The sequence below is a fragment of the Jaculus jaculus genome, chromosome 5, assembly GCF_020740685.1.
Source record: "Jaculus jaculus isolate mJacJac1 chromosome 5, mJacJac1.mat.Y.cur, whole genome shotgun sequence".
In the NCBI taxonomy this organism is placed as follows: domain Eukaryota; kingdom Metazoa; phylum Chordata; class Mammalia; order Rodentia; family Dipodidae; genus Jaculus; species Jaculus jaculus.
This window is the reverse complement of record NC_059106.1, coordinates 91,808,748-91,952,926: the sequence shown is the minus strand read 5'-3', so window position 1 is coordinate 91,952,926 and position 144,179 is coordinate 91,808,748. Positions and strand designations below refer to the sequence as shown.

The window sequence follows — 144,179 nt, the reverse complement described above, 5'->3', positions numbered from 1 at the left end:
CACTATTGCTGATGTGGCATGATCTGCTTCTCTAACTCCCCTTCAGATTTCTCACCACTTTGTATCCACAAATATTCATTTAGGTTTATTCCCACCAGGTAGAGGACCAAAGACCCCACACGGCTCTCCAGGGGTCTTAGGAAAAGGATGACTTCAGGTCCCTCGGCTCATCTACACCATCTCCTGTAGAATAAAGCTGAGAGAGAGTTCCACACTGAAGTTGAGATAATGTTGGTGACGTGCAAAATGTACAGATGGGCGCTATTGGAGAACTGAGACTTGAGGACAAGGAGGGAAAGAACTTGAAGGTGGGAAAGGATGAGAGAGAGAGAGAGAGAGGGAGAGGGAGAGGGAGAGGGAGAGGGAGAGGGAGGGAGGGAGGGAGGGAGAGAGAGAGAGACAGGGAGAGAGAGAGAGAGACAGGGAGGGAGAGAGAGAGAGACAGGGAGAGAGAGAGAGACAGGGAGAGAGAGAGAAGGAGAGACTGGAGTTTGGGGCCTGGGTGGGGAGGAGCGCAGCAGTCGCCAGCCACACACTTGCAGGTCGCTGGGGAGAGGCGGAGATGCCTGAGGTCCAGAGCCGCGCCGGGGCCGTCTGGCCAGCTGGGGCCACGCCGCGCTGGGGCGGGTCCACACTGTGGCAGGTGAGTATCGGTTTTGCTCTCCCTGTTTTCGGTGGCGAGGAGGCGGGAGCTGCTTCCCCTGCCCAGATCCTCTCGAGGGCGGCGCAGGGCTGGCTGGATTCTCCGTGGAACCCGGAGTGTGTGTGCACGCGCGCGCGCGCAAGAGGCGGGGTGTCACCCAGATTCCATTGGGTGAGTGTGAGTGGCGGCGAACCGGCCGGGCAAGTCTGGCGGAGTATAAGAGCCGCAGGGCGCGACCAGGGGAGCGAAGCCCGCCGAGTCCCAGCGTCCAGCCAGAGCCCGCAGAGACCCTGCGTCCAGTCCCTCTCGTCGCGTCCCAGAGCCTGCGCCCCACCATGGCCAGTGGCCCCGGGCTCGCGCCGCCGCTCCTGAGGCTGCTGCTGCTGGTGGCGTCCGTGGCCCACTTGGCGGCCGCGCAGGGCAACTGCACGTGTCCCACCAACAAGATGACCGTGTGCGGCCCGGACGGCCCGGGTGGCCGCTGCCAGTGTCGCGCGCTGGGCTCGGGCGTGGTGGTGGACTGCTCCACACTCACCTCCAAGTGCCTGCTGCTCAAGGCGCGCATGAGCGTGCCCAAGGCCGGCCGCAAGCTGGTGAAGCCGAGCGAGCACGCGATCGTGGACAACGACGGCCTCTACGACCCCGAGTGCGACCACGAGGGCCGCTTCAAGGCGCGCCAGTGCAACCAGTCGTCGGAGTGCTGGTGCGTGAACTCGGTGGGCGTGCGCCGCACTGACAAGGGCGACCAGAGCCTTCGCTGCGACGAGGTAGTTCGGACCCACCACATCCTCATCGACCTCCGCCACCGGCCCACGGCGCGCGCCTTCAACCACTCGGACCTGGACGCCGAGCTGCGGCGGCTCTTCCGCGAGCGCTACCGGCTGCACCCCAGGTACGTGGCGGCCGTGCACTACGAGGAGCCCACCATCCAGATCGAGCTGAGGCAGAACGCGTCCCAGAAGGGCCCCGGCGACGTGGACATCGCCGACGCCGCCTACTACTTCGAGAGGGACGTCAAGGGCGAGTCTCTGTTCGCCGGCCGCAGCGGCCTGGACGTGCGGGTGCGCGGGGAGCCCCTTCACGTGGAGCGGACGCTCATCTACTACCTGGACGAGAAGCCGCCCCGGTTCTCCATGAAGCGCCTCACCGCCGGCCTCATCGCTGTCGTCGTCGTGGTCGCAGTGGCCCTGGTAGCGGGCGTGGTCGTGCTGGTCATCACCAACCGGAGGAAGTCCGGCAAGTACAGGAAGGTGGAGCTCAAGGAGCTGGGGGAGATGAGGAACGAACCGAGCTTGTAGGTCCTTATTTGGCAGGGCAGGACGAGGGAATGGAATTTGGCTGCCTCCCAGAACACGGAGAGACAGCTTCGAGATTCTGGGCCGAAAGAAGGATTTCTCCTTGTCAATCCTGCCTTGCCCGCCCCAGCACGCGCGCGCGCGCACACACACCCACACCCACACCCACACACGCGCCCTAGTTTGCTAGATCCTGGTGGTCCTGGGTCTCCTTTGCCTTCTGCCCCCAACAAAGCATTTCCAGAAGCCCTTATGTTTGGGTCTGCTGACAAGAAACCTGACCCTGAGAGTGAAGGAAAGGATGCCATGTCATGTGTGAGAAGCAAGTGCCTGGCAACCGTAGTCCTTTGCCAGTGACTGGAGTCCATCTCAAAGGCCCAAATGAGTTGAGAACGCCTCACTTTTACCGTCTGGGATTTATATGATGAACAACGCGTGAAGGAAGAAGCTTGCTTATTGGGCCCAGGTGGCCTGCCCACTAATTTTACTTTGTACGGAGTGATCTGTCACCAGCAAAGGGACTTTCTGCTGTCTGGACACATTTTAGATATCTTTGTTTTCCTACAGGCAATGTCTGTTCCTCCGTTGGCCCTTGGTACAGCTATTAGTGATGTTTTCTTTTGTAAAAATGTTTGTACAGATCCCGTCATGGACAATGCAGCTGTGACTTTTTTTTAAATAAAAGCAACTCGAATTTAATAAAATTTGGGAAAGCCACAAACGAAAAGATAGATGGTGTTAAACTTCCTCCAGGTTTATACCACTTCGATGTTCTTTTTCTAATTTCCCCAAACGGTTTGTATTTTAAATTCTAACACATCCAGATGAAACCCTAGGGTTTCCTGTTGCTTTCGTATTTACTAAGGGTTGGTGATATAGCTCAGTGGTAGTGTTTGCCTAGCATGTGGAAGGCCCTGAGTTCCAATCCCAGGCAAAGGGGCTAGGGGCTTGGACCTGTACGAGGAAACTTTGAAGCCGCAGTGTGTCGTTTGGGGTGGGGGGAGGGGTCAGCTAAAACTAGCTGCTATCAAAAACAAAGTATCCTGTGGCTGCTCAGGCACTTGAACTCCTCCTTCATTTAAGGTGACTCCAGTGTGGCAGAGTACCAAAGATCCCTCTCAGGAACCCTGGAAAATGGAAGGCTGGTAACATTTAAGTCTCTTCACCTGTTCCTACTAAGAACGGGGCTGATAGTCCATGACTTTCCAGACTGGAGGGAAGTCTCGCCAATGTTGGTGACCTGCAAACTGCACAGATGGGCGCTATTAGGGGAACCGAGACTAGCAGACAGAGGCAGAGGAGGAAAAAACTTAAAAGTGGGAGTTGGGAGAGGGAGAGACTGGAGTTTGGGGCCTGGGTGGGGAGGAGCGCAGCAGTCGCCAGCCACACACCTGCAGGTCGCTGGGGAGAGGCGGGGACGCCTGAGGTCCAGAGCCGCGCCGGGGGCCGCCGGGCTGGCTGGGGCCGCGCAGCGCTGGGGCGGGTCCGCACCGTGGCAGGAGAGTATCGGTTTTGCTCTCCCTGCTTTCGGTGGCGAGGAGGCGGGAGCTGCTTCCCCTGCCCAGATCCTCTCGAGGGCGGCGCAGGGTTGGCTGGATTCTCTGTGGAACCCGGAGGGTGTGTGTGCGCGTGTGCGCGTTCGTGTGTGTGGGTGTGTGAGGAGGTGCGCGTCTGCGCGCGCGCAGAGGGCGGGGTGCCACCAAAATTCCAAGGGGTGAGTGGCGGCGAACCAGCCGGGCAGGTCAGGCGGACTTTAAGCGCCGCAGGGAGCGGCCCAGCGACCGAGGCCCGCCGAGTCCCAGCGTCCGGCCAGCGCCAGCCGAGACCCTTGTCTCCTTGGTGGAGCCCCAGCGCCTCCGCCCCACCAGTGGACCAGTGGACCGCGGCTCGCGCCGCCGCTGAGGCCCGGCGGGCGCTGGTGGCGTCCCTGACCCTCTTGGCAGCGGTGCAGGGCAACTGCGCGTATCCCGTCAAGACCGCGTGTGGCTGGTGGCGTGGTGGACTGCCCCACGCTCACTTTCAAATGCCTGCTGTTCAAGGCGCTTAGAAGCGTCCTAGGACACTTGTTTCACATGTTGTGTTTTCCCCAAAGCCCACCCTGTCCCTGAAGTAGAGGCAGTACGGTATTGGGGGGGGGGCGGACAGAGGCAGGGGCCACACTGTCAAGCTGAGGAGTTCCCTTAACATTTTAAGTACCTTGACCCAGGCAAACCCAAAATTTGTGGTTTCATTTTAGGAAAGAATTTCAGGTCTAGCTAGTATGAAGCAGAATTGGGGTTTGTTAGATCTTTTTAAATAAATAAATTTTAAGCACAAGAAAGAGGCAGGCAGACACAAAGTGAAACCCACCCACGAGTACGGGTGATTCAGAGCAATTTAGACTTATGGGGGTGGGGGTGGAATCCTTGATGGACAATCACAAGTAGCCATATATACGGATATTGGTCTCAAATTATGTCTCAAATGGTTGCCAAGGATTTTTTTTTTTTCTTTTTGATTAAATGGGATTTCTAGGATGGCTATGAAGATGCCTCTTCATGGGTGAGATAGGGCTACAATTGGATAAGACAAAACCAGGAGACATTAGGACACACAGAGACTTCTGCTGAGGGTCATAGAGAATTGCAGTTTTAGTTAGGAAGGGAGAGAGGCCTTGAGCAAAATTTTATTGTGGTGGGATTCTTGCTTCTCAGCTGCTCAGAGGCTTTGACCAAACTCGTGGGTTAGAGGCTCTTTCCCCTTCTCATGTCACCACCATTTTTTCTGTCTTTCCATCTTCATTTAGCACTTGATCACATGTTTTCAAGTCAAAATGCTGTGGTTCTTAAAACCCTTTCTCTGTGTCTTGAAGGTTTGACTTGAGATTCTTATTGGCTGCTCATCTCCTTTTGACTCGTTCATATTCATTTGTGATGCTAATTGTGTAGCTGTGAGGTCACCACAAATCATTGATATCCAGGCAACTGATATTCCACAAAAAGCTAGAGCCTGCACTTCAGTTTCTGCCCCAGGAATTGCCACATGCTCCTCCTTCCACTCCACCTCTGCAGTCTATGCTGACCCCCTCAAGTCTGAAGCATCTCCCTGGTAAGTGGGGGAGATAGCTCTCAGCCTGCGGCTGCCTGTGGAAGGTGTTGTGGATCAGTCTGTAGCTACCCCAGTACAAGATGGTTGTTTTCAAACTTGAAATGTCCTCTCAGGTGTGGGCTAGCTCCCTGCAATGGCACTGTGGCAGAAGTGTCCAGTGCCCCAGGTTAGAATGGTTAACCTGCATTGTTATGAAAGTATGACTCTCCACTCTCAGCTTCCGGGGAGCTTTCCCCTTCTCTGAGTCACTGAAAGAGCCTTAGAGGAAGGAGCCTTGGCGTTGGTGATTTTCTGACCTAACTCCTTGTATTAGTTACTTTCTCATTGCTATTAACAATTACCTCATCAGATGTAACTTAAGGAAGGAAAGGATTTATTTTGCCTTACAGTTTCTGCAGGGGAAGCTTCATGGTGGGAAAGGTATGTCAGCAGCAACATGAAACAGCAGGTCACATTGGCACACAGTCCAGAGGCAGACAGCAAAGGCTGACTCACTTCCTCCAGCAGGACTCCACTCTTTAAAGGATGCACAACCTTCTCAAGCAGAGCCACCAAGTGTTCCAAACACATGAGCCTATGGGGGCTATTTTGCCTTTAAACCTTTAAACATTCCACCCCTGGCTTTCGCAGGCTCCATAGCCATCTCATGATGCAAAATGTATTCAGTCCAACTTCAGAAGTCTTCATGGTCTTAATACTCATAACACTGTTCAAAAGTCCAAAGTCTTCTTCTGAGACTCAAGGCAGTCTCTTAAATAGGACCCCTGTGAAATTAACAAACAAATGACATACATCCAGCATACATTTTGGCTGAGGACCCGACTCCTGAACCAGCTGCCTTTAGAGCTTAGCCCCTGTCTTCTAGGATTCCCCCTCCCTGCCAAACTTGCCACTCACTGCTTTGTACTCAGACCTGGGCTAAGCTTGGCAAGAATGTTCCCAGAAGCAGGTGTGGCTCACCAACAGGTTACAGCTTGTCTTCTGAGCCTTGTACTGGCTCAGATGATTTCCTTGCGTTGGTCACTGGAGCATTATCCACTCTTGCTATTTCCTTAGTTGGAGCACAATTTTAAATTACCCACCCCCCACTACATACTTTGTGCTTCACAGTTTTGCACAAGAATGTTAGTCCAACATCCCCCTATTGAGATGAGGGAATGGCCCAGGAAGGAGAGAAGATTTACCCAGGTCAGGAAGCAAGGGGCAGCTGCTCTAGAGGTCGCAAACCCTATCCTGTTGTGTGCTCATTGTGTCTGTTTCCCAGGCTAGTCTTCTGCTTATTTTTCCTTGATAATTTCAGCTCATAGGTGTTGTTATTCTTTTCTTGTGATTATCACTTAAAAAGGAGAAGTACCTTGATTAAATATAAAGTGCAGGAGCTTTGAAGCCACCTGGCTGCTATCTGTAAATTACATATAGTTTTATCAAACATGCTGTGTCTTGATCAGGCATATGTTCTGAAAAGAGCTCAGCATTCTGTTTGAACTATGGAAAGTTACACTAAGAACCTGGGGGAAAATTACTAGTTACAGTTGAGTTCATTCTAGTGAAATGTGACATAACTTCTTCTCACTTGCTTGTGAGAACATCTCAGTTCCCAGACTATGACTGAGGAGGCACAGCAAAAGGGAGCCATCTGCCCAGAGGCAGAGCCATGGCGTGTCTGGTGTGAACAAGATAGCATAGCCTTGTCCACGCAGCTGAACATAGACGCTGACCTTCAACTGTATTATGAGAAACAAGTGTCTTTTGTGTTCAAAATTTATTTATTTATTTATATCTGTGTATGTCTAGGCACATGTGCCATGGGGCACACATGGAGGTCAGAGGACAGCTCTGAGGTGTCTGTGCTCCACCTTCTTTGAGGCTGACGCTCTTACTTCTGCACTGAATGTCAGACAAGCTAACGCATGAACATCTCCTGATTCCACCTTTCATTGTCGTGGGCACATTGGGATCACAGATGCCTGTGTCACTTTGCCTCCAGCTTTACACAGGTGCTAAAGAATTGAACCCAGGTCAGCAGGGTTTTTAAGCAAGTACCTTTAGCCACTGAGCAATTTCTCCCGCTCTTGTCTGTCTTTTAAACTTTGGGTTTACCCTACCCTACAATCCTCAAATCTGAAATTTTTGAGCACTGACATGATGCCACAAGTGGAAAATTGACCTCATGTAATGAGTCCCAGTCCAAACACAGTTGCACTAAAAACATTAGATAAAATTACCTTTAGTCATATGTATAAAGTTTATATGTAACATAAGTGAATTTCTTGTGTAGACTTAAGTTATATCCCAAAATATCTCATGCGTATATACAAATATTTCAAAATTAGAAAAAGATCTGAAGAACTTCTAGTCCCAGAATATTTTGAATAGGAGGTACTCTGCCTATACTTTATGATTGGGTCTTTTGTAACACTTATTTTATTTTAGCTTACTTTTATACACTAATTGGCATGGGTGGCTGTGTTACTTCTGCAACATGATAAAATTAAGAGTGGTATATCTAGGATTAGAACAGAGGCTTGCAGTCTGTTGCAGTCAGGTTCGCATTGCTGGCAGAAATCATGCAACGGAGAGCAGCTTTTGAGACAAAAGGGTTTATTTTGGCTTACAGACTCAGGGGGAAGCTCCATGATGGCAGAGAAAAATGATGACATGAGCAGGGGTGGACATCACCCCCTCACCAACATCAGATAGACAATAGCAATAGGAGAGTATGCCAAACACTGGTAAGGAGACATTGGCTATAACACCCATAAGCCCACCCCCAACAATGCACTGCCTCCAGTAGGCATTAATTCCCAAATCTCTATCAGCTGGGAACCTAGCATTCAGAACACCTAAGTTTATGGGGGACACCTGAATCAAACCACCACACAGTCCATGTTTTTAACTAGTGCGCTACACTGTTTCTCAAAGCTCATAGAATTACAAGGCCAAGTGTACTAGTTTTCTCCTGTTGCTCTAACAAAAGACCACAGTGACTTAAATAAAACACATGTTACTTCACAGCGCCCTATGTCTCAATGGGCTAAAACTGAGTGTGAGCAGGGTGATGTTCTTTTCTGGAGTCACTAGGGGAAAATTTGTTTCCTCCTCATACAGATCATTGGCAGAATTTTGCTCCTTGTAATTATGGGATTAAAATCTTCACTTTCAGGATGGAGAGATGCTTAGTGGTTATGGCACTTGCCAGCAAAGCCAAAGGACCCGGGTTTGATTCCCCAGAACCCACATAAAGCCAGATGCACAAGGTGGCTCATGTTCCTGGAGTTTGTTTGCAGTAGCTGTATGCCCTGTCCCATTCTCTTCTCTCTTTCCTTCCCTCCCTCCCTCCCTCCCCCCCCCCTGTCTCTTTGTCTCATTCTCTCTCAAATAAATAAATACAATTTTTAAAGATTTCATTTTTATTTATTTATTTGAGACAGAGAGAGGGAGGAGAGAATGGACATTCCAGGGCCTTTAGCCACTGCGAACAAACTCCATATGCATGTGCCACCATTATGCATCTGGCTTATGTGTGACCCAGAGAATTGAACCTGCGTCCTTAGGCTTCACAGGCAAGTGCCTTAACCATTAAGCCATCTCTCCAGCCCTAAAATATTTTTTAATAAAGATCTTCACTCTCATACAAGCTAGAACCAGGCCTTTTGCCTTCAGAGCTAACAGCAACAGCAGTTTCATCTCACTGACTGTCTTGCCCCATGCCATCTCTTTCTGACTCCAGCTGGGAGAGTTCATGTGGTTACACTGAGATGACCCAGGTAATCCAGGTTAAGATAATATCACTTGAGATCTGTAAACTTAATCCCACCTTCACAGTCCCTTTTACCAGATGAAGTCATATCTTCACAGGGTCTGGTGTTGGGACACAGCCAGCATTGGCAGGGACCAGCACATCCTACCTACCACATAGAGAATGGGCCTCAAGTCCAGCTTTTAAGCAGTATTGCCATCCAGGGTTGTTTTGCTATTTAATTATTGCTATAAACTGAATGTGTCTCCCTAAATGGAAGATACTAAAACCCTTCAATGTGATATTATTAAAACTGTGGGAGTGATGCCTTTATAAAAGGGCCCAGACAGATCCTTGACCCTCTGCCATTTGAGAGCAGAACAGGAAGATGGCTGTCGATGAACCAGGAAGCCAGCCTACACCTGCACAGTTCCTGCCAGCCCCTTACTCTAGGACTTGCCAGCCTCGGGCGCTGGGAGTAGCAAGCTTCCGTTGTTTCTAAGCTATGCATTCTATGATGTTCTGTGATAGCATCCCAAACAGATGAACACAATTACAAAAGAATGTTCCTTCTTCCTCAGTGCTCTCTCCTAGTCCCATTTTTAATAGTCTGTGCCAATGAGAAAAATGATCCCCAGGATGAATTAGTCCACATAGGGCTTTTTAGGGTGCTTGGCACCTAGGGTGCACTCAGAAATACACTGGACTGCTAAAATAAAAAAAAAAAAAAAGGACTGGGCCAGAGAGATGGCTCAGCAGTTAAAAGTGCTTACTGTATTACAAAGCCTAATAGCTGGGGTGCAATTCTCCAGTACTCATGTAAAGCAAGATGCATAAAGTGGTGCATGTGCCTGGAGTTCATCTGACGTGGCAAGAGGCACTACTGCATTCATCATTCCCCCAACCTTGTAAATAAATAAATAAAAATATTTTTTAAAATTTATTTATTTGAGAGCGACAGACACAGAGAGAAAGACAGATAGAGGGAGAGAGATAGAATGGGCGCGCCAGGGCCTCCAGCCTCTGCAAACGAACTCCAGACGCGTGCGCCCCCTTGTGCATCTGGCTAACGTGGGACCTGGGGAACCGAGCCTCAAACCGGGGTCCTTAGGCTTCACAGGCAAGCACTTAACTGCTAAGCCATCTCTCCAGCCCAAATAAAAATATTTTTAAAAAGACTGTTAGTGATTAAGTCATAGAAGTGCTCAACATTATAGACTATAACCTCCTTATCATATATATTTCACAGCAAGCCCATGAACATAAGATATGCTCTGTTGTCCCTGTTTTACCAACAAGGGAACCATGGTTTTAAGAAAGTCACATAGCTAGTAAGGAGCACAGTAAGAGTGTGACTCTAGGCTGCCTTCTTCTAGAACCTGTGCTCCAACCACTGTGGCCTACTCCCCTGAGGTGCAAAGAACTATGTTCCATGACAACTAGAGACAATATAGTCGGGAGGCTCATTCTCTGAGAACTACACAAATCCCTCTGTGGACCACTAGGAAACTTAACATAGTACTTTAAAACCAAGCACACCCTGGTTGGGCAGTTCCCAGTTGTAATTTTCCCTCTCAAGTCATCCTTTACCAATGCTAAATACCATGAGAAATTCACTATTGCCTTTTATGGTGAACTCAGAAAATGTTGTGGGAGGAGAGGATAAATGATGTGGTAGAAATGTGCACCACTTGAAAATTGCAATGAAACTAGCACAGCCATGGCCCCAGGTTACCACAGCAAGCCAGGTCTCCCCCATCAGTGGAGTCTGTGCTGCGCTAGAAAGCCAAACCCAAATGGTCTCTAGAACAGAAGTTTCTGGAAAGCAACAGCACCCACAAGGCTAACTGATTAGAGTTTCAGTGACTGGGGAGAGTTTGGAATGATGCATGTCCACGGTCACATCTTCTTAGGCAATCTTAGCTTTTAGTGGCCATCTATCACCCACCTTTGTGAGTGACCCGACAGCCTGTGATTATGGAATGTGGACACTGACTTCCACCAACCTGAAAGCTAAGCACATCATCAAATAGCATTTCTGAGGCCTAGAGTGCTGTAACCCGCCTACCTGATGCTTCCACCAATGTATTTGAAAAGCATCTCGGTTTATAACTTTGATTGTTCTGTAACTACAAAAATGTCATGTAATTATTAAGACCCAGTTGAAATATGATATTTGGGGTAACCCAAATCTATGTTTTTTGGCTATGGTCACTCATAATTGGCTCTGGAATTAGCTATCTCCTATTTCTTTGAGTTAAGAGCTGAAACTAGCAGCTCAACATGGGTAGCTTATAGCTTATCCTGTCTCCTTGGGAGGAAAGTTACCTTAGCTAGACCAGTGGAACCAGCTGGAAGCCTGTGTTCTCATGACTTCCTCACCACACGTAGATGAGTGTCCTTATCATCCCTCCACTCTCAACTGTCTTCTTTATTATCTTATTGAGGAGATCTTATGACCACCCCAATTATTTTACTTTTGGTTTTGTTGTTTTATTTTTTGAAGACACACTCTCCCCTGGTAGTCCAGGCTGGCTTTGCTTCCATACAGAAGGTGGGAAGAGATTCTGAGCTAGGTCAACAGAGGAAGCTCAGTCCTAGCTCTCGCTTTCACTCAGGCTGTGTGAACTTGAACATGGAAATGAATCTCCCTGAGCCTCATAAAATGGATTTAATGATATCACTCTAACTGTTAATAGCTCTTGTCTTCCCATCTCATCTCACTGTAACTGAGAGAGCTTGACCAAATGGTTAGTTTGATCTGGGTATCTGTACCTAGGGTTTCAGAGGCTCCAAGGTGACTGTGAGTGACTACTTTGAAGCAGTCACAGGTTAGACATCCTATGTCTTTTAATATGCAGAGTACTGATAATTACTCATTTCATCAATTATTTTTGTTTTATTCTATGCAAATATTACTTTAAGGACTATATTATATAGGCATATTGAACAGATATGGTCTGTCTAATATTCATTTAGCATTTTCTTTTCTTACCTGGTATTCCCCATAACCTTCTCAGTAGAGGAAACACACCTACTATGTGAGTCATTGTGAGAGGCCAGATGGTGCTTCTGCCTGGCAGGTGGGACATGGGCATGTGACCTGGCTCAGGCAGCTGAACTCTCCTGCCTTGGACACTGAGCTAAAGGACACAAAACCATGTAGGAATTGACAGCAGTAGCTGGAAAGATGGTTTACTAGTAAAGACACTTGCTTGCAAAGCCAAAGAACCCAGGTTTGATTCCCCAGTACCTATGTAGAGCCAGATGCACTAAGTGGTGCATGTGTCTGGAGTTCATTTGCAGTGGATAGAAGCCTTGGTATGCCCATTTTCTCTCCCCCCGTGACTCTTTCTCTCTCATAAATAAATAAAACATTTTTAAAAATCGATAGCACCATCCACTTCACCAATAGCACAGCTATTTTTCACAGATGCCATGTGCCCATTTGTGGAAAGGATTAGTTCACTTTCCCCTAAATGTGGCTCTGACCATGCTTCCTGCAGTACTGGAAATTTCTATGCCTGATAAGTTCGGTGAATTCACTCCATATTCTCCAACAATTTGCCTTTATACCTGCTATAGACAGTTTCATGTTGCTGGGGTGAACATCCAAGCCAGGTGCAGTTTAGGGGAGGAAGGGGCTTATTTCAAGCTTCAGATCCAGTGGGAAGTTCCATCAGTGGCGAAAGAAGCTGCATCTATATATCCAAGCAGAGAGAAACAGACAAACAGCCCATGAAAACCAAAAGCAAACATCAGGGACCCAGGCAGAGTGTAAACCTCTCTGCATACCTTTTGGCTAGAATTTAGATCTGCCCCCAGTAACACTTCTTCCAGCCAGCGACTAGAGACAAGGTTGAATAAAACAGCTGAGTCTATGGGGAACATATATTCAAACTACCACAATGCCTAAATGTAACCAGAATCAGTGCCTATTCATAACCATGAATCCTGACTAGTACAGTTTCTGCCTATGTGGAACTTGAAGGTTAGAGGCAGGGACAGCTATTAGCTATAGAATTGTACACATTAGACAAAAAGTTTCAAATACAGGAGTTCTAATGGGAAAATCACACATTCTCTTTTTGTCTTTTCTTTCTTTCTTTTTTCCTTTTTTTAAGAGACAGAGTCTCACTCTAGCCCAGGCTGACCTGGAGATCATTCTGTAGCCCAGGCTGGCCTTAAACTCACTATAGTAATTCTCCTTCCTTAGCCTCCCAAGTGCTGCAATGCAAGGCATACAACACCATGCCTGCCTATATTCTTAAGGAATTATGCAAGGTTCAATACAAAGCACTACTCTTTAAAAGAAATAAGGGACAGTTTATTCTGCATGAAAAATAAGTGATCATGGCCCAAGAATGTGAATTCAGATTGCTGTGAGTGACATGTTCCAATGAGGAAGAGGTCAAATAAACTTTTATAGTCATGTAACAAAAAGGTCATAAATTGATGCATTTTAAAATTTATTGCTGAGGCAGCCGGGCGTGGTGGCGCACACCTTTAATCCCAGCACTCAGGAGGCAGAGGTAGGAGGATCGCCATGAGTTCAAGGCCACCCTGAGACTCCATAGTGAATTCCAGGTCAGCCTGGGCTAGAGTGAGACCCTACCTCAAAAAACCAAAAAAAAAAAAAAAAAAAAGAAGAAGAAAAAAAACTTATTGCTGAGGAATCAGGTAGGTGTGTTACAGCAAAGCAAGAAAAATCTCCTCTATGTTTCTAGTGCTATTTTATACCATTCTTGGATTTGGGGTTGGTGAAAGCAGCTGATCTGCTAAGTTAACACATTTTTAAAGTTTTACTAGTAGTCACAAATAAATAGAGGTAGGCAATTGTCCTATTTGGGGGACACAGTCTTGAATTTAGAAGAGTAACTTTAGAAATTTTTCTATCCAGAAGTGAGCAAACTACCTTTAGGAGCACAGCCTGAGAGGTAGGAGAGCTAACTTCTGGTACCCGTATCCCAGTAGTGGGAATAACTGTCTCTAGCAGCTGCCCAAGGAAAAAGGAAACTGAGGAAAAGTTTAGTTTAATCCATTAGTAAACTTGCTGCATCTGCTGTCACATCTGCTCAGATATTACTCAGTGTCTGCGGCTTCTTCTGCATACAGATATTATTGGCACTTTTATTGAACAGCCAAAACCAATAATATGTGAATAAGTAGTATATTGTATGAGCTAAGGGCACGGAACTTTCAAGTTTGGCTAATCCTTACACATTTATTAAGGAAGGGATTTAGGGGAATGGCCTGCTGGACTCTGATGATCCAGAACACACATATACTCTGGCCACAAGAGCAATAGCGTTGAGCCCACCTGTTGCCTTCAACAGATCTATGGATCCATAGTTGCTGAACTCATTTTCCTCAACTCTGTAGTTAGCACTTCTTATGCATGTATGCTTGCTCTGAGTCCAATCAGGTCGCTGGGGAAATTGGGCAAAGTGCATAGTTTAAGATCAGTCAGCATCTCTAAACCTTGCTTATCAATACTGGTCATCTGTGCTGTCCAGGCCAAAGGTACATCAAAGCAGAGAACCTAGTCACCTTATTTAAACTGGTAGATTACATAGTTGTAAGATTAACTTTAGAATAAGTTATCAGTAAGGAATTTAATATCTCACAGCAGTAATCCATGAAGTCATTTGTAAGGTCCATAGAAATATTCTTGTAATTCTTTCCCATAGTTCATTCCCACAGTTTGTTCTTACAGTTCATCCCCACAGGTGATAGATGCTTATTAAGGGGACTAAGGGAGCCCAAGATGATTCCAGCTCTCCATCTGCAGCATCCCCCATCCATGATCATGAAGTTGTAGGCAGGCACTCAGCCTGCAGAATCTCCAACATAAATATAGCTCTTTTCAGGAACCTCAGTCATACAAGATAGGAAAAAATGTTATTTATCCACAAAAAGAAGCATTGTAGTCAGGGACAACAGCATGTCCAGAGGCAGGTGGGAGCATAAGAAAAGAGAGGCTGAGGAAAGAGAGAGTGAGGTTCACTGGAGGATCTGAGGGTAGATGAGTGTGGTAGTTTGAATATATGTATATGTATTCATATATACACTGTAGTGTGGTATTTTTTGCTTGTTTGTTTTTGTTTTTTGTTTTTTATTTATTGATTGATTTTTACTATTCTTACTTAAATTTTTTTATTGACAACTTCCATAATTATAGACAATAACCCATGGCAATTGGCTCCACCCCTCCCCCCACTTTCCCATTTGAAGCTCCACACCATACCCCTTCCCCCTCTCAATCAGTCTCTCTTTAATTTTGATGTCATGATCTTTTCCTCCTGTTATGATGGTCTTGTGTAGGTAGTGTCAGGCACTATGAGGTCATGGATATCCAGGACATTTTGCGTCTGGAGGAGCACGTTGTAAGGAGTCCTGCCCTTCCTTTGGCTCTTACATTCTTTCCACCACCTCTTCCATAATGGTCCCTGAGCCATGGAAGAGGTGATAGAGATATTTCAGTGCTGAGCACTCCTCTGTCCCTTCTTCTCAGCACCATGGTGCCTTCTAAGTCATCCCAAGGTAACTGCCATCTGAAAAGAGAAGCTTCTCTGAACAAAAGTGAGAATAGCATCAATATATGAGTATGAACCTTAAGAGAAGTGCTTACAGGACAGTTTGGTGAGCATACTATATAAATTTAGCCAGACACCAGTAGACATTGTACCCCTAGGGCTCATGACTACCCCTATTTTAAGTTTTCAGTATCAGAGATGTATTCCCTTCCACGCAGCAGGCCTCCAGTCCAATTAGAGACCAGTTGGTTTCCCCCATAACAGACATGCCACTATGGCACCTGTTAGCTCATTTATCTTGGCTGGCCAAATTTAAGGCTTGCAGTGTCCACTGTAGAGTATCTCACTGGTGATTTCTCTCCCTCCCATTGAATTGAATGCAGTGTAGCTTTTTCCAGCTTTCTGTTATCTGGTCTACATGGGGGAGATTAAAAAAATTTATTATTAGACACAGACATATTTTGTATGTAAACATCACATGTTGGTATCATCCTTTCCCTCCTCCCTGTCCCTTTTCTGAAGAGGCCTTCCTCCTTGGAGATGCAAGTCAACCCCATGGGTATGGTGAGTCATGCATTATAGGGCAGCGGTCAGTTATGTGGGAGAGGAAATGTCTCTGTGCAAAATGTCCCAACTTGTTGCTCTAACAATCTTTCCATTCCCTCTTCTGCAAAATTTCCTGAGCCATACTGGTAACTTTTAAGTCTACTTCAGCATCTAGATGTATGATTTGTTAGGTGTTTAGTGTCCTCAGTATCTTTCTCCATCACCCCTGTGCTGATATCAGCTTAACTAAGAAAGCAGCATTCTTTCTCATTTTCCCAATTCCTCTGTAGTTTCAGTTGGGGCTGGAGTGGAGTGTGCTGGGTTGTTTATCTCTTCAAATCCAGTTCCCATCTGAAAAAGAGAACTAGATTCTCCAATAGAGAGTGTAGTCAGTACCACTTAAATGGGATAACCATTATTAATTTAGAGAGAATTATAAGAGTTTAGACACTTTTGTGGTGTAAGATTAGTGGGAGCTTGACAATGGAAAGCAGAATCATTATCTGGATATGATTCTGATTTTTTCCCAGTTCCAGATATGGTTTCCTTTCCACTGAATGAATCTGTTAGCCAATGGTTTTCTTTCCACTGAGTGGATCTGTTAGCCAATCCAAGAGTAGTTGGTTACCTACCATGGTTGTGTGCCACTATTGCACTTGTATGAGCATCACATCAGGTTGTTTGCTTCTAAGTCACTTAGACTTAAAAGTTGCTTGGAAATATGTTGGCCACTTTCCCCTGGTAGCTCCTGTAGTGCCTTCCAGCACTAGATGGGCTAATTATCTGAGGACTGGCTCTCCTCTGGATTTCAGTCAGGTCTCTCCATGGTCCATGTCAACAGCAATTGGTGTCTTCAGCAGTAGAATCTTATCATAAACCTCTGGTGGGTAATCAAGTGCTTGACAGAAGTCTGTCTTGTTTGTTTGGGGAGATCTAGTAGGTCTCTCTGATCAACCTGCTCATTGTGAATGTAGACCACATCCTGGTACAGGAAATTATAAGCCAGCACCAAGAGGGTGAAAAAAAAAAAAAGCAAAATTACATGGGGGAGATTTTCAGCTTAGCTCCAGCAGGATTTCTCAGTGACCTTGCAGCCTAAGTATGTACAGGATTCAGCAACAAGGTCCTACCATCTATTCCTGGTAGGAAACCAAGAGCCTCAGCAGTGTCCTATAATGTTTTGGGGGTATCAGTTACCTCCCTGGCCAACAACTCAATGAAAGGTATCCCATCCCTAGCACTGAAAATTTTCTGGTAACAATCTATGGCTTTTGAGTGTTTCATTGTACAAAAAAGTAGGCTTCCATATGACTTATTTATATCCTCTTAGATTTTTATTAGCCCTCCCTCTACCTTTCCATTACTCAATCTCTTCCCTTGACCTCACTTAGGTCTTTTCACCCCATTAATCTGTTTTTTTACTTACATATATATAATACCATCCTTTCAAGTACCCACTCTTCCTTTCTCTTCCCTTTACATTTATTTATTTATTTATTTATTTATTTGAGAGCGACAGACACAGAGAGAAAGACAGATAGAGGGAGAGAGAGAATGGGCGTGCCAGGGCTTCCAGCCTCTGCAAACGAACTCCAGACGCATGCGCCCCCTTGTGCATCTGGGACCTGGGGAACTGAGCCTCAAACCGGGGTCCTTAGGCTTCACAGGCAAGCGCTTAACCGCTAAGCCATCTCTCCAGCCCTCTCTTCCCTTTATATCTCTTTTCTAGCTTACTGGCTTTTGCTACTGAGTTTTCTTCCTACTCACACAGAAGTCCAATCATCTGTAGCTAGGATCCACATATGAAAGAGAACATGTGACATTTGTCTTTCTGGGCCTGGGTTACCTCACTTAGTATAATCTTTTCCAGATTGATCCATTTTCCTGAAAATTGCATAATTTGATTTTTTTTTTAGCACGGAATAAAACTCCATTGTATAAATCTGCCACATCTTCATTATCCACTCATGAGCTTAGGGACATCTAGGCTGGTTCCATTTCCTAGTTATGGCGAATAGAGTGTCAATACACATAGTTGGGCAGTATCTCTAAGGTAGTGAGATGAGTCCTTAGGATATATGCCTAGGAGTGGTATAGCTGGGTCACATAATAAATCTATTTTTAGCTCTCAGGAACCTCCACACTGATTTCCACAATGGCTGTACCAGATTGCATTTCTACCAACAGTATAGAAGGGTTCCTCTTTTTCTGCATCTTCACCAGCATTTATGGTCATTTGTTTTCATTATAGTAGCCATTCTCACAGGAGTGAGATGAAATCTCAAAGTAGTTTTTTTCAAAATAATATATTTTGTTTATAATCATCTGCCATTACTTTTGTTCATATTTATTTATTTATTTATTTATTTATTTATTTATTTATTTATTTATGTGTGACAGACAGAGAGAGAAAGAGGGAGAGAGAGAGAGAGAGAGAGAGAGAGAGAGAGAGAGAGAGAGAGAGAGAGAACAGGCACACCAGGGCCTCTAGTCACTGCAAACAAACTCTAGACATGTGCACCCCTTGTGCATCTGGCTAATGAGGGTCCTGGGGAATCAAGCCTTAAACCAGGGGCCGTAGGCTTCACAAACAAGCACTTAACTGCTAAGCTATCTCTCCAGCCCTCCAGTAGTTTTAATCTAAATTCCCCTAATGGCTAGAGATGTAAAACATTTTTTCAGATGTTTATATGCCATCTGTATTTCGCCTTTTTAGAACTCTTTATTTAGTTTCATAGCTCATTTTTAATTGGGTTGTTTGGTTTCTTATTATTTAATTACTTGAGTTCTTTGTATATCCTAGATATTAATCCACTATCAGATGTATAGCTGGCAAAGATTTTCTTCCATTCTGTAGGTTGCCTCTTTGCTTTATTCAGTGTCTTTTGCTGTACAAAAGCTTTGTAATGTCATAAGGTCCCAGTAGTTGATCCATGGTTTTATTTCCGGAGCAATTGGCATTATGTTCAGGAAGTCTTTGCCAATACCAATATGTTGAAAGGTTTCCCTTACTTTTTCCTCTAGCAGTTTCAGAGTTTCAGGTCTGATATTAAGGTCTTTGATCCATTTGGATTTAATTCTTGCTCATGGATAGAGATAAGGGTCTATCTTCATCCTTCTACAGATATATATCCAGTTTTCCCAGCACCATTTGCTGAAGAGGCTGTCTTTTTTTCCAATAAGTACTCTTGGCATTTTTGTCAAAGATCAAGTGGCTGTAGCTACCCAGACTTACATCTGGGTCCTCTATTCTGTTCCATTGATCTACATGTCTGTTTTGGGGCCAGTACCATACTGTTTTTGTTACTATAGCTCTGTAATATAAGTTAAAATCAGGTATGGTGATACCACTAGCCTTATTTTTGTTGCTCAACGTTTTCTTAGGTATTCAAGGACTTTTGTGTTTCCAAATGAATTTTTGTAATTTTTTTTTCTATTTCCATGAAGAATGCCATTGGAATTTTGATGGGGATTGTATTCAATGTGTTGATTCCTTTTGGTAGGATTGACATTTTCACAACATTGCTTCTCCAATCCAAGGACAAGGGATGTCTTTCCATTTCCTAGTGTCTTCTGCAATTTCTTGTTTGAGTGTTGTAAAGTTTTCATTGTAGAGATCCTTCACTTCCTTAATTGAGTTTATTCCAAGGTACTTCTGTGTGTTCATTTTGTATCTTGCTACATGGCTATAAGTGTTTATCAGCTCTAACAGTTTGCTGATAGAGTCTTTAGGGTCCTTTATGTATAGAATCATGTCATCTGCAAATAATGATAACTTGGTATTTTCTTTTTCAATTTGTATCACTTTCATGTGTGTCACTTATCCTATTGCTGTGGCTGAGACTTCCAGTTCTATAGTAAATAAAAGTGTGATAGTGGACACCTTTGTCATGTTCCTGAATTTAGTAAAAAAGCTTCAAGTTTTTCTCCATTTAGTATTAGGTTGGCTGTGGGTTTGTGATAAGTAGCTTTTATTATGCTGAGATATGTTCCTTCCATTCCCAGTGTCTGTAGGACTTTTATCATGAGGCAATGTTAGATTTTGTCAAATGCTTTTTCTGCATCTAATGAGATGATTATGTGAATTTTGTCCTTCAGTCTGTTTATATAATGTGTTACATTTATCAATTTGTGTATGTTGAACCATCCCTGCATCTCTGGGATAAGGCCTACTTGGTCTGGGTGATAGATCTTTGTGATATATTCTTGTACTCTGTTCAATAATATTTTGTTGAGTACTTTTGCATCTATCTTCATGAGGGAGATTGGTCTGTAATTTTCTTTTCTTCTTTGTCTGGTTTTTGTATTGGGTTAATTCTCCCTCCATAGAAGGAGTTTGGTAGGATTACTTCCTTTTCAATTTTATGGAAAATGCTAGGAAGCAGTGGTGTTAGTTATTCCATGAAGGTCTTGTAAAATTCACCAGTGAATCCATCTGGGCCTGGACTTCTTTTAGTTGGGAGATTTTTGATAACTGCTTGGATCTCCATACTTGTTATAGGTCTATTTAAGTAATTAATCTCATCTTGATTTAATTTTAGTAGCTCATATAAATCAAGGAAATCATCCATCTCTTTCACACTTTCAAACTTAGTGGAGTATATGTTCTTATAGTATGTCTCTGTGATTTTTTGAATTTCTCTGTATCTGTTGTGATGGTGTCTTTTTCCATTTGTAATTTTATTAATTTGTATCTCTTATGTCTTTCTTTTGGTCAGATTTGCTAAGGGTGTGTGGTGGTTTGATTCAGGTGTCCCCCATAAACTTAGGTGTTCTGAATGCTAGGTTCCCAGCTGGTGGATATTTGGGAATTAATGACTCCTGGAGGGAGTGTATTGTTGGAGGTGGGCTTATGGGTATTAAAGCCAGTTTCCCCTTGCAAGTGTTTGGCATACCCTCCTGTTGCTGTGATCCACCTTATGTTGGCCAGGGGGTGATGTCCACCTTCCGGTCATGCCATCGTTTTCCCCTGCCATTGTGGAGCTTCCCCTTGAGCCTGTAAGCCAAAATAAATCTCTTTTTCCCAGAAGCTGCTCTTGGTTGGGTGATTTCTACCAGCAATGTGAACTGGACTACAACAGGGTGTATCAATCTTGCTTATCCTTTTAAAGAACCAACACTTTGTCTCCTTGCTTCTTTGGACTTTTTTTGTTTCTATTTTATTAATTTCTGCCCCAATTTTTTTGTTTTGTTTTGTTTTGTTTTGTTTTGTTTTGTTTTGTTTTGTTTTTCAAGGTAGGGTCTCACTCTGGCTCAGGCTGACCTGGAATTCACTATGTAGTCTCAGGGTGGCCTCGAACTCATGGCGATCCTCCTACCTCTGCCTCCCGAGTGCTGGGATTAAAGGCGTGCGCCACCACGCCCGGCTTGCCCTAATTTTTATTACTTCTTCTCTCTACTGAGTTTTGGTTTGTCTTGTTCTTCTTTTTCCTAGGCCTTAAGGTGAAGTATTAAATTGATTACTTGCAACATTTCTAATTTCTTTTTTTCCCCTTTTTTCTTTTTCTTTTTTTTTTTTTTTTTTGAGGTAGGTTCTCTCTCTGGACCAGGTTGACCTGGAATTAATTATGCAGTCTCAGGTGGCCAGGAACTCATGGCAATCCTACAATCTCTGTCTCCCGAGTGCTGAGATTAAAGGTTTGCATCATCACTCCCAGCTCTAATTTCTTAATATAGGCACTAAAAGCTATAAATTTCCAGCTTAGGACTGTGTTCATCATGTCCCAAAGGTTTCGGTATGTTGTGTTCTCATTATCATTTGATTCTATGAATTTTTTGATTTCCTTCTTGATTTCTTTATTGACCCATTCATGATTTAGTGGTGTGTTGTTTATTTTCCATGACTTTGTATATGCTCTATACCTTTTCTTGCTATTGAGTTGTAGTTTGATCCCATTGTGATCAGATATAGTACAAGTAAGTATTTCAGTTTTCCTGTATTTGTTAAGATTTTCGAAATTTAAGCATAAGACTTCTGGTTAAGATGGCGGCGTAGGTACCAAGCCAAAGCAGCCTAGGGGGGATAAAAGACCAAAGAAACTAAGCAAAATACACACTTTTACTAAAAAGTGAGGTGTATAGGAAGTTGAAGTGGCAGCGGATTACTAGAAGAGACCCAAAATATCCAGAGCCCGCACAGGCCGGCAAAAGCGGCTCCGGCAGCTCCGCCAACCGCGGCGGTGGCAGCGCAACAGAAAGCAGCCAGACTTGGCTCCAGCCGCAGGAAAAGCCAAGTACGGGAGCTTACACTCACATCAGCGCTTTCCAAAGCTCAGGAAAAGTGAAGAGAGAGTGGCAGTGAGCAACCGAGGAGCAGACCACGAGGTAGAAGAACACGTGGAACAGTGAGAGAACCAGAGGAGCTGTGGCTTCTGCCCTCCCCCAACGCCTGAGCCCAGCTCCGACGAACAGAGCAGCAGTCCCGGGACCCAGCCACACCAACTGGTGCCAACAGCGGGACCCAAATAGGAGCAGAGTTTGGCAGGAACATCAGTGGCTCTGGCACCGGTAACAGCAGCCCCAGCAATAGCAGCTCCAGTCACGGCAGCACTGGCAGACCCAGCAGCAGCAGACCCAGGAGCAGCAGCAGCAGCAGATCCCACAGCAGCAGTTTCAGTGGCAGCAGCGGCAGTGGACACAGCAGCAGCAGCTTCAGCAGCAGTGGCGGCTCCAGCAGTGGCAGCAACAGCAGCAGCAGAGGCAGCAGCAGTGGTGGGCCCAGCAGCAGCAGCTTCTTCAGCAGCGGCTACGGACCCAGCAGGGGCACCTTGAGCAGCAGCAGTTCCAGCAGCGGGGGTGCTGATCTGCAGGGCCACACTTGCCAGGCTCGGTTTGCCCCACAGCAAAAGCTAGTGCCCAGCTCCAGAAATCAGAACAGCAGCCCGACGACCCAGGCAGCAACTTGACTGAGACCAAAATCATCCAAGGTAACTGGGATTGCACGAGGAAAGGGTCTCACTTGGTTGCAAGCTGACTTGGATCGCTCAACCAGAAATCTTAACCTCTTTGTTGATAGAGGATATGGTCATTATAATAACTACTCTTGCATACATACTTGGGGCTGTTTTTGATTGAATGTGTACAGTGTTTAAATTTTAGACTCTACCTGTATTTTATTCCACTCAGCCTACTTGAATACTCCCATAGCAGGGAAACTCAACCCCTAGGAACAACTTTGTAGATACTCTGAGAGTCTTAAGAGCCACACCTAACACTTTAAGCTCCTACCCTGAAAAAATATAACATCAAATCAATTTATACAGCTAAGAATACCTAGCTAGCTAGAAAATCCAAGCATTAACTTAATCCAAGATGCAAAAATATATACATTATAACTCAAGGAACACTAAAAAGCAAGACGATATAATTCCACCTAAACATATTAATGCCTCAGAAATGTCCTCCAGTGAGAACGAGTTAGAGAAAATGCCTGAGAAAGAGTTCAAAAGAATGATTATAAATATGTTCAAAGATGGGCTGGAGAGATGGCTTAGCAGTTAACCGCTTGCCTGTGAAGCCTAAGGACCCCGGTTCGAGGCTCGGTTCCCCAGTCCCACGAGAGCCAGATGCACAAGGGGGCGCACGCGTTTGGAGTTCATTTGCAGAGGCTGGAAGCCATGGCACACCCATTCTCTCTCTAACCCTCTATCTGTCTTTCTCTCTGTGTCTGTCACTCTCAAATAAATAAAAAATTAATTAATTAAAAAAAATGTTCAAAGAGGTCAAAGAACAAATCAAAAGAATCAAAGAAGAAATCAATGAGAAAATCAAAGGAATCAAAGAAGATGCAGGACACCATTTTAATGAAATGAAGAAGGCAATACAAGACATAAATAAGGAATTAGAAATAATAAAGGAAAACAGTCAGAATTACAAGCAATGAAGAACACAGTTAATGAAATAAAAAACTCTGTAGAAAATCTCACCAGTCGAATGGATGAAGGAGAGGACAGAATATCTAAGCTAGAAGACCAGGTGGCAGATCTAATACAGTCCAACAAAGAGAAAGACAAACTTATAGAAATGTATGAGTGGAAATTTTAAGATATTCGGGACACTATGAAAAGATCCAATATAAGAATTCAGGACATAGTAGAAGGAGAAGAATTCCACTCCAAAGGCATAGAAGGCGTCTTAAACAAAATCATAGAAGAAAATTTCCCCTAAATTGGGAAAGAGGTGCCAATGCAGATACAGGAAGCCTTTAGAACCCCAGCCAGACAAAACCCAGAAAGAACCTCTCCTCGCCATATTATAATCAAACTTCCAAACACACACAAAAAGAAAAAATATTGAAAGCAGTTAGAGAGAAAAATCAAGTTACATACAAAGGCAAGCCCATCAGGATTACAACAGACTATTCAACACAAACTTTTAAAGCCAGAAGGGCTTGGAGTGATATATTCCAAGTTCTGAAAGATAACAACTGTCAACCAAGGTTACTTTATCCTGCAAAGTTATCCATTCAAATAGATGGAGAAATAAAGACATTCCATGACAAAAGCAGGTTAAAGGAGTAATTGAAGGCAAAACGAGCTCTACAGAAAATACTTGATAGAATCCTCCATGCTGAAGAAAAGGAAAAGCACACATATAAGGAACCTAGAAAAAACAAGCAATACTCAAACTAGTTAACAGAAGAGAGCACAGGTAGAACCGGACCATAAAAAAAAAAAAAGGCAAACATAAACACACACTTTTCAATACTATCTCTTAATATCAACAGCCTCAATGTCCCAACGAAAGACAGAGGTTTACAGACTGGGTTAAAAAGCAGGTTTCTACAATTTGTTGTCTCCAAGAAACTCACCTTTCTACAAAGGATAGACATTATCTTAGGGTGAAAGGTTGGAAGACGGTGTTTCAAGAAAATGGGCCTAGAAAACAAGCAGGGGTTGCTATCATAATATCTGACAAGGCAGACTTTAGTCCAACGTTAGTCAAGAAAGAGAAGGAAGGTCACTTTATATTGATTAAGGGCACACTCCAACAGGAGGACATTACAATCCTAAACATATATGCACCTAATATGGGGGCTCCCAAATTCATCAAACAACCACTAGTAGAACAAAGGTCACAGATAGCTCCAAACATAGTGGTGGTGGGTGGCTTTAACACCCCACTCTCATCAATTGACAGGTCATCCCGGGTAAGAATAAACAGAGAGGCATCTGGACTAAATGAGGTCATAGAAGGAATGGACCTAACAGATATATACAGGACATTTCATCCAAAGGCTGCAGAATATACATTCTTTTCAGCAGCACATGGAACATTCTCTAAAATAGACCATATATTAGGACACAAAGCAAATCTTGACAAATTCAGGAAAATTGAAATAATTACTTGCATTCTATCTGACCACAATGGAATTAAACTACAAATCAGTAGCAAGAAAGGCTATAGAGCATACATAAAATGATGGAAACTAAACAATACACTACTAAATGATGAATGGGTCATGAAAAAATCCAGAAGGAAATCAAAAAATTTATAGAGTCAAACAATAATGAGAACACAACATACCAAAATCTCTAGGACACAATGAAGGCAGTTCTAAGAGGGAAATTTATAGCCTTAAGTGCCTATATTAAGAAATTAGAGAGACTTTCGGTTAAGATGGCGGTGTAGGTACCACGCCAAAGCAGCCTAGGGGGGGAAATACCAAAAAAACTCAGCAAAATACACTCTTTTACTAAAAAGTGAGGTGTATATGAAATTGAAGTGGCAGTGGAGAAGTAGAAGAGTTCCAGAGCATCCAGAGCCTGCACAGGCGGGAAAAGCGGCTCTGGCAGCTCGGACAACCGCCGCGACTGCGGCACACCAGAAAGCCGCCAGGCTAGGCTGCAGCCACAGGAAAAGCAAGGTGCAGGAGCTTCCCCTCACACCAGCACTCTCTGCAACTCAGGAAACGTGAGGGGAGAGTGGCAGCGAGCAGTGGAGGAGCAGACCATGAGGTAGAAGAACGTTTGGAACATCGAGAGAACTGGAGCAGCTGCGGCTCCCTCCCCTCCCCCACCGCCTGAGCCCAGCTCCGGCGAACAGAGCAGCGTCCCGGGACCTGGCCACGGCAACTTGGGCTGACAGCGGGACCCAAGCAGGAGCAGAGTTTGGCAGCAACATCAGCGGCTCCAGCACCAGTAACAGCGGCCCCAACAGCAGCAGACCCAGGAGCGGCAGCAGCGGCAGACTCGGCAGCAGCACCTTCAGGGGGAGCAGTGGCAGTGGACACAGCAGCAGCAGCTTCAGCAGCAGTGGTGGCTCCAGCAGTGGCAGCTACAGAAGCAGCAGAGGCAGCAGCAGCGGTGGGTCCAGCAGCAACACCTTCAGCAGCAGCAGCTACAGTCCCAGCAGGGGCAGCTTGAGCAGCAGCAGTTCCAGCAGCAGGGGTGCTGATCTGCAGGGCCACATTTGCCAGGCTCGGTTTGCCCCGCAGGAAAAGCAAGTGCCCAGCTCCAGAAGTCAGAACAGCAGCCCGACGACCCAGGCAGCAACTTGACTGAGACCAAAATCATCCAAGGTAACTGGGATTGCACCAGGGAAGGGTCTCACTTGGTCGCAAGCGGACTTGGATCCCTCGACAGACCAGAAATCTTAACCATTTTGTTGAAAGAGGATCTGGTCATTATAATAACTACTCTTGCATACATACTCGGGGCTGTTTTGATTGAATGTGTACAGTGTTTAGTTAAATTTTAGATTCTACCTGTATTTTATTCCACTCAGCCTGCTTGAATACTCCTATAGCAGGGAAACTCAACCGCTAAGAACATATTTGTAGACGCTCTGAGAGTCTTAAGAGCCACACCTAACACCTTAAGGTCCTACCCAGAAAATATATTACATCAAATCAATTGATACACCTAAGAATACACAGCTAGCTAGAAAATCCAAGCATTAACTTAATCCAAGATGCAAAATATATACATTATAACACAAGAAAAACTAAAAAGCAAGACGATATAAATCCACCTGAAAGTATTAATGCATCAGAAATGTCCTCCAGTGAGAAAGAGTTAGAGGAAATGCCTGAGAAAGAGTTCAAAAGAATGATTATAAATATGTTCAAAGAGGTCAAAGAACACATCAAAACGAACAAAGAAGAAATCAAAGAGGAAATCAAAGGAATCAAAGAAGATGCAGGACACCAATTTCGTGAAATAAAGAAGGCAATACAAGACATAAATAAGGAAATAGAAATAATAAAGAAAAACCAGTCAGAATTACTAGCAATGAAGAACACAGTTAATGAAATAAAAAACTCTGTAGAAAATCTCACCAGTAGGATGGATGAGGGAGAGGACAGAATATCTAAGCTAGAAGACCAGGTGACAGACCTAATGCAGTCCAACAAAGAGAAAGACAACCTTATAGAAAAGTATGAGTGGGAATTTCAAGATATTCGGGACACTATGAAAAGATCCAATATAAGAATTCAGGGCATAGTAGAAGGAGAAGAACTCCACTCCAGAGGCATAGTAGGCATCTTCAACAAAATCATAGAAGAAAATTTCCCCCAAATTGGGAAAGAGTTGCCAATGCAGATACAGGAAGCCTTTAGAACCCCAGCCAGACAAAACCTGGAAAGAACCTCTCGTCGCCATATTATAAGCAAACTTCCAAACACACACAACAAAGAAAAAATATTGAAAGCAGTTATTGAGAAAAATCAAGTTACATACAAAGGCAAGCCCATCAGGATTACAGCAGATTATTCAACACAAACTTTTAAAGCCAGAAGGGCTTGGAGTGATATATTCCAAGTTCTGAAAGATAACAACTGTCAACCAAGGTTACTTTATCCTGCAAAGTTATCCATTCAAATAGATGGAGAAATAAAGACATTCCATGACAAAAGCAGGTTAAAGGAGTATTTGAAGACAAAACCAGCTCTACAGAAAATACTTGATAGACTCCTCCATGCTGAAGAAAAGGAAAAGCACACATATAAGGAACCTAGAAAAAACAAGCAATACTCAAATCCTAGTTAACAGAAGAGAGCGCAGGTAGAACCAGAAACACACACACGCACAGACAAAAATGGAAAACATAAATACACACCTTACAATAATATCTCTTAATATCAACGGCCTCAATGCCCCAACAAAAAGACATAGATTTGCAGACTGGGTTAAAAAGCAGGATCCTACAATTTGTTGTCTCCAAGAAACTCATCTTTCTACAAAGGATAGACATTATCTTTGGGTGAAAGGTCGGAAAACAGTGTTTCAAGCAAATGGTCCTAGAAAACAAGCAGGGGTTGCTATCCTAATATCAGACAGGGTAGACTTTAGTCCGACGTTAGTCAAGAAAGATAAGGAAGGTCACTTTATATTGATTAAGGGCACACTCCAACAGGAGGACATTACAATCCTAAGCATATACGCACCTAACATGGGGGCTCCCAAATTCGTCAAACAAACACTATTAGAACTAAGGTCACAGATAACACCAAACACAGTGGTGGTGGGTGACTTTAACACCCCACTCTCATCAATTGACAGGTCATCCCGGGAAAAAATAAACAGAGAGGCATCTGGACTAAATGAGGTCATAGAAGGAATGGACTTAACAGATATATACAGGACATTTCATCCAAAGGGGGCAGAATATACATTCTTTTCAGCAGCACATGGAACATTCTCTAAAATAGACCATATATTAGGACACAAAGCAAATCTTAACAAATTCAGGAAAATTGAAATAATTCCTTGCATTCTATCTGACCACAATGGAATTAAACTACAAATCAGTAGCAAGAAAGGCTATAGAGCATACAAAAATCATGGAAACTAAACAATACACTACTAAATGATGAATGGGTCAATGAAGAAATCAAAAAGGAAATCAAAAAATTTATAGAGTCAAATGATAATGAGAACACAACATACCAAAATCTCTGGGACACAATGAAGGCAGTTCTAAAAGGTAAATTTATAGCCTTGAGTGCCTATATTAAGATATTAGAAAGGTTCCAAGCAAACGACCTAATGCTTCGCCTTAAAGCCTTAGAAAAAGAAGAACAAGGCAAACCAAAAATCAGTAGACGGGAAGAAATATTAAAATTAGGGCAGAAATTAATGAAATAGAAACAAAAAGAACAATCCAAAGAATTAATGAAACAAAGAGTTGGTTCTTTGAAAGGATAAACAGGATTGATAAACCCTTAGCAAATCTGACCAAAAGAAAGAGAGAAGAGACACAAATTAATAAAATCAGTGATGAACAAGGTAACATCACAACAGATTCCAGAGAAATTCAAAAAATCATATGGACATACTATAAAAGCATATACTCCACAAAGTATGAAAATCTGAAAGAAATGGATGATTTCCTTGATCTATATGACCTACCTAAATTAAATCAAAATGAGATTAATCACTTAAATAGTCCTACAACAAACATGGAGATCCGAACAGTTATCAATAATCTCCCAACTAAAAAAAGCCCAGGCCCGGATGGATTCACTGCTAAATTTTACCAGACTTTTAAGGAAGAGCTAACACCATTGCTTCCTAAGCTTTTCCAGGAAATAGAAAAAGAAGGAATTCTACCAAACTCCTTCTATGAGGCCAGCATCACCCTGATACCAAAACCAGGCAAAGATAGAACAAAAAAAGAAAATTACAGACCAATCTCCCCCATGAACATTGATGCAAAAATTCTCAACAAAATATTGGCAAAGAGAATACAAGAGTTTATCAAAAAGATCATTCACCCTGACCAAGTAGGCTTTATCCCAGAGATACAGGGATGGTTCAACATACACAAATCTATAAATGTAATACATTACATAAACGGGTTGAAGGACAAAAATCACATGATCATCTCATTAGACGCAGAGAAAGCATTTGACAAAATCCAACATCCCTTCATGATAAAAGTCCTACAGAGACTGGGAATAGAAGGAACATATCTCAATATAATAAAGGCTATTTATGACAAGCCTACAGCCAACATATTACTAAATGGGGAAGAACTGGAAGCTTTTCCACTAAAATCAGGAACAAGACAAGGGTGTCCACTGTCCCTACTTTTATTTAATATAGTTTTGGAAGTCTTAGCCATAGCAAAAAGGCAAGAGACACACATAAAAGGGATACAAATTGGAAAGGAAGAGATCAAGTTATCATTACTTGCAGATGACATGATTCTATACATAAAGGACCCTAAAGACTCTACTAGCAAACTGTTAGAGCTGATCAAAACCTACAGCCATGTAATAGGATACAAAATAAATACACAGAAATCAGTAGCCTTCATATATGCTAACAACAAACACACTGAGGATGTAATCAGCGAGTCACTCCCATTCACAAGTGCATCAAAAAAAATAAAGTACCTTGGAATAAACCTAACCAAGGAAGTAAAGAATCTCTATAAGGAGAACTTTAAAACACTCATGCGAGAAATTGCAGAAGACACTAGAAAGTGGAGAAACATCCCTTGTTCCTGGATTGGAAGAATCAATATTGTAAAAATGGCAATCTTACCTAAAGCAATCTACACATTTAATGCAATCCCTATCAAAATTCCAAAGGCTTTCTTCATGGAAATAGAAAAAAACAATCCAAAAATTCATTTGGAATCACAAAAAACCTCGAATATCTAAAATAATACTGAGCACCAAAAATAAGGCTGGTGGGATCACCATACCTGACTTTACCCTATACTACAGAGGCATAGTAACAACAACAGCATGGTACTGGGACAAAAACAGACATGTAGATCAGTGGAACAGAATAAAGGACCCAGATGTAAGCCCAAGTAGCTATAGCCACCTGATATTCGATAAAAATGCCAAAAATACTCATTGGAGAAGAGACAGCCTCTTCAGCAAATGGTGTTTTGAAAACTGGATATAACTGGATATATGTCTGCAGAAGGATGAAAATAGATTCTTCTCTCTCCCCATGCACAAGAATTAAGTCCAAATGGATTAAAGACCTTAACATCAGACCTGAAACTCCGAAACTGCTAGAGGAAAAAGTAGGGGAAACCCTTCAACATATTGTTCTTGGCAAAGACTTTCTGAATACAACCCCAATTGCTCAGGCAATAAAACCACAGATTAATCACTGGGACCTCATGAAATTACAAAGATTTTGCACTGCAAAGCAAAGAGGCAACCTACAGAATGGGAAAAAATCTTTGCCAGCCATATATCTGATAGATGATTAATATCTAGAATATACAAAAAACTCAAAAAGTTAAATAATAAAGGATCAAACAAGCCAATAAAAATTGGGCTATGGAGCTAAATAGAGCATTCTCAAAGGAAGTAATACGAATGGCATATAAGCATCAAAAAAAATGTTCTACGTCACTAGTCATCAGGGAAATGCAGATTAAAACTACATTGAGATTCCATCTCACTCCCGTCAGATTGGCCACCATCATGAAAACAAATGATCATAAATGTTGGTGGGGATGTGGTAAAAGAGGAACCCTTCGACACTGCTGGTGGGAATGCAATCTGGTCCAGCCATTGTGGAAAGCAGTGTGGAGGTTCCTAAAACAGCTAAAGATTGATCTACCATATGACCCAGCTATAGCACTCCTAGGCATATATCCAAAGGACTCATCTCATTTCCTTAGAAGTACGTGCTCAACCATGTTTATTGCTGCTCAATTTATGATAACTGGGAAATGGAACTAGCCTAGATGTCCTTCAACTGATGAGTGGATAATGAAGATGTGGTACATTTATACAATGGAGTTCTACTCAGTAGTAAAGAAAAATGAAGTTATGAAATTTGCAGGAAAATGGATGGATCTGGAAAGGATTATACTAAGTGAGGTAACCCAGGCCCAGAAAGCCAAGCGCCACATATTCTCTCTCATATGTGGATCCTAGCTACAGATGATTGGGCTTCTGCGTGTGAAGGAAAATACTTAGTAGCAGAGGCCAGTAAGTTAAAAAGGAGACATAAAGGGAAGAGAAAGGAAGGGAGGAGGATACTTAATAGGTTGATATTGCATATATGTAGGTACAATGATTGTAATGGGGAGGTAATATTATGGAGAATGGAATTTCAAAGGGGAAAATGTGGGGGTGGGGAGGGAGGGAATTACCATGGGATTTTTCTTATAATCATGGAAAATGTTAATAAAAATTTAAAAATTAAAAAAAAAGATTTTCTTTGTGTCCTAATATATGGTCTATTTTATTTATTCATTTATTTATTTATTTTTATTTTATTTATTTATTTTTGTTTTGTTTTGTTTTTCAAGGTAGTATCTCTCTCTAGCCCAGGCTGACCTGGAATTCACTATGGAGTCTCAAGGGTGGCCTCAAACTCATGGCAATCCTCCTATCTCTGCCTCCCAAGTGCTAGGATTAAATATGTGTGCCACCATGCCTTGCTATATAGTCTGTTTTAGAGAATGTTCCATGTGCTGCTGAGAAGAAATTGTATTCTGCAGCATTTGGATGAAATATCTTGTAGATATCTGTTCGGTCCATTTGTTCTACGATGTCATTTAATTCAGATATCTCTCTGTTTATTTTTTTTGCCGGGATGACCTATTGATGAGAGTGGGGTGTAGAAGTCACACACTACAACTGTGTTTGGTGTTATCTGCGAGCTTAGTTCTAATAGCATTTGTTTGATGAACTTGGGACCCCCTACGTTAGGTGCATATATGTTTAGGATTGTAATGTTCTTCTGTTAGAGTGTTCCTTTAATCAATATAAGGTGACCTTCCTTATCTTTCCTAACTAATGTTGGTCTGAAGTCTATCCACTAAGATATTAGAATGGCAACCCCTTGAAACACCGTTTTCCAACCTTTCACTCTAGGATACTATCCATCCTTTGTAGAAAGGTGAGATTCTTGGAGGCAACAAATTATAGGATCCTGCTTTTTAAGCCTGCAAACCTGTCTTTTTGTTGGGGCATTTAGGCTGTTTTTATTGAAAAGTGTATATTTAATTTTGCCATTTTTCTTGTTTTATAGTTCTTCCAGTTTTACCTTTGCTTTCTTGTATTAACTAATATTTGAGTATGGTTTGCTTTTTTCAGGTTCCTTATATGTGTGCTTTACTTCCTCTTCAGCATGGAGGATCCATTCAAATATTTTCCATAGAGTTGGTTTGGTCTTCATATATTCCTTTAGCCTGTTTTTGTTGTGGAATGTCCTTATTTTTCCATCTATTTGAATGGTTAGCTTTGCAGGATAAAGTAGTTTTGGTTGACAGTCATTATCTTTCAGAACTTGGAATATATCACTCCAAGCCCTTCAGGCTTTTAAAGTTTGTTTTGAGTAATCTGCTATTATACTGTTGGGCTTGACTTTGTATGTGACTTGTTTATTCTCTCTAACTGCTTTCAATATATTTTTTTCTTTGTGTGTTTTGTAATTTAATTATAATATGATAGTGAGAGGTTCTTTTCTGAGTTTGTCTGTTTGGCATTCTATAGGCTTCCTCTATCTGTACTGATACCACTTTTCCTACTTGGGGTAAGTTTTCTTCTATGATTTTGTTGAAAACCCCTGCTATGCCTTTGGAGTGAATTTCTTCTCCTTCTATTATATCTTGAATTATTATGTTTAATCTCGTCATAGTGTCACAAATGTCTTGAAATTCCCATTAATTTCTTCCTATAAGCTTATTCTACTCTTTCTTGGACTGTACTAGATTTGCCACCTGGTCTTCTAGATTTTTTTAATTTTTTAATGTTTATTAATATTATTAACAAGATTTTTTTTTGTTTGTTTGTTTGTTTTTCGAGGTAGGGTCTCACTCTGGCTCAGGCTGACCTAGAATCCACTATGCAGTCTCAGGGTGGCCTCGAACTCTCGGCGATCCTCCTACCTCTGCCTCCCGAGTGCTGGGATTAAATGCGTGAGCCACCACACCCGGCCTGGTCTTCTAGTTTTGATATTTTTTCCTCTCCTTCATCCATTCTACTGGTGAGGCTTTCTACAGAGTTTTCCATTTGGCTTACTCTGTTTTTCATTTCTTGCATTTCTGATTGGTATTTTTTCTTTTTCTCTGTGTTTTTTGAGGTAGGGTCTTGCTCTAGCCCACACTGACCTGGAATTCACTATATAGTCTTAGGATGGTCTCGAACTCATGGTGATCCACCTACCTCTGTTTCCTGAGTGCTGGGGTTAAAGGTGTGCACCATCACACCTGGCTCTGACTGGTATTTTTTCATTATTTCTGTTTCCTTAATTATGTCTTTTATTGACCTCTTTATTTCATTAAGTTGGTTTCCTTTGTTTTCCTTCAGGAGTTGGTTTCCTTCTTTGACACTTTTGATTTCTTCTTTGATGTCTTGAGTATAGATATAATCTTTTATTTTTTTTTAACTTTTTGTCATGCATTTCATCTAAAGCAGTCTCACTGGAGGGAATTTCTGATGGATTTACAGTTTTTGGTGGGATTGTATTATCTTGACTTTTTGTTTCTTGTATTATAATGTAAAGATTTTTTGCATCTTGAGTTAATTTGATGCTTAGGTTTTCTAATTATCTGCAGTGTTCTTAGCCATGTAAATCTGACTTTATATATCTTCAGTGTAGGAGTTTAAGGTGTTAGATTTAGCAGAAGTGACCCTAGGTATTGAGTTTTCCTGCTATTTAAGTGTTGTAGTAGACTGGGTGAAGCAAATTACTGGCAAATTCTAAAATTCACATAAGCAATATAGACATTCAATCAAAACCAGCACGGAGTATTTATATAAGCATGGGGATTAAACTAAACAGATAATCTAGTAAAGTCAAAGTCTCTAAGGGAGTGTGTTGCCCCATACCTTCAATCCTGTCAAGTAGAAGGTTGAGATTTCTCATCTGAAGCTGGTTCCAAGTCAGCCTGGGGCCAGTCAATCCCTGGCCCCAACAGTGACTTAAGAAAAAGATAAAGGCCCTAAAAATTAGGAAATGGTGAAGGCCATATAGTCAACATCAAAATACAGCTAATTTGAGAAGGGTAAAGCCAACCAAAAATATATCATTCAAATATAATACACAGCCATTCCTGACACAGAAAGAGTGATTAATACTTCCAGTGCAGGCCTACATATCTGGCTTTGGATAAGTAGGCCCTGTTACCTTTTTGGATGGCTTCCAATATCACCAATGTTGAGTGCTCACCTCCATCCCTCTTGGTGCCAGGCGGCCAGGGGTGAACGAGTTCTCTGGACACTCATAGCCCTGATGGTTGGGGGATGGGAGACTGCAGGGTGCCTGGAGTCATACTGAAGCTGCTCAGCTGGTCCCATTTGTATCTCCTTTAGCAGCTGCTCAGCTAGTCTTCAGTGTCTTCCCCTTCTGCCTTTGCACAGAGAATGATGTGAGTAAAAAATTTCTTCTCTTTGTTTCTGCTCCTGCCAGGGCTGGCTCTCTGATCGGGGCTGCTGTTGCCTCAGTGGGATTCTGGCTGGTTTCCTCCTGTGTTTGATAATAACTTATACACCTTCACTTTCTAGTAGAAGAGTGTATCTTGCTGTGTTTCTGTTTGTTTCCCTCCTTGGCTGCTTTGGTGTGGCTAGGTGTTTTATTACAGATTGTAACTGAGATCTCCAGCCATGTGGGTAGAGGAGATGTCACTGGGGAATGGGTCCTAGGGTCTAGCCCTAACATGAGTTTGAGGGTGGATCTGATTTCCAGCCCAACGTGTGCAGAGAGGTTTGAGTTCTGCAGGGTTCCTGCTTGCTGCTGATTTAATGCTTGGTGCTTTTTGGTGTGTACTGGTGCTGGTGCTGGTATTGTGCTTGCTGCAGTTTTTCTCTCTGCTTGAATGTATGGAAGCAGGTTCTTCCACCATTGATAGAACTTCCACCTGTATCTGTAAGTTGAAATAAACCTCTTCTTCCTATAAACTGTGTCTGGTTTGGATATGCATCCCAGCAATGTGGAACTGACTACAACCACCACCACACCTGGAATGTGGATAGAAAAGAGACTGTGCTACATGAGGCTGGGGAAGTAGCCTGGGGGCAGACTATAAAGGTCCTGGTTAGCCCATGAAATATTCTGACCTTGGTACACATGAGAATGGCCTTACCCTTGTTCAGACAAATTTAAGAAAGGGGACCTACTGAGGGCTTGGCAAGTGGGTTAGCAGGTACCTTTGTATGAAAGCCTCCTCCCAACATTATCTCAACTGCTCCCCAGTCAAGAGCACAGAAGTACTATAAAAATGAAATGATTTGAATCAGAAGTGGCCTACTCAAACTTAGGATTTAAAAAGGTCTGATATTTCTGGTTAAGATGGCAGCATAGGTGCCACGCCAAAGCAGCCTAGGGGGGGAAATCCACCCCCCCCAAAAAAAACCCAGAAAAATACACACTTTTACTAAAGAGTGAGGTGTATAAGGAAATTGAAATGGCATAGGAGAAGGAAGAAAGATCCATAGCCCATATAGGCTGGCAGAAGCTGCTCCTGCAGGTCCTCAGCTTGACCTCAGGAAAAGCCAGGTGAGGGGAGTTTCCACTCACATCGGAGCTCTATACAAACTCAAGAAACATGAAGGAAGAACGGCAGTGAACGACAGAGGAGCAGATCACAAGGTAGAAGAACATGTGGAACAGACAAGAAATCTTAACCTCCTTGTTGTCAGGATTAAGGGAGTGGGTGAGACACCACACAGCCTAATGGACAGATAGAAGATCTGGTTGTCATAATATCTTCTCTTAGATAAATACTCTGAACTGTTTTTCATTGAAAGTGTACATTGTTTAGTTAAATTTTAGAAACTATCTGTATTTGGTTCCACTCAGCCTACTTGAATACTCTCATAGCAAGCAAACCTAACACCTAGGGTCACTTTTGTAGATATGCTGAGAGTCTTGAGAGCCACACCTAGTGCCTTAAGCTCCTACCCTGAAGTTATATAACATCAGATTGATTAATACATCTAATAATACCCAGATAACTAGAAAATCCAATCATTGCATCCAGGATGCAAAAATATATACATTAAAACACAAGAAAATACCAAAAATCAAGACAATATAAATCCACCAAAAAGTATTAATGCATCATAAATGACCTCCAGTGAGAATGAGTTAGAGGAAATGCCTGAGAAAGATTTCAAAAGAATGATTATAAGTATGTTCAAAGAAGTCAAAGAAGAAATCAAAGTAATGAAAGAGGAAATCAAAGAAAACACAGGACACCAATTTAATGAAATAAAGAGGTCAATACTAGACGTAAGTATGGAAATAGATATAATAAAGAAAAACCAGTCAGAATTACTAGCGATGAAGAACACAGTTAATGAAATAAAAACTCTGTAGAAAATCACACCAGTAGAATGGATGAAGGAGAGGACAGAATATCTAAGCTAGAAGATCTGGTTGCAGATCTAATACAGTTCAACAAAGAGAAGGACAAACTAATAGAAAAGTATGTGTGGGAATTTCAAGACTTTCGGGACATTATGAAAAGATCAAACATAAGAATTCAGGGTATAGTAGAAGGAGAAGAATTTCACTCCAAAGGCATAGAAGAAAACTACCCAAAAATTGGGAAAGAGGTGCCAATGCAGATACAGGAATCATTTAGAATGCAAGCCAGACAAAACCTGGAAAGAACCGAGCCTCGCCATATTATACTCAAACTACCAAATACACAAACCAAAGAAAAATTATTGAAAGCAGTCAGAGAGAAAAATCAAGTTACCTACAAAAGCAAGCCTATCAGGATTACAGCAGATCTCCCCACTAAAAGAAGTCCAGGTCCAGATGGATTCACTGCTGAATTTTATCAGACCTTCAGGGAAGAACTAACACCATTGATTCTTAAGGTTTTCCATAAAATAGAAAAAGAAGATATCCTACCAAACCCCTTCTATGAAGCCAGCATCACCCTGACACCCAAACCAAGCAAAGATAGAAGAAGAAAAAAAGAAAATTATAGACCAATCTCCCTCATGAACATAGATGCAAAAATTCTCAAAAAAATATTGGCAAACAGAATACAAGAACATATCAGAAAGATCATTTACCCTGACCAAGTAGGCTTTATCCCAGAGATGCAGGGATGGTTTAACATACACAAATCAATAAATGTAATACATTATATAAATGGACTGAAAGACAAAAATCACATGATCATCTCATTAGACGCAGAGAAAGCATTTGACAAAATCCAACATCCCTTCATGATAAAGGTCCTACAGAGACTGGGAATAGAAGGAACATATCTCAATATAATAAAGGCTATTTATGACAAGCCTACAGCCAACATATTACTAAATGGGGAAAAACTGGAAGTTTTTCCCCTAAAGTCAGGAACAAGACAAGGGTGTCCACTGTCCCCACTTTTGTTTACTATAGTGCTGAAAATCTTAGCCATAGCAATAAGGCAAGAGACTCACATGAAAGGGATACAAATTGGAAAGGAAGAAATCAAGTTATCATTATTTGCAGATGACATGATTCTCTATATAAAGGACCCTAAAGACTCTACCAGCAAACTGTTAGAGATGATAAACACCTACAGCCATGTAATAGGATACAAAATAAATACACAGAAATCAGTAGCATTCCTATATGCTAACAAACAATACAGAGAGGTTGAAATCAAAGAATCATTCCCATTCACAATTGCATCAAGGAAAATAAAGGACCTTAGAATAAACCTTACCAAGGGAGTGAAGGATCTCTACAATGAAAACTATAAAACATTCAAACGAGAGATTGCAGAAGACACTAGGGAATGGAAAAGCATCCCTTGTTCCTGGATTGGTAGAATCAATATTGTGAAAATGGCAATCTTACCTAAAGCAATCTACACATTTAATGCAATACCTATCAAAATTCCAATGGCATTCTTCATGGAAATAGAAAAAAACAATCCAAAAACTCATCTGGAATCACAAAAAAACCTTGAATATCCAAAATGATACTGAGCAACAAAAATGAGGTGGGGGTATCCCCATACCTGATTTAAACTATACTACAGAGCCATAGTAATAAAATCAGCATGATACTGTCACAAAAGCAGACATGTAGATCAATGGAACAGAATAGAGGACCCAGTCCAGGTAGCTATAGCCAATTGATATTCGATAAAAATGCCAAAAAATATTCATTGGAGAAAAGATAGCCTCTTCAGTAAATGGTGCTGGAAAAACTGGATATGTATCTGTAGAAGAACCAAAATAGATTCTTTTCTCTTTGCACACACAAGAATTAAGTCCAAATGGATTAAAAACCTTAACATCAGACCTGAAACTCTGAAATTGCTAGAGGAAAAATTAGGGGAAACCCTTCAACATATTGGTCTTGGCAAAGACTTTCTGATTATAACCCCAATTTCTCAGGCAATAAAACCACAGAATAACCACTGGGACCTCATGAAATTACAAAGATTTTGTACTGCAAAGGACACTGTGAATAAAGCAAAGAGGCAACCTACATAATTGGAAAAATATCTTTGCCAGCTATATATCTGATAGAGGATTAATATCTAGGATATAAAAGAACTCAAAAAGTTAAATAATAAGAAATCAAACAAGCCAATTAAAAAATGGGCTATAAAAAATGGGCTATAGAGCTAAATAGAGAGTTCTCAAAAGAAGAAATATGGATGGTGTGTAAGCATCTAGAAAAATGTTCTACATCCCTAGTCATCAGTGAAATGCAGAATAAAACTACATTGAGATTCCATCTCACTCTTTTCAGAGTGACTACCATCATGAAAACAAATGATCATAAATGCTGGCAGGGATGTGGAAAAAGAGGAACTTCTCTACACTATTGGTTTGAATGCAATCTGGTCCAGACATTGTGGAAATCAGTGTGGAGGTTTCTAAGACAGCCAAAAATTGATCTAACATATGACCTAGCTATAGCATTCCTAGGCATATATCCTAAAGACTGATCCCAATTCCTTAGAAGTACATGCTCAACCATGTTTATTGCCACTCAATTCATAATAGCTGGGAAATGGAACCAGCCTAGATGTCCTTCAACTGATGAGTGGATAATGAAGATATGGCACATTTATACAATGGAGTTCTACTCAGAGGTAAAGAAAAATGAAGTTATGAAATTTGCAGGAAAATGGATGGATCTGGAAAGGATTATGCTAAGTGGGGTAACCCAGGCCCAGAAAGCCAAGGGTCGCATGTTCTCTCTCATATTTGGATCATAGCACAGATGATTGGGCTTCTGTGTGAGAAGGAAAAAACTCAGTAGCAGAGGCCAGTAAAGCAAAAGTGAGATATAAGGGGAAGAGAAAGGAAGGGAGAAGGGTACTTAATAGGTTGGTATTGTACATATGTAAGTAGAGGAATAGATTACCAGGGGTGAAAAGGCCCAAAGTGAGGTCAGGGGAAGAGATTGAGTAAAGGAAAGGTGGATGGAGGGCTAATCAAAATCTAAGAGGATACAAATAAATCATATGGAATCCTCCACTTCTGGACAATGGAACACTCAGGAGCCATAGATCATTGTTAGAAAATTTTCATTGCCAGGGATGGGATACCTCCAGTGAGTGGTTGCCTAGGGAGGTCACTGATGCCCCAAAAACATTATAGGCCATTGCCAAGGCCATTGGTTTCCCACCAGGAATAGATGGTAAGACCCTATTGCTGAAGACTCCACATATTTGGGCTGCAAGGCCATTGAGAAATCCTGCTGGAACTGAGCTGATAACCTCCTCCATGTAGACCAGCTGACAGAAAGCTGGAAGAAGCCATTCTGCATGGAGTTCAATGGGAGAAAGAGATACCACCAGTGAAGATACTCAACAGTAGACATTGCAAGCCTTATAATTGACCAGCCAGCCCAAATGAGCCAATGAGTTCAATAGTGGCCCGTCTGTCATGGTAGAAACCAACTGCCCTCCAATTGAATGGTAGGCCCGTTACATGGGAGGGAATACATCCCTGATACTGAAAACTTAAAACAGGGGTAGTAATGAGCCCTAGGGGTGTAACATCTGCTGATGTCTGAATAAATATATATACTATGCTTATCAAACTGCCCAGTAAGCACTTCTCTTAATATTTATACCCTTATATTAATGCTACTCTCACTTTGGGTAGAGAATATTCTCTTTTAAGATGGCAGTGACCTTGGCATGACTCAGAAGGTAACATAGTGCTGGAAAGAAGTGACTGGAGTACTGATTAACATCTCGGTCACACCTTCCAAGGCTCAGGGCCTAATGCAGAAGAGGTGGCATAAAGAATGTAAGAGCCAAAAGAAGGGTAGGACTCCTTACAATGTGCTCCCTCCAGGCATAAAATGGCCTTGATATCCATGACCTCATAGTGCCTGACACTACCTACACAAGACCATCATAAGAGTAGGGAAAGATCATGACATCAAAATAAAAGAGAGACTGATTGAGATGGGGAGGGGATATGATGGAGAATGGAATTTCAAAGGGGAGAGTGGGGGGAGGGAGGGTATTACCATGGGACATTTTTTATAATCATGGAAAATGTTAATAAAAATTGAGAAAAAAATAAAAGAAAGAAAAGAAAAGAAAAAGATCTGTCTGCTGGAGTTTGGAGAATTAGAGGCTTAGAAGGATGGAGAGTGACAGGGAAATTATCCCACATATTTGCCCTACATCTACATTTTCTGCTGCATACCTGGAATTATTCAGGTGTGTGCATTCACATGCCTCCAGAATGTTGTACACAGGTGTGCTGACTTCTTCCAGAGTCAGCCCTGGACCCCAAAATAAAAAGCCTGCTTGTTTATGAGGCTTTTGGTGGGATTTTTCCTCTTTTCTGGCTGCTGGCTATTTATCTCCCAGTATCTGAGGTTTTCCCTACTGGTAAGGTTTTTGCCTTTCCACCCTGGCAGTAGCTAAGCTGCTAAGTTGGTAAAGTGCTTACTAAGCTGCCAGGGTGGGAAAGGATATACATAGGCCTTTAGACCATATGGATGTTTCTATTTCACCCTTTGGTTCTCAGAATAACATTCCCTGCCATCCCCCTTCTTTGGTCCACAGACTCTCCCTCACCTAACTTCTGAATAAATATAACACTTCACAAAAACAATCTTTCTCAGTCTTGTTTTATTTCAGTTATTTAAGTAAAGCAGACACGAACTTGGGTTTGGGGTTTGCATTTAAACTCCCCAGTGTATGTAGTATTCCAGGAAAAGAGACAAGGATCCAATTCCATGGGGAGACATGAAAGTAGCATGCACTAGGGATGGAGGACACTGATGGGAGCACTGGGGTTGGGAGGTTCTTGGAGTGTATCGGGGCACAAATCAACAGAACTCAGGCATGGATTCTAAATGGAGATTGTGAGGAGGAGAGAATGGTCAAGAATAAGGACTGTGGATATGGCTCAGTCTAAAGTGCTTGCTTACAAGCATGAGGACCTGAGTTTGACCCATAAGACACACATAAAATGCTGGAGGTGGTAGAGTGCAAGTGTTATCTCAGTACTGGGGAGGCAGAGACAAGTGGATCCCTGGTGCTCCCTGGCCAGCCAATCTATATATAACTGGAGAGCTACAGGCCAGTGAGAGACACTGCCTCATAAAGAGTATACCTGAGCCTGGCATAGTAGCACATGCCTTTAATCCCAGCACTCAGGAGGCACAGGGAGGAGGATCACTGTGGGTTTGACACCTTGAGACTACATCATGAATTCCAGGTCATCCTGGGCTAGAGTGAGACCCTACCTCAAAAAAAAAAAGAAAAGAAAAGAAAGAAAGAAAGAAGGAAAAGAAAAGAAAAAAGAGTATATCTGAGGTTGTCCTCTGGCTTCCACACCCAAGTGCATACACATGCACATGCTCCTGCACACATATGTACACCCATGCACATAGAGACGTGCATATGCATACTCATGCACACCACATACATACATTTGCAAAAAGCACACCAACATAGTTCATAAAAAAGGAATGGGGCTGGAGAGATTGCTCAGTGGTTAAGGTGCTTGGCTGCAAAGCATGTTCAATTCTCCAGATCCCACGTAAGCCACATGCACAAAGGTGAGGCAAGGTGGCTCAAGTGTCTGCAGTTTAATTGCAGTGACTAAGGCTCTGGTTTGTCAATTCTCTCTCTCTCTCTTCCTCTCTCCTCTCTCTCTTTCTCAAATTAAAAAAAAAAATAAAGAATGTTTGTAGGTTTATTATGTTCATGTCTAGTTTGCGGTACCATATTCTGAGACAGAACATAGAGACAGGAGTATGTTTGGTGGGAGAGAAATAATGTACTTAGCCTAGTTGAGTTTAGGCTCCCATCCAGGATCACACATCAAGTCTGCAGTCACTGGCTGAGAAAAGAATCTTGCAGCACTGGCACATAGACTAGGGTGCTATAAAACCAGAAGAGAATTACAACCACACGCAAAAGACCTTCAGAGGGCCAAGATGGCAACCGCCTAGCTGCACTCCAGATACTAGGGAAAGAAAGGCAAGAAATTAAGGGCTATCAGGGTCTTTTTGCCAGTGGGAGGGCACAGAGTGGGGAAAAACAGGGAAGAACACATCCCCACGCCCCATGCCCCACCACACCCCCCTACCCCACCACGAACCACCACCCTGCACGTGGCTGTGCTTCGATCACGAGCCCGCCAGCCACGCCCACCAGCCTGCTGCACTGACGCTGCGACCTCTGCCTTTGTGCTCTGATCGTGCGAGTTGGCCAGCCATGCTGTGCTTGGTTCACATGCCTGCGGGGGCCACCTCTGCCGTGATTAGGCGGCTGCCAGATCCCCTGCTGCTGTGCTCCCATCACTTGCCCACCGGCCAGCCTCTGCTGTGTCCTGATCCCGTGCCTGCATCAGCTGCCTCTGCACTACAATTGCACATGCAGCGGGCCCAGTACCACATCAAGGGCCACACAAGTCCACACTGAGTCACCAGAGCCAGCTCAGGTGCCATCCCCTACCTGTCCATCGCCACCCATCCCCCACTCCCCTGAGGCGGGAGAGTGCAGACTGTTTGCAGGTCCCAGTGTTCCCAGCCAGAGTTTGGGCAGCTTCAGGGCTTGCTACCTCAGTCCCCTTTCAAGCTTGAAGGCAGGCAGCTTTGGTGCATTACTGGATGAGAATTCAGGCAACTTTGATGCCCCTGTCAGGCTATAGATAGGCGGCTTTGGCAAGAGTGAGCAAAAACCCAGGCTGCTTGCAACTGACCCAGGCTGCCTTGGATTCTCATTAAGCTGTATCCCAGGCTGCTCCACCCACCTACCTGCCCATACACTGACATGGGTAGACCACAGCGCAAAAGAAATAACATGAAAAATAAAATGCAAGAAAATCCAGACAGATCAACCAGTCCAACAAGGATTACATCTAACCAAAACATAGAAGAGTGTTTAGGATCAGAACATCAAGTGGAAGCTATTAACAACGCAACCCTGACCAACCTACTGCTAGAACTGGCAGGAAAGCTACAAAGGACACATATCATGTGGATGCTACCATCACTAAACTAGAGCAATATGATAAGACACTGGAAGGAATTCAAAGAGAGCTAAGAGAGTTGAGGGAGAGTGAAAAAAAAGAGGAACTTAAAAATCAGCTGGCCACACTAAATGAAAACATAAAGAAATGCAAGGATGATTTCCAAGAGTCATCAAGAAAATCAGAAAATGAGACGAAAAGGGAGCTGGACAAAGTGATGGAAGAGATACATAGGAAAGTACTAGAAAATGCAAACTTAATTGACCAAGTCCAAAACTTGCTAGAGGCTCTCAAGAATACAGTCAGCGAAGTGGAAGATAGAAATTCTGATCTGGAAGACAGGATGGAAGAAACAGTTTGAGAATCCAAAAATTTCAGTAAGTTCAAAAGTTCCTCTGAACAGAACATGAGAGAATTGTGGGATACACTTAAACGTCCTAATTTCAGAATCATTGGAATACTAGAAGGAGAAGAATTTCAGTCCAAAGGCATGGAGAACTTATTTAACACAATAATTGAAGAAAACTTCCCCCGTCTCTTAAAAGAAAGGCCCATCAAGATACAAGAAGCAAACAGAACTCCTAACCGACTAGACCAAAGGATAAACTCCCCAAGACATATTATCATTAAGACTACAAACATTGACACCAAAGAAAAAAATCCTAAAAGCAGCTAGGGAAAAACAGCACACCACTTTCAAAGGAAACCCCATCAGAATAACTCCAGACTTCTCAATGGAAACCCTGAAATCTAGAAGGGCCTGAAATGAAACTCTCCAAACTCTAAGAAACTATGGCTTCCAACCCAAACTACTCTACCCGGCAAAAGTCTCCCTTATAATAGATGGTGAAAGGAAAACTTTCCATGACAAAACTCAGCTTTACAATTATATGAACACAAAACCAAACCTACAGAAAGTATTCCAGGAAATTCTCCACAGAGAAGAAACAAATAATCAAACACAAATGCCTACAAGAAGCAGATCACAGCAACCAAACCCAGAGTAGACAGAAAAAATTTTAAATTCCATGGAAATGCCAACACACCTCTACCACCGCAACATGGCAAAGATCAAATCAAATCTCACAGTCATCACCCTAAATATTAATGGCCTTAATTCACCCATCAAGAGACACAAGCTAACAGGGTGGATCAAAAAATTAGACCCCTCAATCTGCTGCCTTCAAGAAACCCACCTTACCACTAAAGATAGAAACCTCCTCAGGGTGAAAGGGTGGAAAACAATATTCCAAGCAAATGGGAATAAGAAACAAGCAGGTGTAGCTATATTAATATCAGATAAAATTGACTTCAAACCAAAAACAATCAAAAAAGACAAAGAAGGCTACTTCCTACTTATAAAGGGAACAATCCATCAAGAGGATATTACAATCATAAATCTGTATGCACCAAACACAGGGGCACCACAGTTCATAAAACCTACTTGACAATAAAACAGAAATAACCACCAACACCATCATAGCTGGGGACTTTAACACACCATTATCAGTAATAGACAGATCATCCAAACAGAAGCTCAACAGGGAAGTAAGAGAGCTCAACAAAACCGTAGAGCACTTAGACCTAACAGAAATCTACAGAACTTTCCATCCCAAATCCACAGACTACACATTCTTCTCAGCAGCCCATGGAACATTCTCTAAAATAGACCATATACTGGGTCACAAAGACTGCCTCCACATATTCAGGAAAATCGACATAATTCCCTGCATGATATCAGATCATAATGCTATGTTCCTAGAAATCAACAACAAAAAAACCAACAAGAACCCCAATGGCAACTGGAAACTAAATAGCACACTCTTAAACAATAAATGGATAGTGGATGAAATAAAAAATAAAATTGCAAAATTCCTGGAATTGAATGACAATGAAAACACATCATACCAAAACTTATGGGACACAATGAAGGCAGTCCTCAGGGGAAAATTCATAACACTCAATGCCTTCATAAAAAAGACAGAAAGATCCCAAATCAATAGCCTAACCATTCACCTAAACACATTGGAAAACCAAGAAAAATCCAACCCAAAGAGATCCAGAAAAATAGAAATAATTAAAATCAGAGCAGAAATTAATGAATTGGAAACCAAGGAAACAATTAAGGCAATGGACAAACAAAGAGCTGGTTCTTTGAAAAAATAAACAAGATTGACAAACCTCTGGCCAATTTGATCAAGCAAAAAAAGGAGAGACTCCAAATTAACAAAATTCAAAATGAAAAAGGAGAGATCACAACAGACATGAGTGAAATCAGCAGTATCATCAGGACTTATTTCAAAAACCTCTACTCCACAAAACTGGAAAATATGGAGGAGATGGATAAATTCCTGGATGCATATCATCTACCAAAGCTAACCTCAGAGCAGATTAATCATTTCAATGAATCCATCACACTCACAGAGATTGAAAAAGTAATAAAAAACCTCCCAAAAAAGAAGAGTCCAGAACCAGATGGCTTCTCAGCCGAATTTTATCAAACCTTCATGGAAGAACTCAAACTAATCTTTCAAAAACTGTGCCACACAATTGAAGAACAGGGAAAGCTACCCAACTCCTTCTATGAAGCTAGTATCACCCTAATCCCAAAACCAGGCAGAGATGCCACAAGAAAAGAAAACTACCAGCCTATTTCCCTAATGAACATAGATGCAAAGATCCTCAACAAAATACTCGCAAACAGAATCCCACAACACATCAAAAGCATTATCCACCTTGACCAAGTGGGATTTATCCCAGGACCACAAGGATGGTTCAACATACGAAAATCTGTCAATGTGATACACCACATAACCAAGCTTAAACATAAAAACCACATGATCATTTCGATAGATGCAGAAAAGGCCTTTGACAAGATACAACATCACTTCATGATCAAAACATTGGAGAGAATTGGCATGGCCGGTTCACATCTTACCATAATAAAGGCAATATACAAAGCTCCAAAGGCCCAAATAATACTTAATGGAGAGAGACTGGAGGAATTCCCATTGAGATCAGGAACAAGACAGGGATGTCCTCTCTCACCTCTGCTTTTCAATATAGTTCTGGAAGTTCTAGCCCAAGCAATAAGGCAGGAGAAGGAAATAAAAGGGATACAATTTGGAAAGGAAGAAGTTAAGTTAGCTCTATTCGCTGATGACATGATTGTATATGTAAGAGACCCGAGAGACTCCATCCCAAAACTCCTGAAGGTGATTAACTCCTATAGCAAAGTAGCAGGATACAAAATCAATGCACAAAAATCGGTAGCATTTCTGTATGCAAATGACAAAGACACAGAAAAAGAAATAAAGGACATAGTCCCATTTTCAATAGCAACAAAAAAAATAAAATACCTTGGAATAACGTTAACCAAGGAAGTAAAAGATCTATACAACGAAAATATAAAAACTCTCAAAAAAGAAATTGAGGAGGACTTGAGAAGATGGAAAGACCTCCCATGCTCCTGGATAGGCAGAATTAACATTGTGAAGATGACAATCCTACCAAAGGCACCATATAGATTTAACACAATTCCAATTAAAATCCCTACAGTGTTCTTCACAGAGATAGAAAAAATGATCTCAAATTTCATATGGAAAGGCAGAAGGCCTCGCATATCCAAACATATCCTCAGCAAAAGAAATACCTCTGCTGGCATCACCATACCTGATCTAAAGCTATACTACAAAGCCATAGTAATAAAAACAGCATGGTACTGGCATAAAAACAGGAGTATAGACCAATGGAATAGACTTGAGCACCCGGATTTTGGGTCAAGCAACTATAGCTACTTGATATTCGACAAAGGCCCAAACAATATAAGCTGGAAAAAAGATAGCATCTTCAACAAATGGTACTGAACAAACTGGATAACCACATGCAGGAAACTAAAACTTGATCCACACCTTTCACCATGCACTACACTCAAATCCAAATGGACCAAATACCTCAACATAAGACCAGAAACTCGAATACTACTGGAAGAAAATTTAGGAAGTACTTTCCATGATATAGGAATGGAAAAAGACTTCCTGAACAAAACCCCAGTGGCTCAAGTTCTTAAACAGTCACTCAACCAATGGGATCATATGAAGCTGAAGAGTTTCTTTACAGACAAGCATATAATAAGCAAAGCCAATAGAATACCCACAGAATTGGAGAAAATATTTGCAGGTTATCCAACTGATAGAGGCCTTATCTCTAGAATTTACAAAGAACTCAAAAGTTTAAACAATAAGAAGACCAATAACCCACTCACAAAATGGGGCACAGAGTTAAACAGGCAATTCACAGAGGAAGATATACAAATGGCAAACACACACTTAAGAAAATGTTCATCATCCCTAATCATCAGAGAAATGCAAATTAAAACAACTATGAGATTCCACCTTACCACAATAAGGATAGCCAACATCAAAAAGTCAAATGAAAATAAATGCTGGCGAGGATGTGGAGAAGCAGGGACACTTATTCACTGTTGGTGGGAATGCAGCATGGTACAACCACTTTGGAAAGCAATATGGAGAATCCTGAAAAAGCTGACTATAGAAATACCAACAGACCTAATTATACCCTTCCTGGGCATCTACCCTAAAACCTTCAAACCAAAGGCCAGAGAGATTTGCTCAACCATGTTTGTAGCGGCTCAATTCGTAATAGCTAAAAGCTGGAGTCAACCCAGATGTCCATCATTAGAAGAATGGATAACAAAGACGTGGTATATCTACACAATGGAATTCTATACAGCAGTAAGAAAAAAACGACACAAAGAAATTTGAGGAAAAATGGTTGAACCTGGAACAGATCATTCTCAGCGAATTTACCCAATCACAGAAAAAAAATTGACACATAATCTCACTCATCTACAACACCTAACCTGAATCTACCCAAGATACCTTACATACCCAGCAAGCACCTCATGGACTAGACAATAGGATGGATGGGAGGGCATCGAAGGGTGGAAAACAGTAATCTGGACCCAAACGGCAATGGTACCATAAAATTCTACTTCCTAAAAGACAGACCAAATGGCAGAACCTTCACTAGACCTTTACAGGAAACACCTGAACCACAAGACACTGGAAAGGGTAGGATCAAGACTAACCTAAATCTTCTACATCTTCCCTCCCTCCCTCTCCCCCTCTCCCCTCTATCTCTCTCCTCTCTAACTCTTGTATATTAGTTATGTTTTTCCTCAATTTCTTAGTGGACACTGACCTGTAACCCCCACTTCCAGCTTGGGCCTACCCTCCACAATAAGCTTTTGATCAGAGAAACCTACAAGGTTTCCCAAAACAATGACAGACTTCTGTCAGAGTACTTGATGACCCACCAAAGGCCAGTGGTAAGACCCTATTGCTGAAGACTCCATACACAGCTGACACATAAAATGGAATAACATGGCTGGAAGCCAGGAGAGAGTCAGTCCCCAGACAGTCAGCATGTCTAGTGCCAGAAGGTGCTACATGGGCGACTGGGGGAAATGACCAATATCTGTCCAAGCAACTCATTGTCTAACCTAATTAGCAACAAATAACCTGATGTGATGCCCACACAAGTGCAATAGTGGCACACAGCCATGGTGAGGAACCAACTGCTCTTGGTTTGGCTAACTGATCCACTCAGTGGTACTAGACCCATAGCTGGAGCTGAGAAACAAGTCAGAACCATACCCAAACACAAGCCCACTCTACAATATCAAGCTACCATCAATCATGGGGTATAAGAGGGCCTACACCTATCAAACTGTCTACCAAAAAAGTAAGTGTTATCTCAATTTTCTGGGTGCTAACTTACTCTCTGTTGGAGAATCTGCTTCTCTTTTTCAGATAGATGCAGATCCTATGGAGAGAGCTGCCCCAACATACCTCAAAAGGGGCCCAACTGAAACTAAGGACAATTGGCGAAACAAGCAAGGGGGATGTTTTCCTGTGAACCAGATACCAGCACAAAGGGGAAGGAGACCAACACAGAGAAAAATCAACTCCTACCAAATCAGAGAGCCAGAGCCTCAGAGGCCCCCAACACCTCAGCACTGAAGCAGACCAAAAATGAGCCCAACATGGCTCGGGGAAATTTTGCGTAAGAAGGGGCGGAAAGAATGTCAGAGCCACATGTTGGGTCATGATTTGCAGAGACATTTATCATACCAATAACTGGGGGCTAACTCCACAATGCATGAGCCATTTACATCAACAAGGAGGGTCCAATGGGAGGGGGTAGATCATAGATGAGCCTAAACAATGGTACCAAACAGCCTGTATTTGTTGAAAAGAAAATTAATAAGTTAAATTAAAAAAAAAAAAAAACGACCTTTGGAGCCAGAAAGAAAACCAAAAAGGATCAGCACCAGACAAGAAGGACAAGCCCAGACCGGCACCAGGTCAGAGAGTTGAAAACAAGAGGTTACAAAGATGGGAGAGGGGATGTGGTAAAAGCAATGCTGCAAACCAAGAGCTGCTTCATAGTGGGATAAAATCTTCCTTGAAGATTATCATCCACCAGCCACCTTCTGTGTGGGGGAAATCATCTGGGGGAAAGAGGAGCTTGGAGAAGTTAGCCTAGACTGCCTAAGTCCAGCTTAGCAAGTAGCCAAGCTATTCACCAGTGTGTGATCTTGGGTAGAGGTATTTAACCTCCCTATGCCTCAGTTTCTTCACTTGTCAAATGGAAACAGTGCTATGACTACTCATAGACTGGTGAGAGAAGGTAAAATCCATAGTGCATGTAAAGCTCTTAGACTAGTTCCTGGCACACAGGACACACTCCTAAATGTTAGCTCTTGGTTTAAATAGGAGTTTAAATAAGGTCGGATATGTCATTCTGACATATGGTATCAAGAGGTCAAGAGGTTAGGTTTCATATGTTTCTATCTATATCATGCCACTCAAATACAATACCCAGAAATAAAATTTAAAAATAAAGCTATTAAAAGGTTCATGAAGGTTTATTAAGGAATAGTAATATATATCACATTTAGATGATGTTTATAATAAAAATACAACAAGCAAAAAAGTCAACACAATAAAATGTTAAAGCGTGTGTACCCTGCTTCTGAGGTCAGAGGCTGTGCAAACCCATTCTACTCCCCTCCCCACCCACACCACCGTAACTCATGGGTTCCCCCTATGAGGTCAGATGCTGTGTGACACTCACACATATGTTCCCTGGCTCCCTTTGCCACATTGCATGATCTTTGCAGTGAAGCCAAAGGTTGTGTGGTCCTGCATATACTCACCACCCCCCTTGTCATCCCATGGGACTTTATCTATGATGTCAGAGGCCATTGACTCTCATACCTGCTCAGCACATTGGGCCCACTACACAAGCTCTGCCTGTGAGGTTAGAGACTGTGTGGCCCTCAAACCCACTTGACAGATACCCTCTCTTCATTTCTCCAACCATATATGAGATTAGAACTCATTTCGAACCCACGTCTGCTTCCAGGTTCCTCCTATTAACCATATTAAATTGTAGATCCTACCTACAAGAGCAGAGGCATTGAGATTCTCATGCTCATCCATGACAACATACTCAATATAAAAGCTCTGCCCATGAGGTCAGAGGCCACCCATGCCACCATCACTCAAGCTAGGATCACCTCCGATACCACATTCACAAATTGGCACCAAGTATCTCCATGACTGAACTTCAGCAGCACCAAACATGCTAATGCAAGGGAACACTAAGCACTGATCTAAATTCTCACTCAACACAGATGTTCAGGAAAAGACAACCAATAAGCCATTTCCAAATGCATGTATGAATGCAAGAACACAAAATGAGAAGCCAAACCAACATGACTACTCCAAAAATTACGAATCCCATAGTATTGGTGCCCAGTGACATTGACAGATGAACCTCCGACAAAGAATTCAAAGGAATGATTGTAAACATGTTCAAAGAATTCAAAGAGGACATGAATAATCTCTTGAATGAATTCCAAAAGAACACAAATACTGAAGTAAGGAAGTCATTTCAGGATATAAAAACAGAATTCAATAAAGAGATAGAGATGCTAAAGAAAACCCAAAGTAAAATAATGTTGAGAATGAAAATCTCAATAAGTCAAATGCAAAGTCCAGTAGAAAGCCTCACCAACAAAATGAATCACGTAGATGGTAGAATATCAGGGCCTGAGGACAAGGTAGAGAAACTGAATCATTCAGTCAATGTCAATGATGAATTTAACAAAAATCTATATATCCAAATCTATATATTATTGGCACATAGAAAAGAGAATGTCATGGCAAAGGCAGAGAAAATATTTTTAGTAAAATCATAGGAGAAAAATTTCAAACTCTAGGGAGAGAAGCTGATCCAAGTAAGAAGCATATAGAGTACTAAATAGAAAAGACCAGAAAGGAAGCTACCCAGATCATCTTGCAGTCAAAACAATAAATATATGTAACAAGGGCTGGAGAGATGGCTTAATGGTTAAGGCACTTGCCTGCAAAGCCTAAGGCCCTCAGTTCAATTCCCTAATACCCACATAAGCCAGATGCACAAGGTGTCATATGCATCTGGAGTTTGTTTGTAGCAGCTGGAGGCCCTGGCACGCCCCCCAATAAATAAATAAATATACAGAACAAAGAAAATGTAAAGCTGCAATAGAGAAGAACCAGGCCACATGTAAAGGCAGGCCCATGAAAATAATAGCTGATTATTCAATACAAACTCTCAAAGCCAGAAGGGCTTGGAATGTTGTATTTCATATTTTGAAAAACCACAATTGCCAATCCAGATTACATTGCCCAGCAAAACTATCATAATTTAAGGAAAAATAAAAATCCTTCATGATAAAATCAGGCTAAAGGAATTTATTACCACTTATCCAGCTGTATAGAGAAAACTGGAAGGAATACTTTGGACTAAAGAGAGGATAAACACATCCAAGAGGCTATAGGAAAAAAATCAAATGGAGAATCTAAGACAAAACACTATAAAATCAACAACATCACAGGAATAAATTCATATCTTTAAATAATAATATAAATATCAATGGACTCAATACTCTAATCAAAAGACAAATTAATAGAATGTATCAGAATACAAGGTTACCATTTCTGCTGTCTTTAAGAAACACATCTAAGTATCAAAGATAGATGTTACCTTAGGGAAAAGGAGGGGCAAAGGTATTGAAAAAAGATGGATAATGCAACAAAAAGGCATCAGTGTTATAACCAAAACTACTTGGAAGAGATAAACAAGGTCACTTCATACTAAGGAAATAATCAATCAAGCAGACATTACAGTATATATATATGTGTGTGTGTGTGTGTGTGTGTGTATGTGTATATACACATACACATACATATGCATATGTATAAACATATGCATGTTTCATATTTTGAAAAACCACAATTGCCAATCCAGATTACATTGCCCAGCAAAACTATCATAATTTAAGGAAAAATAAAAATCCTTCATGATAAAAGCAGGCTAAAGGAATTTATTACCACTTATCCATCCACATATGTATGTATGTGTGTGTGTATATATACATATATATATGTATGTATGTATGTATATACATATACATATCAAAACACAGGGGTGATACTCCTAGATATAAAGTCACAGATTAACAGTAATAGTGGGTGGCAATACTCTACTTTCAGAAAAAATTTATCCAGACAAAAAAATAAATATTGAAACATTACAGTTAGTTGGGGGAGGGTGTACTTGAAGTGTTATCTAGACTGACAACAGAAATGAAACAAATAAAAGGGACACAAATTGGAAAGGAGGAAGTCAAACTATCCTTATTTGCAGATGATGTGAATCTATGTAGAAGAGACCCTGAATACTCCACCAGAAAACTCTTAGAGTTAGTTGATAAATACTTTTTAAGATTATTTATTATTTATTTGTTTATGAGAGATGGAGAAAGGCAGAGAGTGAGTTCTGTGGCTGCAAGGGCCTCCTGCTACTGAAAATGAACTCCAGATGCATGCACCATTTTGTGTGTCTTGCTTTACATTAGTACTGGGGAATCAAACCTAGGAACTCAGCTTTGCAAGCAATCACCTTTAACCACTGAACTATCTCTCCAGACTGATAAATACTTTTAACGTTGTGTCAGGATAAAAAAATTTCACAAAATCAGTAACAATACCATATAGTAATGACACAGATATCAAGATAGAAATCAGGGAAACAGTTGCATTCATAATGCCCTCAAAAATTACTTTGGGGCAGGTGTTCTCAAACCCTCTTCTCTGAGCTCCAACTCAGAAAGCATAGTGTTCCCCTTTTCCCATCTTTTTTGGATGCTGGTAGAAATTCACAACATGCTTTTCCTGACACTTAAGAGCTTTTCTACCCTTTTGACTATAAATCTCCTTTGCCTAACTTCTTATTACCCTATTGTAATAGGGCACTGGCTTTGAAAGGGCAAATAAAGACTCCAGGCAAGGAAGAGAAGTGCCAGACACCTGTGAGCCTTGTTACCCTGGTCAGCATTTTCTCTTCAGTCATTGATGGTTGCCAAGATTGCATCAGCAGACTGCACTTTCAGAGGATTCCCCAAGCACAGCTAGGACTAACAGAGTCATGTCTCTGATTGTCTTTCCTCTCTTTAAGAATGGGTAAATAGCCGACAACCACATGTATGCCTCTAGATTCATCCAGAGAAATTGGGAATACTATGACCCCCACATACTGCAGTTACAAGACACTGAGAAATCAAACTGGAACTGAGTTGGAAGTCTGTTCTCTGCTGACTAGCTGTCATAGTGCTGCAAAGTGCTATGCAGGCTTCTGGGGCAGAAAAGTCATCACCAGCCTTAACAAGTAGTGGATCTTACAAGCTACTCAACCAACCAGCCAGGCAAGATGTACCCACAGATGCAAGAGTGGCATATAAGTTATGGGGGTAACTAACTTTTCTCTGATTAGATCTGAAGCCTATTCATGGGCAATAATTCATGTATGGTACTGAAAATTGAGTCAAAAGCCTGTAGTCTGGAAGGTCATAAGTCTTATGGGTGAAGCTACCACTATTTGACCAGATTCTACCAATCAAATTGCCCTGTGAATGTTCATATTTATGTCCATATATTCATGCTGTTCTTAATTATGGTTATAAAAGCTTCTTTTTGAAGGTGCCATGGCAGCTGGAGAGACCCAAGACTCATCAAGGTAATGAGAAGAAGCAGCAGTTGACTGGCACTGGATATGACGTCTCTATCACTTCTGCCAGGACTCAGGAAACACCACAGAGGATATAATGGAAAGAATATTAATGCTGCTCTCACCACTGGTAAGAGAAGCTTATTTTTGGAGATGACTGTGAATAGTGACAAGACTCAAAACTCATTAACATGCTGAAAACAAGATGATCTTGAAAGCTGAGTGCTACATGAGACACCTCTATCATGCCCTCCGAGGCTCAGTGAACATCCATGGAAAAGGGGCAGATAGAATATAAGAGCCAGAGGGTGGGAAGGAGTACTTTGGGACACTATCTTCTGAACATGAAGTGACTGGGATATTCATGAACTCACAGTGAATGTCTCTACCTCCATAAGACCTACACTATATTGAGCCCATCAACATTTTGACATAGATGATGGAGGAGGACCAAAAGTTTAGTAAAATAGAAGAGGGGCTACTTGGAAAGAGGAGGGGGATCCTTAGAATCTGTGTGGGAGAGGGTAATGGGTAGGTATTGTAATTTGATAATTACAATGTGTTCATGTATAAAAAAAATCTCAGTAAAACAAAGCAAAATAAATTGATTCCAAGATGGCTATGACAAAATGAGGCATAAACAATATGACAAAAACAAAAACAAAAATCAAACAAACAGAAAGATAGTCTTTCACAGGAGTCTAGGTCTAACCATCACACAAGGTTATGTTAGATGTTGTTCTGTGTTATCTTATATGGTTTTGTTTGTTTGTTTTTGGCTTTGATGCTTCAGCAGGGACAGCGAAAGAGGTGATGTAGTGTATGCGTGTTTCACTTGGCCACAAACGAGAACAGAGCAAGTCCAGAAGGCCAGAGGACCAGGTCAAAGCATCCCTGGAGACGTGTTGGTAGTAAGCAAGGGCCATGCTCAACGGTGGTCTTGGCGACCACGTGGTGGAAGTTGCAGCTGCAGCGACACAAGCTTGCCGTCATAAAGTCCCAGCACACGGCGTCCCCAGCCTCGAGCCCTCCTCGTTCCTGCCCCCGCGGGTGCACGCGCCGCTGTCCTGGACCTCTGCCTCGTCTTTCTCCGTTTGCGCTTCAGTCTGCTCATTCGCTTCTTTTTCACTTTTTTTTTTTTTTCACTTTGCTGTCATGGTGCGGAAGTGGCTGAGACAAGGGCGCCAGGGCAAGAGCTGCTTATTGTTTTTTTTTATTTTACATTTATAGCTGTGGTTCTTGTTGAGTTAGTTTTTGTGAAAAATGCAAGGTCTTACATTCATTCTTTTGCATGTGGATGTCCAATTGCTGTGTTCCTTTTGTTGCGTTTTCTCAACCAAGCTGCATTTGTTACCTTGTCAAAGTAGATTGATGTGTGTATATGCTAAGAAACTCATGTGTATTTGTTTAGGGCTTTTCACCTAGGATTTAGAGTGAGCCCAAGCAAAGCCTCAGCTGGGTCTACAACCTCTTAGTAGGGATGAGGCAGGCATATAATGTCTCCAGGCTTATGTGTGTGGAACAACTCATCAGGCCTGTTTTAGCACACGGGAGGTATGCCAGAGTTGGTGATTTCGTCCCTGTGTTTGAAAGACTGAATTAACCAAGAGATGGGAGGACATTCTGGCACTTGCAGCAGATGCCCCTGGTGTTCACTCACATTTCCCTCTGTCCTTTCCCTCTGTCCTGTGCTTGCCCATACTCAGCAATGCTGCTTCAGCTTGCAACTGCTGGCACCTCACAGTTCTTCACCTGAGGCTTTCTTGGGTCATTTGATTTGCTTGCATTTGCACAAATAGACTGGAAATGCCAGAGAAGGCGCTATCCTCATGACAGCTTTCAACCAATGGCGGGCAGGAATGATGGGGCTCCAGTCTTTCTTCAAAGGCCTGTAGTCTATTTGTCCCCATTCGTAACTAATTTGTTAAAGCATACTCTACAACATCCCGTAGAGGCCCATGATTAAAGGCTGGGTCCTCAGGGTGGTAGTGGAATCTCTGGGAAGTGGGCATGACGGGAAGTTCTAATGTGACTGAAGGGATAGCCTTGAAATGGGTTGTGGAGAGCAGTCTCTTTTACTCCTTAGGCCCATGTTCCCATCATATACTGCCCCAACACAAGTCCAGAGCAAATGGGCCAACTGGTCTTGGACTGAAACATCCAAAAATGTGAGCAAAATAAGACCTTCCATTTTTAAAGTTGATTTACCTCAGCTATTTGTTACAGTAATGGAAAGCAGACCAACAACTTTGGCTTTCTTTCCTTTGTAGCCTCACTTCTCTACATCCCAACTGTTATATTCTAGGACTGCCTATCCCAAAACTGACTTGCCTTTGAGATCCTCATCCTACAGTCTCCCTCTGGGCAAAGTCTCTGTTAGTATTTCATGCAGTATGTATGGCATGTACAATATCACCAAATCACGATCATGAACACATTAAAACAAATTTAGCAGGTGATTTGAATGATTTGGGAATCTGCTGACTAGTCATCTATTCAATGAATAATCACTTGAGCTTTAGAAACAAGTGTGTAACAAGATGTCATTACCCATATTGTATTTTGGAAATTCTGGGACTGGAGGAGATGGAAATGGTTAAGTTGTCCCAGTTCTACAAGAATAAGCATTTCATAAGCATTGTTGAATCAATGAATTTGTTCATTGTATTGAAATTAATGTATGAAAATATTTCCAGGTTAGATGATGGACTTTTTATTTATTTATTTATTTATTTATTTAATTGTTTTTGAGGTAGGTTTCACTCTAGCTCAGGCTCTCCTGGAATCCACTATGTAGTCTCAGGGTGGCCTCAAACTCATGGAAATCTTCCTACCTCTGCCTCCCGAGTGCTAGGATTAAAGGTGTGCACCACGACACCTGGCAATGATGGACTTTTTTGAGTGGTAAGGAACTGTCAAAGAAATGCCTCTGGGCTGGAGAGATGGCTTAGCAGTTAAGGTGATTGCTTGCCAGCAAAGCCAAAGGACCCAGGTTCAATTCCCCATTACTCATGTAAAGCTGGATGCACAAGGGTGACACATGCATCTGGAGTTCCTTTACAGTGGCTAGGAGGCCTTGGTGTGCCAATTCTCTCCTGGTCTTCTTTCTCTCTCCTGCAAATAAATAAAATTAAAATTAATTTTTTTAAAAAAGGAAGGTCTCTGAATAAACATTGAGTGATAGCTGACCTTGAGGGAGATGGGGGAAACTCTGCAGGCATTGATTATATGCTTTAAAATCTTAGGTACTTTAATATTAGACTTCAAACTTATGAGCTGAGTCATTCACAGAAGCAAAATAACAGAAATTAATTAAATGTCCATCAGCAGAAATAATGAAGTAAGTGATGCTATCCATATACTTTGCCTAGAATGTCACTTAGTGATCAGAATGGATCAAGTTGACTTACATATACAGATATAGAAATGTCTCCTGATATTCATTTGATAAACTAGAAGTCACAGAGAATATGTATAGCATTATATCATCATATTTGAAAAAAAAAACAACAACATGTAGCCCATTGTTTTGGTTGTATAAGAGAGAGACTAGGAAGCAGGTAGTTTAGGGGTGACAATGTGACTTTTAGGTCCATTTTAGCTTTCAGATTATGTAATTCTAAGAAATGAAAGTTTATGGTTTCTATAAAAAATATATACTGCTTTGGCTAGGGAAATAGCTCAGTGGTTAAAGACGCTTGCTTGTAAAGCCTGCTGGCCCGGGGTTCCATTCCCCAAGACCCATATAAATCCAGATACACAAAATGGAGCATGCAACAGCAAAAATCCTTGGCATGCCCCCCACATAAATAAATCAAAATATTTGAAAAATATTTATATATATACTACTTTGGCCATATAAAAATTATATAACTTAATTTAAAAAAATTTTCAAGATAGGTCTTGCTCTAGCCCAAGCTGACCTAAAACTCACCATGTGGCCTCGGGCTGGCCTTGTACTCCTCCTCACTCTCGAGTGCTGGGCTTAAAGGTGTGCATCACCACACTGGGCACAATGATCAAACTTTACAAAGAGACATAAGTAAAAGACCTGGCTGACTGAAGATGTATGCACATTTCCTGCACTGATATGGCAAGATATAAACTTTCTTAAAAACAATTAAGAACAACAGTAACCAAATAAAAATCCCTCTGCACTTTTGCTTATCAAGAGCAATGGTTTATGGAATAATAGGACCAAGGCTACTTTTCGTTTTTATGTTGATTTTGGTAGCATTAATATCTTACTTATGCAATACGAAAATAATCATTTGCACACACTTAGAAAAGTGATCAACAATTTATTTTTATTTTTATTTATTTATTATGCGACAGAGAGAGGGGGAGAGAGAGAGAGAGAGAGAGAGAGAGAGAGAATTGGCATGCCAGGGCCTCCAGCCACTGCAAATGCACTCCAGAGGTGTGTGCCTCCTTGTGCATCTGGCTAACTTGGGTCCTGGGGAATCAAACCTGGGTCCTTTGGCTTTGTAGGCAAATGCCTTAATCACTAAGCCATCCCTCCAGCCCTCAACAAGAAATTTTAAATGATCAAGGGTGCATCCAAGCTGTGTGGATCTCCCTCTGGCTTCACCTGGAGCTTCTTCAATCTTTTTTTTGTTTTGTTTTTTGAGGTAGGGTCTTACTCTAGCCCAGGCTGACCTGGAATTCACTCTGTAGTCTCAGGGTGGCCTCAAACTCATGGTGATCCTCCTACCTCTGCCTCCCAAGTGCTGGGATTAAAGGCCTGCGCCACCACGCCCGCCTTTCAATAATTTTTAATTATCCTGGGTACAACTTTAGGAACTGATGCAAGAGTTGGAGTCTTGGGGCTTAGAGCTCCCTAAAGATGAAGGAGAACTCCAGGTCCATGGACCTCAGCTTAAGGTCCTCATCCAAGTTATCAAATAATTGAAAATGTAGACTTGGGGAGGGGTAAATTATGAATTATGGAATTTATTTCAGGGAGAGTTAGGATCCAGAGGGAAGACAAGCAGGAAAGCTCATGCCAAAAGATCCTCTTCACATAGGGAGAAAGCAACCAATAGAGTCATAAGGGGTCAAGAGGCCAAGAGAGACCAAAATTGGCAAGAGCAGAGAAACCTCAGACACATAGCTTAGGCCCGCTTATATGAGCCAAACACCCAATGGGAATGAGCCTCATCACCAGACTCAGGGGCCTGAGGGGAGACCTGATTGGTTGGTGGGCTCAAGAGGCTGACTCAGGAAGGGCCAGTCCACAGGTGTGCTAAGCCAGGGAAAACTTGAGGCACAAGCTAGAAGCTGTTGCTGAGGAGTTTGTTCTTACAACCATCTTGGCTGAGACTGGATTAGAATTGGGTCTAATCCTGCCAGACAGACTAGGTCACATCCTTGTTTAAATGGTCCAGTCCCTAGCTAACTACCTATTTAAAAAAAAAAAAACTGGACTGGAGAGATGGCTTAACAGTTAAGGTGCTTGCCTGCAAAGCCTAAGGACCCAGGTTCAATTCCCCAGTAGCCAGATGCTCAAAGTGGCACATGTGTCTGGAATCATTTGCAGTGGCTGGAGGCCCTGGTGTGCGCGCGCTCTCTCTCTCTCTCTCTCCCTCTCTCTTTCTCTCTCTCTAATAAAAAAATCAAGTAAAATATATTTAAAAAAGCTATCTTTGTCCTAACCAGTCTCCAAACTAGACCCTGGCGGCTACTAGTTAGACGGGAAGAATGGGGCAGTAGCACAGCACTTGGGACGCTGGTGTAATAATCCAAGTGAAGAATTTAAAAATAACCCCGTATGTCTTGGTGTGACCATTCTCTTTAAGTGAAACAGAAAAAGTAATTTAAAATGGCATATTTTGAGATGATGACCCAACAGTTAAAGGCATTGGCTTTCAGAACCTACAGGCCCAGGTTCAACTCCAAAGTTACGCATGTAAACCAGATGCAAAAAGTGACTCAAGTGTCTAGCATTCATTGACAGTGTCTAAACACACTAAATAAATAATTTTTAAAACATTTTATTCCTTTGCAAGCACAGAGAGACAGATACAGAGAGAAACAAGAAAGAATGGGCACGAGGGCCTCCAGCCTCTGAAAACACACTCCAGATGGATGTGCCACTCCACTGCAATCTGGCTTTACATAAGCACTGGGGTATCAAACCCAGTTCTACAGGCTCTACAGGCAAGTGCCTTAACTGCTGAGCCTTCTCTCCAGCCCAAATAAATAATTGTTTAAAAGGCAAATCTATTCATGTCAAAGGGTTGGGATGATGAGAAATCAAAGAAAGCCAAATATGAATAAGAAAAGAAGTCAGGATAATTTTTGTTAGAATATGCACTGCAATTCTCTAGACTGTATGATTTCCAGTTCATACACAGACATTTCAACCACGTGAGTAGTCATGCCCAGCATGTATTGAAGAAGAAAAGGAGCCTCAATAGATGGCTCAGTGGTTAAAGATGGTTTTTTTTGCAAAGCCTGACAGCCTGGGTTTGATTCCCCATTATGCACATGAAGCCAGATGTGTCAAGTGGTGCTGCATCTGGAGTCCATTTGCAGTAGCAAGAGGCCCTGGCATGTCCATTTACTCTCTTTCCTTGCAAATAAATAAAAATATTTTAAGAAAAGAAGAATGAAGAGTCACTTCAGTCAATGTGCTGCCCATACACTGTGGCTCTCCTAATCTGTGATTCTCATCAAATTCTGTGGCCATTTCACTTGGTTCTCAGCCTGCACCTAGTTCCTCAGAGATCTGATTACAACATTGAGCTTCTATCTAAACCTGCTGTGAAACAAGTCATGCCTCATAATTCCTCAGAGTTTCTATCATCTTTGATAGAATCTAGCTGCCAGGACTTCCTATAAGAGGGTTTGAATGAAAATCTCTGTACACCAAAATGGCTTTCCATGGGAGAAAACCCAAAGGTTTTCTGGGTTCTCTGGAAACAGAGACAAATATTTGCATATGAGATCAATAGAGAGAGCCTTCTGGAGCAATTTTAAGAGAGTAAGCAAAAGAGCACTAGGAGAGGGGAGAAGGGGCGAGAAATAAATGGATTGGTGGGGGAATGCCTTTGAAGGAGGTGCCCTGTCTCCAGTCTTTTCTCTCTCTTTCTCTACTTTCCACATGCTATGAGGTGAGCAGCTTTGGCCCACCACATGCCATGGAGTTGTTCAACCACACACTGAGACTATGAGCCAAAATAAGCCTTTGTTCCTTTAGGTTTTCTCACAGCCACAAAAATGGACTAACAAAACATCAACACTTGAAAGCTAGAGAGATGGCTCAGCAGCTAAGGCATTTGCCTGAAAAGCCTGATGACCTGGGTTTTGTTTCCCAGTACCCATTACCTCCATTCAATTATGACTCTGGTTGCACAAGGTGGCACATGGGTCTGGAGTTTGTTTGCAGTGGGTGGAGGCCCTGTCACACCCATTTTCTCTCTGCTTCTCTCTCCCTCTCTCAAATAAATAAATAAATATTTAAAAATTATGAAGCTGGCAATATGTTCATCCATTGATTGGCTAGAGCCCTCATGACCTAATACTTACAGATAAGTCCACCTCTCAACATTGCACTGGGGGACCAAACCTTAAACACATGAACTTTTGGGGGAACACTTCATATTCAAATCATAACGTAGTCAAAAGAAGAATGTTGATGCCCTATAAGGGATTTGATCATGTTGACTTAGTTACTGTGGTTGCTATTTCAACCACAGATGTCATAGCTTAAACAACAAAGATTTATTTCTCACAGTTCTTAGAGGGTGGGAGTTCAAGATCAGGGTGCTACTGTGGTCAGATTCTGGTGAGGGTCCCTTTCCTGTTTTGTAGACAAATATCTGCTTATTGTATACTCATATGGTGAAAAAGGAAAGCTCTACTCTTTCCACCTCCCCAGTAAAGGGAATAACTAATACCATTGAGGAGGACTCCTGCTTCATGAACTCATGACCTCCTATGTAAGTCAGCCTCATATTACCAAAATGAAATACTGAAGATAGTTAACTCAGAAAGAGAAAGGTTTACTTTTTTTTAACTTTTAAAAAATGGTTTTATTAACAACTTCCTCAGGGTGGCCTAAAACTCATGGTAATCCTCCTACCGTCGCCTCCTGAGTGCTGGGATTAAAGGTGTACACCACCATGCCTGGTTGAGACTTAAGATTTTAAGCTAGAAAACCTCAAGCAAGTTAAAATTACAGATACTGAGACTAATTTTAGGTTATGGTGGTTCAGTTTACATTGTTTTAGTCTCTCCTTGCTATGCCTTATACCAGTTAAAAATGTTTACTCTGTGCCTTTATATGTTAGAAGTGCTTAACTTGTTTAATTTTACAGATCTTAATATCTTAAATTGGTCAAGATTGTGGGGACCTTTAACATTAAACTAAGTACAATTTATAATATATGATAGTTATAAATCTATTGGGAGCCAGGGATGAAATGGGTAATTTAAATAGATGGCCCCACTCCTGGCAGCTTGTGCCTGACCCTCCCCTACTGGGAAATGGTGGGCAGTCCACCTCCTGGGACACTGCCACGTGGCCCCTTTGGACTGACCCAGGTGGGGACAGGGAAGAAGTCCACCCTCTCGTGGTGACTGGGATCACTGACCTTTTTCTGTGCCTACTGGGCATCTGCACATGCCGGGGAAAAAATCTAAACATGCCATTAGTCATATGCTTCAATGTTTCGCCACTCTTGGGCTGCCTGATAAAATTAAAAAAGATAATGGCCCCTGCTGCATAAGCAAGGCCTTTGTAGATTTTCTCCAGACCTAAAAAATTTCACATTCCACAGACATCCCATAAAACCCCTGGGGCCAGGCTATCATTAAAAGATATAATCAGACTCTCAAGTCCCAATTACAAAAACAAAAGGGGGAATCCTTACCCCCACACGACCAACTAAAAAAGCTTTTACCCTAAATATTTTTAAATTTTTCTAACAATTTATAATGTGTGATGATTATAAATCTATTGGGCTCCAGGGGCGAAATGTGGTAATTTAAATAAATGGCCCCAATATATTCAGTTGTTTATCTTAAGGTGTGATGGTGGGTTTCAGATTTCAATCTAAAGATATACAAAGTTTGTGCCTAGCAGGACTTCCTAAAGTGTGCTGTGACATTTGGCTTTAGGCTTGTACTTTTAATGTCTAACTATCCTTCATGCTCACAGCTTGAAAGTAGCTCCTGAGAAAATTCAAACTGTACCTCCCTTTAAGATCTTGGGCTCTATTCTTACCCTAGATACAGTTTCACCTGATAGACACTATACTACGGTTGAAAGTTAAAACTCATTTGGAGTGTCATGTAGATTTTCAATAGACGTGTTACTTCTAAAAAACATAACAGTCAACAGCGTTGGGAAAATGCATTTAAGAAATATTTGACATAATGATAATATTTCCTTGGATCTGATTCAGTTACATTCGGAGATTTTGTCTTTACAAAATAATCATCTCACTTTTGATGCAGGTAAAGCTGCTAATGACTTAATATCTGCTTTTATGTCTGCTTTGCCTGCACGGAATTCTCTCACTTCTTGGATAGGAAGCTTTGTTGCTACAGGTGTTTGTCTTTTGCTCATTCTGTGTCTGCTGCCCATACTCGTTAAATGCCTTTTGAGATCCTTCATGGATATCCATGCAGAAGTACATGGGATACAGCTACAGACAGACCCTAGCTTCCTGAGACATTATCTTAAAGCCCCTCAGAGGCTGGTAGTCAAAGACGGGTAAGATTCTCTTGAGTTAGGTCAACCTAAGACAGGGCATGAATGATGGAATTCATGTACTGATGATGGTTAAGGCCTAAATATCATAGAGAACAACCTAAGAGAGACACAGTCTTTCTGCACCGAGGCCCAGAAGGGCCAAGTTCATAAAAAAAAAAATAAATAAATAAGGGGAAATTGTCTAAAACCATTTGGCTGGCCTTGTATCCATAGCCTTGGGCCATTTGACAGCAAGACTTTAACACCTAAGACTTTAACACCTACATATAAACAAGATTATACACATTCAGTGTTACTAATAAGAGCTGGCCATTCCTTAAGATTTATGTTTGTATTGCTGGGATCAAAGGGTTTGTTTCCCAATCTTTATACTGAGAAGTAATTAAAATGCAAAAACTCTATAACAGAAAGGAGTTTTTTGATAGAAACTTGTATAAAGCTCATGGAATTTTTGTCCATGGGAAAACTTTGTAAAAAGAAAAAGACCCATTTGGGTACCAGCAAGAGACCTAAAATATCTGGGCCTCCCTGGCTGCTTATAGTACAATTGCTCAGCCACCTTCCCCATCCTGGTCCAGCTTTTCCCAATGTTTCTTCTGCGCATTTGGGCCCCGCCTTCTCCTAATAATTCCAGTATAGATGTGGGATACATTCATCATTCCTTCTATACTTTCAACACAACTGAGCCCAATGCTCAACACTGCCCGCCTTCTGGAATGGCTTATGTTTGTGGAGGCGGGATGGCCTATAACTTTCTGCCCACCAGTTGGATGGGCCTTTGTGCCCCAGCCACCTTAATCCCAGATGTAGATATCATCCCTATAAATGAGGCCCTCCTTATGACTTCTTTTGATTATAGCAGAGGGAGACCTATCTCCAACAACAGCTAGATTCCCTGGCTGAGGTAGTCCTACAAAACAGCCTACTAACGGCCGAAAAGGGAGGCGTATGTTTGTTTTTACAGGAAAAATGCTGCTTTTATGCCAATAAATCAGAAATCGTCCAGGACAAGATTAAGAGGCTCCAGGAAGACTTGGAGAGTAGGCAGTGGGACCTCCAGGTCAGCCTGCTGCAAACAGGCTTACATGACTTCTTACCCTGCCTTCTCCCTCTACCTGGGCCCCTCCCCCTCCTTCTTCTTTTCCTTATCCTCACTGTCAGGCCTTGTGCAATTAATAAGATTACACAATTTACTGACCAATGGCTAAAGGCAATAAAACTTCATCAGGTCAAGATATCACAGGCTGGCAACTCAGGAATTAAGTTCCTCAGATGACCCACTGCCACCTCCTCTGCCCTCCATGTGACCAATGACGGGTAAGATCCCCAGAGGGGGACAACCTAAGACAGAGGCCATGGTGATTAATGCTCTTACAAAAACAAAAGGGGGAGAAGTTGGGCCCTGAAAGGCCCAGGCGTGAGGCCTAGTGGAACTTCCTGAGCCTAGCTAAAGTTTGGTGACCTGTTTCTGGCCAGCAAGGACTCAGCAAGACGCCTAATGGCTTCTGGCCTGCTACTTCCAAGTAGGAGTTGTAATTACCATTTCAATAGTTACAGTTTACTATTGGCCCTTACCTCTGCCCACATCCTAAAATCCCTGCCTTCATCCCCAACATGATATAGGCAACTGCTCATAGCAATAAAGTGAGTTCCTGTGAGTTCCTGCTTCCACAAGACTCCCGACTCAGTGTGATTTTCCTCTGGTGGCCAGGAGAGGTTTCTGAGTCATCATACACTCATCTTCCTCCTCAACCCCTAGGGAGGAACCAGCAGGCCTGGTCCTTCCACAGTGCTACCTGCCTCCCAGCGAAGCCCTGCATCATCATGTTGGGTATTTTGGTTTCAGCATATAAGTTTTAGGGGACACATGAGCATGCATTTCACAGCTTGTTAAGGAATTTTCCAAACGACTCCATAAAGATGTACAGCCATAACAGAAAGCTTATGCAAACTGCTATTCATCTAATCACCTAGCTCCTGTGGCTGTGGAAATGTGCTGCTCAGCTTTTCCACTGTGGGGAGCAGAGCCTACTGCCCTGGATGAGGCTCTCCCTACATTGTCAACAAGCTCACCTTCCCCCAGGCTGCTCCTCTAAGTGGGGGAGCACATTGTGAACTTTCACAAAGGATGGAGCTCCTCTACTGGGCCATTCTGCATCAAGGCCTCCCTGGTTTCAAAACCGTTTTTACAGTTAGGCTGTAGCCTGAATCTCTTCTCACCCAACTTCTCTCCCTCGTCTCCTTTCCTCAGTGTTTGGCTTATATCTTTCCCTCCTCATAGCAGGGGTAGTCAGTTCCTTTCCAATTATACTTCACAAAATTTCCCTATCAGTAAGTATTCTGCACATCTGATCTTGTCTTTATATACGTTTGTTAGAGGACCTGAATTAAGATAGAAGTAGAAATGGGGCCATGTGAGGAAAAGATGGGGAACCAACCAACTACCAGCTGGCAAAAGAGAACCCCACTGTGCATGGTGTGAGAGGTATAGATTGGTTCTAGTGGGCCCAGTCATTGAAGATTTCAGTGAAGGTGGCCAATGAAAGTGGTCCTTAGGTCTGTGGGCCAAATGATACTTTTCAGGTTAATAGGTTTATTGCTTCTGTCAAACGGGATCTGTCCTAGGTAGCATTTATCACATTGCAGGGCCAAGTAGTTCTCTCCTAGTGACTTTATAGTGTTCTGAGAATGATAAAATCCAATCCCTTTATTTTACACTAGGAGGTTAAATACCTCGATCCAAGTTCACACACTGGTAAGTTATTAATGTTTGCATCTACATGATAAAACTGTAGCAAACATCTCATCTGCACATATTTATTCCCTGTGTTGGTACAGTAAATGATGGTCACCGTCCCTCCCATTGCCTGCCTCCCGCACTGCCTGTAGCTGCCCCAATAGTTGCGCTAAACCACCATGTTGGTGTCATTAAACATTATAATAGCAAGAGCTATCCATAGACTGCCCAGCCCAGTCCAGCCCACCTCCAGCCACTGGGTTCCCACAGAACTTACCAAGTTCCTTCTTTTCAATCTGAACCCTCTTCCTAGCATCAGTCCAGAGGCCAAAATGAGCCACTTCAATCTATTCTCAGTAGTTTGAACTTAAAGGAGGGAGATTTTGAATGCTGTGTTCACCAGTTACGCTGGCCTTCTGTGGAGAAAGCAGGCTGGTAGTGAGAAGGATCAATAGGGAAGCAGACAGCAACACCTAGGGGCTTCTCAGGGTTCCTTCTCAAACCCCACTGTTAATTAGATTTGGTCACATGTACACACAAATTTTATTTTATTTTTGCAACTTGGGATAAAATCAAAACTTGCTATCTTTTTTTTTTTTTTTTTGTAAGACCTGATCTTGCTGTGTTTCTCATACTGGTCTTGATTGAACTCCTGGGCTCAAAAATGATCTGCCTATCACAGCCTCCCAAGTAGCTAATCTTAACCATTTTAAGTGTGTACTATGGTATTATTAACTTTATGCACAAAATTGTGCAACAGATCTTCAGGAACTTTTCATCTTGCAAAAGTAAAATACTACACCTTCCCTGCTTCTGGAGTTCGTTTGCAGTGGCTGGATCCCTGGGGCACCCATCCTCTCTCTCTCTCTCTCTCTCTCTCTCTCTCTCTCTCTGTCTATTGCTCTCAAACAAACAAATAAATAATTTTTTAAATACCTAATATTTTTAAGATGCTTTAAAAAATCTGTAAGAAACCAGGCATGGTGGCTTATGCCTTTAATCCTAGCACTCTGGAGGCAGAGGTAGGAAGATCGCTGTGAGTTTGAGGCCAACCCGGGACTACAGAGTGTGTTCCAGGTCAGCCTGAGATAGAGTGAGACCTTACCTTGAACAAAACCAACCAACTAACAAACAAGCAAAAATCTGTAACAAATGGATACTAATAGTAGCATTTCCACTTCTTTTGTGGGTGGTACTAGAAACAATTGCCATGGGAAGTAGGTATTATTCATCTGAGCTAGATTCCTAGCCCTCCATTATCATTACTTTTTAATTATTATTCCATTTCTCTTTTTGAGCCACGGTCTTGTTCATTTGCCAAAGCTGGCTTTGAACTCATTCTATAGCTGGACTTGAAATTACAGACCTCTTGCCTCATCATCCTGAATATCTGGAATTTAAACTTACTTTCCTTCAGAAACATAATTAAGGAGTGGGGAGCTGTTGGCTCAGGAGTTAAAAGCACTTATTTGCAAAGCCTCCTGACCTAGGTTAAATTCCCCATCCACCCACATAAAGTTGGACAGGCATTCTTTTGCAGTGACAAGAGAATCTGGCATGAGTGTGTGTGAACATGTGCATGCATACACACACACACACACACACACACACACACACACACACACACGTAAATAAATAAATTTAAAAGAAGCATAACTGTACACTACCCACAAAATGAACTGTAAGTTCAAGTATAAGAGCACAAATACAAGTGTAAGCCAGAAACCACAAAAACTACAGGAGAAGACACAGGGAAAGACCTCCTTGACATTTTTGTGGGCAAATATTATTGGATAAGACCTTAAAGCATAAACAACAAAATCAAAATAAGAAAGTGGAACTTCATCAAATTAAGAAGCTTCTGATCTGCAAAAATAAAAATCGACACACTGAATAAAGCAACTTGGGATTCCTTGTTTGGGACCCCTTCCAAACTCAAGAACTTTCTGCTTGCTTCCTTTCTAAAAATAAAATTTTGTTTAACATGCTCATCTGACAGAAAGAAAAAGAAAAGAATAGGCATAGGATGACTGCTTGGTGATTAAGAAGCTTGCTTGCAGACTAGAGAGATGACTTAGTGGCTAAGGCACGTGCCAGCCAAGCCTAAGAACTTATATTCGAGTCTCCAGGTCCCATGTAAGCCAAACGCACAGTGACACAAGTGCATAATGTCGCATATGCACAGAAGGGGGTGCACTTGTCTGGAGTTCATTTCTAGTGGCTGAAGGCCCTGGCATAATCATTTTCTCTCCGCACCCCCTTTCTTTTTTGTCCTGTCTCAAAAATAAATTTTAAGGGCTGGAGAGATGGCTTAGTAGTTAAGGGGTTTCCCTGCAAAGGATCTGGTCTGATTCTACAGGACCCACATAAACCAGATGAACAAGGGGGCACATGCATCTGGAGTTTATTTGCAGTGGCTGGAGGCCCTGGCATGCCCATTCTCTCTCTCTCTCTCAAGTAAATAAATAAGTAAAATATTTTTAAAAAGAAGCTTGCTTGCAAAGCCTGCCAGCCTAAATTTAATTCCCCAACACAGATATACATTCGGTGGCAAGAGACACCCATGTGCCCATAAGCATGTGGGTACATGAATGCACATGTGTGTGTGTACACATGCACACATACACACACATACACAAATACATATTAAAAAAAAGAAAAAAACAACTTGTGGGATGGAAGAAAATACATGCACACTATTCATCTGATAAGGAGTTAATATACAAAATATGCAAAGAACTCAAAGAACTCAAACTAAAAATGAGCCAACAATCTGAACACATTCCCAAAGAAGATGTGCAGGCATGGGGTGAAAAGTAGACTGCATGCTCAGTTTGCCCGAGGCCCAGGATTCAATCCCAACCACTACAAAAAGGCTGTGGGGGTGATCCAATGTCCAACAAGTATATGAGAGGCCATTCAGTATTATTAGGTATCAGAGAATCCAAATCACAAGGATATGCATTTCACACATGCTACAATGGCTGTTGTCAAAAAGACAAGGCACAGCAAGTACTGGTGGGTGTGTAGAGAGAAAGGAAGCTCTGTACAAAACTAGTGGATATAAGGTGGTACCATCACAATGGGAAATAGTAGGGAAGTCCCTAAAACAGTAAATAGAACTACTGGAGCTGAGAAGATGGCTCACTGGTTAAAGGCACTTGACTAAAAGTAGAACTACTATATGATGCAGAAATCTCTCTTTTGGACATATATAACAAGAAATGGATATGTTGCGGTTAAGATGGCGGCGTAGGTACCACGCCAAAGCAGCCTAGGGGGGAAAAAGACCAAAAAAAACTCAGCAAAATACACACTTTTACTAAAAAGTGAGGTGTATAGGAAATTGAGGCGGCAGCGGAGAAGTAGAAGAGTTCCAGAGCATCCAGAGCCTGCACAGGCAGGAACAGCGGCTCTGGGTGGCTCGGCCACCCGCCGCAGCCGCAGAGCGGCAGAAAGCCGCCGGACTCTCGGCTCGAGCCGCAGGACAAGCCAGGTGCAGGATTTTCCCCCCACACCGCGCTCTACGCAACTCGGGAAATGTGAGGGGAGAGTGGCAGCGAGCAATGGAGGGAAGAGCAGACCGCGAGGTAGAAGCACACGTGAAACAGCGATACAACCAGAGCAGCCGCGGCTCCCTCCCCTCCCCCACCACCTGAACCCAGCTCCAGCGAACACAGCAGCGGCCCGGGACCCGGCCACGCCAACTTGGGCTGACAGCGGGACCCAAGCAGGAGCAGAGTTCGGCAGCAACTTCAGCGGCTCCAGCACCGGTACCAGTGGCCCCAACAGCAGCGGACCCAGGAGCGGCAGCGGCGGCAGATCCCGCAGCAGCGGCTTCGGGGCAGCAGCAGCGGCTCAGTTTGCCCCGTAGGAAAAGCAAGTGCCCAGCTCCAGAAATCAGAACAGCAGCCCGACGACCCAGGCAGCAACTTGACTGAGACCACAATCACCCAAGGTAACTGGGATTGCACCAGGGAAGGGTCTCACTTGGTCACAAGCTGACTTGGATACCTCAACAGACCAGAAATCTAAACCTCTTTGTTGATAGAGGATCTGGTCATTATAATAACTACTCTTGCATACATACTCGGGGCTGTTTTTGATTGAATGTGTACAGTGTTTAGTTAAATTTTAGAATCTACCAGTATTTTATTCCACTCAGCCTGCTTGAATACTCCTATAGCAGGGAAACTCAACCCCTAAGAACATCTTTGTAGATACTCTGAGAGTCTTAAGAGCCACACCTAATAACTTAAGGTCCTACCCTGAAAATATATTACATCAAATCAATTGATACAGCTAAGAATACACAGCTAGCTAGAAAATCCAAGCATTAACTTAATCCAAGATGCAAAAATATATACATTATAACACAAGAAACACTAAAAAGCAAGACGATATAAATCCACCTAAAAGTATTAATGCATCAGAAATGTCCTCCAGTGAGAAAGAGTTAGAGGAAATGCCTGAGAAAGAGTTCAAAAGAATAATTATAAATATGTTCAAAGAGGTCAAAGAACACATGAAAACAATCAAAGAAGAAATCAAAGAGGAAATCAAAGGAATCAAAGAAAAGGCAGGACACCAATTTAATGAAATAAAGAAGGCAATACAAGACATAAATAGGGAAATAGAAATAATAAAGAAAAACCAGTCAGAATTACTAGCAATGAAGAACACAGTTAATGAAATAAAAAACTCTGTAGAAAATCTCACCAGTAGGATGGATGAGGGAGAGGACAGAATATCTAAGCTAGAAGACCAGGTGGCAGACCTAATGAAGTCCAACAAAGAGAAAGACAAACTTATAGAAAAGTATGAGTGGAAATTTCAAGATATTCGGGACACTATGAAAAGATCCAATATAAGAATTCAGGGCATAGTAGAAGGAGAAGAACTCCACTCCAGAGGCATAGTAGGCATCTTCAACAAAATCATAGAGGAAAATTTTCCCCAAATTGGGAAAGAGGTGCCAATACAGATACAGGAAGCCTTTAGAACCCCAGCCAGACAAAACCCAGAAAGAAACTCTCCTCGCCACATTATACTCAAACTTCCAAACACACAAACCAAAGAAAAAATATTGAAAGCAGTTAGAGAGAAAAATCAAGTTACCTACAAAAGCAAGCCCATCAGGATCACAGCAGATTACTCAACACAAACTTTAAAAGCCAGAAGGGCATGGAGTGATGTATTCCAAGTTCTGAAAGATAACAACTGTCAACCAAGGTTACTTTATCCTGAAAAGTTATCCATCCAAATAGATGGAGAAATAAAGACATTCCATGACAAAAGCAGGTTAAAGGAGTATCTGAAGACAAAACCAGCTCTACAGAAAATACTTGATAGAATCCTCCATGCTGAACAAAAGGAAAAGCACACATATAAGGAACCTAGAAAAACCAGCTATACTCAAATACCAGTTAACAGAAGAGAGCACAGGTAGAACAAGTAACACACACACACACACACACAAATGGCAAACATAAATACACACCTTTCAATAATATCTCTTAATATCAACGGTCTCAATGCCCCAACGAAAAGACATAGATTTGCAGACTGGGTTAAAAAGCAGGATCCTACAATTTGTTGTCTCCAAGAAACTCACCTTTCTACAAAGGATAGACATTATCTTAGGGTGAAAGGTTGGAAGACGGTGTTTCAAGCAAATGGGCCTAGAAAACAAGCAGGGGTTGCTATCCTAATATCAGACAGGGTAGACTTTAGTCTGACGTTAGTCAAGAAAGATAAGGAAGGTCACTTTATATTGATTAAGGGCACACTCCAACAGGAGGACATTACAATCCTAAACATATATGCACCTAACATGGGGGCTCCCAAATTCGTCAAACAAACACTATTAGAACTAAGGTCACAGATAACACCAAACACAGTGTTGGTGGGTGACTTTAACACCCCACTCTCATCAATTGACAGGTCATCCAGGGAAAGAATAAACAGAGAGGCATCTGGACTAAATGAGGTCATAGAAGGAATGGACCTCACAGATATATACAGGACATTTCATCCAAAGGCTGCAGAATATACATTCTTTTCAGCAGCACATGGAACATTCTCTAAAATAGACCATATATTAGGACACAAAGCAAATCTTAACAAATTCAGGAAAATTGAAATAATTCCTTGCATTCTATCTGACCACAATGGAATTAAACTACAAATCAGTAGCAAGAAAGGCTATAGAGCATACACAAAATCATGGAAACTAAACAATACACTACTAAATGATGAGTGGGTCAATGAAGAAATCAAAAAGGAAATCAAAAAATTTATAGAGTCAAATGATAATGAGAACACAACATACCAAAATCTCTGGGACACAATGAAGGCAGTTCTAAGAGGTAAATTTATAGCCTTAAGTGCCTATATTAAGAAATTAGAAAGGTCGCAAGTAAACGACCTAATGCTTCACCTTAAAGCCTTGGAAAAAGAAGAACAAGGCAAACCAAAAAGTAGTAGACGGGAAGAAATAATAAAGATTAGGGCAGAAATTAATGAAATAGAAACAAAAAGAACAATCCAAAGAATTAATGAAACAAAGAGTTGGTTCTTTGAAAGGATAAACAAGATTGATAAACCCTTAGCAAATCTGACCAAAAGAAAGAGAGAAGAGACACAAATTAATAAAATCAGAGATGAACAAGGTAACATCACAACAGATTCCAGAGAAATTCAAAAAATCATAGGGACATACTATAAAAGCATATACTCCACAAAGTATGAAAATCTGAAAGAAATGGATGATTTCCTTGATTTATATGACCTACCTAAATTAAATCAAAATGAGATTAATCACTTAAATAGACCTATAACAAACATGGAGATCCAAACAGTTATCAATAATCTCCTAACTAAAAAAAGCCCAGGCCCAGATGGATTCACTGCTGAATTTTACCAGACTTTTAAGGAAGAGCTAACACCATTGCTTCTTAAGCTTTTCCAGGAAATAGAAAAAGAAGGAATCCTACCACTCCTTCTATGAGGCCAGCATCACCCTGATACCAAAACCAGGCAAAGATAGAACAAAAAAAGAAAATTACAGACCAATCTCCCTCATGAACATAGATGCAAAAATTCTCAACAAAATATTGGCAAACAGAATACAAGAGTATATCAAAAAGATCATTCACCCTGACCAAGTAGGCTTTATCCCAGAGATGCAGGGATGGTTCAACATACACAAATCTATAAATGTAATACATTACATAAATGGGTTGAAGGACAAAAATCACATGATCATCTCATTAGATGCAGAGAAAGCATTTGACAAAATCCAACATCCCTTCATGATAAAAGTCCTACAGAGACTGGGAATAGAAGGAACATATCTCAATATAATAAAGGCTATTTATGACAGGCCTACAGCCAACATATTACTAAATGGGGAAAAACTGGAAGCTTTTCCACTAAAATCAGGAACAAGACAAGGGTGTCCACTGTCTCCACTTCTATTTAATATAGTTTTGGAAGTCTTAGCCATAGCAATAAGGCAAGAGACACACATAAAAGGGATACAAATTGGAAAGGAAGAAATCAAGTTATCATTATTTGCAGATGACATGATTCTATACATAAAGGACCCTAAAGACTCTACTAGCAAGCTGTTAGAGCTGATCAAAACCTACAGCAATGTAGCAGGATACAAAATAAATACACAGAAATCAGTAGTCTTCGTATACGCTAACAACAAACACACAGAAGATGAAATCAGAGAATCACTCCCATTCACAATTGCATCAAAAAAAATAAAATACCTTGGAATAAACCTAACCAAGGAAGTAAAGAATCTATACAATGAGAACTTTAAAACACTCAAGCGAGAAATTGCAGAAGACACTACAAAGTGGAGAAACATCCCTTGTTCCTGGCTTGGAAGAATCAATATCGTGAAAATGGCAATCTTACCTAAAGCAATCTACACATTTAATGCAATCCCTATCAAAATTCCATAGGCTTTCTTCATGGAAATAGAAAAAACAATCCAAAAATTCATTTGGAATCACAAAAAACCTCGAATATCTAAAATAATACTGAGCAACAAAAAAGAGGCTGGTGGTATCACCATACCTGATTTTAACCTATACTACAGAGCCATAGTAACAAAAACAGCATGGTACTGGCACAAAAACAGACATGTAGATCAGTGGAACAGAATAGAGGACCCAGATGTAAGCCCAAGTAGCTATAGCCACCTGATATTCGATAAAAATGCCAAAAATACTCATTGGAGAAGAGACAGCCTCTTCAGCAAATGGTGTTTTGAAAACTGGATAAATATCTGCAGAAGGATGAAAATAGATTCTTCTCTCTCGCCATGCACAACAATTAAGTCCAAATGGATTAAAGACCTTAACATCAGACCGGAAACTTTCAAACTGCTAGAGGAAAAAGTAGGGGAAACCCTTCAACATATTGGTCTTGGCAAAGACTTTCTGAATACAACCCCAATTGCTCAGGCAATAAAACCACAGATTAACCACTGGGACCTAATGAAATTACAAAGATTTTGCACCGCAAAGGACACAGTGAAAAATGCAAAGAGGCAACCTACAGAATGGGAAAAAATCTTCGCCAGCTATATATCTGATAGAGGATTAATATCTAGGATATACAAAGAACTCAAAAAGTTAACCAATAAGGAATCAAACAAGCCAATCAAAAAATGGGCTAAGGAGCTAAATAGAGAGTTCTCAAAGGAAGAAATACGAATGGCATATAAGCACCTAAAAAAATGTTCTACGTCACTAGTCATCAGGGAAATGCAGATTAAAACTACATTGAGATTCCATCTCACTCCTGTCAGATTGGCCACCATCATGAAAACAAATGATCATAAATGTTGGCGGGGATGTGGAAAAAAAGGAACCCTTCTGCACTGCTGGTGGGAATGCAATCTGGTCCAGCCATTGTGGAAAACAGTGTGGAGGTTCCTTAAGCAGCTAGAGATTGATCTACCATATGACCCAGCTATAGCACTCCTAGGCATATATCCAAAGGACTCATCTCATTTCCTTAGAAGTACATGCTCAACCATGTTTATTGCTGCTCAATTTATAATAGCTGGGAAATGGAACCAGCCTAGATGTCCCTCAACAGATGAGTGGATAATGAAGATGTGGTACATTTATACAATGGAGTTCTACTCAGCGGTAAAGAAAAATGAAGTTATGAAATTTGCAGAAAAATGGATGGACCTGGAAAGTATTATACTAAGTCAGGTAACCCAGGCCCAGAAAGCCAAGCGCCACATGTTCTCTCTCATATGGGGATCCTAGCTACAGATGACTGGGCTTCTGTGTGAGAATGAAAATACTTAGTAGCAGAGGCCAGTAAATTGAAAAGGAGACATAAAGGGTGGAGAAAGGAAGGGAGGAGGATACTTAATAGGTTGATATTGTATATATGTAATTACAATGATTGTAATGGGGAGGTAATATGATTGAGAATGGAATTTCAAACGGGAAAGTGTGGGGGTGGGGAGGGAGGGAATTACCATGGGATATATTTTATAATCATGGAAAATGTTAATAAAAATTAAAAAAAAAAAAAAGAAATGAAATAAGTACTTCACAGAGGTGTCTGTATTTCCATGTTCATAGTACATTATTTATAGTAGCCAATATATAGTTCACTGACAGGTGATATAGAAATCATGTATTTAGAAAACAGGTATATAGAAATTGTATTTTATATATTTCAATAGATTTTTATTTAGACCTTTCAGAAAAGGAACTTGTACAAGTTACAGCAATGTGAGTATATACAGAGACATGCTGAGTGAAACAAATCAAAGAAAGACAAATACTTCATGGCCTCGCCTGTAAGTACCATGGTGATCACTGGAAGCAGTGACATAGGAAGGGAAAGACAAATACTTCATGACCTCACCTGTAAGAAACCATGGTGATCACTAGGATCAGTAGGGTAGGAATGGGAGAAGATGAACAATTCAGAGATTCTAATATAGAGCATCTGACAGTTGTTCACAATATTGAATTTTTTACTAAAATTTGCTTTTATATTCTTGCCACAAAAAAAGCTAAAGTTAGGTACCTACTAACATGATTGTGTTATCGACTTCAAAATGTACATATATCAAGTCTTCATGTTATATATCATAAAAATATAGAATCAAGTCAAATTTACCTCAAAGCTAGAAAATTTTAATAAATAGATGTATCCTATCAACACTGGTCACAAGTTAAAAACAAGTACTAAGCTGGGTGTGGTGGCACACGCCTTTTATCTCTACACTGGTGAGACAAAGGTACGAGGATTGCCATGAGTTCAAGGCCACCCTGAGACAACATAGTAATTTCCAGGTCAGCCTGGGCTAGAGCCAGACCCTACCTCAAAAAGAAAAAAAAAAAAAGTTCTGTGTTTTTAGTGTGGACATTTTTAAACAAATGAGCATATGTATGTCTTCTTGAATGGGACAATTTTATATTAAGATTAGGAAAAAAAAAAGTACTGACAGAGCAGTTCACTTTTAGTAATCTGGGTTTTTCCAAATAGTGACATGAGAGAGAGCCAGTCATTACGAAATGGATACCCTGAGTTCCTTTTTAAGAATGGTAAATATAGGTCAGGGCTTTGCTGACGTTTCCATTTGCCTCACAGGTGAAAATCTGAAGCGGTCCCTAACCGTCAGGCAGTGAGGAAGGAAGGCGGCAGAGCTGAGGACAGTGCAGCCTCGCTCTAAGGGGAAATGTGCTGGAAACAGACTCAAAGGTAAAGAAGCCATTGAATAACGTAGACAGCTATTTTCTTCTGATCAAATTGTTTTCTAAGTCCTGATTAGTTCCTACACCTGTCACCTATCATGGTTTGTCAGTGGTTACTGATGATGGGCAAGTCACTTACTTTTAGTAACTGGGGGAGTAATTGACTTCTAACTAGCGTTCTTAACACTTGTATTGTCTCTTGTGACTATTACATCTTATATCTGTTGTGAACAAATTAAGAAAGGAATCTAGATTCTAAAGCTGCTAGTATGCTGCTTTAAAACAATTATCAGATTTTTATATGAAAGACTCAGATTTACCCACTGAATGGTGCTCATCGTTAAGTAACTGACTTCTTCAGTAGTATAAGTGACTGGCTAACTGAATAGCATTGCTCCAGTTGCAAACCAATGAGAGCATTGCTCTAACTAGTTTTTTGAGCTCCACAGATGAACTGGACTAGTCATAACACATATGTTTTTGTCTTGCTTCACTTTTCTTCATTTTATAGCCTTTTTCTGAGAGTTCTGCAATGGGGGGGTGTGGTGGTTTGATTCAGGTATCCTCCATAAATTTAGGTATTCTGAATGCTAGGTTCCCAGCTGACGGAGATTTGGGAATTAATGCCTCTTGGAGGCAGTGTATTGTTGGGGGTGGGCTTATGGGTGTTATAGCCAGTTTCCCCATGACAATGATTGGCACCCTCTCTTGTTGCTATTGTCCACCTTATGTTGGCCAGGGTGTGATGCCCACCCTCTGCTCATGCCATCATTTCCCCTGCCATTGTGGAGCTTCCCCTCAAGTCTGTAAGCCAAAATAAACTTCTTTCCCAAAAGTTGCTCTTGGTCAAGTGGTTTCTGACAGCAATGCGAACCTAACTGCAACAGGGGGTTTTCCCCAAGTTTTGCTCATCAAAAACTGGTATTTCTAGAGCACATTAAGGGCATAACTGGTCAGCTCTGGGTAGGGTGGAGAGAGGAGCTGTCTCACTAGAAGGCCTGCATTAGGGGGAGCCAGGGTTTTTAACACGGGTCAGGCGTCCTGTGGAGACGACTGATGAGGAGTGTGAAGAAAGGGAGAGCCCATTCTTCCCCTGTGTTTGCCCCTCCTGTGCCTCCTCGACTGCCCTGCTTCTTGCCTCCCTCCTTTCTTTCTCTTCCTAATGAAATATCCTCTGAACACATTTTGTAACTATTAAGAAAGATGAAATGCTGTTTATTACATTAAAATACTATAACTTAAACATTTTTCCTATATTTTTCCAGAGAGAAACCAAAGACATTTTTCTGCTTTAGGGCATGAGGCGGGCCACAGTTCAACTGGGTGTGGTAATAGCCCTTCACTTACTCTTCAGCTGGTGCCGTGGAGGTATAGTACTCTGTGCATAGCTTTATAAAAATGAGAAATATAGGCCAGACATGGTGGCACATACCTTTAATACCAGCACTTGGGAGGTGGAAGTAGGAAGATAACTGTGAGTTCAAGGCCAGCTTGAGACTACATAGTGAATTCCAGGTCAACCTGGGCCAGAATGAGTAGAGTGAGACCCTACCTAACATATATAATGTTAAGCATTTCTCTAACTAACCCTCTTTGAAGAAAGAATTGGGCTCCTGTCTATAATCTGTAATCTGTACTGAAGCAAGAGGATGGCAGTGAACACAACGATAGTTTGGGCTACTGAGCAAGTGACACCCAAGGAGGGTGGGGGCAATCTTTATTGACTCTTACTGATTATTCATTTTTTTCTCCCCTGTGCTCTGTAAAACCATTGACTTAATTCTTCAATCCTGACTACTCTGATCCTCCGTAGCCCAGAGCTTCTTGGGTTCTTCTTTCTTAAAGGCAGGGCCTTCCACTAAATATTTTGACATTTTCTAGGTGTTCTAAAACCAGCTCCAGTTCCCTGATGGGAACTGAAGGTGTCCTTTGTCTAATACTGAATTGTTAAGCTTATCTAAACTAGTCAGATAGTTCTTTTCTTTATTTAAAAAAAAATATGGAATACTTCACAGATTCACTGGTCATCATTTCATGGAAGCCATGCTAATCACCTTTGTATTGTTTTGAGGTAGGTTTTGTTGTTGTTTTGATTTTTTTAAGGTAAGATTCCCAGTGACTTGGCCATGATTGTATAGTGATTAGTACTCTGCATTGTGATTTTTTGAGATAGAATCTCTCTTCGTAAACTGGCTTTGTGCCTTAAGCACTCTAGCATCCTTCCTTAGGCCTCCCCAGTGCTGGGATTACAGGCAAGTGCAACCATGACCAACCAGATATTTTTTCCAATCTTTATTTTTGAGATAACATCTCACTATGGAGCCTAGGTTATCCTGGCTAGCCTCTAATTCATGATCCTCCATCTCCAGCCTCCTGAGAGCTGGGATTGCAAGTGTGCATGACTACATCAGCCTCATGTAACTTCATAAAACTTTCTTTTTATGTCTGTGGTTTCTAGTCCCTACTGATGATGATGGAATTATTTCCTCCCAACTTCAACATTTAAATACTTATAATTTATATGTAAATGTTCATTTTATACATATGTAAATATAAACATATATATTATATAGCTAGTTGATTTTTTTCTTTGCTCAAGTTAGTTCTTTTTGAGACAATGCCTCATGTATCCCTGGCTTGCTTCAAACTCATTATGTAGTTGAGGATGATATTGACCTTGACCTCCTAATCTTGCTGCCTCTATTTCCCAAGTGCTGGGATTACAGGTATGTGCTACCATGCTTGATTTTTTGCAGTACTGGGCATCAAACCTGGGGCTTTGCGCATGCTAGGCAAGCACTCTGCCAACTGAGGTACATTCCCAGCCCTGGTTCTATAATGTTTGTGTTTCAAGGACAAAGGCTATGGAGTCTCAGGGTAGCCTTGAACTCACAGCAATCCTCCTACCTCTGCCTCCCAAGTGCTGGGATTAAAGGTGTGTGCCACCATGCCTGGCTCATTTTTGTATTTCTTATTCAGTGCACCCACTAATTTACTTTTTCCAACACTGAACTTATATTAAATATGTTGTTTTTTTCATTTTGTTTTTAACTTAGTAATGTATTATAAATATTTCCCCTACATTGTTAAATTAATGATGAACTTTATGTAGTTACTAAGCACTATATTTTTGTATTGTGAGAGTATGGGTTTGTTATTTGTATTCCTTATTTGCTAACAAAAGTAGCTTTTATCTTTTTTTAAAAAAAGAACAAGAATTTGTTTGTCTACAGAATGGGGTTTGTAATCTCAGGGCTCAGTATTATTTCTAGTTGAATGCTAAACAATGAATATCTAGTTGAGTATTCTTGAGAATGGGGTTTGTAATCTGAGAACCCAGAATTGCTTCTACTCTTATCTTTGAAGATGATATAGCTTTACAATGCCTCAGTTCTCTACCTTAAAGCAATACAGCTAATTTTGCTTTCCAGAAAATCAAAGAAACTTAAAGGCTGCCTTTATTTTGTTTCATGCTGATAAACATCCATAGAAACATGTTGAAAGCGCTGCAATTATCAACACAAATACATAGTTTGTCCTATTTTATCAATAGACATTGTTTAAATATAAAAAGAATAAATTTTAAATGAAATAGTATATTCTTCTAAAGCTCTTAGAGTATTTTGCATAGAACTTATTGTTTCATGTATTTTTTCCAGGAATTACAAATATTAATTGTGCTGGCAACATCTGGGTAGAACCCGCCACAGTTATTAAGATGGGCATGAACATCTCTATATATTGCCAAGCAAACTTTAAAAGCTGCCAACCAAGGAGATTTTATTTTTATAAAAATGGTGTCAAGGAAAGATTTCATGTCACACGGATAAATAGAACCACAGCTCAACTCTGGCACACAAACTTTCGGGATGCCCATGCTTCCATGCTCTGCACTGCTGAGTGTCCTGGCCATTTTCAAGAGACACTGATATGTGGGAAAGACATATCTTCAGGATGTAAGTGTGGGGGCATATTCAAAATGCAAACAAAAGCTAATCTAATGATGTCAGGTAATTTTTGGTCTTCCCTAAAGCTAGAGGCAATTGACACAGTTTATCTCTTTGTTTGTTTAAGACAGGAGTTCAACACCAATGTTTACAGAGTCAGGGTGGTGAACCAAGGTAAGGCGGCTGGTGGGACCTGTGCAGGTGGATAGTCACTGGGGACAGCCACTGCCAAGACTCGCTGTTCATGGCACCTAATCTGCATAGGTCTTTCCAAATAAAGACAAATATGAATGTTTAATGGGAACACTCTAAATTTTTAAATATTGCAGATACATTTAGAAAACAATTTTTCATCATTAGCCTGAACAAACAAGGCAAACCAGCACCCTCAGATTTAAAAGATTGTTCTTGGGCTGGAAAGATGGCTTAGCGGATAAAGATACTTGCCTGCAAAGTCTATGGACCCAGGTTCAATTTCCCAGTACTCACATAAGCCATAAGCACATGGTGGCCCCTGCATCTGGAGTTAGTGTGCAGTGGCTAAAGGTCTTGCCATGCCCATTCCCTCCCTCTCTCTGTCTCCCTCTCTCTTAAATAAATAAATAAAACATTTTTAAAAGATATCTATCTCTCTAAAAGCCAATAAAAGAATTTTTTAAAAATTTTTATTTATTTATTTGAGAGCGACAGACACAGAGAGAAAGACAGATAGAGGGAGAGAGAGAGAATGGGGCGCCAGGGCTTCCAGCCTCTGTAAACAAACTCCAGACGCGTGTGCCCCCTTGTGCATCTGGCTAACATGCGACCTGGGGAACCGAGCCTCGAACCAGGGTCCTTAGGCTTCATAGGCAAGCGCTTAACCGCCAAGCCATCTCTCCAGCCCTAAAAGAATATTTTTTAGAAAAGATTGCTCTTAGCTAGGAATGGTGGTCCATACCTGTTATCCCAGGACTCGGAGGCTGAAGCAGGATGATCACGAGTTGAAGGCCAATTTGAGCCTCAAAAACAACCAAAAATTTAAATGGTATTCTTTTCATCCTTTTAAACTTTCTTTTTTGTTTTCCAAACTGACATCATTAACCTTAAAGCCAATTCTATGTCAAGATTTTGAGAACATTATTCAGGGAACATTTCAAAACAATTTTTTGTTTTGTTTTGTTTTCTCACAGTATCCCTAAGCTATCTGTGTAACCTTGGGCAATTTGCTTAAGCAATCTGTGCCTCACTCACTCATCTGTAAAATGAAGCTAATTGCTGAATTTCAATAATCTAGTTGACAGCCTACTAAAAACTTTAAAGTCTAACACTAATGTCTAATCCTTTAAGATACCTCTTTAAGGGCTGGAGAGATGGCTCAGTAATTAAAGATGCTTCTTTGCAAAGCCTGATAGCTCAGGTTTTAGTCCCCAGAACCCACATAAAGCCAGATGTACAAAGTGGCTTATTCATCTGGAGTTCATTTGCAGTGGCAGGAGGCGTTGGTGCGCCTATTCTCACACCCTTTTTGTCTGTCTCTTTCTTCTCTCGCTCTCAAATAAATAAATAAATAAATAAATAAATATTTTTAATTAATATCTTTTTGATAAAACATTAAGGAGCATCTCCATTTCTACTATTGTGAATGCCTGTTTGTTACTGTTGTGATTAAGAGAGTTCATCAGGTTCACATTAAAAATATGCTAGACTCAATTTGTGTTCACAATATCCCGAAAATGTTTAAATTCCTGTGGTGATAGCAGCTGGTTTTTATAATTATATATGTATATAGTCCTTGGTTCAATCAATTCATCTCTACTTTAATCCACAGATGCACTTTTAAGGACATTTACTCTTTTTTTGGCTCAAGAAGGGCTTTGGAACCTTACCATGCTCCTGTCCTTCATACTTTTAGGTCAGGTCAGAGTCCTTGCTTCTTCCTCACTGTAGACCTTAGCCAACAGGAGCCATGCTGGACAACTGGCCTCACACAGGAGGCTTCCTTGCTCTATGACCAGCCACTGTCCTACTTAACTCTGGGCAGTTGACCAAGCATGTATGACTTTCAAAAGAGATAGCTATGAGAAGAGGCAGAGGAGTGTTGAGGAAGAAAAGCAGTAAGTTTTGGAGTCAAAGAATAGAGTTGGTGAGCATGCTTTAAATGAATGCCCTAAGGAGCGAGACTTGCCCTACATTGTGGAAATCAAGCCACAGAAAGATATCTTATCTGATGTATGTAATCTCTTTAGCTTGTCCATATCCTCAGGAAACAAAACCAGCCCTCAGTCCTTACCTTACTGTTTATCACGGGGAGGGTGGGGGTAGGAGTAGGCTTAGAGAGGATATACAATTTTTTCACAGGAATAAAGAGAAATTTCCATAGTCATGGGGAAAAGGTTGGTTGTTAGTTTATGCCAATATAAAATAAGTGTCACTTTATTAAAAGGCAACATTTCAACAAATCTAGTTTTGAGGTGTAAGTTGTCTTTCATTTATAAATCATAAATCAAACATTTCATTCAAGAAAACATAAATGCTCCACTGGGCATGGACAGAACAGTTGGTTTTTATAAAGTTAAATGAGAAAAGAAAGTATACTGGGATATTTTATTTTATTACAATCATGTTATTTCAGGTTACTTATAAAGGTTAAGCAAGAGGAGTGTTCTTTCCCCTTCTAGTTCAGGTGGAAGAGGATTGTTCAGATTGGATGCTGTTGATCCTCCTAATTTCAGATGAATTCAGTCTTAAATTTTTAATTTAACTATATGACACTGAGTACAAGTTACTGTATTTTGGTTTGATCTACTGATTTGTTCTCTATGAAAAAAAAAAATCATTGTCCTACAAACTTTATTTAATGTCATCTCCAGATGTTGCAATTGGATGACTGATTACTCCCTACCAGGGGTCTCTCCTCCCAAACCTAACACCAGGCAATGTTTTAGGTCAGACAATGCTCCCTGTCTGGAATAGCCTAAGACAAACACTTCCATCCTCTGCTGGTGTAGCCTAAAGAGGCTACTCTTTCCATTTGTGTAGTGTGGGAGGCTTCTGGTTATGAATATGAAAACCTAGCTGCGAGGAAAGAATTTATTCAAACGTCTGGATTTAAGTTGCATGTTCTTTGGAGCTCTAGATTCTCAGTAAACAAAACTTCCTACTTAAGTAGGGCAAAAATGGGTCTTTGAGGTTTTTTGTGAAACACATTGCTTTCATGGGACAGCTTTGATCACAGGATATCTGTCCTGTGAGCACTTATCATCACTATTTTGAGCAAAATTATTACAAGTATTTTTTTAGACTGGAGACAAACTATGAAAGTTAGACCATACATGAGTCATTTGCTTTCCCTGAAAAGATATCCCAGTGTTTTAAGGTTCCTCTGCCCTAAAGTGATACTTGTGAACTACAGCCCATCATAGTTTCCACTTTAAGCCATACTCTCAAATGCTCCTTGATTCCTTTTATTTATATATTTTATTTATTTTTATTTTGAGAGAGAGGGAGAATGAGTGTGCCAGTGCCTCTAGCCACTGCATATGAACTCCAAATGCATGTGCACCTTGTGCATCTGCCTCTGCATGGGTAATGAGGAATAGAACCTGGGTCCTTAGGTTTTGCAGGCAAGCACCTTAACCACTAAGCCATCTCTCTAGCCCAGTTCCTTGGATTCTTATCTTTGATTAGATGCGCACATATTATAGAAAATTTATTTTAGTAGAGATCATACCGAACATAGGATTTAAAAAAAGGTAGCTTTATTAATTTAAAATGTCATATTAAAATAAACCCTATAAGTAATGTTTCTACTTAATCAGTTATTTAAAATTTTAAACAAATTTGACTTAAGTTTTAATTTATTTGAGCTCTAATTATAGTGATGAGAGGAAAGTTGCTGTCCAATAAAAGTCCCCAAAACTCTTTGGCAACATTGCTGTTAAGTATGCATCATTATCACATAATTAGCCTGGCCTATGCCCGGCTTGAGTCAGGAACGCTGTGATCGGTCACCAGCAGCATCTGCCTCCTTGTTATTATCATCCTATTAGTTCAGTTCATGGCATAAGCATCAGTGAGTGGCTGTTATGCACAAAAGATGTATAAATACTGGAAATGCAAAGCAGAGGGAATCACAAGCCCTGTTTTCTAGAAGCTTGAAGTAGAAAAGTGATCCATGCTGGGCGTGGTGGCACACACCTTTAATCCCAGCACTTGGGAGGCAGAGGTAGGAGGATTACCATGAGTTTGCGGCCATCCTGAGACTACATAGTGAATTCTAGGTCAGCCTGGGCTTGAGTGAGACCCTACCACGAAGAAAAAAGAAAGGAAGGAAGGAAGGAAGGAAGGAAGGAAGGAAGGAAGGAAGGAAGGAAGGAAGGAAGGAAGGAAGGAAGAAAGAAAGAAGGAAAGAAAGAAAGAAAGAAAGAAAGAAAGAAAGAAAGAAGAAAAATGATCCTTGACTAGACTGAATTAACAAGAATCCTGCTGGGCATGGTGGTGCACACCTTTAATAATCCCAGTACTTGGGAGACAGAGGTAGAAGGATCGCAATGAGTTCAAGGCCACCCTGAGACCACATAGTGAATTCCAAGTCAGCTTGGGCTGGAGTGAGACTCTGCCTTGGAAAAAAAAAAAAGAATCCTGGTCAATTATAATAAAGGAGGGGTGGAATTGTAGGAAAAAGCAAAATTGTAAGCCTCCTACATTTCAAGAATTTTTCAAGTGTCAAACAGCAGGTTTTTATTCTTAGATATTGTGTAACCTGGCAAGGGATATAAACTGAATGTTACTCTCATCCTGTGTTCACAGACTGACTTCACATTAACACATACTGTGCTTATTTATGTAGGGTTATATCTTTTGCAAAGTCACCATGCATTTATAATTTTGAGTATTTGCATCATGTAGAATCCTGTGGCATAAAATAGCCTAAAAGATTGACATTTGTCTTTTGTAATTGACGAATCAATGATGTTATCTATCTGAAACCACTGGGAAAACCTAGCTTCAGAAAAATTATAATCACAACTCTTTCAATGTACAACATGATTGAAATTGATGCATCCATACTTAATTCTTCAAGGCTCAAATAAAATTTCAAGACTTCTTTCACGCTGTTGGTCCCGCTCCCCCTCATTGTAACTCAATGCCACACCTCGCTAAAATCGTGTAAAGCACTTGAGTGGGTTCCTTACTGCTTGTACATAGCTTTAAAAAGTATATTTTCTTATTTACTTGAGAGAGGGAGGGAGAGAGACTAAAAATCCAAATGCCATCCTGTAGCTGTTGGGATTCCAGGGCCTGAAGTATTCAAATGATGTCATCAAACTCTTTGAGAGTCTATCTTTCTAGGATTTTGTTACTCCTATGCTGACTACTCTTTTTAAAAAGTGTTATTTATTTGCATGTATGCATGCATGTGTAAATGCAGGCATATCAGTGCCTCTTGCTTCTGCAAAATAATGCCATTTGTACATGGGTCACTTGCTACATCTGGCATGAACATGGGTACTGGAAAATTGAACCCCAGTTGGCAGGCTTTGCAAGCAAGCATCTTTAACTGCTGAGCCATCTCCCCAGATCCCAAGATTTACTCTTAAATAAACCAAAAACCACTGAAAGAACTGTTTCATTGTGACAAGAAGGTCCTAAGCAACTCACCTCATGAGAGAGAGTGGTGGGGGTAGGGGGAGAGAAGGAAGAGGAGGGACAGGAAGAGAAGGAGGGAGGAACAGAGAAGGAATTGAAATGAAAGATCCTTGGAGGCCTCCAATTGACTCATTTTGAGTCATGAGCTCATTCTCAAGGGAAATTCTGAGTAGTCAGCCTAAGTCAAGCATACACTTCTTCATAGACCTAATGACTGACACCCTTGGATTGAGGAATTATGTACGTGTCAATTCTCAAAAGGGGAAGATGCTAACAGGCAAAAGATAATGAGGCCATGGGGAGGAATTGCTGCGCAGTGTTGAGAAACGGGTTGTGGGAAAGTTTGTGTGAAGAGAGAGAGAGAGCCTTGAAGTTCTGGAAATACCAAACTTTTTGATGTGATGGTGGTACATGTAACATACAATGTACATTTCCCCTCTGTTCCCATGTTTCTGTAGCACTGACATTTGCATTGTTGTACAACTGTCACCTCTATCCCTCTCCACAAACTCTTTGCTGTAGCCATTGAACAGGAACTCCCTCAGCCTTCACTGACCGTGACAGCCACTGTCCTCATTCTCCTTTCGGTCTTATGAGTGATCATTCTAGATAGCGTATGTAGGTGGAAGCCTGCGGCGTTTGTTCTTCTGGGTCTGGCTTATTCTTTGCATGATGTTTTCATGTTTATCCACATTGTAGCATGTCTTGACATTTTCTTTCTCTAACAGCTGAATAATTAATACTCATTTATATATATGAACACCAAACTTTTTAAAGGAAAGTAAAATATCCCAGAAGAGGAGATAGTCTTTCAGAGTAGTAGAAGAAAACTGAAGGACCTCAAGAGCCTAAAAACACAAAAGATTCAAAGGGGAAGTAAGAAAAATATCAAATGCTAGAGAGGTCAAGTTCAGTAACTGAATATGTAGGAGAATATGTGGTTTACTGAATAGAAAGCTATTGTGAATTTAGAAGTGGTGGTTTTGGTAAAATTGTGGGAACTAAATCCTGATTGTTCTAGCTCAAAGATAAATGAAAAAAGACTACTGGATTCTTTAAGAAAGGGAGGGTGGTTGCTGAGGGCAGATAAAACTAGAAGGGAGGTTTGTTTTTTGTGTTTTTTTTGTGGGGGGGTTCAAGGTAGGGTCTCACTCTAGCCCAGGCTGACCTGGAATTCACTATGTAGACTCAGGCTGGCCTTGAATTCACAATGGTCCTCCAACTTCTGCCTCCCGAATGCTGGATAAAGGTGTGTGCCACCACGCAAAGCACAGGAGGAAGCTGACCTTATTAGTAACCCCAAAGAAGTGTGGTTTACGAAGCAAAGACTTGGAAGGGGATATAAAATGTTTGGTGGAAAAATAGGTTATGAAATGAGGTATAGTAAGAATGGAATGAGGAGCCAGTGGGTGCTTCATACCAAGTTACTTGGTTCCCCAACAAAATGGGCAGTTTATCAACTTCTTGTCAAGAACTTTGTGTTTCTATGGTGGCTCCTAAGTGATACTTTTTTAAACAAATATTTAATTAATTTATTTATTTGAGAGAGAGAGAAAGAATCAGGGGAGGGGACCAGATAAAGAATGGGCTCGCTAGAGCCTCCAGCCACTGCAAATGAACTCCAAAAGCATGTACCACCTTGTGCATCTGGCTTATGTGGGTCCTGGGGAATCAAACCTAGAATCTTCGGCTTTGCAGGCAACTGTCTTACCCACCAAGCCATCTCTCCAGCCCCTAAGTGATACTTTAAAACCATATATATATATGGTTTTACCATGGGATTTTTTTAATAATCATAAAAAATTTTAATAAAAATTGAGAAATATATATATATATAGGCTGGAGAGATGGCTTAGTGGTTAAGAACTTGCCTGCAAAGCCAAAGGACCTTGGTTAAATTCCCCAGGACCCATGTAAGCCAAATGTACAAGGTGGCACATGCATCTGGAGTTTGTTTGCAGTGTCTGGATGCCCCGATGCCCATTCTCTCTTTCTCAAGTTAATAAATAAATAAACTATATATATGTGTGTGTGTGTGTGTGTATAAATATAATTTATTTATTTACAAGGAGAGAGGGGGGGGAGGTAGAAAGAATGGGCATGCCAAGGCCTCTAGTTGCTGCAAACAAACTTTAGATGAATGCTCCACTTTGTGCAACTGGCTTTACATGTGTGCTGGGAAATCAAACTGGTTGTTAGGTTTTGCAGACAAGTGCCTTTGATTGCTGAGCCATCTCTCTAGCCCCTAAGTAATACATTTTGTTGCAGATCCCCCTGACACTCCGGCTGAGGTGATGTGCTTCATTTATGAAGACTCAGGCAACATGACTTGCACATGGAACCCTGGGAGGCGCACCTATGTGGACACAGAGTACGTGGTACACGTGAAGAGGTAGGTTCTTCTACATCGCTGTCGCTCATGCAGCTCCACTCCACACCTACTAGGATTCCATCGCAGCACAGATGAAGAAACAATGCTCAAACATGAAACAAGCAGTGTCCATTCTTTATCTTTAAAATAGGTCCCCTCTAGAACCTAATGCACAGGTGTGTTTTAATTAATTATATTGTACTTGATGTTGAAAGTTCCCATCATGATGGTAGGTCTAAAAATAGCAGTAAATTCATTAGCTATTAATTATGACTGCCAAGATTTCCAGTTTGTTTGGTTTGGTGTTTTTGAGACAGGGTCTCAGCCTAGCCCTGGCATGGAACTCACTCTGTAGCACAGGTTGTTCTTGAACTCATGTCTATCCTCCTGCTTCAACCTTCCAAATGTGCGCCCACATTCTAACTTTATTTATTTTTTAATATTTTATTTATTTATTTGAGGGAGAGAAATACAGAAAGAAGCAGACACAGAGAGTGAGTATGGGTGCACCTGGGCCTCCTACCACTGAAAACGAACTCCAGACACATGTGCCACTTAGTGCATCTGGCTTTATGTGGGGACTGGGGAATTGAAGCAGACCATCAGGCTTTGCAAGCAAGCACCCTGAATCTCTGAGCCATCTCTCCAGCCCCCACATTTTAGCTTTAAATTGGATGCTACATCTCTAGCATCTTCCTCAAGTTTGAGATGAGAAACATGGTGAAAGGAAAGGATACTCACCTACATGGCACTGGCCAGAAAGATGCCACATGTCTGTCTACTCTGTCCTGGAAAAGCCCAGAAGGCATTGTATCTGGATGTTAGTACTATCATCCAACAGTATCTGTCAGAGACCTAACTTGTATGACCTTGGAGAATTTATTTAGCCTTGCTGGAACATAACCTCCTTCCTACAAAATGAGGGTAATTAGTATCATAAATCTTACAAGAAACCAAATGACAAGAAATGACTTGCATATCAGAAATGCTTATAACAAAGAGAAAGGGAGAGGGGGGCATTTTAGCCCAATCATACTACTATAACAAAATTCCAGTGACTGGCTCATTTGTAGAAACAGAAATTTATTGATGGTAGTCCTGGAGGCTGGGAAGTTTAAGATGAAGGTCTTGATTCAAGATCAAGCATACTTGGTGTCTGTTGAGTACACATTCCTCATCCTCATCCTCATTCTCATCCTCATCCATGGTGCCTCCTACATATAGTCACTCAAGAGGAGGGGTAAGACAGCTCCCTCCAGCCTCCTGCAGGATCCCATGAGGACGCTAAATCACTCATGAGGGTGGATCCTTACTTAATCACCTTTTAAGAGCTTAACTTATCAAGACTTTTGCATTGAAAGTGAGGTTTTAGTGTATGTCACTGTGCACAGAGAGCCCCTAGGCTTCAGCACATGCATTTTGGGGGGACATCAACATTCAGATGTCAGTACAGGGAATTAGAATACTATGGTGACACTCAAGACAAACTCACTAAACTAGAGTGACTCGTTCTGACACCAAGCCTGACTCTGACTGATGTGGGGAGAGGAAAGCATAACGTAAAACTGTGACATAATCATGTGATTTTGGACAAGCCTAGAAAGTCACGTTCAGTGTGTTAATTTAAAGACTAATTTCTAGCTTTTGAATATAGAGGTACAATTATTTATATGCAAGTCTTCCAAAATATGAAAAAAGCCCAACACTCCCAAACATTTTGGATAAGGGAAGTAAACTGTAGTTAAATTCTGGCAAACCTAACCTATACTCTGAATGGATCAAATCCAGATCAGTGGAATTTTATATTTTAAAGAAGACACAAGAACTAGAAAGAAAGATTATTACAAAAATGAATGTTTGGGGGCTGGAGAGATTGCTTACTGGTTAAGGCCCTTGCCTGTGTATCCTAAGGACCCAGGCTGAACTCTCCAGGTCCCAGGTAAGCCAGCTACACAAGGTGATGTAAGCGTGCAAGGCTGCACATGTGCACAAGGTAGCATATGTGTCTGGAGTTCGATTACAGTGGCTGGAGGTCCTAGCACGCCAATTCTCTCTCTCTCTCCCTCTCTAAAATAAATAAAATCTCCAAAAAATAAAAAAAAAAAAAACAGCAAATGGCCAGTCAGTTGGGCTTACCTCAAAAAAAAAAAAAAAAAAAACCAATGTTTTCTTCTACCAAATTTAAAGCACTATTTCCAGTAAACAGAAACTGAACAAGGAAGCACACACATGTATTAATCTTCTAGTGAATGAAAAACAAAACAGTGATTTGAAATAAAAATCACATAAGGAAAAGTCTGCTTATCTAACAAACTACCCAAAAGGCCTTTCCCCCAAGGAAAGAGCTCAGTTAGAAGGAACATTGCAGGTAAAGTATAAGTACAGCCTCAGGCATAGAAGCCCGTCTAGATCCTAGGTTGGCAGGGAATTTCCACTTTGGCAGACAGGAAGACATCAGCGTTGGCAAGGTTTCACTTCCAACTGATGTGTTTCCAGTAAGATGGCACAGTGAGAATCCTGTCACCTTGGCCCACGTGATTGTTCCACAAGCAGGCGGCAATGCCCTTGATGGCATGGCAGAGGACTTCCTGTGTGGAGCCGAGGCTGTTTCATGGAAGAAGTCTGTGGTGCTGCAGGAGATTTCTTCCTCCCTGGCTCCTCTGCAGTGGCCCAGCCCAACCGAGCTGCATGTATGTGGCAATGTATCAATGGAAGTGATGGAGAAAGGCTAACCTCTGCTGAAGTGTAACTACCTGTTGCTGTTCTGCTGTGCTGCGTCCATGTAAATGTGGCTTTTACCTGTGAAAGGCACACAGGGTCTGAAGCTCTGCTTCCTAGTAGTTAACACTAGTTGTATAGAAATGAAAGAATGATAGCCTTTCATTCTGTTCCATCCAAGCCAATTTATCAAATAATCACTTGAAATTTTGTCTTCCTGGCATCATATTATATCCCAAAGATTAAAAACTAGATACTAGGTGGGTGGTGCATGTCTTTAATCCCAGCACTTGGGAGGGACCAGGGTATGAGGATCGCTGGGAGTTCAAGGCCAGCTAGAACAAGACCTTACCTTGAAAAACCCATATATAATTTCTGAACACACTGATATATGTAACCCCATGAATTACTGTAATTACTATGATAAAGTGCCTCCCCCTGCCCCACAAAGCAACTCTCCACTTGTAACTAGATCTCTACCCTCCTGGAGGAAGATATTGTTTCAGCAGTTTTTTTTAAAGAATATTTATTTGTGGCTCCACTCCCTGTTAATGTGTAGAGGCAGAGCAAAAGGGTTCTGGCCCTCCTGGCCGCATGTGTTTGGTCCCAGCAGATTCTGGTTCACCAGTTCTATTCTTGAACACCAGGACACTTTGAAAAAAAAGAAAAGAAAAAGAAAGAATATTTATTTGCAAGCACAGAGAGAGAAAAGAGAGAGAGAGAGAGAGAAAGAGAGAGAAACAATGGACACCCCGGGCCCTCTTGCTACTGCAAACAAACTAGATGCATGTACCACTTTGTGCATCTGGCCTTATGTGGATACTGGGGAATGGAACCCACACTTTGCAAGCCAGTGCCTTTAACTGATGACTCATCTCTTTAGGTCTACTTCAGCAGTTTCCCTTTCTCCTGCCTCCTGTCCTTACTGGATTATTCCTGTCAGCTTTCATACATGCTATAGCATCTACCACTTGGAGAAATCCAGCCTGGTTGTCGGCTCCCTTATGAGAAGTGCCTCACTAGAGCTGCCTGCACCGTCTGTCTTGCATTCTCTCTTCAATCATTGTGTGTCATCCCCACACCCAAAGATTAGACATAGTCCAGCGCCATGTTCTCATTCTTGTCTTAAGGGTCAAGAGCGTTTCACTGCGCTCTTGGTCTCCTCCTTTTTGCTTCCAGGGAGCCACTCTCCTTAGCCTCTTCTTTTACCTTTCTGACACTTTTTCTCAGTCTTTTTATAAGCCCTCTTTATTTCCAGTAAAATAATCAAGATGCAGAGCTTTGTCCTAAGACTTATCTTCATCAATAGTTATTAAATTATCTCAGCCAAATTTATGCTATAAAACTCCAGTTTAGGGATGAGAAGATGACTCAGTGGTTAAAGGTGCTTGCTTGTAAAGCCTGCCTGCCTGGGGTTCAATTCCCAAGCCATCCACATAAGCCAGGCACAAAAAAGTGATGCAATTATCTGCTATTCATTAGTAGCATCAAGAGACCCTAGCACACAAATACATTCACATATACACACACAAATAAAAATTGCAAAAACACTCCAGTTTCTATCTTCAGTCCAAATATTGCCGTGATCTGCAGCTGCCACTTTAATCTTGCTTTCAAATTTCCTATTTCTTCTTATATGTCCAAAAGTGCATCTCAAAGGGAACATTTTTCTAACCCAACACTAAGTTCCTGTCCCAATTTACTTTCCTATCTCAGTAAGCTATAATAACTCTATCCTTCAAAATGTTTTGGTCGGGCTGGAGAGCTGGCTTAGCGGTTAAGCGCTTGCCTGTGAAGCCTAAGGACCCCGGTTCGAGGCTCAACTCCCCAGGTCCCACATTAGCCAGATGCACAAGGGGGCACATATGTCTGGAGTTCGTTTGCAGAGGCTGGAAGCCCTGACGCGCCCATTCTCTCTCTCTCCCTCTATCTGTCCTTCTCTCTGTGTCTGTCGCTCTCAAATAAATAAATAAATAATTTTAAAAAATGTTTTGGTCAAAATTGTTGGAGTCTTCCTATATTTCCCCCCTAGCAGGCCCTTTATCCAATAAAGCAGCACAAGTTTTGGATATATCTTTCTCGTATTTGACCTCTTCTCACCACTTCCGCTGCAGTCCTGGGGTAAGCCATGTCTTCTCTCCACTGGCCTTACCAGTCACTAGTTAGTCCCTGACCCTTTGTCCCAGGCAGCCCTTTGATCACAGACATCATATAACCCTTATCACTGGCCTCACAGATCAAATTAGCCCTCCTCTCATAATTGCCCATTTAACTCAGAAATCAAAGCCAGAGTGTTTCAGTGAAATTTTCTAAAACTCTTACTTCTGGAAAACTCCCTGTTCACATCTCTGATTCCTTTCCATTGTCCTGTTTCTGAAACTCACAGCCTTCTTGGCTGCTCTTTGAACAAACCAAGCAAGGTCCCCCTCAGGGCTTTTGTACATTCGCTAGAATGTTCTCCTTCAGAGAGCCACAAGGTTTGCTCCTATACTCCATAATGCCTCATCCTTACCCCTATCTTCCTGAGTGGAAGAAACCAACTTTCCTCCCCAAACTTTCTTACACCTTTTTTGAGCTTTGTCATTCTCCTGAATATTCATCACATAGGGCATCTTACATATGCATTAGTCCAGAATTGGTGTCTCATGGGAGTAAAGTTGTGATTTTATTCGTCTTGTTTATAGCTCCCCTGCCTAAAATTGCACTTGGAGCATAGTTGGTGTTAAATAAGTATTGATCGAATGACTGAAATAAACATAGGACACTCATTACAAGCCATCAAAATATATGGAAAAGCTTTCAAATGCACAGGGTACCTTAGAAAAGGCCTTTCCCGTCAGTGAATAATCTGTTGTATATTATTTAATAAAATATAGTGAAAAAATATTTCCAAACTTTGTAATATAAAGTTCTATAAACCATATAAACTTGGTAGGAAGTATTTAGTTTTACTGCTTTTCCTCCTCTCTCTCTCTTTTGATGCCAGATATGGGGGCATATCTCAATGATAGAGCACTTGACATGAAGCCCAAAATTCAATTCTTAATACCCCCTCCCATACCATAGATTATGGCTGGGGATTTCAACTGACACCTGAAATGGAGAGGGGTCATTCTTGTGGGACTAAGCCATTAGGCTATGCAATCTGGTGCAGGTGTCTCTGGGCAGATGGTAGCAGAACTGAATTGGAAAATATCCATCTGAGTCTACAGTAGAAAAAGCTAGAATGTGGGGAGAACACCCTCATATCTATTAGGATCTAGCTCTAGCACAGGCTAGAATTCACTATGGAGTCTCAGGCTGGCCTCAAACTCTCAGCAATCCTCCTACCTCGGCCTCCAGAGTGCTGGAATTAAAGGTGTGTGTCACCATGCCCTGCTAGAAACGTTTTATTCCTGTGCTGGGGTGGATTCCCACTGACTTGTGTGACCTGTACTTTCGGTCAGTTAAAACTGGGGTTTCCTGTCTTAATTGATTCTTCTAACTTGAGGAAATTCTTTACTTAAATTTGCCTGTTTATTTTAAAGACACTACAAAGTCCCCACTGAACAGCCAGGTGGGAGCAGAGCATTGGGCCAGGTATGTGGGGAAGTGTGGGAGTTCCATCGGGGTCACTGGCTATGTTTACTCCAACTTCAGCCTTTCCTACTTCCCCAGTGGTGCGTGTCAGGGTGGGAGACAGCGGGAGACTGAGAATCTCAGCTTTCTTATCACTTACTCTTCCTTGGTGAGACACCCTAGAACACCCCTAGCACTCACCTGGTTAGAACACAGGAAGATCTATAACACTTTGGAGACCTCAAGCATTCTAAAAGCTAAAAGCTAGGAACTCTGTTACCCATATACCGATATATATGGTATTTCTTACTAATCACAAATTCTATGTAAACTAAGAAATAATAGTGATTACTATTGGATTCTTCAGTGAAAATGTGCTTTGTGGGCTATGTGCTTAAATATAGACTTGACTTTAAAAGCAGAAAGAAATTACCTAATACATAGAGTTAATGTCAGTTTGAGAATACATTTCCATTTTGACTTGAGGTCTAAATATTTGTGGTAAGCGAATTAGCCACAAACCAGTTAAGAACAAGTATGTGGTTTTCTCTAACTGGAAAATATTCAAAGTTGCCCCATTTACCACTTTTACATAGTTGTCATTTTCTTGTTTCACATTTGAATTCTTGTTTCACATAAGATTAATATATCTTCCAATAAGTTCTCTGTTATTATATCCATTTCCTCTTATCTCAGAAAGGACATAAAGCACTTATGTAAGAATCTAAATTTAGTGACATAAATTGACTTAATATACCAACAGTTTTTTTAAGTATCTTTTTAAAAATTTATTTATTTGAGAGCGACAAAGAAAGAGGCAGAGAGAAACAGAGAGCAAGAGAGAGAGAGAGAGGGAATGGGCGTGCCAGGGCCTCCACCCACTGCAAATGAACTCCAGATGCATGTGCCACCTTGTGCATCTGGCTTATGTGGGACTTAGGGAATACGAGCCTCAAACCAGGGTCCTTAGGCTTCACAGGTAAGTGCTTAACCACTAAGCCATCTCTCCAGCACAGATACCAACAGTTTTAGAAAATGTAGCAAGCAGTTGTAATGATGTATACCTGTAATTCCCAGAACTTGGGAGGCCAAAGCAAAAGGATCTAGCTTTTGAGACTAACCTGGGATAAAGAGCAAGACTCTGTCTCAAAAAAAAAGTTTCATTTGTGGTAAGAGTGATACATCAGAGTCTGGGATAAAGTTCTTGCTACATGACTATGAAGACTTGAATTTAGATCTCAGCACCCACCTTAAGTGCCAGTGTGGTGGTGCTCAAAAAGCAGAGACAGGCCAGGCGTGGTGGTACACGCCTTTAATCCCAGCACTAGGGAGGCAGAAGTGGGAGGATTGTGAGTTCGAGGCCACTCTGAGACTCCATAGTGAATTCCAAGTCAGCCTGGGCTACAGTGAGACCCTATCTCGAAAAACAACAACAACAACAACAGAAAAAGCAGAGGTTCCTTATGGCAAACGGGCTGGCTGGACTAGCCTAATCAGTGGTCTCTGGGCTTGGTGAGAGACTCTGTCTCAAAAGATTAGGTGGCATTTTAGTTTAGGGAGAAGGTAGGAAAATGGGAGTGAGTTGTGAGAGTTAAGCTGGAGTTTCCAGGCCAGCGTGATTGAGTCTCCTCCACTCTTCCATGCCAGAACAGCCTGAGAGAATCCTGGATCACCTGCTGAGGGTACCTTCTGAGGTTGGAACACTATTTCTCTCCCCCGCCCCCGCTCTTTCGCTATCAAATAAATAAATAAAAATAAAATATTTTTTTAAGAGAGAGGGAGAGAAATGGGTCTGGAAAGATGGTTAAGTGGCTAAAACATTTGCCTGCAAAGCCCAATAAGCTGAAATCAGTTCCCCAGTACTCACATAAAGCCAGATGCACAAAGTATCACATGCAGCTGGAGTTTGTCTGTAGTGGCTAGAGGCCCTGGCATGCCCATTCTCTCTCTCTCTTTCTCTGACAGGCAAGGCTGAAGCAGGTGGATGAGTAAGCAAGGAAAGAGAAATGCCAGGCTCACCCTCGCTGTGGGTGGATAGGAGGGGCAAGACAACAAACCCACAGGATGCCTGTAGGGGAAGATACCACTAAGTGGGTGTCAGAAAGACATGGAGGACCTCAAATCCAGAAGACAGGATCCAGGTGCCAAGGAAAGTGAATTTTTAAGAGATCTAGAAAGATAAATATGAATATAAGGATTCAGAGAAATTTACCTTGCAAGTGGATGCAATTTAAGATAGTTTTATGGGAGGGAAGATGAGAGAGAGCCTGCCCCATTTAAAAACATGGAATGGTTATTTCAGGATAAAGATTTAAAAATAGAGGCTCAAAATTCCATGTAAAAGCAATAATGACTAGTAAAACTTGAAGTTTTAGCATGTAATATTTGGAATTTACCAACTTTAATTGGTGTTGCCCTCAGCCAGCCAGTTGTAAAACTGTTCATACAGTTTTCAGTGTGTTGAGTAATTCTCTGCTGCTATCTTCTCCATTGTCTGAGGAAGCAAATCTCCTTTTCCTTTATCCAATCAGCTCAGCTCCAGCCTGTCCATTTGTTTGGTCCGTCCTTCCTTCCTTCTCTCTGTCCCTCCCTCACTTTTTTGGACAAATATAATATATCCCAGGCTGGCTACATCTATGTAGCCAAGGATGACCCTGAATTCTTGATCCCTCTGCCTCCACCTGCCAAGTGCTAGGATTACAGGCATGCACCACCAGGTTCAGCTAGTTTTACTTTCAAAATATCCATGCCCACCTCTATTCCCTTCACTTCAGACTAACAGCTCAATTCTACATTATTTCATAGATTTTCATTCTTTTTCCTGCCACCACTTTTACAATCTACCTTTCAAGATGATGCTGACTTCCCCGGGGACCCTTGAACCCTTGCTGGTTACAAGCATTCTCTTTCTCCCTGCTCTGTGGCAAATCCTGGTCCATCAGCTGCTTATCAGAAGCCCTTGTGTGTATGATGTGTGCCCCATGTGTGTGTGATGTGTGGTGGACATATGCAGATGTATGCCTCATGTGCATGCATTTGGAGACAAAATAGAGTGTCAGGTGTCCTCATTTTGCTCATCCACGTAGTTCCTAGAGATGATGTCTCTCCCTCAACCTGGTGCTACTGCCCACCGTGAGTCCCAGTGATTCTCTGGACTCTACTCCCTGAAGGACTAGAATTATAGACATGCATGGCCATGCCCAGAATTTTACATGAGTTCTGGGGAGTCAAACTTGGCATTCCATGGCCCAAGAGGCCTGCATGCTTAAGCAGCACGTACCTTTAACTACTGAGCCATCTCCCCAGCCCATGCCTTTTTGACCTGGCCTGTTCCACTCCAAGTTACTGCTTGTCCTTTCAACTCCAGGGGACCACATTTGTTAAACTTTCTCAAAAATGTCAAATCATTCCATTTATTTGTTTTGGAATATGCTAGGATTACTTTTTTCTGTTTGAAAAGCTAGCCTTTCTCTATCAGGTCTCGGACTTTTGCCCCATCTGACCCCGCTCTCATCCTGCCCCTTACCTTATGTCCTGACAGACATAAATGTCTTACTGACAAGCGCATGCACTGAAGCTCTATGCAATACTCCTCAGAGGCAATTCATTTATTTCAAGCTATGTTCCAGGCTAACATAACCAAGAACACTGTAAGCATAGACCTAGCACCCACAGTGCTTTGAGGAATCTATAAAAATGTTTAATTTCAAGCTGGGCATGGTGGTACATGCTTTTAATCCCAGCACTCGGGAGGCAGAGGTAGGAGGATCGCTGTGAGTTCAAGGCCACCCTGAGACTACATAGTGAATTCCAGGTCAGCCTGGGCCAGAGTAAGACCTTACCTTGAAAAACCAAAAAAAAAAGTTTAATTTCATTTAAAGTCAGAAGCAAAACATAATTTAGGTTAAAGAAAATATATTTTACTGTTTTTCTAGCAACATAGTTGCACAACAATACATATAAACATATGTATTTGTGTAGGCAATATATAAAGTACATGCATACACTTTAAGTGAAAGAAGAGTTCTGTGAAGGGAAAAGTGTTTAGAACTCGCCAAAGTCATACTGAGGCTCTTGCCATGTTTGAACTTATTTTTGAAAACTCAGAAAATAAAATTTGAATCATTTTTCAGTAGAAGGTTGTATTGTGATTATGTAAAAAATGACAGCATCCAAAATTTCTGTGATAAACTAAACATATCTTGTATTTTTTTAAGTTTAGAGACAGAAGAAGAGCTGCACTATTTTACCTCAAGCTACATTAACATCTCCACTGAGGCACTGCAAGGAGGCAGGAAGTATTTGGTTTGGGTCCAGGCTGTCAACGCGCTAGGCATGGAGGAGTCACCCCAGTTGCACATCCATCTGGATGATATAGGTAAAGAGGAAGTCATGCTCCTGTGTCTTTGAAATAAACAGCCAATGTGCCAATGGAGCCAAGTGGTCTAGAGCCCCCAAAGTTCCTGAGATCATAAGAAATAAAAGTTACCATCATTATTCTTCCCTAAAGCAACTCAGAGATGAGAACTGCTATCTTTCTATTGGACTCTATTTCAGCTTTAGTTCTACATGGTTGTATGTGTTGTAAAATACTTTAAGGAACTAGAAGTATTCTAAAAGCCTAGGAGAACAAGATAGATTGCACTTTATAGTTCACCAGGGAAGATGGGAGGAAACAAGGATTATAGCTCAGTGTGATAAGTTTTCTGCATGAGAAGTACAGCATGCTAAAAATTATTCTCAATATACTATGTTGCCAACTATTGTGTTGGGGGTAGTTTTCATTGCTATAAGTTTTACACAATCCATAGATACAGCTGGGCATGGTGGCACACACTTTTAATCCCAGCACTCAGGAGGCAGAGGTAGGAGGATCACCGTGAGTTCGAGGCCACCCTGAAACTACATAGTGAATTCCAGGTCAGCCTGGGCTAGAGTGAGACCCTACCATTAAAAAAAAAAAAAAAAAAGACAGGGTCAGAGAGATGGCTTAGCCATTAAAGCACTTGCCTGTGAAGCCTACAGACCCATGTTTGACTCTCAAGGTCCCATGTAAGCCAGACACACAGGTGATACAAGCACACAAAGTCACACATACGCACAAGATGGCACAAGTGTCTGGAGTTAGATTACAGGGGCTGGAGGTCATGACATACAATTCTTCCTCTCTTGCTCTCTAGCATAAAAAAAAAGAGATTGCTGAGAATTTTGTGGGCATCTTTACTCTAAATTCACTAACCAAATGAACAAAAATTTTAACAGTTTTTTTACTTCGGATATTTTTAGACTTTACCTTTTTAAAGTTAGAATATTCAATAAACATTTCTGTTAACTTCATTGAAAATATTGTTTTTATGTTGTCCAAGTATTTTTAATTGTTTAGTCCCTTATGTTTTGGAGGTTTACACAGTTTTCAATTTTCTACTGTTTTAAAGTATGAACTATTGTGGCTAAATCTTCATATGGTTCTTGATTTTTTAAATTAATTTTGGGGCCAGGCATGGTGGCAATACTTTTAACCCAGCACTTGAGAGGCAGAGGTAGAAGGACCAATGTGACTTTGAGGCCAGCATGTGTTAGCATGAGACCAGCATGTGTTAGCATGAGACCTTACCTCCAAAAAAAAAAAAAAAAAAAAGATCAGGTAGATTTATAGCTGGGTTTCTATTCTATTCCATTAATCTACATGTCTGGTTTTGTGCCACTACTTGAAATCAAGTATGATAATGACTCCAAAATTATTGTTTTGCTGAAGATTGTTTTTATTATCTGGTATGTTTTGTGTTTTCACATGAATTTAAATATTTTTGAGCTGGAGTGATTGCTCAGTGGTTGAAGGTGCTTGCTTGCAAGGCCTGGTGGCCTAGGTCTGGGTCCCCAGTGCCCATGTCAAACCATATGCATAAAGTGGTACATGTGTCTGGAGTTTGCAGCACCAGCAGGCCCTGGCATTCTAGCGCTCTCTCTCTCTCTCTCTCTCTCTCTCTCTCTCTCTCTCTCTCTCTCTCTCTCATAAATAGTTTTTAAAGATTTTTTTTTCTATTTCTGTGAAGAATGACATTAGGATTTTGATGTACCCATTAAAATTGAATTGAATCTGTAGACTGCTTTTGGTAGTAGATCCATTGTCATAATATGAATTCTTCTATTCCATAAGCATAGGGAATCTTTTCATCTTCTAATGTCTTCCTCAGTTTCTTTCTTCAGTGTTTTAAATGTCTTAGAGCTCTTTTGCTCCTTGATTAGGTTTATTCCAAGAATTTTTAAGGCTGTGAATGGTATTACTTCCTGATTTCTTTCTCACCATGTTTGTTATTGATATATAGGAAGGTTACATATTTTTGCATGTTAAATTTGTATCCTGTCACTTTGCTGGAAGCTATTTATTATATCTAAGAATTCCATAATGGAGTCTTTAGGGTCTCTTATGTATAGGTTCATATCATATGAAAATAGGGATCCTTGAGTTCCTTTCTTATTTATGCCCACTTTATTTGCTTCTCTTATTTTATTGTTCTAGCTAAGACTGAATAAGAATGAAGAGAGTAGACTTTGGGGTTTGCTTGTTCTTATTTGCCCCGGTTTAATCTACTTGAGATCTATCGAACTCAATATAGACACTGTTTTCTCGAAGCTTCCTTTAAGACTGCTTTTGTTATATTCCATAGACTTTGATATGCTGTGTTATCATTTTCATTTGAGTCTCAGAAATTTTTGATTTCTTCAATGATCCATTCAATCAAAAGTGTGTTCTATAATTTCTCTTGCTTTTTGGTCTATAGTTTTATTCTATATTCTATAGAATATTCTATTCTATTTATTCAGATAGGATGCAAAAATTATTTGTATTCCCCTATGTTGATTAAAATTTACTTTGTGACCTAGTTTACATAAAGTTCCATGGACTGCTGAGAATAAGGTGAAGTCTCCAGTGCTTGGGTGAGGTGTTCTGCACATTCTGTAAGATTTATTTTATCTATGATGTCCTTGAACTCAGATTTTTTTTTTTTTTTTGAGGAAGAGTCTAGGCTAACCTGGAATTCACTGTGTAATCTCAGGCTGGCCTTGAACTCATGTGATCTTCCTACCTCTGCCTCCTTCATGCTGGAATTAAAGGTGATTTGCACAGATGTTTCTTTTTGTTGTGATGATCTGTTAATGAGAGAAGTATTAAAGTCACTTGCTATTACTGTGTTGGGTGAAGCTATGTTTTTACACTTAGTAGGTTTTTTTTTTTTTTAATTAGGCACATCTGTGTCCAGTGTGTTCATTTAGAATTGTAAAGTCCTTGTTATGGATTGTTTCCGTAATAAGTGTAAAGTCACCTTTATCTTTTTGATTCATTTGTGCTTGAATTCTATTTTGTCATGTTATAGGAGTGATGCCTGTTCGTTTTTTAGTTCTATTTGCTTGGTATACCTTTGTTTTATCCTTTTACCCTAAAGTTGTATTAGTCTTTGATGATGAGATGTGTTTCTTGCACACAACAAGTAATTGGATCTTGCTTTTTGTTGTTGTTGTTTGGTTTTTCAAGGTAGGGCCTCACTCTAGCAAAGGCTAACCTAGAATTCTATGTAGAATCAGGCTGGCCACAAACTCATGGCAATCCCCCTATCTTGGCCTCCTGAATGCCAGGATTAAAGGTGTGCACCATCATGCCTGGTTGGATGTTTTTCTTTTTTAATCTGATCTGCTAGTTTTTATATCTTTTGACTAGAGAACTGAGAATATTAATATTCAGAGTTATCACTGAAAAGTATATGTTAATTTCTGGCATTTTGTTATTTTTTAGAGGTTTTTTTTTTTTTGAGGCAAGCCCAACATACTGGCCTTTTTTAAAAAAACTTATTATTTATTTATTTATTTGACAGAGAAAGGGAAAGTGAGAGAATGGGTGAACCAGGGCCTCCAGCCACTGCAAACAAACTTCAGACACATGCACTCCCTTGTGCATCTGGCTAATGTGGGTCCTGGGGAATTGAACCTGGGTCCTTTGGCTTTGCAGGCAAATACCTTAACCACTAAGCCATTCTTCCAGCCCTTCCCCTTTTTGTCATGAGAGAGTGAATGAAAGAGAGAGAGAGAGAGAGAGAGAGGGAGGGAGGGAGAGAGAATTGACACACCAGGGCCTCCAGCCACTGAAATTGAACTCCATACGTGTGTACCACCTTGTGCATGAGTGCATGACCTTGTGCACATGTGTGACCTTGCACACTTGAATTACTTTGTGTGTTGGGCTTACATGGAACCTGGAGAGTCGAACATGTGTCCTTAGGCTTCACAAGCAAGCACCTTAACTGCTAAGCCATCTCTCCAGCCTGAGTTTGATGTTTTTCTTTATTCCTCATTTGCTTAGCTACTGCTGTGATGTAGTTTATTCTTTCCTATAGCATCATGGATGTATTTATCTTTCTCTTCAGTCCAAAGGATTCCTTCAATTATCCTCTGTGGAACTGTTTTAGTGAAATTTCTTTAGCCTGTTTTTGTGATGGAAACTTTTTATTTCTCCTTTAATTATGATAATTTTGCTAGGTGCAGTAGTCTGGGATGGTAGTTACTGTTTTTAAGAGATTTAAATACATTAGTCTAAGGCTTCTTCACTTTTACGATTTCAGTGGCGAAATCTGTTGTTATTCTAACAGGTCTGTCTTTACATGTGCTTGGTATTTCTCTTTTTTACCTTTCATTATATTTTACTTATTCTGTATATTTAGCATTTTGACATAATAAGATGGGAAGAGATTCCTTTCGGTCTTGTATGGTATGTTAAATGAATCTTATACCTGGATGGTTTCCCCTAGATTTGGAAAAATTTCCTGCTACAAATATAATGAAAATGTTCACTATGACTTTTGTATGAAATTTGCTCATTCTTTTATGTCTATGACTCATAAATTTTTGTCTTTTTATAGTATACTATAGCTCTCAAATGTTCTATTTGCACCTTCTTATTAATATATCTTTTCCATTGTCTTAATGTTCCAATTTCTCTGCCTTGTCCCCAGGCCCTCATAGTCTGTCCTCATATTAATCCATTCTATTGGTGAGGCTTTCCATGGAGTTTTTAATTCAACTTATTAAAATTTTCATTTCTAGCTTTTCAGTTTGTCTTATTCTTATTATTTCTATACCTTTATTGAGTTATACTTTAATATCCTGCACTGGCATCCTTATCTCATTAGGCTATGTGAGTGTATGTCTGTGTGCTCTTAGAATTCATTCAGCACTTATCTGTGTCCTCTTTGATTTCTTTGAACATACTCATAATCATTCTTTTGAATATTTTTGCCTGAGATTTCACATAACTCACTCTCATTGCCATGGGATTAGTGATTTTTTGGTTGGAGTCATGGTGCTTTGGTATTGATTGTCATATTACTTGTGTTTTGGTATTGGGGCTTGTGCATGTGGAATTACCGTGGATTGAGTTTTTTAATATTTTTATTTAATTTATTTGCAAGGAGAGAGAGAATGGACACACCAGGGCCTCGAACCATTGGAAACAAACTCCAGATGTATGTGCCACTGTGCATCTGGCTTTACATGTGTCCTGGGGAATCAAACCCACATTGTTAGGCTTTGCAGGCAATAGCCTTAACTGCTGAGCCATCTTTCCAGCTCTATGATTGAGTCTGTAGGTCACCCTTATTCTTTCGATGCAAATGTTTAGAGTGTTCAGGAGGGACTAAAGCTTTGGTAAGGTTGGGGTGTCCTCTACCAGAACTCCTCTGAAAGTAAATACTGTATGCAAATAGGATCACTATCAAAGTGACATGAAATTATACTAATAGTTAAACAACAATTACCCCCTAACTCCAATCATTTCAGGAAGTAAAGAAACACTGGAAGCACACTGTATAGTAAGATATTAGTTACTGTGGACAACAGTGGAAAGGAAAAAAGCAGAGTAAGAATCATGATTAGTATTGAGTTGATTGAGAAAAATAGAGAAGGAAAAAGTAAACAGAATGGGAAATAATAGGAACAGGGGGGCATTACAAGCAGCAACCAGACAAGACTGTCTTATTTAATTTTCCTTTTGGTAGGTTTCTCCAAAGAACGTAGGCCAACCTGGTTTGTAGGTCTTCTTTGTTTCAGAGATCAGCGAGTCTTTTGGGGCATCTGATTGTATTTGTTTTATTTTTTTCCTTCTCTTTATTTGCATGTGGGGTGTGTGTATATATGTGCACACACACAGGTACATGAAGGAAGGCCTTATATGCACAGGCCTGTGCACATGTGTGGAGGCTAGAGGATATCAAGTACCCTTCCTCTATCATTCCTTCACTTGTTTCCTTGTGATGGAGTCTCTCGTTGAACTCAGAGTTGCTACTTTTTTTTTATTTAATCATATATTTATTGAATTCAGCATATCAAGATTATTTCAAGATACAAGGGGCTAGAGAGATGGCATAGTGGTTAAGGTATTTGCCTACAAAGCCAAAGGACTTAGGTTTGGTTCCCCAGGACCCACGTAAGCCAGCTGCACAAGGGACACAGGCATCTGGAGTTTGTTTTCAATGACTGGAGGCCCTGGCCTGCCTAGTCTTTCTCTGTCTGTCTCTCTACTCTCTAGCTCTCTCTTTGTGCTTACAGGTCAATAAATACAAATTAAAGAAACCTTATATTTAAGATACAATCAACATACATTTACTAATGAGATGCTTTCTGTCCTCTTCTTCTGGCTCAAGTCTGAAATAAGGTATGCACGTCTCTGCAGCTGCCTGTGGTCATGGCTGCCAGAGCCGACATCACGTCTCCATAGGCTGTTTCCCCTGAGCAGGTTCATTTACCTTCTGCCAGGTCTTTAGACTCGGCAGGTAGCAGCACTGCAATCAAGGGCAGATCTGAGTTCCATGCTTCAGTTTCCTTGTGTTTGCCTCTCTGTAGCCCTCCTATAGGATTTGCTGGGTGAGAATACCTATGGTGGTATTCTCAGAGAATATGTCACATGTCAGAGCTGCTCATCTGTGCCTTTCATCTTTTCAGTCATATGGTTTGTGTTTAACCTCAAGTTTTGTTTTTTTGGTTTTTTTAAATTTTTTTAATTTTTATTTGCATCTTCCATGATTATAAAAAAAAAAATCCCATGGTAATTCCCTCCCTCCCCACCCCCACACTTTCCCCTTTGAAATTCCATTCTCCACCATATTACCTCCCCATCACAATCGTTGCAGAGTTGCTACTTTTCAGTCAGACTGGCTTACAAGTGAGCCCTAGATATTCTCTGGACTCTAGTCCCCACAATACTGGTGTTACAGGCATGTGTGTCCATGCCCAGCTGTTTATGTGGACACTTTGGAATCAAACAGACCAAATAAGGCTCTCTTAGGCCCCGTGCTTATGCATCAAATGCTCTTACTAGCTGAGCCATCTCCCTGACCCCTGATTGCATTTTTTACCTCTCTTTTCATTCTAAAAATATGTTAAACAATACTTCAGTTGTGCAATTGGTTAGTGTTTTGTACTTATAAGAGAAATTTAGAATGTCCAAATAGCTTAGAAACATAGATAGTCCAGTTACATAGTTTCTCTTAATGCAACAAAACAATTATAAGACAATCTACCAGAATTTCAGTCCCCTTTAGAAAATTATCATAAACACATGACAATTTGTGAACTCTTACATGTACTTTCAAGGTCATACTTATTTATTTTTGTATATATGTGTTGTAGTGTGCATATATGGATGTACATATGTATGAATGTTCTATGTGTGTGGGCTCCCTATATATACAGATACATTTTTATGTGTATGCATACATGCCTGTGGAGATCAGCAGTCAATGTGGGGTATTTCTTAATTCACTCTTCACCTTATTCTTTAAGGTAGGACCTGTCACTGAAACTAGAGCTCACCAGTTCAGCTAGTCTAGATAGCCAACAAGCAATAGGGAATCACCTGTCTGCCTCCCAGCACTAGAATTCCTGGCACCATGTTCAACACATACATAGGTTCTGATATTCAAACGCAGGTCCTCATGATTGTGCAGCAAAAATTTTATCCTTACTGTCTTTGAGTTCCCATTCATGCCTTCCTATTACTTTGTCTTTCTCTTTGTTGGCCTGTATTAGATCTGCCACCTGGTCTTCTAGTTTAAATATTTTGTCTTCTTCTTGAACCATTCTATTGGTGAGACTTTCTACAGAGTTTTCTATTTGACTTACTCTGTTTTTCATTTCCAGTATTTCTTTATAGTATTTTTAAATTTATTTCTATTTCCTTACTCCTTACCTGTATTGACCTCCTTATTTCATTAAGTTGGTTTCCTGTGTTCTCTTGGGGTTCCTTCAGGGGTTTGTTTTTTTCTTTGATTCCTTTGAGTATAAGTATAATCTTTTTTTTTTTAATCTTTGCCATACATTTCATATAAATCAGTCTCACTGGAGGTCATTTTTGATGGAGTTAAAATTTTTAGTGGAATTGTATTATCTTGATTTTTTGTGTTTATTGTATTATAATGTAGATATTTTTGCATTTTGAGTTAATTTGATGCTTGGGTTTTCTAATTATCTGCAATGTTCTTAGCCATGTAAATCTGAATTATGTATCTTCAGGGTAGGGGTTTAAGGTGACAGGTACAACTCTTACACTCCAAAAGAAATAGCTGAAGTGACCCTAGGAATTGAGTTTGTCTGACAGTCAAGTATTTCAGTAGACTGGGTGGAGGAAATTGCTGGAAAATTCTAAAATTTAACTGAACAATACACACACACACACACACACACACACACACACACACACACACACACATTCATTCAAAACCAGCACAGAGTATTTAAGCAAGAGTGGGGATTAAAACAAATAGATAATCTGGACTGGGGAGATTGCTTAGTAGTTAAGGCACTTGCCTATGAAGCCTAAGGACTCAGGTTCAATTCCCCAGGACCCATATAAGCCAGATGCGCAAGGTGATGCACGCATTTGGAGTTCATTTGCAGTGGCTAGAGGCCCTGGTGTACTCATTCTCCCCCCCCCCCTCAAATAAAATAAAATAAACAGATAATCTAATAAAGCCAAAGTACCAAAGGGTTTGTGTTTTGCCCTGCACCCTTAATTCTGTCAACTGGGAGGTTGAGATTTCTGGTCTGAAATGGGTTCAAGGTCAGTCTGGGGCCAAGTCAGACTCTGTCCTCAATAATGACAGAAGAAAAAAAAGGCCCTATAAATCAGAAAGCATCAAAGACAACAATAGTCAACACCAAAATACAGCTGTTTGAGAATGGCAAAGCCAACTAAAAATATGTAATATATAACTTTTCCTATCATGGGAAATGAGATTAGCACTTCCAATATAGGCCTATGTACCTGCCTTTGTGTAAGTAGTTCCTGTTACCTTTTGGAATGGCTTCTGATCTCACCTATGCTGAGTGCCCACCTCAATCCCTCTCTATTACACTGTGGATCCGGCGTTCTGACTGGCAGATTATTTAAGGACAGTAATGCTGACCAAGTGTACATCAATCAAATCTAATACATAACATGCCCTGACTTAGAAGGGGAGATTAGCACGTACAGTACGGGCCTATGTAGCTGGCTTTGTGTAAGTAGTCCTTGTTACCTTTGGGGATGGCTTCCAATCTCACCAATGCTGGCTGCCCACCTTGATCCCTCTCTGTAGCTCTGAGGACTCAGGCTGCCTGGGTCGCTGGATTTGGTGTTCTGATCAGCTATGCTGGATGCCATGCAGCAGAAGAGTGGTGGTGAATGAGTTTTCTGGTGGGTCATGGTGCTGCCGGTTGGGGGATGCGAGGTTGTCCAAGATGCCTGCAGTTGTACCAGAGCTCTTCAGCTGGTTCCATTTGTGGTTTCCTTCAACAGCTGCTCAGCTGCTCCCTGCTGTCTTTCCCTTTAGGTTTCAGGAGGCTGTTGTGAGTGGAACCTGGCTTCTGCTCCTGCAGTTCTGCACCAGGCTGGGTGGGCAGGCATGCAGACTGAGGCTGATGGGACCTCAGCAGGATTCTGTTTGGTTTTTGCTTGCTGGAAGCTCTGGGTCTCTCCTGCTTCTCTGCTGTGGTTTATAGCTCCTTATACACTTTCACTTTTTGGTAGAAGAGTGTATTCTGCTGTTTTTCTTCTTATTTCCCTCCCTCGGCTGCTTTGGTGTAGCTACTACATGCCCATCTTACCCAGAAGTCTGTACTTTGAGTTTTAACATGTCTATATATTGATGAAAAATATACTAATTTCTCCTTATGCAGTTTTTAACCACTTTGTTTTTGTCTGCTTTTGTCTTAGTGATTCCTTCTGCATCCATCATTTCCAAGGCTGAGACTATAAATGCTACTTTGGCCAAGACCATAGTTCATTGGAATAGCAAAACCAAGATTGGAAAGGTTTTCTGTGAAGTGAGATACAAGGCGGAAACAAACCAAACTTGGAATGTAAGCTAAGCTTTCATTATTTCTTAAAATATTAGTGCATTATTTAAAATAAAAGCACATGATCAATGTTAACACTGAATTCACTTTCATGTCTTTGTTTGATATGGTATTAAATAAATTTATTATATTAAATATGGTATTAAAACCATGGTAGGCCTGGTGTGGTAGAACACACCTTTAGTCCCAGCACTCTGGAGGCAGAGATAGGAGGATCACTGTGAGTTTGAGGCCACCCTGGGACTATATAGTGAATTCCAGGTTAGCCTGAACTAGAGCAAGACCTTACCTCAAAAAACAAAAGAAGTAACCATGGTAGTTTAATCATTACACTATGCTGTCAAACAGTGTTTTTTTCCCAAAAATATTTCACTTTGTGTAAATTGCTAAGTAGACCAAGCCTTCAACTAAAAGTTACCTTATTTTAGTTCCTTGTAATTATCTGAGGATGAAATTTATATCAGCAATCATGGATATATAATTGAAGTATTCTATGCTAAAATTTGACAGGTATCCAAGGGGAAAACATTCAAAATGTAGAACTTAGACTTATGGATGTCTCTTTTTTGATCAAAACATGTACAATGTAAAGAATTATTACCTTTTAGGTCTTAGTCTTGGATGAGCTTAAAGTAAAAAGTGAATATCTAGACAAACTAGACACCCCAAAGGTAAATTACTTAATGTCTTAACCAGAGTTGTTAGTGTACAATCCTGGGCCTCAGCAGCCCCAATAGGTTAGAGAACCTGTCCTCAGTTTGCTAACTAATGGCGTAATGATGGTGCAAAGCAAAGAGAGATGTATTTAATGTGGCCAAAATAGGAAGAGGAACAAATAAAAATCCCAGCAATCTCAAGTCCATCTTTAGGTGCCACTGGGAGGAAAAAAAACTCCAGATATATGCACCACTTTGTGCATCTGGCTTTATATAAGTACTTAGGAGTCAAACATGGACCATCAAGGGTTGCAAATAAGTACCTTTAAATGCTGAGTCACCATTCCAGGACTCCTTAACTAATCTTTCATTTTCCATCCAGCTATCTTATGGAGTTTTCTAGCAATGTCAGGTCAACTCTTTGTAACAAATGAACCTCAAGGAGGCCCTATCCCACTAGATCTTATGGATTAAACCCTGAGTACTTTCTTATTTGGTCCCTGAGCCTCTAGAGGAAGGCCAAGGAAGCCTCCTCCTTGTTTCTGCTGAATTTCAAAGGCCTTTATAATATTCTGTAGGCTCGGGGCAGATTCTCTACGTAGGAAAGATTAGCTCCCGAAGGTCTTTCATCATCAGGCCCATCATCAGGATTGTTATTGTTGCAGTTCCCTTCTCAATGCTGTGACAAACACCTGACCAGAAGAAGTTTATGGGAGGAAAGGCTTTATCTCAGGCTTACAGATTCCAGGGAAAGCTTCATCCTGTGGAAGGAGCTGGATCACTTCATCAAGCATTCATAGCAGAGAGAGAAGAACCAGCACCACCCAGCACGAGCTGACTCTGAACACACAATAGGCCGGACACAAGATCTGACCACTGTAACACACCTCTTCCAGCAGGGCTCTACCTGCTAAAGACTAAATAGAAAGCTTAATTGTAATCAAAAATACCTAAGGGTATGGGGGCATTATATTCACACCACCACACCTTCTCCTTGCTGAGATAAAGCACCTGACCAAAAAAGTATCTGATGGGAGGAAGGGTTCTGTTTTTTTTTATCTTTTTAAAATTTTATTTTGGGTTATAGTCTCAAGAGAAAGCTTCATGATGGCGGGGGAAAGCATGGCCACAGCAGGTCAAAAACAGCAGAAGAGAGTGAGCTAAGTTCTAACAAGGTGAAGCTAGGAAGCTGGCTATAACACCCCTAAGCCTATCCCAGTAACACACCTCCTCCAGCAAGACTCCACCTCCCAAATTGCCCCCAGCTGAAGACCAAGTATCAAAACACATGATATCTGATCCATACCACCACAATTATTGTCCCATCTGGGACCTGTATTGGGAAACTTCATTTGCAGCAGGAACCCCCTGGGCAGGAGATGCTGCCTTTCTCAGATATCAAAAGCTGCACTTTGAATCATTCGTTCTCCTCCCCTGTAAACAGAATATCTAGAATAGACATCATCTCTGCCCATGTACTAGGAATAAAACCTTATCCAGATGCTCTGCATGACCAAGGGGTCTTCTAGAAGAGACTGCATGACTTGTTTAAAGCTGCTCACCTCAGTAGGAGTGAGTGGGGCATTTACAAACCCAAGAACCCTGACCCTATAGGGACTCACCAGAGTAGGAGCATCTTGGGCAAAAAGAAAGTTTCTGTGTCCTTTTTGCATAGTTCTAGCTCCTTCCAGAGCCAGAGTATGGGCCAGGAGGGGAAGAGGAGAGCCCTCTTCCTCCCTTGGTGATCATCTATCTTGTGGGCCCCCATTTTGTGGGCTTCCATATTCTCCTCTCCCTTCCTCTCTCTGGTCCTGGATTTTGTGGGATGTAAGGAGATGGCAGGCATCATGGAGGGTCCCGAGGATTTATCCTTATTTGTCCTCTTAGTTGGCTTCTAGGAGAAACATAGGAGTAGTTTCTTGTGGCTAACAAAGAACAAAATCGACTTCATCTGGAGGAAGCAGGTGTTGTCATTAACATAAAGATCCAAGTTTTGGCTGGAGAGATGACTCAGTGCTTAAAGGAGCTTGGTTGCAAAGCCTGATGGTCTGGGTTAGAGTCTCCAGGACCCACATAAAGTCAGATGCACAAAATGGCACATGAATCTGGAGTTTATTTGCAGAGGCAAGTGGCTCTGGTGGTGTGTCCATTTTCATTCTCTCTCTCTCTCTCTCTCTCTCTCTCTCTCTCCATTTCTCTCTCTCTTCTTGTATTTTTTTTTTTTTAAGAACAAAAGTTTGGCATACCCAATCTTCATCAGAACCACATTTTGGCCAAAAGACAGAGGGTCTACCAATGGGTTTCCTTGGTCAGATAAAGCAGCAATATTTGATCATTTTTGTTTTCCTTGTCTCTTAGTAAAGAGCTCTCCTCCCGGCACCTTAGCATTCATCCAGTGGACTGCCTGGTGGGATATAGGAGGGGATTTCCTTTCCCTACTGCTTCTTAGACTTGGACCCTTGGTTTCCCATTTTCAATTGCCACTGTGACTCCTGTGACTTTGTTCCTTGTACTCACTCCCCTAAAGGGATATCTCACACACCAGCAAGGTCCTGTTGAGTTACCAAACCCCCACACCCAACTAGAGGTTGTTTGCACTCCGCTGGACTTGCCTCATCCATCTCCAGCCATTTCCCTCACAAGAGGATTGGGACTCCCGACTCAACTTCATGTCTACATCACACACACACACACACACACACACACACACACACACACACACACGGCCTCTCAAAATGCCCCAACAACAAGAGCACTTTAAAAAAATTTATTTTTTGTTTATTTCAGAGAGAGGGAGAGAGAGAAAGAGAGAATGGACACACCAGGGCCTCCAGCTGTTACAAACTCCAGACATGCACCACCTGTTGTATCTGGCTTAGGTGGGTCCTAGGGAATTAAACCTGGGTCCTTTGGCTTTGCAGGCAATTGCCTTAACCCCTAAGCCATCTCTCCAGCCCCAGATCCACTTTTTTACCATGTCTAATATGCAAGATTGCCTGGCCACCATGGTCAAGATGTCCCTTTCACCACCCTAGTGAGTTCTCCAAATACCTCTGCATCTGTTTGCCTTGGATCTTTGCCTGGAGGGCTTGGGAGAAACAAAGGTCTGTCAGGGGAGGCTGCCCAAAGATGGAGCAGTATGAACCTTCCACTCAGCAGACAATAAAGGGTGTCTCTCCTCAAATACAGAAATCCCAGACAAGCCCTGAGGCTGGCAAGAGAGAAAGTACCTGGCCTTATAATCATGAGTTCAGAAGACTCTGAGAGGCAAAAACAAGGCAGTCTTCCTTTTGTGTCTGCTGAGATGAGTGAGAGCTTAAGTAAAATGGTGCTCATCCCAAGAGTACCAGATTCTATAACCCGAAGATAAGCCCCTTCTCCTCTTTTCCCCCATTGGCTGGGCAATTTAAGGAGGCACAATCTTCATTTCCTGAGCTCCCCTCTTTCACTTACATTGGTCCATCTAGTTCCACATTCCAACACTTTGAGACCATCAAACCTTTATCACTTGGGGTCATGCCTACGTGGGCTTGGTCATGGAGCCCTCTGGAGGAGGGGTGGATTAATTGCAATCAGAGTAACTCCTTTGTATCTATTTACATATTTGAAAATAGATTGGTTATTTGATTTGACTTCTTACAGAAGCAAGTTTTACTACAGAGAGGATATGTGCTGGAGAGGAAGGCATTGTTTTGTCTGTTTTGTTGTTAGAGGTAGGGTCTCGCTGTAGCACAGGCTGACCTGGAATTCACTATGTAGTCTCAGGGTAGCCTTGAACTCACGGTGATCCTCCCACCTCTGCCTCCCGAGTACTGGGATTAAAGACGTGCATCACTATGCCTGGCTGAAAATATTTCTGGCTTTTTTTTAAATTAATTAATTTATTTATTTGAGAGTGACAGACACAGAGAGAAAGACAGATAGAGGGAGAGAGAGTATGGGCACGCCAGGGCTTCCAGCCTCTGCAAACGAACTCCAGATGCGTGCGCCCCCTTGTGCATCTGGCTAACGTGGGACCTGGGGAACCGAGCCTGGAACCGGGGTCCTTAGGCTTCACAGGCAAGCGCTTAACCGCTAAGCCATCTCTCCAGCCCCATTTCTGGCATTTTTGATCACTCCTTTCATAGACTGTAGCAGGGAATTCCAGGAGTAGATCTGAATTTTCCTAGAATAGGGTTTCCTTTTTCTGTCCTTATATGTGGCTTTCTGGGTGCATCATGGATTCATAAGCATGATGGAAAGAAGCAGTTTTAGGGCTGGGCGTGGTGGCAGTTGACTTTAATCCCAACACTAGGGAGGCAGAAGTAGGGGGATCACCATGAGTTCGAGGCTACCCTGAGACTACATAGTGAATTCCAGGTCAGCCTTGGCTAGAGTGAGACCTTACCTCAAAAAAAAAAGAAGAAGAAGAAGAAGAAACAGTTTTGCAAAATTAATGATATGGAGATGTCAATCAACGATGCAAAGACAGTCAGCAGTTACCTCAGTCAGCCATCTTGGTCCTTGCTCTGTGTGTGTGCACACATGTACACATGTGTGTGTGTCTGAGGTAGGGCTTAACTCTAACCCAGGTTGACTTGGAATTCACTATGTAGTCTCAGGCTGGCCTTGAACTTACAGTGATCCTACTATCTTTGCCTCCTGAGTGCTGGGATTAAAGGTGTGTGCCACCATGCCCCACTTTTGTATGTTCTTGATCTTCACTGTTAGAGTGCTCACAGCATCATCAAAGCCAGGGCATAGCCTGTGCTCCAGCAGTCCTAGAATACCAGGCTGGGCCACTCACCCCCAACTAGCCAACTAAAAGAACCAAATTACTACTGAAAGTAGATTCATTCAATGTGTGCACATTGGGAAGAGAGATCCAGTGACTCCCCCCAGGTCCACTTCGGGGTCCTAACATCAAGGTTGAGTTTAAGTAATGGGCCAGACATATGCATAAGCTAAGAAGTTCTGGTCCAGGTACTGTCCCACTCATCACTGTGTGGGTGCCAGTCTCTCTTCAAGGTGGTCTGTCAAGTTGCCAGCACTGTGTGACATTCCTTTCTGAGAGAGATAAGTTTCCTGGCAAGAATGAATATATTCTAAAGAGACACATGTTCCCATCATTTTAGCTGTTAGAACATTGAAAAATGAACCTTATGAAATGGGGATTTCCCCAGGAATCTCATGCTGATGCCAGCCGGGGGAGGGGGAGGGGGGAGTGGCTTGTCTCCTGAAAAGAAATTTCACAGAGTGCTAACAACTTTTCAGACCACCTAGCAAGAGAGACTGAAACTGAGACACTTAATGATGTGTGGCATGCCCATGCATTCTGTCTCTCTCTTTCTCTCTCTTTCTCTGTCTCTCTCTCTCTCTCGTGAATAAAATATTAAAAAAAAAAATCCTTAGGCTGGAGAGATGGCTTAGTGGTTAAGGCACTTGCCTGCGAAACTTAAGGACTCGTGTTCAACTCTCCAGATCTCATGTAAGCCAGACACACAGTGACACAAGTGCGCAAAGTTGCACATGCGCACAAGGAGGCACGTGTGTTTGAGTTCAATTGCAGTGGCACACTAATTCTCCACCCGCCTCCCCCCCCTCACATTTAAAAATAAATGGCAGTCTGTTGGGCTTGCCTCAAAAAAAGAAAAAAAAAAAAAAAGATTCTTACCCAGGTGTGGTGGCACACGCCTTTAATCCCAGCACTCGTGAGGCAGAAGTAGAAGGATCACTGTGAGTTCAAGGCCACCCTGAGTCTACATAGTGAATTCCAGGTCAGCCTGGACTAGAGTGACACACTACCTCAAAAAACAAAATAAAGATTCTTCTGTTTGGGAATTCTGGCTGTGCTTTATGGTATCTCTTTCCTGTGAGAAAACAGATCTAATAACATAATGGTTTGCAACACATTGGAGAAAGACAGGTCTTCTACAAGAGAGGCGTATACGGCGCAGAATGTGGAACAATAAGTGAAATCTTGAGGCAGTTTAGGGGTAGAAGGGTCCCCAAACATAAAGTAAAATGACCTTGTCAAGGAAAGATCTGGTTCGTTTTTATCTTTTTCCCTAAAGGAGTCCTCACATCCTCCATCTGGCTAATGGCCAGAATTGTCAGAATTCCTGGAAAATCTCCCACTTCCAAGAAGGATAATTCCCTTTCCTAGAAATATGAATGGGCTTATCCCATCTCCTAGAAACCTGGTGGTATCTGGATATTGCAGTCAGGTTCTCATTGCTGGTAGAAATCACCCAACCAAGAGCAACTTGTGGGGAAAAGAGGTTTATTTTGGCTTGCAGGCTTGAGGGTGAAGCTCCATGATGCCAGGGAAAATGATGGCATGAGCAGAGGGTGGACATCACCCCCTAACCAACATCAGGTGGACAACAGGGACAGTAGAGTGTGCCAAACACTGGCATGGGGAAACTGGCTATAACACCCATAAGCCCACTGCCAACAATACACTGCCTCCAGGAGGCGTTAATTCCCAAATCTTCAGTAGCTGGGAGCCTAGCATTCAGAACACCTAATTTTATTTAAAGTGCAATGCATTCAGTCCAACTTTAAAAGTCCCCATAGTTTTTATCAGTCTCAATGATGTTCAACATCCCCATAATCCAAGGTCTTGTAACTGGCCATAATACCCAAAAATTCCTCTAAAACACCCATAATGGCACAGAATAAATATTCATACTGCAAAAGGTGGCATTGGGCACAGCAAAGAAATATTCAACCAATGTAAGATTTAAAACAACGAGGGCAAACATCAAAGTCTGTAGCTTCAAATCCAACAAATCTCCAGTGACAAATCTCCAAATCCAATAATTCTAATCAGCAACAAGTCTCTGTCATTCCAATTCTGCCCTCCAGCTAGGCTACTCACAGTCCTGGAAAACTTCATCAGGGCCAGCAGCTTTCCTTAGCAGCCATCTCATGGTCCTGGCATCTCCACTGAGCCTCCACTGCAACCCACAGTTCATCCTCAAGGCTCTATCGGGTCTCCATGCAGGCATCCAGCAACCTGCTTCACACTGCCCATGGCTGTTTCCAAAACACAAGACCGTGTTACAAACTCAATAACCCTCTCCTTCCTGCATTTCTTATACTCCACAATACCAGGTGGGGTGCCAATTTGTTAATCCAGGGGGGAATAAAGCAGACTTTGAAGAACAGGACACTCCTTGAGCACTCAGGCCCCTTCAAGAGTCTACATTCTTCTTGTTACCCCAGTACAGGTCAGCTGGCCCAATCTCAAAAGTTGTAATCTCTCAATTGTAGCTAAATGGGCAGCAGTGCACCCAAAGATTCTTTTTTTGTGTGCCATATCCCTCTGCTCACACCAGTTCATTTCTACACAAAGCAACCCTGCACAACTTCTCAGGACACGGGCATAACAGCCAGCTTCCCACACAAACTGCTAGCCCAGTCCAAGCAAAGCTCTTTCTCACTCTCATAAGCCAAACCTCTCACAGCCCATAGTTCTTACTGCATTCAGGTGTTTCAACTCTGACCAGAATAGTCCATCAATCTGTACTTACAGCACTGTGAGGCGTCTCTTAGGCTAAAGTTTCAAATCCTCCCACATTCCTTTTGAAAATCAGTTCCAAAAGGCCAAAGCCACACAGTCAGGTGTCTAGCAGCAATACCACTCCTCGGTACCACTTTACTGTTGCAGTCATGTCTGCATTGCTGGTAGAAACCACCCAACCAAGAGCAGCTTGGGGGGAAAAAAAGAGGTTTATTTTGGCTTACAGGCTTGAGGGGGAAGCTCCATGATGGCAGGGGAAACTATGGCATGAGCAGAAGGTGGACATCACCCCCTGGCCAACATATGGTATACCATAGCAACAGGAAAGTGTGCCAAACACTGGCATGGGGAAACTGGCTATAACACCCATAATCCCACCACCAACAATACACCACCACCAGGATGTGTTAATTCCCAATTGCCATCAGCTGGGAACCTAGCATTCTGAACACCTATGTTTATGGAGGACACCTGAATGAAAAAACCACACTGGATATCTGGTATGAGAACTGAAACTAGACTGAGCAGCTCAATCCCCATCTAGTAAATTCCTTGTGGGAATTTATGGGACTCCAACCAGGGTCTCCAGGTAGGCTTTCCCATTGCATGGGACCCCACCTGGGCAGGAGCTCTGCCTACTTTCCTTCTCTTGAGCTCTATAATAAGATATTTCTGGGGGCTGGAGAGATGGCTTAGTGGTTAAGGCACTTGCCTGCAAAGCCAAAGGACCTAGGTTTGATTCCCCAGGACCCATGTAAGGCAGATGCAAAAGGTGGCATATGCATCTGGAGTTTGTTTGCAGTAGTTGGAGGCCCTGGCATCCCCAGTTTCTCAATCTATCTGCCTCTTTCTCTCTGTCTCTCCCTACCTCTCTCTCAAACAAATAAATTTAAATTTTTAAAAGATACATAAGCAATAATAGGAGGAAAAGATCATGACATCAAAATAAAAGAGAAACTGATTGGGGTGGGGAGAATGGGGTTTCAAAGGGGAAAGTGGGAGGAGGGAGAGTATTAACCATGGGATATTTTTTCATAATCATGGAAGTTGTTAATAAAAAAAATTTTGGAAAAAGAAAAATAAAAGATACATAAGTATTTCTGAACTTCCCTTTCTATGGTTTATGGATTTTTATTTGCCAAAATTCATAAGACAAAACCCTGAGGCCACTGACTCAATGCAAGTTTTGTGTGGCCATGAGCACCTGGCACCCTAACCCTTGAGTTACAGCCCAATTAAGAGCTGAGAAAAGCTCCATCGAACTCAAAGATACCCCAAATTCCCCTATCACTCTTTCCTGCACCCTGGGCTCCCTGCATGCCTCCCAGTCACATTCACAGAGCAGGAAATGCCAAGGACATAGCTGGGGAAGCTCAGCAATGACATTCCCTGAATGTGTGTTTTCATGAGTTTTACATTTTCAGTGCAATGTAGGTTTTAAAGATTGATGTCAAGACTGGTTAATGCAAGAATTTTCACTTTCTCTTCCACAAGTATCTAGTACTTATTTTCTCCCAGTTGCTCCATAAATGCATTTCTAGACATAATTTATGTCTGCCTTTCAATCGTGTGTCACCTTTTTCAGTCACTCACTTGCTGTGATATACTGAAGATGCTGAGAAAAATCCCTTTGTTCCTCTTTTAGCTAGATCAACTCATATGGGGTCATTTTTCCAATATGTTATTGCAGATTATAGTGTCTTGGGAACAAAAAAATAAAAATAAACATTTGCAACTTTCCCAGTTATTTTTTTCTTATTTTCATAGTTCAACTTTTAAAAATATTTCGTATATATGCATATATATACGTTTACATGATAGGCCTTGTATAATTTGCATAAATATACAATGGAGACCAACTTAACAGCTTTGCTTATAAGTAATTTTTTTCTAATTTTTCATAAATTAACTCATTTCAGCTTTTGGGGGAAAAATTTATCTATTCAACTACAGAGGATTCAAACAATTGCTATTAAATACTCCATTTTCCTATGCCATTAAAATTAGCTATTCCAAACATTTTAGACTTCTTTGAGATTTAAAAGCTTGGGAGAGTTGTCAAATACAAATCAATGTGAATTTTTTAATATTTCAATTTTTAAAATTTTATTTATCCATTTTGAGAGAACAAGTGAGAAACAGAGAGAGGCAGATAGAGAAAGAGAGAGAATGAGCATGCCAGGGCCTCCAGCCACAGCAAACAAACTCCAGATGCATGCACCCCCTTGTGCATCTGGCTTATGTGGGTCTTGGAGAATCAAACTGGGATCCTTTGGCTTTATAGGCAAATGCCTTAACTGCTAAGCCATCTCTCTAACCCATGAATTTTGTTTTTAATATTTAAGACATACATGTGATTATGTAAATTTTATACATAGTTCTCTAGTCTTCATTGTTTTCTCTAGGTCTATGAGAATGCCCAGAATACAGTAGATATGCCAAACATTTCTGCCAAATGGAATAGCTGAGTTTTTTTTAATACATTTTTTTAATTTATTTGTAAGGAAGAGATAAAGACAGAGAGACAGAGATGTTGCTGAAAATAAATGCCAGATTCCAGATGCATGTACCACTTTGTGCATCTGGCTTTATATGGTAACTGAAGAATTGAACCTGGGTCCACAGCCTTTGCAAACAAGCACCTTTAACTGCTGAGCTATCTCCCCAGTCCCTAGAATAACTGTGTATGTTATTGTTCTGTATTCATTTGTGTTTTGTTTTCGAGGCAGGGTCTCACTCTAGCCCTGGCTGACCTCAAATTCACTATCTGATCTCAGGCACTATGTAGTCTTACAAGGATCCTCAGCCTCCTGAGTACTGGCTGGGATTAAAGGTGTGTGCCAAGGAGCCTGGCTTTTTTGTTACTTTTTAAATTTTTCCTGGGTGTGTAATCCTAGCATGTCTAGGGATGAGAAGGAAGGAGGAGACAGGAAAATCCCTCAAAGCTCACCTGGGAGCTTGCTGGTGAAATAACTATTTTCATGGCACACCATGTCGCTTTATTCCCGCTGTGCATTTATTGTAGGTTAAAGGATTCGACACCAACTTCACATCTATACAGCAGTCAGAATTCTACTTAGAGCCAAACACCAAATATGTATTTCAGGTGAGATGTCAGGAAACAGGTAAAAGATACTGGCAGCCCTGGAGTTCACCCTTTGTCCACAAAACACCCAAAACAGGTGAGTGGTTTTATACATTTTATTTATTTTTTTTTAATTTTTATTAACATTTTCCATGATTATAAAATATATCCCATGGTCATTTTATTTTCTTAAGCTTCTCTTTTGACCTATCTTTTCAAAGTACTTTTGCTGCTTGACTTCTACAAAAATTAACAAAACTGTTCCAAGATTGGTAGTCACATTTAAATGATCATTTTGCTCTGATTTTCTTAAAGCTGACTCGGACTTGTGAAATGGTTCTCAAGCATTCCTGGGCTCAAAACAACCTAGGGTGCTTGCTCACAATACATGTTCACTGTCTGTCTCCAAAAGCTCTGCTTCCACAGATGATTGCTCTGGAAGCTTCTCTGAAGCTGATGCCATTTTATAAACACCCTGGGTGTTATCTCTATATGCACAACAACCAGGAAGAATTAAAACACTTAAACATGGAATTAATTAGTCCTCAAAAAAAACTAGCTGATATATATCTTTAGAAATTATCTTGTTTCTAATATTAACTTAATTTTATATGAATTTACTCATGGCATAGAATACTAGTTTCTTAGCTAAACAGATTTCAGTTGTAACTCAACGATAAAGTGAACCAAATTCTAATTGTCACACTATTCCACAACAGCTCCACGGTCCTGAAAATGTCTGCCTGTTAAATGCAGTTTGTACACTAGGTTCTATTTTTCTTTTCAGAAATGATTTACTAATTATACTCACATTAGTATCACTATCACCCTTATTGTAACATCTTAGAACTATGATTTCAAGGCACTTTGACACACATTTGACTGCCCATTAGATAAAAGGAACCATTAGAGTCTGACTAGCCAAGAGGTTTTTGGGACACCCTCTATGCAAAAGTCTTAGAAATACATCATTAAGAGAATAATTTTCAATAATAATTATCAGGCCCCTATTTGAAAGTTGAATTTTAATTTAAGATTGTATCTTAAAGTTGATATTGTAAGAATTCTTAGGGATGTACATACCAATTTATAACAGAATGTGTTTAGTAATTCAATGATTTTTTAATGAAATCTAGAATAATATGGCAGATTTATTCAAATGGATATTATTGACTTACATTTATAAAGCACTCCTGCCTATGTGCTTGTTTCATTTTCACGTCTACCATACTTGGTTGTATAATGACCGCCATTTTACAAATGTAGAAACTGAACCATGACTTTCTAAATAGTACATCAGTAGTGGGTCACAGTACCCAACTACTCACTACTGTGTGTTCTCCCCTGTTACAGACAATTGTAGGTCAGCAGATGCTGTGGCCCACCAACTGACCCTCAGAGTACAGGACACCCAGCCTGGATAACCAAAGCCAGGATGATCTCTTTCCCTTGCATATCAGCAGCTGTAAGAACTGGCAAGCCTACACATCCATCCCACCCTCCCTTATCTCTGTTTGTTCTACCAAATCAGAGGCTAATGAAAAAGACAGCATCCATATATCTTTTTTAATTTTTTTTGTTTATTCTTATTTATGTGAGAGTGACAGACAGAGAGAGAAACAGGCAGAGAGAAAGAGAGAATGGACGTACCAGGGCTTCTAGCCACTGCAAACAAACTCCAGATGTGTGCGCCCCCCTGTGCATCTGGCTAACATGGGTCCTGGGGAAATGAGCCTCCAACAGGGCTCCTTAGGCTTCACAGGCAAGCGCTTAACTGCTAAGCCATCTCTCCAGCCCCATATATCTTTTTACTATTGTAATTCCTCCTCTATACAGGCTAGTACTTTCTGGATAGACAGCTGAACTTCAAGTGTATAGCTTATTGCCCATAACAAAGGCTATGTAACTGTCACCACAGCCTGCTTACAATCCCCTTCCCTAAGTACTGTCTATTTTCAGGAATTATAGTATATTCTCTGGTCTATCAGCCATTTGGGGGGATCCCCATACTCATATGGAAGAGCCCACTTCTTCAGAACACATGATATCCCATACCACATAGTGAAAAATAACCAGCCTGGGGTTCCCACTAAGGATGCTCCACTCTCAGGTAGCTCAGCCTTAGTTACGTGTCTTATTGCGTACCACAAGAAGCATGCAGCCACCAGCAAGTACTTGCCATATACCTTACTATATAGTAAGAAAGGAGGCTGTGACTTTGGTAACTGTACTAAGTCTCCTAGGGTTCTTTCTTTGCCTCCCTTTGTCTTTTGATCCTCCTTTTTTACTTCAGGAGGAAATGTTTCAATGATCAGGAAACAGCCACACAGCAGTCTCCTAGACTATTCCAAGCCAGGATCAGGGATATACTATGCCTAAGAGCAAGGCTATAACTCTGAAGAGCCCTTGACCACAGACACATGTGACAGTTGCCATTCTTACATGGGGACCCTCGCCTCTGTGTGGTCCACAGAACTTCGTAAAGTTTCTTGGATGGTTTCTATTGTTGTTTTTTTTCCTTTTCCTATTCTTTGCCTTAACAATATGACTGCCATTTGTATATTTATTCATCTTTTTTCTCTCTCTAAACATACTAAGCAAGCACAGTGAAGGAATGTATGAGTTAGAGAACTCCTTGGTTATCTATACACACTTTGCCATCTTGAGTATATATGGCTGACATAATTCACTAGAACATGAGATGACTCAAGATCTGACTTGTCTTTCAAGACGTGCTGATGTTTGTTTTCAATGTGCTGTTTTCTCTGCCTTCAGTTCTGGTGCCTACCTGATAAGTCTGGCCAGTATCTTCACCTTGCTAATAAGCATAGGCTAGTCCAAATCTTTGCCTTTGGACTAATGATATTAAATTCCACAGGGCTGAACTGATTCAGTACTAGTACTTACCAATAACTTGTAAAAACACACCTTTTTAGCTGGGCGTGGTGGCGCACGCCTTTAATCCCAGCACTTGGGAGGCAGAGGTAGGAGGATTGACATGAGTTCAAGGCTACCCTGAGATGACACAGTTAATTCCAATGTTTTTATTTTATTTTTAATTTTTAACAATGCCTGGAATAACTTTAAATAAGAAAAAGCTCCTTAAACAATATTAAATGAAAAAATGAACATGCTTATTAAAGAGTGTGATCTCTATTATACACACAAATACTTAACAAATGATGAAAATAATTGTGTAGCTTTTGAAGACATATGGCATTGTGTGTGCTTCTTCATGCTCTTCTATACTTTTTAAATCTTTATTTATTTATTTATTTATTTATTTATTTATTTATTTATTGTAAGCAGACGGAGAGAGAGAATGGGTGCACCAGGGCCTCCAGCCACTGCAAATGAACTCCAGACACATGTACAACTTTGTGCATCTGGCTTTATGTCATTACTGGGGAATCTAACCCAGGTCATTAGGCTTTGCAAGCAAGTGCCTCAACCATTGAGCAATATCTCCAGCACTTCTTCTATACTTTTTAAGCATTCATTATTAGTATGTATTATTTTAATACTCAAAGAAAATGGTTGGTTTTAGAGAGAAAATAACTCTAGGCAAAAGATTCAAAGATGGGCTGGAGAGATGACTTAGTGGTTAAGGTTCTTACCTGCAAAGCCAAAGGATCCAGATTCAAATTCCCAAATACCCACATAAAGCCAGATGCACAAGGTGGCACATGTATCTGGAGTTCATTTGCAATGGCTAGAAGACCTGGCATGCCCGTTCTCTCTCTTTCTCCTTCTCCTCCTCCTCCTTCTCCTTCTTCTTCTTCCTCTTTCTCTCTCTCCTTCCTCTTTCTCTCTCTCAAATAAATAAGTTTAACAAAAAGGATTCAAAGAGTTAGTGCTCAACGCATTAGCCCAGTAGTACATCGTGATGGGGCCCAGAACCTTGTGAGGCCAGGCAGTACTAAGGGCATGGACAGCCAGAAGGCAAGCGCCGAGTCTTCTAGGGCCGACGGCTGGCGGGGAAAATTGTGGCGTCTCGCCCGAACTTGTCCTGCTGCAGGTGTGAAGTTATGCGCTTATGGAACTAGTGACCAGCACAGAATACATGTCAGAATTGAATGAGAATTTCCATTCTTTTAGAAGAGACTACACAGTGAATTCCACATCAGCCTGGGATAGAACAAGACCCTACTTAGAAAAAAACAAAATAACCCCAAATCATCACAGATCTGGGAAGAATTTTGATATGGTTCATATACTTGATATTGAGTTATCATCACAGAAGATAATATCTGGAAAGAAGTTGGGGTGGTTTCAAGGGAGAAATGTAGTTTATTTTTCTTCGACAAAACTGAAAGCTCAGCATTGTCTTTAGCTACCAAACTGGCTAAATTGACCAAATCTACTCGAACTCACAGCAACGCCCCCACCTCAGCCTCCCAGGTGCTGTGATTAAAGCATGTGCCACTATGCCCAATTTTGGGTTTTTGAGTATTCTCAAGCACAACATTGGAATAAGGGGCATAACTCAGCCCTTGCTGTGGGACAGACTTGTAAAATACTAATAGCTAGTAAGTTAAGGAGTATAGCCAGGTTATTTTTCTCTTTGTTACTTTTCCTATTAAAATATTTTTTCTTTATTATATTTTTTACTTTTATAATGAAAAATGTTAAGTATGTTTCACAAAAAAATGGACTAGCCACTTGGTGGCAGTATGCCACGAAGAACACAGTCTGCATGGCATCATTGCAGTCCGGTGATAAAACATTTTGTAATGGGCTTGACTTCTCCTTGGACAATCTTCTCTATAGGTTGTCCTGCTTCCACTATCTAACAATTTGTGACATTATCCGATCATAATGAAGCACTTCTTTTTAAGGGCTTTTGTGCAACTTAAATGATTACGCCTGGCTAATTTGTAACTGGGATAGCAGACCCCACGCTGCATTTAAAGATTGCATGTGCTCATTAAGTCAGCTATGAAAATCATTTTTATATGATATGAACTAATAACCCAATGAAGTTTTCAGTGCCAAATAATCACCTACAGACCATACAGCAGAATTACAACACTGACCTGTACCAAAAGCAAGTGAGCAACATTTATTATTTTTAAGGAAAAATGCTATTTTGGGAGGCTAAGGAGATGGCTCATGAATAAAGAGCTTGCCATGCAAGCATGAGTACCCATGTTAGGAACCCCCATACCCATTTAAAAAGCCAGATAAGGTGCCCGGTGTTTATATCCCAACCGTGATGACAGGTAAGAAGGGAAGAGGAGGCAGGAGAACCTGCCCAAAACTCACAAACCAGCTAGCTTGGCTAACGCAGCAGTGAATGATATGAAATCCTGTCTCCAAGGAGGCAGAAGGTGATGACTGACACCCAAAAGTTGTCTTGTGACTTCTATATGCACACTGTGGCACAGGCACTCCTAGAGTCACACACATGAACACATACACATCATACAGCACACAATATCACACACACATGCAAACACACACCACACACACATCTGATGTAAAAGATGCTAGTTTTCAAATAATGAAAGTGGAACTGAAGAGATGGCTTAGTGGTTAAGGCGATTGCCTGCAAAGCCAAAGAGCCCATGTTCTACTCTCCAGATCCCATGTAAGTAAGATATAGGAAGGTGAGGCAAGTGCAAGGTGGCACACACCCACTAGGTGGCACAAGCGTCCAGAGTTGGATTGCATGGCTGAGGCCCTAGCATGCCAATTCTCTCCTCTCTCTGTCAAATAAAAATAAATAAATAACACAGCAACATACTCTACAAGCCTATTTTACCAAGAAAATTATGCTGCAGTTTAATGTCTTTCTATTCTAAAGCTTCAAAATAACATAGCTGCAGGCTCCTGCTTGAACTCCATGAGAATAAACATTGCTCTGCCAAACATAACCCGAGGAGGGAACGTGGCCATTGGTCATAACCTTAATTTCTTGGAATTTGATGGGCCCATGTTCCAGGAAGCAAAAGAACCTTAGTGAAGCATTGAGGAGCTGTAAGAATGTCTGATGGTCAGTCAGAGGGAAACTTTTCCTTTCCCTGTTAAAAGAAAGAGTCAAAGCAAAAAAGAACTTTCAGTTTTTCAGATGTTTTTATCTTCTAAAATCCCATTGTTCATAGAAAACTGTCTTTTATTGTTTTTTTTTTAATTTCATATGTAACAGGTTAAAGTGTTTTATCGCCTCATCCTGCTCTTGTTTTCCTGGGAGCCCTTCTCAGTTACGGTGTTCACTGTGGGGTCATGAAGGCCTCAGTCAGTCGCTGTGAGGTAGAGGGGCAGGGAAAAGGAGAACGTGCCTCGGGGCATTCCTACCCACTCTGTAGCTCTTAAAGTCTTTCCAGCTGCTCTTCCACAATGTTCTGAACCACGGCAGGCCTGGTGGCAGTCTGATTTAGTGTTGAGTTTTCTGTAGCCTCTGAATTTCTGCTTTGATGAGTTTTGATTGATCGCCATGTCTGTCACCATCGCCCTGGAGCTGATTGTCAGGATAGCAGTATTCATGTCACCACTTCCTCTGCAGTTTCTCCTAGGCCCTGGCAGATGTGGTAGAGGTGGCAAGTCTCATGTTCAACAGTCAGCTATCTTTATGTCTTATCAATGGATCTTTGCTCTCCTCTGTTTTCTCTGTCTTCTATTAAACAGAACAGATTCTCCAACCAAGAGCGAGAGAAGCTTGGGTTGAAAGGGACATACAAAGTTATTTCAGAGACATTTTGTTATGCAAGCCTACACTTGCTCGCCACAGAGCAGCAGGGGCTTCTCTCGGAAGTCTGTGAGATTCCTGACATGGGATTCTGACTTGGTTTCCAATACCAGATATGAGTTCTCTCCCCCTGAGTGGGCCTCATGTCTAATCAGAGAACAGCTGGTTACCTGCAGAGGCTGTGAGCCACTACTGCACAAGCGTGTGCTTCGGGGCTGGGTGCTTGATGTGGCAGTTTGCTTGTTCATGTTACTGGTGACCGTTGTTCTCCAGCAGCTCCCATAGGACTTTGCAGCACTATGAGGGCTGTCCAGGAGGGAGCCAATTTCCCTTTTGGTTCCAGCACGATATTCCAATGCCCTGTTACCACAGCCTTATCTTCAGCAATCAGGTCTTTTTTTATCTTTTAGTTCTGGTAGATTAATAGAGCTTATGTTTATTAGCCTTTCCAAAAATTTCTGAAGGCCTGTAGGAACATTTCATTGAAAATATGAGATCCGTTTTTCAAAAGCATACGATGGGCCACATACCTTATTCCATAAGCCTGGTGACAGGGAGGCTCCAAGTTGCGCTTGGACCACACATTCCCTCCCCCTGCCTCCCTTCGCCTCCCGCTGAACCCCTTATGCCGAGCTAGTCCCACGTCCACTTTCGTGTACCTCTGTGACTCACTGAGCTCAGTGGGGGCTCTTTGCAGGACTGTGGCACAGGGCTACTCCTGGCGCCTGAGCAGCTTATCAGTGGCTAGACCACCAAAACGTGCCTCCCCTCTGAAAACAAAAGTTAACTTTTGGGTTTTCTGGCTTATGCTAATATTTATTTATTTAAGAGAGAGAGAATAGGCATGCCAGGGCCTCGTGCAGCTATAAACAAATTCCAGACACATTTGCCACTTGGCTTTACGTGGGTCCTGGGAAGTGAAACCCAGGCTGCCAGGCTTTGCCAGCAAGCACCTTTAATCACTAAGCAATGTCTCCAGCCCAGTTTTGTTGTTTTTTAAAGCAAGCTTTCACTCTAGCTCAGGCTGACCTGGAACTCACTCTGTAGCTCAGGCTAGCCTTGAACTCAGCAATCCTCCTGCCTAAGTCTCCTGAGTGCTGAGATTAAAGGCACGTGCCACTATACCAACTTTTAACTTTTTTACTAACAATTTTCATACACATATATCTTCCTCTGAGAAATGTTTAAAAGATGAATCGGAGAATGGATTTTAGTGTACTTGAGTAGTGCTTGCTGGGCATTGAGCTTGACCCTTCCCCAGAACTGCTCTCTGTCACCTGGGAGGATGCGTCTTTACAGTCACCTCTGGCAGCTTCAAGTGTCAGAAAGGAAGAGCTGGGCAAGGTTGCTGTGGAACTCTCTAGTTCAGACTGAAAGTAAATTATTGCTGACATGGCCCACCTCAGCCTGCAAGAAGCCTTCACCAGTAGGGCGTGACAGCATGGTGCTAGACAGTGCTGGCCAGAGTCCACACGGACAGGAAAGCCGAGAGGAGTCGTGACATTGAGTCACAGCCCAAATGTGTCTGCTAATAAATAAATAGAGCTTCTTACAAAGGCAAAACAATGTGAAAAAACACACGTTTAAAACCAGTAAGGCCACTTGGACTTCACTCCTTTATCTACTGAAAAGAATAGATTTGTTATTCTGCATACATATGGAATAAGGTATGTGGCCCGTCGTATGCTTTTGAAAAACGGATCTCATATTTTCAATGAAATGTTCCTACATTTCACAGTTCAGTTCATTAAAGTTACCTGGTTACCTAGGAGTCAAGTAAAATGAGTGGAGGTGACTAGAGTTTTACAAGCCCTACATAGCTTATTTTTAACTTTTAATTTTTTTTTAAATTATTTATTTATTTGAGAGTGACAGACACAGAGAGAAAGACAGATAGAGGGAGAGAGAGAGAATGGGCGCGCCAGGGCTTCCAGCCTCTGCAAACGAACTCCAGATGTGTGCGCCCCCTTGTGCATCTGGCTAACGTGGGACCTGGGGAACCGAGCCTCGAACCGGGGTCCTTAGGCTTCACAGGCAAGCGCTTAACCACTAAGCCATCTCTCCAGCCCTAACTTTTAATTTTTAATGCATGCGTATGTATATGTATGTTCATGAGCATACACATGCATATGCCAGTGCCTGTTGGGCCAAAGGGCAGTCTCCAGTGTCATTCCTCAGGAATTCTGTCCACATTTGTTTTGGGAGACAGTAGCTGTCATTGGCCTAGAGCTTAGCAACTAGGCTAGACTGGCTGGGTGGCAAGCCCCGGCAATGCATTTGTATTTGCTTCCGCCAAACTATAACAAGCATGCGCTACCACACCCAATACTTTGTGTGGGTTCTGGAGATGAAATTCAGGTCTTCAAGCACTTGACAGACTGAGCCATTTCCCCAGCCTCTACCTATGGACTTTTTAATTGCCTGTGCTGAAGTGCCTCCTTAGAGATGCAATTCCAGATAAACAAAAGAAAAGAAACACACTTGAAGCCATTGCCTTTATTCTGTACTTCAAACCTGTGGATATCATTGGCTGTTTTATCTCTAAAGGGAATCAGGCCACTTGAATGCAAAATATAAGAAACTGATACTCTGTCTTCTTGTTTAAGTTCCCCAGGTCACACCAAAATTAGCCCAACGTGATGCTTGGAATCACACAACGCTAAATTCTGCCATCGTTAAAGAAGACCTTACTTCTGGTAAAAAAAAAAAAAAAATTGTTTTAAAAAAGAATTTCTAAGTAGTCTTTTGCAATCCTCCAGTTGAAAAATAATGTCAAACCAATGTTTCTCAACAGTAAGATATGTCATCAGCCTTCTACCGAAAAACACTGAAGTATAAAAATTTGCTTAGGGCTGGAGAGATGGCTTAGCGGTTAAGCGCTTGCCTGTGAAGCCTAAGGACCCCAGTTCGAGGCTCGGTTCCCCAGGTCCCACGTTAGCCAGATGCACAATGGGGCGCACGCGTCTGGAGTTCGTTTGCAGAGGCTGGAAGCCCTGGTGCGCCCATTCTCTATCTCTCCCTCTATCTGTCTTTCTCTCTGTATCTGTCGCTCTCAAATAAAAATAAATAAAAAATTAAAAAATAAAAAAAAATTGCTTAAAATTGAATATAAGCAGGGGTTTAAGCTATTTGTTTTGTTCTGTTGTTGTTTGTTTTTTTCAAGGCAGAGTCTGACTGTAGCCCAGACTGACCTTGAACTCACTCATAGCCCCAGGTTGGCCTCAAACTCCTTTTATCTCAGACACAGTGATTATCTTAGGAGTGCTGGGACTAAAAGCCTGCATCACTAGGCCCGCATTCTGCCAGCTTTTGCAATGAATTTGTTACATTTCATCTCAACAATCTGTGATCTCAAGTCTTGGGAACTTTAAAAATATTTTTTTATTTGTATTTTAATTATTTTAAAGAGAGAGGATAGGTGCTCCAGGGCCACCAGCAACTGCAAATGAACTCCAGAAACATGTACCACCTTGTGCATCTGGCTCATGTGGGTCCTGGGGAATCAAATCTGTGTCCTTTGGCATTGAAGGCAAGCACCTTAACCTCTAAGCCATCTCTTTAGCCTAGGAAGTTTTTTGAATATACCATTATCACCATGCTAAAAATTATTTATCTATTTCAATCTTCTAAACAATCTGTTGATATGCTTGCTATGTCTCTGTTCTATACACAAGAAAAACAGAGCTTAAGAAGGTTGAAGAATATGTTCAATGGTACATGGCTACTTGAAATTCAGATCTTATTCTATTTTACTAGGTTTGGGGGTTTTTTGTGTTTGTTTGTTTTTGTTTGTTCTTTTTTTTTGAGGCAACATATTGTAGGAAAAAAACCCCGCAGGGGGCCCCCACGCTCTGCCCGGATAAGGCGACACCCCAAATCACTCACGAGAAGCGGTCTTGATGCAAACTGCAAGAGGATTTTATTCCAAGCGCGCTGGGGCCCACAGTCGTACACCTCACAGGGGTAGAGGACTGCAGAGCCCCGAATGCAGGAACAGGACAGTTTTTATAGGGTTTCTAACAAAGCCTGTGCATTAGACCAATCATTTTCTAATATTAGGAGCCCCGCAGGGTGTTAGCCAGTCAGTTTGTGCCACCCCATAGTTTCTAAGCCAATTAGTTTATGACCTTGGTGGTCAGCATTTGCGCAGGTCCTTGGGTGGGAGTAGCAGAGTGTGGTACCAGTCTCCTGTGACCTTGGTGATCTGAGGCAGGCTGTTACAGCTTATGGTGCGAGCTACTAAGGCTAACAGTGTGGGCTATTAAGGCTTATAGTGTAAGGCTTATAGTGCAGGCTATTTACAGAAACCAAGTAAGTGGTTTACTTTATTACTTATTTCCCATCCTTGAGGGCTATCTCATGCCCTTTTACCTAGTTTTATATTAGGAGCGGGCTCTGATATAATGAGAAGAGGGATTCTTTACTTGCTTCCAACAGAGAGTAAAGCCTGGAGTTTGAGGTATGCAGGGAGCCCGCTTAAGCTCCCCTTGGAGCGTGATAGTATTTCTGAGCTTCTGAATTCTTGGGCCTTTCAATATCACTCTGTTCCATGCTGGCCTGGAACTCACAGCAATCCTCCTACTTTAGCCTCCTGAGTGCTGAGATTACAAGCATTATGCACCACACCCAGCCTTGGTCTTTGAAATACAGATGTTTGTGATCCCATTTTATTTGTTAGTGTGGCTGGCTATGTTTCTATTGATGGGTTGCCTCACTGTTGTAGGCATGCAAACACATTGTGTAAGATTGTGAAATGGACAGGTACAATGTGAAATAAAGAGACAGCATTGGAAAACTTCAGGTGTGACTACTTCTCCACTGGTAGACCATTTACCTCGTCACATAGAAATCAGAAGAACTGGTATAAGAAAATTTGCAGATTGTATTGATATTCTTTGTGTTTATATTTGCTCATTCAACAAATATTTGTTAAGTAACCACTAGTGGGCACTGTTCTGGGTGATGGGGAATTAGCAATGAAAAACAAACAAACAAACAAACAAAGCCTAGTATTGTGGTGCACAGCCGTAATCCTAGCACTGGGGAGACTGAGGCAGGAAGATCAGAAGGTCATAGCCAGCCTCAGGTACACAATAAGGCTAGCATGGGCTACATGAGACTTTGTCAAGAAGGAAAAAAAGAAAGGAAGGAAGGAAGGAAGGAAGGAAGGAAGGAAGGAAGGAAGGAAGGAAGGAAGGAAGGAAGGAAGGGGGTCTGGAGAGATGGCTTAGCTTAGCAGTTAGGGTGCTTGCCTGCAAAGCTAAGGACCCAGGTTTGATTCCCCATTACCCATGTAAGACAAATGCACAAGGGGTACATGCATCTGGAGTTTGTAGTGATTAAAGGCCCTGGTATACCCATTCTGTCTTTGTCTGTCTCTCTTCTCTCTTTCTCTCTCTGCTTGCAAATAAATGAATAAATAGAATAGAATAGAATAAAAAAGAATGAAAAAGGGAAAGAGAGAAGGAGGAAGGACAAAGGGAAAGAAAGAAGGGAGAAAAGAAAGGAGAAAGTTATATTTTGTATAGAAACGTGAAGTCAGGTAATGGTGCTCTGAACTTATAGGTGTGTTTCAATCATGGGCCAGGGACTGGCTGACACACAACCCTCTCCTCAAAGGAAATAAGAGATGGCTCATTCAGGAGCCAAATATGATTGACCATGGATTGGGATTACAAATTTAGTTCATCCCAAGTTCCATTTTCCAACATGCTAATAATTTCATGTAGTTCTTATATGGAAGAACAAATGAAAGTCATAAACCAAGGTACTTCTCAAATAGATTGTGGAAACATCAAGTAGGCAGGCTACAGCAAGGCAGGGGGATCTCTGCTACTGGCCTCAGATGATGCCTGACGACAGGCTTGTCTTTCGGGTTGGTGGAAGCCAGGAGGGCTGCTCTGCATTTTTAAAAGGATTTATTTAGGTCACAAGATGTTAGATCAGACCCAGAAGTAGATGAGAATTGTCCAACAAAGGAGCTAAAGGGGCCCAAGATAATTTGGCTGTGTACCTGCAATGTTCTAACCTCTCTGCATTGTAAGTCTAATCGGTAGAATAGTCTCAGAGGATATGCCTAGGAGATGTGGCTTCTTTCCAGGAAAATTAGTTCACAAATGGAAGCACAGTAGATTCATGATTACATATGCCTTTACAGACATGTATCTTGATATTTCTGTGAGAATTTGGTGGCCAGGAATAATTGTTTGCTCTATTAAGTGAACAATATCTATGTTTTGTGGAAAAGGAAATGTGAACCTCAACAAGCTTATAGTTATGCCCCAAGGTCATAAAGCTATGTGGCAGAGTTTCGTTAGGCACATGGTCCCTCCACTCTACTCCCTAACACCATGTCAATATTTACAATCCCAAGCTCTCATGCCCAAGGCTATGTGGCAGTGTATAACACCATTAGTTGTCTGCAGTATTCAATGATAACTCTTTAGCCCTAGAGAAATACTAGTTCCCTATTCTATCAGAATTTGGAATGAGCTAAGGCAGCACAGGGCCCTGACTGCCATGTGGTTTCAGGACAGGGTTGACAGCCCAGAGACCCACAAGGGTGTGGCAGACTCAGCAAGGAAGTAACTAGAGTGGGCCCATACAGTGCCTCATGCTAAAATCCAAAGAGGAACAGGAGTCAAGGAAGAAGGAAGGGTAGAAGGGAAACTTAATACTCAGCTCCACTCGAGAACAGATTCCAACTTGATATATCATACCTGGCCTGTCTTCTATCTTTGAAAATCATGTTTGTAAAAAAAAAAGAAAGAAAGAAAGAAAGAAAATCATGTTTGTGTTTTCATGTACTAGGAAGAAAATATGATGGGCTTGGTGGGTAATACATGTTGAATAAAGTATATTAATTAGTAAAGGGCTATAAGAGATCAATTCATCTTTAAAATGTAGGAAGGATTGCTCTTAAAGTAGACACAACACATGGCAGGTGTAATTTCTTTTGGGGTGGGGGGGTTGAAGTAGGGTCTCACTCTAACCCAGACTGACCTGGAATTCACTACGGAGTCTCAGGCTGGCCTCAAACTCATGATGATCCTCCTACCTTTGCCTCCTGAGTGCTGGGATTAAAGGTGTGTGCCACCACACCTGGTTTAGCAATTGTGATTTCTATCTTAGGGCATATATTGTTCCAAGTAGAGTGAATGGCCTTTCTCACTGGAAAGTTTCATGAGCAATAATTTCTGAGGACGGATGAGAAAGGACACATAAATTTTGTCTCACACAAAAGGTTCAAAACAAAAAACCTCAGTTGTGATTGTGGTCAGCATTAGACTTTGTCACAACAATTGGGAATTCTCACCTGTGTTAGACAAACCAAATGAGGTTAATCACTGAACGTATTCATATCAAATGTGCATGCACAATTTGACCACATTTGCTGGAGGTGCAGTTTTAGAAACCCACTGGGTTCAGATACATGCAATCCAAGTTTCTCAGACAGAAGGTGGTTTCCTGGGGTGTATAGTCAAGCAGTTTAGAAGAGAAGTCACTCTAAAGTCCTAGGTAAGGGGTGAGTATTCTCCCTCCCTTTAAGATCAGTGACCCTCCTTTAAGCAGAGAACAGAGCCCTGCCATTATGTGAGCACTAACACTTAAGTGAAATTGTTTTTCTTTCCTTCCTTTAGATAACAGGCCAGACATCAGACTTCTGTCAGGAATGGTCTTCTTGGCTGTTGCATTGTCAGTTTTTTCTCTGGTTGGGATATTTAAGAGATCTCTTCGAACTGGGTAGGTCTTTGTAGTTTCTGGTTCCTGGTTTAGATCATCTATGTGTGCTATGTAGTACACAACTCAATGTAGTCAATTCAATTATTTCCTGAAAAAAAAAATTCACATTTTTATTCTGAAAAAGGAAAGTTAAAGGACCAATGTCTAATGAGTACCTGCCCATGCCAGCCCCTGCACAAATGTCATTCAGTCCATCCTCCCAGTGACTCTGTCAGAAAAGCTCAGTGGCTCATTGTACAGATGACCTAGCTTAGAGATACTGAGCCTCCCCTCAGGCCACCAAATATTCTGCCAGGATGCAGACGCGCTGTTGACCGCGTCAGCGCTGTCCTCCCGCCGCGGCGTTTCAGGGCCCTCAGTTCTCCACGCCCGCCTTCCTTGCAGCCATCACGGCCACCTGACTTCTTCCTGGCAAAGTGCTGGGCATTGTCAGAAGGAGCTTCACCGCCAGTTGTGTTGGCATATCAGAACCCAGCCCCAAGGCTCTTTCTTCTTAGTCTTTTTTCTCTTCTTAGTCTTTTTAATCAGTTTCCCCCAACATGGTTTCAGTAAAGATCTACACCTACTGACTGAACATGAGAGCGTGAGGACAGCAGGGCCTTCCACGTCCGCCCTTTACCGATGCACCTGGATTTCCTCACATAGTCACAACCCAGCACTGGCTAACGGAGCACGTGCTCAAGCGTATCGAATCACACACAGGTTTTGACACATGTGAACATTCTTTGCTTCATGAGATAGACTTTTATTTCAAGTATAATCAAAATGCAGAAGATTTTAAGGAAGCTGACCCAGATAAATCATGCTAACTAATTATCTGCATAAGCCGAGTCATCGGAACTTAATCGTTCAAAATTCAAATCACATGTTAATAAACACATCACTAATACCTTTGCAAGGTTGGCAAAGTAATGCAGAATTTTATTTTAGGATCTTCTAAAATGTAATGTGTAATGCTCTTTAAAATCTCCAAATTTCAAACTAGTGCCCATAAAATTTTAATATTTGTGTTACCATCCAAAGCACTTAGAACAGCTGAGCCAGCTCTCTGCCCCTGATTTTCCTTATACGTTCCATCCTAGCTCACTTTTTTATCTCTCATGATTGTATCAACTCTAGCATAATATCTTTCTTCTAATGTGTCATTTTTGGTTTTTAGAATTAAAAGAAAAATATTATTGCTGATACCAAACTGGCTTCATGAAGATATTCCTAATATGGAAAACAGTAATGTTGCAAAACTGTTACAGGTAATCAAATAGCATTAAACAAAACATGAATTAGAGTTTGATTTCTCAGTGTCCTATAACCATAGCAAGTAGTATCTTCAGCAATGGGGTCTTATCGTCTATATTGTATTTAAAATGAGAAAGGTTTTAAGACCATTGGGACACAGAATAAAGTCTGACTTCCATGACACAAACCCTCCTGTGATCAGATCCCACACATCACTCCAGCCTTATCCCAACTTCACCTCACATGATGCCATTAGATAAAGCAACATCTCACACACCATCCTGGCAAGTTTCCTGTGGAGGCTTGACCTGGGGAAAACATGGATGGCTCTTCACATGGTCTTATGCCCCCTCCCCTTTGTCAAACTCCCTTCCCTGGGCTCCTAGAACTAGAGGTGAACCTTGGGGTTTCTGTTAGATGAAGTCTGGTTTTCTGCTCATGTATTGCCTAGCTACACAGCTGTTATGACAGAATGCAATAGCCTGGGCAGCTCAAACACCACTTTACTTCTCACATTCTAGAATCTAGAGCGTCTAAGACCAAGGTGCCAGTCAATGTACCTGTGTCTTTTTTTAAAATATATATATAATTTTGGGAGCAGAGTCTCACTCTAGCCCAGGCTTACCTGAAGCTCACTCTGTAGTTCCAGGCTAACTTCAAACTCACAGTGATCCGCCTATTTCTGCCTCATGAATGCTGGGATTAAAGGAATGTTCTACCACATCCACCTTTAAAAATGTTTGTATTTATTTATTTATTTGAAACAGAGACAGAGTATGGGAGTGCCAGAACCTCTGGCCACTACAAATGAACTCCAGATGTATGTGCCACTTTGTACATCTGGTTTTATGTGGATACTAGGGAAATAAATCTAGAATATCAGGTTTTATAAGCAAGTGCCTTTAACCACTGAGCAACCTCTCCAGCCCCAATTGTAGTTCTTGAAGAAGGCTCTCTTGTTGGTGGTCAGCTACCAGCTCACATCTCTCTCATGTCTACCCCATTTATGAGGATTCTCTCCTCAGACCTAATTACTTCCCAAAGGCCCTCCCCTTCAAATGACATCACAGTTGGTTTCAAGATTTGAATCAGTGGCAGAACAGGGGTGACAAATATTCAATCTACAACAGATAATGTAGGGTTGGAGTTATTGACCTGAGAAGCTGTAAGGCCTCGAGTCAACTTCTAGTCAGAAAAAGGAAAGCAGTTAAAACCTCCTCCCACGTTCCTGGTCTGAGCATGTCTGAACTGTGAGCAATTCAAGACCTTCAGGCCCTCATCCCAAGTCCTTGTTATGGCTTCTCTCCTGTATAAGCACAGCAGAAGCCTCTTCCTTGCCTTTGAACAAAGCAACAAAGTTTTGTCTTATAGTAATACTCCATCATAGTGAGAAGTATTGCAACACATTCCAAAGCCCAACTTCTAAAAGACCCTAAAATAATTTGCAAGTTAACAAACAACACTCTTGTCTCTCTTTAAATTTTTTTAAATTTTTATTTATTTATTTGAGAGAGAGAGAGAGAATGGGCATGCCAGGGCCTTCAGACACTGCAAACAAACTCCAGATGTGTGCGCCCCCTTGAGCATCTGGCTTATGTGGGTTCTGGAGAATTGAACTGAGGTCCTTTGGCTTTGCAGGCGAATGCCTTAACTGCTAAGCCATCTCTCCAGCCCTCTCTTTAACTCTTTAATTTTTTTGTTGTTGTTGTTTTTGTTTTTGTTTTTCTAGGTAGGGTCTCACTCTGGCTCAGGCTGACCTGGAATTCACTATGGAGTCTCAGGGTGGCTTCGAAGCCACGGCAATCCTCCTACCTCTGCCTCCTGAGTGCTGGGATTAAAGGTGTGCGCCACCACGCCCGGCCTCTCTTTAAAATTTTTAAACTAAGAAATGTACCTAACACATGGACTATTCCTATTATTCTTATACACCAGCCTCCTCTTGGGAGAATTTAATAAAGATTTGGAAGTAAGATAACAAAATCAGGGCTGGAGAGATGGTTTAGCTGTTAAGGCTCTTGCCAGCAAAGCCAAAGGACCCAGATTGGATTCCCCAGTACCCACATAAATCCAGATGCACAAGGTAGCACATGCATCTGGAGTTTGCTTATAGTGTCTAGAGGCCCTGGTGACCCATTCTCTCCCTCCCTTCCCCTCTATTCTTCTCTCCCCCTCCCTCCTTCTTTCTCTCTCTCAAATAAATAAATAAAATATTTCTTTAAAAGATAACAAAAGACAGGCTGGAGTGATGGCTTAGCAGTTAAGGCATATCAAAAGAAAAAAGGAGTAAATCATGCAGGAAGATAAGCAGTATGGAAAAAAGGGCAGGAAAAATAATGTTAAGAGAAAGAAATGTTCAGTCCTGGTTCAACTATCCAGTTGGCTCCTTTAAATGGCTTTTGTAAGATGAAACCAGCTCTCTCTATTTTTTTTTAGGAAAAAAGTGAATTTGTGAATATTAATAATGCCAGTGAACAGATCCTTTACATGGATCCTGTTATTACAGAGATCAAAGAAGTCTTTCTGCCAGAACACAAGCCCACAGTCTATCAAGAGGGACTGCACACAGGCCCCCTGGCAACAAGGGCCTGCCTGCAGAGGTCACTGTCCAGCACTTCGGTTGCGTACATTCCTGATCTCCACACAGGATACAAACCCCAGGTTTCGCACTTTCCCACTGGGGGAAACTATCTCAGCAACAGTGATGACATAGATTCCTCAGGCCCCAAGCTACCCAGTCCCTCTTTTGACCTGGGAAAGAACACCAGGTCAAAAAAATATCCTGATTTTGCATTTTCTTTCTCAAGTGTGAATTCATTAAGCAGCACACTAATTCTTGAAGAATTAAGCCTCATCTTAAATCAAGGTGAATGTAGTCCTCCTAACAGACGAAACTCAGTGGAAGAGGAAAGCACCATGTTTTTGGAAAACGAATTACCCTGTGAAAATATTCCAGAACAAACCTTGCTGCCTGATGAATTTGTCTCCTGTTTGGCAATGGCAAACGAGGCATTGCCATCTATTAATTCCTATATTCCACAAAATGTGGTGTAAGGCCACTTCAGTAGGATTTCACCCTTGGAAAAGGAGAATTACATGGTCAGAATCAACAGGAGAAGGTACCTTTCTGTTGACATTGGATCTCCCCCCCAAGAGAAGTGGAATTACACCTCCCGTTCCATGGGAGACATATGCCTCACCTGTACAGGGAAAGCAGCATTACTGGACAGCAGTGAGGCTTTTTGTTTGCATGTTTGCTTACTTGTTTTGTTTGGAGACAGGGTCTCATGTAGCTAGGCTGGCCTCCAACTCACTGTGCAGCTGAGTATGTCCTTGAAGTTCTGATCCTCCTGTATCCACCTCCCAAGTGCTCGGATTGGAAGCATGTGCCACCATGAGCAGCCTAGTGTGGGATTTTAAACATCAACCTATATTTCCATATTTTCCTTCTTTAAACAGTACAGAACAGGGGCTGGGCAGATGTTCAGTAGGTAGGAACATTATACGAACATGAGGATCTAAGTTTGGATCCTCTATGTAAAATGCCATATGTTCATGCCTGAAACTCCAGCACTGAGTGGAGGTAGAGACAGGAAGATCACTGGGGCTCACTGATTAGCCAGTGTAGCTGAAAAAATGTTGAGCTCCAAGCTCAAGAACAGAGCCTATTCCAAGGAAACAAGACAAAGGAGTAATAGAGGAGGAAACCTCCTCCTTACACGCCTCCACACATAACACATGTGTGCATGGACCTACACATTTGCACACCCTTGTGCATACACGTTCTGGTGGCTGGATTCAGATGTCCATAAATTCATGTGATCTGAATGCTTGGTCCCCCACTGGTGGTAATTTTGGAGGTGGAACATTTCTGGTGGTGGTATATTGTGGGGAGCAAGCTTAGGGGTGTCATAGACAGCTACCCCTTGCCAGGTTCAGCTCACTCTCCTGCTGCTGTTTTCCACTGCTGTCACAGAGATGCTATTCCCGGCCACCAAGAAGCCTCCCCTTGAGACTGTAAGCCAAAATAAAAACTTTTCTCCCATCAGCTGCTTTTGGTCAGGTGCTTTGTGCCAGCAATGAGAAGATAACTGCAACACTCTTGCAAATACCATATGTACACAAAAGCCACAGAGAGAAAGAGAGTAAACACCTCTGTTTATGTAAAGGAGAAATAATGCAAAATATATAGTGGTGAGATAAATGTTGAAAACAGTTTTGTGAAAGTCAAAACAATATTTGTTTGCAAAAGTAGAAGGAAGTTTTTACTACTTAAAATTCTCTTGAGTCAATAAAAATATAATCCCAAACAAACAAACAAAAAAAAATAGTAAAAGACAGACCCAGAGGCTAGCAGCTAGTAGAGTCTTTGCTTATTATATTTTCTACTCAGGTGTTAGAGATAAAATCTTCCATTATTGTGTCTTGGATTAAAAGATTTATAAAGCAACACTGTTTGGAACCTACGAGTTTCCTTTCTGCACTCAAGCCAAGCGTAGTGCGCAGGGTGCTCCCAGGACACAGCTGGTGTGTTATTCACTGTGAAGCGGAATACCTGAGAGGTAGCAGGGGCAAGAGCAGCCGGCATGGGATTCGCTTTTGTCTGAGGCTGTGTACTGTGTATGTCTGAAAACCATTAAGACAAATCCATTTGCAAACCTGGAGTAAAACACAAGCCACACCGACTTGCTCCCCATCCATGTCCCCTGCAGATCTATCACATTTTACTTTTTAATCTTTCTCTGAAGCCATTCTTCCCCAAAATAGACCATTCCTAGTCACAATGTAAAAAGTTATTCCCTGCTGGAAATTCTATTATCTATCCTAAAATAAATATATCTATCTTATTTTACATATTCTAAAGGAGTATATTTTTTTATCACTAATGAAATATTAATTATTAATATAATTGTTATTATATTAATATAAATATTAATGTCAAATACCCTGACTTATAAATTGCCACATATGAGCTGAAGAGGTGGCTCAGTTGTTCAAAGGCACTAGTTTGCAAAGCCTGCTGACCAGGGTTTGATTCCCAAGTACCCATGTAAAGCCAGACACACAAAGTGGCACTTGCATATGGAGTTCATTTTCAGTGTCAGGAGGCCCTGTAACACCCAGACTCACTCTCTCACTTTCTCCCTCTCTCTCTCTCTCTGTCTGTCTCTCTCTCTCTCCACCTCTCTCTATCTGTGTCTCTCAAATAACTAAATAAAACATTTTTCAATAAATAAATAATCATATATATTTGCTTTATTCTCCAAAGGGCTAATGAGGGAAAGCGGCAGATAGTATTTGAGACAGAAATAATAAGACCAAGATTCTTATTTACCAATCCAATGAAGACATTTGGTCATATCAGGTACATTTCCATAGTGCATGTCACCATAATTGTAAAATTATCAAACATCTAAAAGCTTTTGTCTAGTTTAAAGACACAGCGCTCTATGGTCTGCAAACACCTGCGGGCGGCCTGTCTTTGAGAACACCTTCCCGCTGTGGCTGGGAGGGCACCACGCGCTCATTCTGCGTCTCCTCACAACATTGTCTGAGTACTGGACAAGGTACAATTTTCCTGCTTTTTCTGGGGCAGGTCACTCCCTGAATCTCTCCAGTTTCTTTGTTCAGCTTGAATTAGCTTTGGTTCCGCATTCTAAGAACATGAGATCCTATCTATACCTTCTTGACTAATGGTTGCATACCTTTCATGCACTCAGTCACAGTCACGTATCATGGTTAATAATTCTTCAGTTTTGGAGCCAAAGGAATTTGGGTGAAAGGGGACTTAATCTTTCCTGCTTATATGTGTCCTTGCAGTTTGTAGGCTCAAGTCTTATCTTAAAAAATCATACACACACACACACACACACACACACACATATATATAAACTTTATTTATTTGTTGGGGGGGGGGTTCAAGGTAGGGTCTCACTCTAGCCCAGGCTGACCTGGAATTAACTATGTAGTCTCAGGGTAGCCTCAAACACATGGTGATACTCCTACCTCTGCCTCCTGAGTGCTGGGATTAAAGGCATGCACCACCATGCCCAGCTAATTTTATTTATTTGAGAGAGAGAGAGAGAGGCAGATAGGGACACAGAGAGAGAATGGGCACATCAGG

General features: G+C 41.4%; 2 protein-coding genes and 1 non-coding gene across 3 annotated transcripts; all 3 read left to right on the top strand.

The window, feature by feature from the left end:
* The first annotated feature begins 890 nt into the window (after positions 1 to 890).
* On the top strand, positions 891 to 2,665 carry Tacstd2 (tumor associated calcium signal transducer 2). Its single transcript, XM_004663209.2, has one exon. It carries the CDS (start codon positions 979 to 981, stop codon positions 1,939 to 1,941), a length of 963 nt encoding a protein of 320 aa, XP_004663266.1. The 5' UTR covers positions 891 to 978; the 3' UTR covers positions 1,942 to 2,665.
* A 77,172-nt stretch (positions 2,666 to 79,837) lies between these two features.
* On the top strand, positions 79,838 to 141,109 carry Il23r (interleukin 23 receptor). Its single transcript, XM_045148628.1, has 10 exons — positions 79,838 to 79,907; positions 82,199 to 82,495; positions 90,383 to 90,506; positions 100,979 to 101,139; positions 111,001 to 111,146; positions 122,332 to 122,488; positions 131,686 to 131,775; positions 136,720 to 136,822; positions 137,982 to 138,072; positions 140,492 to 141,109. Exons 1-10 carry the CDS (start codon positions 79,838 to 79,840, stop codon positions 141,107 to 141,109), a joined length of 1,857 nt encoding a protein of 618 aa, XP_045004563.1.
* LOC123461285 lies at positions 93,739 to 93,857 on the top strand. Its single transcript, XR_006637572.1, has one exon. It is a non-coding gene; the product is annotated as a small nucleolar RNA SNORA57 (small nucleolar RNA).
* Positions 141,110 to 144,179: the final 3,070 nt, after the last annotated feature.

Coding starts and splice junctions, on each gene's coding strand:
- Tacstd2 (XM_004663209.2), top strand. CDS start 979: ATGGCCAGTGGCCCCGGGCTCGCGCCGCCGCTCCTGAGGCTGCTGCTG.
- Il23r (XM_045148628.1), top strand. CDS start 79,838: ATGAGGCGGGCCACAGTTCAACTGGGTGTGGTAATAGCCCTTCACTTA. Junction 82,496..90,382: donor GAAAGACATATCTTCAGGAT/GTAAGTGTGGGG, acceptor ATTTTGTTGCAG/ATCCCCCTGACACTCCGGCT. Junction 122,489..131,685: donor CCACAAAACACCCAAAACAG/GTGAGTGGTTTT, acceptor TTCTTGTTTAAG/TTCCCCAGGTCACACCAAAA.